Source organism: Callithrix jacchus, chromosome 18 (genome assembly GCF_049354715.1).
Source record: "Callithrix jacchus isolate 240 chromosome 18, calJac240_pri, whole genome shotgun sequence".
In the NCBI taxonomy this organism is placed as follows: domain Eukaryota; kingdom Metazoa; phylum Chordata; class Mammalia; order Primates; family Cebidae; genus Callithrix; species Callithrix jacchus.
Window position 1 is genome coordinate 39,088,155 of NC_133519.1, and position 111,864 is coordinate 39,200,018.

Consider the following 111,864-nt stretch of genomic DNA (forward strand, 5'->3'; position numbering starts at 1 on the left):
TTCTCAAATCCCACAAAGAACTACAGTCGGAAACTCTAGGGGGAGGGCCCAGCAGTTGGTAGCCTAACAGGCCCTCCCAGGTGATTCTGTTACATGCTGAAGGATGAGACTTACTAGGGTGTCCCTCCTACCAACACTTTCCTCTTGAATTTATCTTCCAGATCAGTCACCAACTTCCTAAAACAACGTGCCAATGCCACTCCCAGACAGACCAGTATATAAATAGCATCTCTCAGTTTTAGGAAATGTTGGCCAAGTCTCTTTAACCCATATTTGGTCTCAGTTCCCATTATAACTGAAAAAGGGAACACTAAACATGATATAAACTAAATGGTATCCCTCACCTTGATGCTTCATGATTTATGGCTGTTTTATTACTACTGCACCTATTATCTCATTTGGTCCTCACAACATAAAAATAAAACTATTATCAAAGCAAAATCACTGGATTAAAGATATCCAAGTTGATAAGACAGCCAAGATTAAAACACAAATTTCCTGAGTCTGAACTCTGGTTTTTTTCATTAGCCCAACCAGGCTGTTTCTACAATATCAAGAACACTTTTCCAAAATAAAAAAATCACATTTCAATATTGTCAATTTGATGCAAGATTTCAAAAAATGAAAAATCATATTCTTTAGAGATGGATGATTGAAGTTACATGGACATTTTTAATAGCAGTTTTGAGTTAGAATTAAATCACAAAATAAATATATTTATTTACCTGTTACCTGAGTATTTATACTAAGTACAGAAATAGTTGAAATTAAAAAGCAACTCCTTTACTTTTAAGCTTTTATTTTATCACTCTTATCAAACACACATCAGGAAGCATATCAACAGTGCATCTTACGGTGCGTCAGTTTACAACAAAACTGAACAAGGCAATTGTGTTTACAGAAAAAGTCTTCAGCAAAAGAGTATGCAATACAGTAAACTGAAATGCATTGTTCATACTTTTTAGGAATATAGGAAAGTGAAAAATAAAAGTCCTTTGCTATTCAGCATGAAAAAGAGTTTAGAAGACTTAAATGGAAATCAGAAATTTAGGGACTTGAGAAAATAACTTTTTGGTACTGACACACATTTACATAAATAATCCCACTTAGTTTGTTTTTTTTTTTTTTCAAAAAAAAAAAAAAACAACAACAACAACAAAACCAAACCTCACAATGAGACATCACAAAGAATACAGAACCATAGTGCCAAGAAATGCCAAGACCAGTATGCTACTGAAACAATTGGAAGAAATGTTACAGACAACTCTTCGCTATGTATTGTAATATTCTTGTAGTTCTGAGGTGAAGGTAAACCAACAGGAGAGATTACTCCTTGTAACTGGCTTTGGTTTAAGTGATCTTTCACATTTGTTTCTAACCATACCTTCTTATCAAAAATTACACGTTACTGAGGGAAAACAGTACCAGGTTTTAATATTCACAACCAACTACTCCAGCTGACACAGGATGCCACCAACTGTGAAAATTTATTGATCATAATAGATTTTCTAAGAGTGATCAACAGATAGCAAAGATGGAGCCCTTTCGAGGAAAAAAAAATCCCTTTTACCCCAGGTTTGACACCATTACGAGGTTGTAAAGGAATGTTCAATTATTTAAAATATTTCAAAAAGAAAATTAAGAATGGAAGAGTAAATTCTGCTGAAAAAGATATGACAGCTTTATACTCTGCAAGGTAAGTAATCTACAGAGATTCGGCTTAACTTTTTTATTATAATAAACATATTTACTTCTGTAAGGTGCTGAAACTTTGCAGCTAGTGCATACTAATGCCACCCACTGTACCCAATGTGCAAAGGAAATAATGGAGATAGCTAACCTCCACTTTTCTGATCCTTGATTTGCATAAGTGGTGATGTACACCAAATACACAAAAGCTGGAGTATAAATATTTATTTTTAAAACTTAGGCCAAACTGAATATAGATATTTAATCTGGTTCCACAAACCCTTAAAATAATTTTCTGAGGAAACAATGATGAGGAATGTATAGGAAAGGCAATATTTCTATGCTAGTGGTACCAAACCTGGAACTTAAATTATAAGTTCATTTTTAGCTCATTAACTATATGGGAGATTACTAAGACCAGTAAGGGAGCCATTTTCTTCACCTCCTCTATTTTATTACTTATCTTTCTCCTCTTTACTCTTAAAATTGGCAATTTTCTGACAACCCATGCTAATAATACAGCTACATATAATTCAAATAACTAAATAATGTTTTAGTCCAAATATGCAGGATTTTTGAATACCTCACTACATTTGCTCTTATACCCTCATTGTCCTGATGTCATAAATATTATTAAGGGAAGATAACTTAGAAGGGGAAAGCAATTCCAACCTGGGATACAAAAAGTGATTACAAATAATTATCTTGTTGATAGTAAGGGCTTATGGTAACAAGTAGCTCTGATTTTCCCATAAAGATTTCCCCCCAAAACAAAATATGAACAATTCCAGTTTTTTCCCCCAGAATGTGACTTATTTCCATTATACATAGCAGTATAACAAAATAAGCTCTCTTCTGCACAAAAAAAGATTAATGGTTATATAAGACAATTAAGACAGAATGCTTCTCTTTGCCTTTAAATTAAAATACTATGAACCTAGATAACAAAACATACATGGCCTTCTTCAAAAGAGCCGCCAGCTTTCTTCTGGTTATTGTGACAGCTACCCAAATGTAATGGGAAATAACACCAGAGCAGTCATTTGATAGGTTTCCCATGAATTCCAGGATTTACAGTGCCACAAACACAACTGCCATAATTATGACAACGCTGAAAAGCGCAAATAAAGCAAATTTAAAACATTAATCCACATAAGCAGTACAAGGCAGAACGAAAGTGCTGAGTGTAAGAAAATGAATAAAAATTTCCTATCAGGAGAATAAAGTTTGTGTAAATCTTATATCCTGCAGGTCACTTTAATGACCACCTATAAAATATAAAATTTCCTAAATACGCTCTGATTTATAGATATTTCTCTTAAGCCCATTTCTCCTATAAAATTACAGCAAAAATATTAAAACTATTTACCACCTTCTTAAATATCCATGGCACTTGTCAAGTACATGCCACTGTGAATCTTCTGGTCATTATATAATTTAAAAAAAAAGTGAAGAACACCTAAAGGAGGCAGCTACAATAGCAAACATGATATATCCTATAGTATCAGGCAGAGAAGCTATCCTAAAACAAAATGAAACAAAATCTTCAAAATTCTGGGTAATCCACAAACTAAAATATACATGTTCTTCTGTGATTGAGAATGGGACTTATCTAAATATACCACAAGAGGCTCAGCTCCATATGATGGAGACAACATTTTTATGTTCATTGAGAAAGCTAGTAAGTAATGCTAACTTGAAAAACTACCATCTCAAAATAAAAGTGATTTACTGAGCACCTTAAGAAATGGGAATTCTTTTGAGCAAACTGTGACCAACGACTTGTCTATATGTGACCATAATTGACAAGAAATACAATTATATCAGAGAGCTACAGTAATAGAATTTGATGAAGGAACTTGATATTAAAAATAGAACTAGGCTGGGCACGGTGGCTCACGCCTGTAATTCCAGCACTTTGGGAGGCCAAGGCGGGCAGATCATGAGGTTAGGAGTTCGAGACCAGCCTGGCCAACATAGTGAAACCCCATCTCTAATAAAAATACAAAAAAAAAAAAAAAATTAGCTGGGTGTGGTGGCACACACCTGTAATCCCAGCTACTCAGGAGGCAGAGGCAGGAGAATTGCTTGAACAGAGGAGGCGGAAGTTGCAATGATCTGAGATCACACTGCTGCACAGTCTAGCCCAGGCAACAGTGCGAGACTCTGTCTCAAAAAAAACAAAAAAGCAGAACTACAGATCCAAGGAAGAATTAAATTCTGCCAGCCAATTCTGGCTTTTCCATCATATGTAATATTGGAATAAAATCAAATATGAGTAGTTTTACACATATAAAAAAATAAGGTAAACCAAGGCTATTTTCAGGCAGATAGTGAAAAAATAATAATTATATATAGATAGATGTGAAAAATAAAACAAAAGGTAAACCAAGAAAATTTTGGACTTTTATATTATATTACTCAATCTAAAAGTTACTCCAGGAAAAAGGCAGAAGTGCTATTAATTATCATCATCTGGGAAGCTTTCACCCAAATGAGTTTTAGTATTTTCCAGGAAACACAAGGCACTTGCTTACATCTCTATCTACACATCCACCAGACTCAAAGTCATGATGTGATTCCATCTGTACCCCAATCTGAATAAAGCCACCTAGCATGTACCCTTGCATAAGCGTCTCGGTAAATAAATAGTTACTGAGTGTCTCCCCTACTCCTTCACCCAGTAACTATGTTGGTACAATTACTATCATTTACAATGGTGCTGATTTTCATTAAATTAATTGTAAAAAAGAAAAAGAGAAAGTCATACCGCCAAGGATAACTGATAGTAGTAATTATGTGTAAGATAGGCCTAATAGAAAACAAGACCTAAAAGAGAAAGATACCAAAATGTTAATTATCTGCATGGTGAATTAACTAAAGTAAGCCATGGAACAGCATTTGATAAGTGCTCCAACTCTGCCTTTTGTTCTAGAAAAGTAACTGATGCCCTTACCAGAGTGAAGGTCCAGTGTAATAAGACAGAAAAAAGCCTTCTGCTCATGGTTTCCCTTCAGCTTTCTCTATGTGGCAGCAAACCTTATAATAAATTTGCTCAATAGTTAAAAAATATAAGCAACACAAATCTAGAAGACAAGTTAAATAAGTATTCAGAGATTTTCTTTTAAAGAATAATTTAACATATCTCAGCACTCTTTAGCAGCTGGAGTACCAAAAAGAAGGCAATATTTCTCTCAATGAAAACAAAGAGAAGTTTGAGTAAAACTATACTTATGATTTTTGTTCTAAAAGCAGCCAGTTTGGCTCAAGGCATAGCAGAAAGGGAACCCCTCTAAAGAGAGCTGCTATATTGGTGGCCACAAAAAAGGAAGACATCTAGTGGTAATAAATGCCATCTCTTATTGCAAGAGGATAGTTTTAAAAATTCCTTTAAAAGGCAGTCAATACTTTTAGTTAATGCTGTCTCTTACTGAGATGTCCAACTTTACTTGTTTTTGTCCTGTAAATACAGCATTAGTTTTCACAGTGGCTAGCTAGCTACCCCCTCCAAATATATTTCAAAAGAATCAAGTATTTCCTACAGAATAATCACTGCATGTGCCTTTTCTGGGTGTAAAATGTGCCACAATAATACTCTGAAGAAGTAACTGGGAAGGCAAGAGGCAAGGAAGTACAGGTATTAATCTAGGGAATGAAAAACTACCTGAGATAAAATTAGACCCAAAGGGTAGGGGTTAAGAGACATGAACCCTCACCTCATTACCCTTCCTCTCAAAAAGAAAATTTCTTGTTTTTTCAGTAATTTCAAGAAATCAAAATCCCTATGTATGTATTTCATCCTAATCATGAAACTTGTATCTTTTGATAATATTTGGTTCAGGTTTAAGAAAGATATTAAACTTCTGATAATATTAGAAGAGGGAGGGGTTATCTGCTAATATCATCTTTGGTAGAATGGGCTAAGAGCTATAAAATAATTTAAATCACAGGAGGCATTTTTTTTTTTCAATTCTCTGGCTTTAATATAAAACATTTAATTAAACGCATGGTTAATTCGAGGCTGATCAATTCCCTCAGCTCCCTTAAAATCTAGTTAAAATCTTCTGTAATAAAATTCTACAGTGTCAAGCACTAAATATATGTATGAATGTATCAGCAATAAGATGACAATCAAAGAATGCTGTGAAGATCGGCATCAGGATGTTAGCAGCATGCTGCAGGACTAAGCTTAGAAGCCTACCTGCAGTTTATGTGTAAGGAATTTTCTTTTGGGGGAGGAGGGGAGAGAAAAGTACACGTGCTAATTCAGGATACTTGCCCTTAAGGAAGAGATGTTTCTAATCACCACAAAATCTGCTACCCATATGAACATTTAGAAAAGTTTAGGTCTTCACGATACTGGTTCTGCTCATTTGAATTCTGACTTGAAAACAAATCCATTTAATCAACCTCTGAAAGGGCCAAAACAAAAAATAACAGTTCTTCCTGCTAAGGGCACATATTGGGGAACATGCCGCAAGACCCTTTGGTAATTCACAAATCAGCCTCCTTATGCCAAATTTGGTTTCATAATAAACATTAAATGAGAGTCCTGAATTTGACAACTGTAAATAACTAAAATGTCCAACACTAATTGTTTGAATGGGGTAAAATATTTCATTCTCTAAAATGCAAATTCTAATTGGACTCTCAGCAACCTGCATGGCAAACAAGGAACTATGAGGAGGCTTCCAGCAGGGAAAGATATAAAAGACTTTTTTCCTTAGGAAAAAAATAAATAAATAAAAAAATTTGTCACCTGTATACAATTTGTCTTTTTTTTTTTTTTTTTGGTATAATCAGTGCTTCATAAAGGTGTCCTAATTTTTATATCTTTAAAGACAACCTACCAGGATGTAAGAGGAATCCATAATTATAATTCTAAAAGCCATGTCATCAACTTGTGTCCATGAACTCACACATACCAGCACTCTCTACTAAGGGACACATCAGGTTGCTACGAATCCTTTTAAGAATTCCTTAAGAAGTCTTTGGGTTTTTCTTCCTTTCTACTTCTATCTCATTATATCTACACCTTTCTTAACTTCCTTGCAGTCAAAAGCCAAACTATCTGGGATGCTGTTCCTCTATCTTCAGGTAAGGATAGAGGCAAAGAATGAGAGAAGGGGAGGAAAAAGGGAGCAGGGATAGGAGAAACAGAAAGGAAGAAAAAAGAATTCTTTATTTTCTATCCTCTCTTCACCCATGTTTTTCTTTTCCCTTTATTGTATATCTAATTCTTTTGACCCACTTCAATTTTCCATCATAGTAGGTAGAGCCACATCTTGAGAAATCTTAAAACTACAGATTTAGTACAAAAAAGATGAGCTAATACGGAATCTAAATTAGACTGAAAGGCGTTGATTTACATGTGGCAAAACTCAGTCTTTGTTCTAATCATTTTAGAAGTCTCAATGTAACTCCAGGCTAGACTCCAGTTTGTTCTGAGCCTCTCGGGAATTATCTGTTTTGTCATTTACATTGGATCAGACAGACCACCTCTCAAAAAATGCACGTCCTAAATCTTATCGATGTGAAACAGGTAGGGAAGAAATGAGTTTAGACTGTATTAGCTCACAGGATTCACACTATAAAGTACAGTGACTCAAATTTTCTCTAATCGTTCATACCTGCGCACTCACTCAAGCATACATACTAGACATAAAAATTGTGCAAGATCAAGCATCAGCTTTCTATTTGAAAAGCCTTAATTTAAAAAATCTTAGATAGGCTCACCGCAGTTCCTTTAAAGGAATATTCAGTACTACAGTACTCCTTTAAGAAAAAATTCACAACTCAGTGTTAAGAACACAGTAGGTAACTGCTGCTTGACAATTACTTAACATTACTGAGAGCATCCAGTGCCAGCTTATGGATATCAACAATAAGGAAGAACCACTGGACAACATAAAGATATAATCTGTAAATGATGTCACCAAACCTAACAAATTTGTTAGTATTTACCAAGACATGATAGTATGCATTCTTGCTTCATGATCACACAAAATAATTAATATGTTTTTAGGTTACAAACAGAAGAGCAGCACCTGCTCTCCTGCACAAGAATAGGTTGCCCACATGGATGCTCTAAAACCCCTCAATGTATAGCTGAGAGGTCTTGTCCTACTCAGTGCCAAATGTATGCAATGCAGTCACTGCTTGGGCAATGGCTGCACGTTAGTAGGATTAAATAAATGTACAGAGTACCTTCTTAAAATGGTAAGGGGGTGCTCTTGCATTCAGGTGTGGAATACAATAACCCAAGAAATGGAAGAGGAGAAAAAGGAAATAGTTCTTAGGTTACTGATTAAAGCAAGGTTTGATACAGATATCCCCTCTTGTAGGCACTCAGCGGGTAGAATGTAGCCACAACAAACTTCCCATCAAACATCCTTCCAGTTAGTAATTTCTGAGCAGCTTTGGAATCACCAGCATTTGCATACTCGACAAAGACCTGAAAGAAGACAGAGGAAAAAACATCATTTCATTTCCACCAAGATTGTTTTAGACCAAAACTTTATCACCTATAATGTACATACATCAATTGCAGATCTTATTAAAATGCAGATTTTGCTTCCTTAGGTCTAAGATGGTGTGAGTTTCTGTTCTAGACAAACTCCCAGTTGATGCCAATGCTGCTGATGCTGCTGGTCCATGACCTATACTTTAGAGCAGCACGGTTTAGAGTACCTCCTCACAACTCAGCTCAATTCCGAAGAATCTCTCAAAGACAAGTTGGGTGAATCATGTACAACCTTTTGCCAAGGTCATTACAGGAGTGATGAATAGCACTAGACATCTGCCACAGACATGGTTGAATAGCCCAGATAGCAACTGCATTTCCATGGTACCTGGAAGATAATCTGTACTTTTAGAACTGAAAAAGGAAAAAATGTTGGTCAAAAACTGCTAGAAATTGCACCTATTAAGAGGTATAATTTGTAGAAGCTATACATCATAACTATAGTAAAGGAAGAAATTTAATACTAGGTAATTTCCTTTTTCAGAGCATTTGAATTCCTACCTGAGATAGAAAGAGGATATCACATAATTTATAAGTGTTTTTTTTGACCTAAAGCAAAAGTTAGAGGAAGATGAAATGATTTAAAATAACTTGTCCTTAGTTACCCTGTAAACCAGTAAATGAAACAACTGCCTCTCCCTCCTCAGTTGTTTGCCTCATTCATTCTGTCAATAATAGTCTTTGAACTGGTATTCCAGCATCCTAAAACACTCAGAGTCTTCTGAAGAGATATGAGAATAGATCATTTAGAAGAAAATCAATTTCCAGGTTCTCAACTTTCACTTGTACCTTTCCCTAAAACTCATCAACCTACAAGTTCAGGAAGGTTATCCTTTCTTATTTCCCCTTTCAAAGGAGCCTTTCTCCCACTTGACAAAACAAAGCTATTTATAAAAACTTTCAGGACACAAAAAAAGGGCAATTCCTAATACAGGAGTCTGTTTTTTATGGAATCCTCCTTTGTGAATACACACAACCCCATGTCCTGCCCATGACCTGTCATTTACTATCCTATGCAAATATTTCTGTTAGGGGTGATATAAGACATGAGACCTAGGATATTTTGGGCCTGTGATGGGATTTTCAGCACTTTGGGAGGCCGAGGCGGGGTGGATCACGAGGTCAAGAGATCGAGACCATCCTGGTCAACATGGTGAAACCCCGTCTCTACTAAAAATACAAAAAATTAGCTGGGCATGGTGGCGCGTGCCTGTAATCCCAGCTACTCGGGAGACTAGGCAGGAGAATTGCCTGAACCCAGGAGGCAGAGGTTGCAGTGAGCCGAGATCGCACCATTGCACTCTGACCTGGGTCACGAGAGCGAAACTCCGCCTCAAAAAAAAAAAAGAAAGAAAAATGGAGAAGTGAGACTGGCTTCGCATCTTCTATCCCATGGCTATTTTAAGCTACACATTGCTCTTTAAGACAAAGTACAGATCATCTAATGCAAATATTGCCTTTTTTTTTCTTTTTACACATATAAAGGTAAATGGGTGCTTGCCAGCTATTATTAAAACACATCCCTAAAATGTGTCATTAACTGGAAATAAAAGCACTTTCAAACGGCCACAGCAGTATAAACAGAAAGGCTGTTTAGGTAAAATTGCATGGGGAAAATGCTGTTGATAAAATTTCATGTGATTTCTTTCCAAGTAGGTATAATTTATGTAATAATACCTGTATTATTGAACTATGTATCATGAAATACATAAACTAATTTGTTCTCATTTTATTTCATCTTAGAAATACTTAATATTTTACCTTTCTATAAAAATAAAAGTGTAAGTTGTCTGCAAGACCAGTTTTAGCAATATATACTTTTTCATTAAATGCAAAAGAAGTTAGAACATAATGCTTAATAAAAATAATGAATCTGGCTGGGGGTGGCAGTTCACGTCTGTAATTCTATAGCTTTGAGAGGTGAGGTGGGTAGACAGATTGAGTCCTAGAGTTCAAGACCAGCCTAGGCAACATGGCAAAATCCTATCTCTACAAAAAAATACAAAAATTTAGCTGGGTGTGGTGACAAACGCCTGTAATCCCAGCTACTTGGGAGGCAGAGTGGAGAGGATCACTTGAGCCCAGGAAGCTGAGGCTGCAATGAGGTGAGATCACGCCACTGTACTCCAGCATGGGTGACAGAGCAAGACCCTGTCTCCCCCCACTCCTCCACAAAAAAGAATAATGAATTTATTTCTCATTTTTTTTTACCTGATTCTTAATTATTCCCAAACCTATACACCAAAGTTCAATAAATGAGTAGGAATGCATTTATAGAAGGAATATTATGTTTTCCATCATACTTCTTTGTTCAGATAGATGATACTTTTTTTTTTTTTGAGACAGAGTCTCGCTCTGTTGCCAGGCTAGAGTGCAGTGGTGCGATCTCAGCTCACTGCAACCTCCGCCTTCCAGGTTCAGGCAATTCTCCTGCCTCAGCCTCCTGAGTAGCTGGGAATACAGGCACATTCCAGCACACCCAGATAATTTTTATATTTTTAATGGAGATGGGTTTCACCATGTTGATGGCCAGGATGGTCTCAATCTCCTGATCTCGTGATCCATCCTCCTCGGCCTCCCAAAGTGTTGGGATTTTAGGCATGAGCCACCACACCTGGCCTTAGACTATACTTTTTTATACTGCACCATCCCACACTAAGCATCATATCTTATTTTTATAATTCATTATGAAATCAAAGGGCTATATCACTCTAATCCTGATTACTTTTTATAACTGCATTATCAGAGGTATTCATTATTTTTCAGTGGTTTTTGTAATATTCCTTATAAAATCATGTTTACTTGAATTGAAAATTCAAATGAGGAATGGCTTTGTCAGCAGGTAATGAACATTTTCAAAAGCCTAAATAGATTAACTCTCTGATTTCAGGAGTTTATCAAAAGCTGCTTTCATTCTCCTTTAAATGTCAGTAAAAACTTCTCAAAATAGCAACTTTCCTTTCACTGATACTTTTTTCATATCATCTCAAACCTGGATACTTCCTTCTGGAAAAGATGTCTCCTGTCTCTCTATTCTGTATCTTCCACTTCATTTTGACCACTGGGGTTAAGGCAGATCCTGTTAGTTCTTCATTTAAAATCTTCCAATACCTCGCCCTAGTTCAGAGTAAAAGCCACTGTTATCTCAATGCTCTACCAGGCTCACTCTACTTAATATGCCCCCTACAGCTCCCTAATCTCCTCTCTGATTTAATCTCCTACTATTTTTCTTTCTCACTCTGCTACAGCCACATTGGCCTCAAATCTGCCAGGAATAGTCAGAGCCTTGGATCCTGCTGTTCCTTTTGCCTAAAATTTTCTTCCTCGCTTCTCTCTAATATAGACTCCTGTAACCTTCTTAGTATGCCCTTCCCTATCACCCATTTAAAAGTGCAACCCACTCTACCTACCCCAGCACTCCTTAAGCTTCTTCCTTAATCTATCTTTCTCCCTAGCACTTATCACCATTTGAAAAAATCTGATTTGACCACTTTTATGTCAGTTACCTAGAACATAATAAATGCTCAATAAGTATACGTTAAATGACCAAACAGCAAGGACACAATTATTATTAGTATTCAGTATGTGACACTAAATGACATAAAAACTATTATCATGGGCCAGGTGTGGTGGCTCACCCCTGTAATCCCAGCACTTTGGAAGGCTGAGGCAGGCAGATCATGAGGTCAAGAGTTTGACACCAGCTTGGCCAACATGGTGAAACCCCGTCTCTACTAAAAGACAAAAATTTAGCAGGGCATGGGGGCAGGCACCTATAATTCCAGCTACTCAGGAGACTGAGGTAGGAGAATCACTTGAACCCAGGAGGTGGAGGTGGCAGTGAGCCAAGACCATGCTATTGCATTCCAGCTTGGGTGACAGAGCGAGACTGTGTCTCAAAACAAAAACAAAACAAAACAACAGAATGAAAGTATTATCACATTAGTTTGGCAATAACTTTTCATTAGAACTAGAATAAAATTACATTCATATTTTTTCAGTTGCCAGGAATGTTCATGATACTAAGCTATTAAAATAAAATAATAACTGGGCACAGTGGCTCAATCCCAGCACTTTGGGAGGCTGAATAGGGTGGATCACTTGAATTCAGGTGTTCAAGACCAGCCTGGGCAACATGGTGGAATCTAGTCTCTACAGAAAATTAGCCAGGTGTGGTGGTGCATGTGCCTGTAGTTCCAACTACTCGGGAGGCTGAGGTGAAAGGATCACTTGAGCCTGGAAGGCAGAGGCTGCAGAGAGCTGAGCACGCCACTGCACTCCAGCCTGGGAAACAGTGAGACCCTGTCTCAAAAAAAAAAAAAAAAAAAAAAAAAAAAAAAAAAAAGAGAGAAAACAATCCACAACCAGAGATGACTTCACCCACTAGAGGGCAGACATATAGCAGTGTCTAGAGACATTTTTGTTGTTCAAAGTGGGGAGAAGTCCGGGATGCTGTTAAACGTTCTATAAGGTAGAGGACAGCTACTCTAACATATCAGCCTCAATGTCAAGAATGAGAAACCCTAAGATACAGCAAACCCAATATTCTATTCTCAGATATAAAAATACTATAAATATTTTCTTATATTCTTCATATAATTTAATTTGGAATTAAGAGTTTTTATAAAAATGTGGTGATAACACTTTTAGCCCACATATTTTACAGATGGAGAAACTGAGGATCATCATAAAGAGACCAGAACTCAGGTTCAAGAATTCTCAGTCCAACACACTTTCCTTCTTTAAACTATCACTGACAGTTGCTATTACAATTAGAACCTAACCTAATTGGTTTTCTAACTCTACCCAATTAGAACAAAATTAGACTAAAACATTTCTCTAGCCAAACCTGACATAAAGCATGATTCAGCAGTTGGTGTTACCGTTTTTTTTTTTTTTGAGATGGAGTCTCGCTCTGTCACCCAAGCTGGAGTGCAATGGAGCCATCTCAGCTCACTGCAGCCTCAGCCTCCCAGGTTCAGGCAAATCTGCTGCCTTAGCCCCGCAAGGAGCTGGGACTATAGGCGCTCGCCACCATGCTTGGCTAATTTTTGTATTTTTTGTAGAGACGGGGTTTCACCATGTTGGCCAGGCTGGTCTTGAACTCTGGACCTCGGGTGATCCACCCGCCTCGGCCTCTCAAAGTGCTGAGATTATAGGCATGAACCACCACCATACCTGGCCTGGTGTTACTGTTTACAGCGGCTCAAAAGTAGTCTTTTTTTTTTTTTTTTTGAGACGAAGTCTCACTCCTCCCAGCCCAGGCTGGAGTGCAATGGCAGGATCTTGGCTCACTGCAACCTCTGCCTCGTGGGTTCAAGTGATTCTCCTGCCTCAGCCTCCCAATTAGCTGGGATTACAGGCGTGTGCCACCATGACCAGCTAACTTTTGTATTTTCAGTAGAAATGAGGTTTTACCATGTCGGCCAGACTGGTCTTGAACTCCTGACCTCCAGTAATCTATCCACCTCAGCCTCCCAAAGTGCTAGGATTATAGGCGTGAGCCACCAGGCCCAGCCGATATTTTTTTAAAACAAATTTTAAGTGCTAAAAAAAATGCATATTATAGAACTTTCAGAAGAAGTAAAAAGTACAAGTTAGAATATAAAAATCATTTAAAATGCAAAACCATAATCCTTAGCAAAATTTTTTTGTACATCTTCCTACAGAACTAAAACATTAAACACAGAATTTTAATCGCATCTGGGTAATTCTGCAATTATAAAAATATTCACTTACTTGTCCTCTGCCAGGATTTTCCTTTGGAACAAGCAGAGATACCACTGGTCCATATTTTTGACACTCCTCTTTTACATCTTCTACAACATCTGATTATTAAAACATATGAGAGTAACTACTCTGATATAATTAACAAGTATTCAATATATGAAATTTTTCAGTCATCAAAGAATTCAGGAATACATAACTAGTAATGAGGGCATTTTATGTGTTGAATAGTTGACATATTCAAATGACTCCAAATTTTAAAAAACAGTCTTCCTCTCAGCTTCTACTCTCCTTGAAGGCAACAGATAACACCAGTTTCTTCTGTAGTCTGCCATAATTAGTATAAACTTAAACAAAGTTTATACTAATTATAAAACAAATTATAAAAGCAAATATCTTACTTTTTATATTAAACATGTCCTTTAAGATATTTCCAAATTATCACATAAAATTTTCTCCTTAATGTATTATCTAATATGTCCAGTATTGATAAATAATTTAAAAATTTCCAAATTTTTATCACTCAAAACAGTACCACAATAGACCCCCCCATGCATATCTCATTTCACTTGCGTATTTCTTTCTTTGTCTTTTTTGAGACAGAGCCTCGCTCTGTTGCCCAGGCTGGAGTGCAGTGGCATGATCTTGGCTCACTGCAACCGCCACCTCCCAGGTTCAAGCAATTCTCCTGCCTTAGCCTCCCAAGTAGCTGGGACTACAGGCATGTGCCACCACGCCCAGCTAATTTTTGCATTTTTAGTAGAGACAGGGTTTTACCATGAGAGTCAGGCTGGTCTCGAACCCCTAACCTCAGGTGATTTGCCCATCTCAACCTTCCAAAGTACTGGGATTACAGCTTGAGCCGCCACGCCTGACCTCACTTGTGTATTTCTAAGTTGACATTCCAGAAATGGAAATGGTAGGTCAAAATGGACATAAATTTGTAATTTTTCTGATTTGCTTTCTGTAACGGCTTACCAATGTAAACTTTCTCTAGCAATGTACAAGAATGTCTGCTTTCCTATGCCCTCACTCACAAGAGGATAATCCAATGTTCTATCATTGTCAATGTGGTTGATGGGTAACAAAGATAATGCGGTTTGGCTCCAATTAGCATTTCAACAAGAGGGAGGAAAAGCATTATGTGTAAAGCACTTGTCACTTCCTCTTCCATAAACTGTAATAAGAGCTATCAATATTTTTTCTTTAAACTATCATTTGTCTTTTAATCTTGCTTAGGGTCACAATTCTTAGGGTCATAAAACGAAGTAAAATAATTTTACTGCTTCTGAGTTTAATATTCCACATCAGGAATATTAAAAAACAAAATTCTACAATGACTTTTTATATTAAAAAGTTCTCCTTCCCACCTGCCCTACTTCCTTCCCTCACACTTTTCCCTCCTTCCCTATTTCATTCCCTTACTTGTTTTAGTATTTTAATGTTGACTTGATTTAAAATTTAATTTTGTCTGTAATGTAAGGTTTAATGTTCTTCCCTGCCTCTATCAAGATTACAAGACAGTTGTTCCAACACATACCATAATTTCTAGCTAAGCAATTTGTTATTTTGTGATGAACCTGTTCATCAAAAGTAACAAAGGTAATTAATGGTACTATATTGTCTGTTGCAGTTTAGTTCACTTCAGATTTGATAGCAACATTTAAACAAAATGTAAAGACTCAGTGTATTTAAAAGCAGAAAAAAGTCATAGCAAGATAGAAGAGTTGATATGGTAGTCTAAAGGTTTATTCAAAAAAAGCCCAAGCTTCAGTTGTACAGAGATAAAAATTATTTGGAGTAGACAGGATGAGGTGATGAAGACAGCAGGTTATCACAAAGATGAAGACTGAAAGGACTAAGTAGCATTTTGAACTGATCCCAAGAAATTCAGAGCCACTGGACCTTTGTGACCTGAAACAACGCTGAAGGCAAGACTTTCTTTCAGACACATATCCTGAAAACTCAAGACTCTTAAAATGGTCACAGACTCAAAGAAATTACAGTTCTCACTATACTGTAGGGACATAAAATGATTTACAAGAGGAATTGTCATATAATTAACCTTATCTGTAACATTTTAATTTTCTACAACAAGACTAAATATTACGCAATTAGTATTTTTAAATAGAAAAATAAAAGAGCTTTAGAGATATACACACCTAAATATCCGGCTTTTAAAATATTTACTAGCTTTGTGACTAAGCCTAAGTTTACTTCCATTATCTATAAACTGAAAAAGTAACTACCACCTCTTAAGTAATATATATAAAGTACTAGGCACAAAGTTAAGTGTTAAGATAAGCCAGAGAACAAGAAACAAAGTAAAATGAAAAGGGAACAGTACAAAATAAAGCTTTCTGTTTTAAATTTTTTCCATTTTAAATATTAAAAGGATACAAAACTGATATAATTTATGGGCAGAAGATACAGAAATTAAAAATAGGTCAAGAATCTAGAAGATATTTGAGCCTCATTTGTTAGCAAAATAATTAAAACCTGAAAGTAAATACAACGATAAATAGGAAGAAATCTAAAAGTTCAAAACTGAGTCCTAAAGGTCATCTACAGAAAATATCTGGTTACTATGCAGGAGCACACTGACTTCCTACCTACTTTCACTTCTGACTTCCACAACTTAGATACAGCCACAACAAAAATTCTTTCTCTTTCAACCTATTTCAGTGAGTACAGGAGGCATCCCTCTTCTTGTCCAAAATGAATCCCTAAGGTCTGCTTTTTCTCCTTTATTCCTTATCTCTTTAACTAGCACCACCACCTGTCAAGTGGTTCAATTCAGATGCCTCAAGAAAAACCCAAACCTGCCTCACTTCGTGCTCTCATATCCACTCAGTCACTACATTTAGATAGATTATATATAGCTCTTTGTGAATTATTTCTCCTTCCATCTTTCTTCCTGCAATAAATACCCGAGTGCCTACTGCGGGTCAGTGACATTAATATATAGCAATAAACAAAACAAACTGGCTTGCATAGTGCATATATTCTAGTGGGTAACGATAGGCAATATTTGTTGAGTGCTTACTGTTTGCCAGGCATTGTTCTAGGAAATGTTTATATATTATTTAACTTTCACAGCAACCCTACAAGATAGGTACTATTTATTATCTCCATTTCAGACACGAGGAAACTGTAGTTTCCTTCTTTTGCAGAAAACTGCAAGGAAACTAGTAAGTGATGGAGGCATAATGTAAACTCAGCCTACACTCTCCCCCGCCCCTGCCCCACCGAGATGGAGTCTCACTCTGTTGCCCAGGCTGGAGTGCAGTGATGCAATCTCAGCTCACTGTAATCTCTAACTTCTGGGTTCAAGCACTTCTCCCAGCTCAGCCTCCCGAGCAGCTGGGATTACAGGTGTGTGCCATCACATGCAGCTAATTTTTGTAAGTCCACACTCTTAACCACGACACAAGATTGTCTCTCTATTAGTAGTAACACTAGGTTGACGCAAATACTTCACAGTTGTTGTCCTTGGTCCAAGTTTGGCCCTGCTTTAGTCCATTCCCCCTCTGTTTCCAGAATGTCCCTACTAAAACACAAGTTTGACTCTATCATTCTCCCATTTAAATGTATTTAATAAACTCCTTACTGCATTCAACAAAGAACAGATATTTATTGAATACTTACCATAAACTAGATATTACTCTATACCTGATGCAAAGTTCTTCATGTATCTGTATTTTGGTGTTACTATCTCTGGGACAAAATCCAAATTCTTAAACATTGCAAACTTGTCTGTACTCTGGCTACCTTGTTAGCTTTAACTGATTGCTCCCCAGCAAATACCTTAAGATACAGTCATGCCAATTTGCTGTTTTCTGACACTTTCATCTCTATGTATTTGTGCTACTTACGCCCTAACCCCTCAACTTTCAGCCAAGCAACTCCAAATTACTGAGCTCAGATAAAACCTCTGTAGAGGAGCCCTTACCAATTATTCAGGCTGAGTTAAGTACTTGTCCTTTCTGCCCTTGTATAGTACACTATCTTCAGATTAACACAACTATAATTGTTTATGTATCTGTCTCCCCTACTACATTAAGATGTGAAGTAATCCCACAACGGCACATAGTAAATACTCAGTTAAAATGTCTTAAATGAATGAATGTTAAAAGCAAAAAAGAGAGCTAAAATGGAGAAATGCAAGCACAGGGAAAGGCTAGAAGAGACAGCAGAGAGATAGAAGGTGTTGGGAAAATTAATCTTCTTTGTTAATTGGGTAAAGATGAAATGTAACAGAGTCAAAAGGACATTATAAATAAAAAAGTGAGAGGGCTGGGCACGGTAGCTCACGCCTGTAATCCCAGGACTTTGAGAAGCTGAGGATGGTGGATCACCTGAGGTCAGGAGTTCGAGACAAGCCAACCAACATGGTAAAACCCCATTTCTACTAAATATACAAAATTAGCCAGGTCTGGTGGTGCATGCCTGTAATCTCAACTACTTGGAGGGCTGAGGCTTGAACCCTGGGGGCGGAGGTTGCAATGAGCTGAGATCACACCAATGCACTCCAGCCTGGGCAACAAGAGCGAAACTCTAGCTCAAAAAAAAGTGAGAGTGTTTTAGAGATCACACTGTTCAATATTCTCATCAGTTAAACCGGGGAAATATGAAAATGTTACGGTTATGTTTATTCCAGACTTATTTAAGAAAGATACATTAAAATATAATTTAGAAAATGCTAACCTTCATATTCCTCTTCATTCTCAAGATAATCATCATCCAGCACATTCAGCAATCTTAGCACTGGAGTGGGAAGCATGACCAGATCTTCAATATGAGGGGCTGTTAAAATTCATCATAATACAGTTAAATGTAAATCCCCCCAAATAAGTTGAACATTAGATAAAGGAACTTGGGAATATAAATTAGTGCTGATGTCCTTTATGACTGTCAAATGACCAAGAAAAAAAATAAAATAATATACAACTTACCAAAAGGAATGCTAAAGAATGGGCTACACAATGCCATTTCAGCAGGAATTCTTCTGCTCGGATCATCATGAAGCATGCTAAAATACAAAAATAGGTGGCTTATCATTTCTGCTGAATCTTTTGAAAATGCAACCATTAAAGAAAGAACGTCTAAATGTTTATCACAGCATTAATTATATTAGCATGATTTACCAAATCATTCACCTATAGAGAATACAAATGCTATTTATTAGTAAATGGTTCGGTAATTCATGATACATACCTATGACAGTATACTGTGATTTAAAATAACACTTTTGATTAATAAATGAAGCACTACAAAGTGATCCACACACTGTAACAGTGAATGAAGAAAAGCTACACACAAATTTAGGGTAACACACACAAAAAAAGACAGTAGTGGGATGATTGCTGAAGCTTATCCAATTTCTCTAATAATAAAACAACTAGGCCTGGCACAGTGGCTCAGGCCTGTAATCCCAGCACTTTGGGAGGCCGAGGAGGGCAGATCACCTGAGGTTAGGAGTTCGAGACCAGCCCAGCCAACATGATGAAACCCTGTCTCTACTAAAAATACAAAAATTAGCCAGCCCTAGTGGCAGGCACCTGTAATCTCAGCTACTTGGAAGGCTGAGGCAGGAGAATCACTTGATTCCGGGAGGTGGCGGTTGCAGTGAGCTAAGATCATGCCATTGCACTCCAGACTATCAGACAAGAGAGAGATTGAGTCTCAAAAAATAAATAAATAAACAACTAAAAATAAAAAACCCAACTAGATAGCAAAACCAAAAACCCATTGACAATATCTATACAAAAACTATAAGGACCCCCTAAATAGCCAAAGCAATCTTGAGAAATAAGATCAAAGCTGGAAACATCATACTACTTGAATTCAAAAAAATACTACAAAACTACAGTAACCAAAACAGCATGGTATTGATTTAAAAACAGACACACGCACACTGATGAAACAGAACAGAGACCCCAGAGAAAAAAACATTTACAATCAAGAATACATGGTGGGGAAAGGACAGTATTTTCAATAAATAGTGCTGGGAAAACTGGATATCAACACACTGAAGAATAAAATTAGACTCTTATCTCTTACCTATACAAAAAAATTAACTCAAAATGGATTAATAATTTAAATGTAAGATCCAAAACTTCAACAGCACAAGCAACAAAAGCAAAAACAGACAAATGGGATTATATCAAACTAAAAATCTTCTGCAAAGCCAAGGAAACAACTAACAAGGTAAAGAAACAACTTACAGAATGGGAGAAAATATTTACAAACTATACATCTGCTAGGGGAGTAATGTACAAAATATATAAAGAACCCAATTTGGCTGGGTGTGGTATTTCACATCTGTAATCCCAGAAATTTGGGAGGCAGAGGTGGGAGGACCCAGGGGTCCGAGACCAGCCTGAGCAACATGGCAAGATCCTCTCTTTACAAAAAAATTTAAAAATTAGCTGGTGTGGTGGCATGCACCTGGAGTTCCAGGATCGCTTGAGCCTATGAATTCAAGGCTGCAGTGAGCCATTTTATACCACTACACTCCAGCCTGTAGGACAGAACGAGACCTTCTCTCAAAAAAAAAAAAGTAAAAAAAAAAAAGAGCTCAAACAACTTAAGAGGAAGGAAACAAACAGCCCAATTAGAAAATGGGCAAAAAACCTGAACAAACATTTCTCAAAAGAACACATACAAATGGCCAATAGTATATGAGAAATGCTCAACATCACTAATCAGGAAAATGAAAAACCAAAACCACAATGAGGTATCACCTCATATGTGCTACAATAGCTATTATCAAACAGACACAGGATATAGAGAAAAGGGAATTCTCATACATTGTTGGTGGGAATATAAATTAGTAAAGCCATTATGGAAAGCAGTATGGAGGTTCCTCAAAAAGATTTAAGAAAAAGAACTACCAGCAATCCCACTACTGGGTATATATCCAAAGGAAATGAAACCAGTATGTTGAAGAGATACCTGTACACCCATATTTATTGTAGCACTATTCACAATAGCCAGGATATGGAATCAACCTGAGTATCTATTAACAGGTAAGTGTTCATTTCTTGGATGTTAGCTTAAAAAATAAATAAATAAATAAATAAAAAGATGAGTGCAAAAAAAAAAAGAAAAAAATGCATGAGTAAAAAAAGAAAATGTGATACATATTTATATATATGTATGCGTGTATATATATGTATTTATATATATAGACACACACACACACACGCACACACTCACACACACAATGGAATACTATTCAGCCATTGAAAAGAAGCGAATCCTGTTACTTTCAACATAGATGTACTTGTAGGGCATCATGATAAGTGAGATAAGCCAGGTAAAGAAAGAGAAATACAGCACGATCTCTCATACGTGAATTCTAAAAAGCTTTGATGTCACACAAGCAGAGAGTAGAATGGCAGTTACCAGAGGCTGGGTGGGGAAGTTACAGAAGAGGGGAACTTGGGGAGACATTGGCCAAAGCCAAAAGATGCCTAATTACAATCAGATAGAAGGAATAAGTTCAAGGGATCGACTGCAGGACATGGTGATTCTAGTTAATGATGATATACTGGATTCTTGAAAAACACAGAGAGTGAATGTTAAATATTCTCACCACAAAAAATAACTACATAAAGTAATGCATTTGTTCATTAATGAGATTTGATCATTCCATAATGTATCTATACTTCAAAACATGGTATACATGATAAATACATACAATTTTATGTCATTAAAAAAAAGACTAAGATGTTGTTAATTCTAATAAAATTTATGTATCTCTATAGAGCTACTGAAATGTTTGTGGCATAAAAAGACCTTTACTTCCTTATAGCAGGTAAGCATTTATCAAGTAAAAATAAGTCACTTAAAAAACAAAAACTAGGCCAGGTGTGGTAGCTCACACCTGGAATCCCAGGACTTTGGGAGATGGAGGTGGGTGGATCACTTGGGGTGAGGAGCTTGAGACCAGCCTGGAAAACATGGCGAAACCCCATCTCTACTGAAAAATACAAAAAATTAGCCAGGCATCGTGCCGTGCATCTGTGGTCCCAGCTCTTCGGGAGGCTGAGGCAGGAGAATCACTTGAACCTGGGAGGTGGAGGGTGCAATGAGCCGAGATTGTGCCACTGTACTCCATACTCGGCGACAGAGTGCGACTCTATCTCAAAAAAAAAACTATAGTGACAAACTATCAATAGTAGTAGGATTTGCACCATATTGGCATCTATGTGTGAGGAGGAAAAGGAAAGCTACAATTGATCTGATGAACCAGAGAAAAAAATAACCCCAAACGGCCAAAACGTACTGGAAGCACAGCAGGCTGCTGGAGAAAAGCAGCTGAAACTATAAGGGGTATATATTCTAATACTAAGTGAATACAAGCAATTCTTCGTAACATCCTAAGAGGCTGGAGTAATCTAGACACTAAGACCTCTCTTAAAGTGAACCAGGCAAAGCTTTCTTTCAGTGCAAAGGCCCACAGTGAGAAGAAAACTTAGGAACAGAATATAAATTGAACAGGATGAGGGAGAGAGAGAGGGGGGCACCAGAAAAAAGTAGAAGAGAAGAGCCAGAACATTTCTGAAAAAAAACAAAAAAAAACTACTTTTTGGGAATATTACACAAAACAACAGAAGAGGGAGCCTTGTATATCTAGAAAAGTTATCCCAAGTACATTTTCCCAAGTAAGTTTAGGAAAATAATTTACACATAAAAATAAGCAACATAAAAAGGATTATAACTGACTGGGCATGGTGGCTCATGCCTGTAATCTGGCACTTTAGAAGGCCAAGGTGGAAGGATTACTTGAGTCCAAGAGTTCGAGACCAGCCTGGGCAACATAGTGTGTCACTGTCTCTACAAAAAAATAAACCAGGCATGGTGGTACATGCCTATAGTCCCAGCTACTTGGGAGGTGGAGGTGGGAGGATCACTTGAGCCTTACGGGTTAAAGATGCAATGACCTGTGATCACACTATGGCACACTACCCTAGGTGACAGAGCAAGACCCTGCCTCAGAAAAAAAAAAAAAAAGAAAGAAAGAAGGAAAGAATGTATTGTACAAAAAGATAACTGCAAAATGAAACCTCTCAGATAATGAATGCATACCAGAAAGATATGACCATATAACAGATGAACATTATAGTCTACCATTTTTTTTTTTGAGACAGAGTCTCGCTCTGTCACCTGGGCTGGAGTGCAGTGGCACGATGTCAGCTCACTGCAACCTCTTCCTCAGCCTCCCGAGTAGCGGGATTATAGGCAGATGCCACCAGGCCCAGCTAATTTTTGTGTTTTTAGAAGAGACAGGGTTTCACCATGTTGGGCACACTGGTCTTGAACTCATGACCTCAGGTGATCTGCTAGCCTCCAACTCCTAAAGTGCTGGGATTATGGGCATGAGCCACCACGCTGGGCCATTTAGCTCATTTTGAAATGGAAGGTTATAATAGCTGGGCATGGTGGCTCACACCCATAATCCCAGCACTTTGGGAGATTGAGAAGAGCAGATCACTTGAGATCAGGAGTTTCAGACCAGCATGGTCAACATGGTGAAATCCCATCTCTACTAAAAACACAAACGTTAGTTGGGCCTGGTGGCGTCCACCTGTAATCCCAGCTACTCAGGAGGGTGAGGCAGGAGGAACACTTGAACCCGGGAGGCGGAGGTTGCAGTAAGCCAAGATCACGCCACTGCACTCCAGCCTAGGCAACAGAGTACGACTTTGTCTCCCCTGTCCCCCCTAAAAATTCAAATGAACTAAGGACATTTTAAAAAAATGATACAGGATGTGAAACAGCAACAGAAATCAAAATTTGAAAATCATAAAAATAAGGTAATAGAACTCAGGAAAGAATTAGAAACTTAAAAAAATCATTTCATAAAATAAAATTACACTACAAGAGATATAAAGATGAATAAACACAACATAACGTCGTAAAGAGAAAGGGCAGGCAAAAAGGTCATTTTTAAAAATAAAAAAGAAATAATGGATCGGGCAGGCATGGTGGCTTATGCCTGTAATCCCAGCATTTTGGGAAGCTGAGGCAGGAGGGTCACTTGAATTTACAACCAGCCTGGGCATATGGTAGGACCTCATGAAAAAAGATAGGAAAAAGAAATAATGAAAGAGATAATATGGATTCAAGAGAAAATGACAGCTGGGCTCAGTGGCTCACACTTGTAATCCCAACACTTTGGGAGGACAAGGCGGGAAGATCACTTGAGGTCAGGAGTTTGAGACCAGCCTGGCCAACATGGTGAAAGCCTGTCTCTACTAAAAATACAAAAACCAGCCAGGCGTGGTGGCAGGAGCCTGTAATCCCGGCTACTTGGTGAAACCCTGTCTCTACTAAAAATACAAAAACCAGCCAGGCGTGGTGGCAGGAGCCTGTAATCCCGGCTACTTGGAATGCTGAGGTGGGAGAATCAATTGAACCCAGTGGGCAGAGGTTGTAGCAAGCCAAGATCGTGTCACTGCACTCCAGCCTGGGAAATAGAGCAAAAAGTCTGTTCAAAGAAAGATGGAAGGGAAGGAAGGGAGGGGAGGGGAAGAGAAGGGTAGGGAGGGACAGGGAGGGGAGGGGGGAAGAAAGGAAAGAAAGGAAAAGAAAGAAAGAAAGAGAAGAGAGAGACAAAAATGGCAATATTGAATATAAGGCCAAGAAAATCAAACATATGTAGACTAGGAGGACATAAAAGTGAAAACCAAAAAGAACAGAAAAAAAAATACTAAAAAGTCTAATTTAAGAACACTTTTTTAAAACAAAAAAACAAAGATCTGAAACTACATAGTGAAAAGCATACCGTATTTCTGAGAATACTGACCCAGAACAATCAAAATCAAAATATATTTTGGTAAAATTACTACACATTAAAGAAAAAGATAAAATCCTCCGGGAATCTAGAAAAGAAGACCAAGTGCCTTTTTTTTCCCCCCTTTTTTTGATATGGAGTCTCGCTTTGTTGTCCAGGCTGGAGTGCAGTGGTACAATCTTGGCTCATTGTAACCTTCACCTCCTGGGTTCAAGCAATTCTCTGCCTCAGCCTCCCGAGTGGCTGGGATTACAGGCACACACTACCACGCCCAGCTAATTTTTTTGTATTTTTAGAAGAGACAGGGTTTCACCATCTTGGCCAGGCAGGAAGACCAAGTGACTTTTAATGAAAAGGCAATTACTGAGTCATCAAACTTTCAACAGGAACACATGGCAGTAACATATAAGACACTCAAGGAAAGAAAAATGCATGAGATTAGGATGAGACACATACAGGACTTCCAGGGTAGCTGCAAAGTTTTATTTCTTGATGTACGTGGTAGTTACGAGGTGGGTACAATGCTCCTACAGATTCATTAAGCTATACCTTTGTTTAATTAGTGTTTTCAGTATCTGTGCTTTATTCAACAACAAAAAAGGTTGAAGCGACTTGCATGCATGCATATATAACACAATATGCAGAAAAACAGTGGAAGGAAATATACCAAAGTGCTAACACTAGAACATAGGTTAATAATTTTTATTTTCCTCATCACTTCTTTCTATAGTTTCTAAATTTAATAATCCATGTAAAATGGATGGGGGGACTATTATTTAAAGAATAAAAAACAAATAATAAAGTTAATACTAGTAGAACTTAGATGATTTAACTTCCAGGCTACAATCCATTTTATAATTTTTCACTGCCATCTCTTCAATGTAAAATGCAATATATAATATCTCCTATCAATCAGATACTAACGGCTATTTAAAACTAACATGAAAAACACACATACAAATAAGCCATGCATAAAATTAGTGAAATCAGAATAAATCCTGTGGATTATACCTGTTTCAATTTACTGGTTTTGATACTGTACATACTACAATTATGTAAGACGTTACCACTGGGGGAAACTGGGTAAATGGTAGGGACCTCTCTAACATTTTTGCAAAGTCCTGTGAGTCTATAACTATTTCAAAGTAAAACGTTAATAAAACTAATTTGAAGGTTTATAGGTCCAATATTCAAAGGAAACTATAACACGCTGACTCAAACAAGGGATCCATACTTTTCTAGCGTACTCTTTTTTTCACTTCTGATCCATGGTCTAGAAACCCGAAAAGCCTACTATTTAATAATACAGTCATGCACTGCATAATGACATTTTGGTCAACAATGGGCCATATATACAATGGTGATCTCATAAAATTATACTGGGCTGAAAAATTCTTATCACTTAGTGACATCGTAGTTATAATGTCCTATCGTAACACATCACTCACATGCTTGTGGTAATGCAGGTGAGTAACGTGTTTGTTGTAATAGGACACAGATGTAATAAAACTACTGTATTTGATAATGACAATAAATAGTTGTGTTACTGGCTTATGTATTTTTAACTATATATTTTTTATTGCTATTTTAGAGTGCGCCCCCCAAAAAAAGTTAACTGTAAAATAGTCTCAGGCAGGTCCTTTGTAGGTATTCCAGAAGGCAACAGGAGACTTGGCAGCTCTATGCGTGTTATTGCCCCTGTAGACATTCCAGTAGGATAATGTGTGGAAGTGGAAGACAATGATATTGATGATCTTGATCCTGTGTAGGTCTAGGCTAAGTTGTGCTTGTGTCTCAGTTTTCAACAAAAAAATTTAAAAAGTAAATAAGATAAAGAAAAATTAAAGTTTATAAAGTAAAAATGTTATAGTTAAGTTAAGGTTAATTTATTATAGGAGAAAAAAAATCATGGCCAGACCCGGTGGCTCACACCTGCAATCCCAGCACTTTGGGAGGCCAAGGCGGGTGGATCACTTGAGTTCAGGAGTTCATGACCAACCTAGTCAACAAGGTAAAATCCTGTCTCTTACTAAAAATACAAAAATTAGCTGGGCATGGCGGCGTGCACCTGTAATTCCAGCTATTTGGGAGGCTCGGGCATGAGAATCACTTGAACCTGGGAGGCAGATGTTGCAGTGAGCCAAGATTGTGCCACTGCACTCCAGCTTGGGTGATAGAGTGGAAAAAAGAAGAAAACAAAAATTTTAAAATGAATTTAGTGAAGGCTAAGTAGACAGTGTTTACCCTTAGTCATTAGTAATGTCCTAGGCCTTCATATTCACTCACCACTCACTCACTGAATCACCCAGAACAACTCCAGTCCTGCAATCTCCATTCATGGTTAAGTGCCCTATACAGGTATGACATTTTAAATCTTTTATACTATAATTTTACTGTACCTTTTCTATGTTTAGACAAATCATACTTACCATTGTAACAGTTGCCTATAGTATTTGGTACAGTAACATGCTATATAGATTGTAGCCTAAGAGCAACAGACGCTACCAGACAGCCTAGGTGTGGGCAGAAGTCTGTGTCATTTACATTTATGTAAGTACTCTATGATGTTAGCATGACAAAATCACCTAATGACGTATTTCTCACAGCAGTCCCCTATTGTTAAATGACATGATTGTACAATTTGTATTTTCAAAATATCTATTGTATTTGGATCTATTCAGGTATCAGAAACACTGTATCTGTCCTCAGACCATTGTCAAAGGTAATTATTTAAAATGGTTTTTGGGTCTTTTTTGGGGGAGGAGGGGAGTAATGCAAAAGCAAACTCAATCTTGAGTTAATGAAGACTTCTTTAAAAAATCAGCTTTCCATCGAGTATACCGAACTACCAGGGCTACGAGAGGCCAAAGGTACAGTGGCTCAGGATCTATCTTCCAGTGAAAAGGCAGCTGCCAGGAAAAGTGGAACATCTGATACTGTGAGCAAAAGAACATTCATTTGGAAATAAATTTGGTAAAACTATTTGATTACTTATGTTCCTTATAGGAAGCTAGCCTGCATAGACTTATTTCTAGGACAACAAAACACCCACATGGATCAAGCAAACTAGAAATAATAATATAAATCTGTTCAGAAAAAAAAAAGACATACCACTTCACATAGTACATGTATGCAAAGCAAGCTTACAGGGCCGGTAACATACCTTTTGATAAGGTCTCTTAGGTGATAGGCTGGAATTGCGGCATTCACCACTGCTTTACTGGCAAATATGTGATCAATAATAGCAGAACTGTTTGCCTTAAGAAAGGGAGAAAAGTCCTCCTTTGGTTATTCAGTCTGTTTTTATTGATTAATAGGCACACAGCACTATTTGAATGAGTAAAATGCAACAGAAAACACTATCTTGTGAGAGCCTACATCGCTTTTTTTTTTTTGAGACAGGGTCTTGCTCTGCCACCCAAGTGGTAATGCAGTGGCACAATCTCAGCTCACTGCAATCTCTGTCTCCCAGTCAAAAGTGATCCTCCTGCTTAGCTGGAAATACATGTGTGTGCCATCACACCCAGCTAATTTTTCGTAGATACGGGGTTTCATCATGTTGCCCAGGCTGCTCTCAAACTCTTGGGCTCAAGTGAAAAAGTGCCCACCTTTGCCTCCCAAAGTGCTGGGATTATAAGCGTGAGCCATCATGCCCAGCAAGAGCATACAATATTAACAGAAGAAATAATATACATAATTATACACTTCTAGAGAAGAAAGTTTTTTTCTCCATTTTCAGCACCTAGCACTCTATGAACATCTACTAGATGAAAGAATAAAAAATAAATACCAAAGTAACCATATAAGAATGTAGTTTAATGCAAAAATGAATGTATAATAGGTGACTCAGGGTATCTCTGTGATGAGTCTTGAACTGGCTTTCAGACAGAAATAAGAGAATACGAGGCAGTATTAAAACATCTTATCTGTCATATTACTCATTCTCTAAATCTTTAAGAATATATTTTCTCCTTGAATATTATGCTAACTCAAAATTTAGAACTGTGTACGTGAGTTAAAAGAACTGATACTATCATTATCAGTTAAATATATTAAATACTTACCATGAGCTGCTTGCTAAAAGTATCATTTATTAATCTCAATAGTCTTATGAGATAGATGCCATTATTATCCTCATACTAAAGAAAGCAACCATGGCTTAGCGATGAACCTAAATAAATAACTTGGTAAGATCTTTGTGGTGGCAAAATACAAACCCTAGTAGTTTGACTTTAGGGCCTATGCTCATAATCAGTTGGCAATTTTGCCCCCACAGAAAGTGATAAAACAGAAAAATAATGCTTTATCTAGAGGAATATATTGGAGATCCTATTACTACATATCGTCCCTATGAATTTCACACAAATTTGAATGTGATCTAGTTCTGATGAGCTCTAGGCCAAACAGATCTAGTTCAAAAGACTCAAAGATACTCAAAGCTCATTCGAATCACTGATCTATGTTTGGATTAGCACTAAGAAAGAATACTTAGACTCTTGATTGTCTGGGGTACCAATAATAAAGAATGATACTGATTTTACTCCCAAGAAAGCAATTTTTACCCATACAAGCATCAGGTACATACACTGAGCTATTAAAGTATCCCTTCCAGGAAATGCTACAACAGAAATCAGTAACGAGGTGTTTAAAAGAAAGAAAACTGTATGCTATAATAGCTATACCGTATGTATTAGACGCTCAAAAAAATGCTTGCTGCTTACTATCAAAAACCTCTAATATTTGAATGAACTTTTTGTGGGTTTATAAATGAGGAATTAACTACAGTATGTTTTCAAAGGTATTGTGGGGCTTTAATGTTGTGATAATAGCAGTATCCTTCAGGCTACTGTTTAAGTGATCCTCCTGCCTCAGCCTCCTGAGTAGTTGGGACTACAGGTGTGTGCCATCACACCTGGATACTTTTTTGAGGTTTAATAAATACAATGCTTTGGAATGATTATTGGTTTTGATATTAAACAAGTATTAAAATACCTTTTATAATTTTATTTTTACTAGAGACTGGGGTCTCACTACATTGCCTAGGTTGGTCTCAAATTCCTGGTCTCAAGTGAGCCTCCCAGCTCAGCCTCTAAAAGTGCTGGGATTACAGGTGTAAGCCACCATGCCCAGTAAAAATAATTTTTTTAAACTGTAAAGCAGTTAAGATAACCTATAAAAATTATCATTTAACTCATAAGCTATGGTTGTATTAGTTAACACTTTAGAACTCAATATAACGGTTACTAAGCAAAAGAAACCACTTTTGCGTCTTTAGGAAAATGCATTCATTCAGACATTTTTATCAAGCACTTACTATATGCCAAGCCTAGGCGCAGGCCAGGAACAATAAGAATGCAATACTCACTAGCACATTTAAGTATCATAAATAGAAAAAGATGAGCATGGACAACAGAAAGCAATCAAGAATTCTGGACAAGAATCATCATAAATTGGCCTGGCACAGTGGCTCACAACTGTAATCACACCACTTTGGCCTCGTGATTTGGCAGATCACAAGGTCAGGAGTTCTGAGACCAGCCTGGCCAACATGGTGAAACGCTGTCTCTACTAAAAATACAAAAATTAGCCAGGAGTGGTGACGAGCACCTGTAATCCCAGCTATTCAGGAGGCTGAGGCAGAGAATCACTTGAGACCATAAGGGGGAGATTGCAGTGAGCTGAGATCGTGCCACTGCACTCCAGCCTGAGCAAAAGGGTGAAACATGTCTCAAATTAAAAAAAAAAAAAAAAAAAAAATATATATGAATCATCATAAATTGAACACTCTTACATTGCAAGTAAGAACCCCAAAGCAAAGCACTGGTGAAGTTTACCTTCCATTCCTGAGATCTGACTGTATGTTTCAGTTTCATTCCTGAGAACATTTCCAGTAAAATGATTCCTAGGCTCCACAGATCAACAGCTGAGGTACATTCTGTATCGCTCTGCAGGCCAGCCTGGGCCAAGCAATTTTGTAGTTCTGCTTCTGGAGCCCGATACCCGTCTGTCTGAATATACTTCACATCCTAAAGAAGATAAATAAATATTACAACCAGCAAAAAAGCTGCTCCCTTTCTATCCATCTCTACAGTGTGTTTATTTCTCTAAGAGTACAGTAAATCTACTGCCAAACTAAATGCTAAAAATTTTTAGTCCTTGGTTATCGTATTCTCTGGTTCATTAACTGGGGGCAGTTCTCAGAGGCAAGCTGTACATTTCCATACGGTGCTCACAAAGAAGTCTTCTTTGGATTGTCTCTTACCTATTAGACACTGCTGAAAATAAGGACATTCTGCAAAGAAACAATAAACCATGGAGAATGGAGGATTTGCTGGAACTATCATATGCATTCTGCCATAAGATACAGCCCCAATACTGAAGAGATCAGGAACTCAGCGACTAGCCAAACGTTCATAAAATTTAAAATAGCATTCTATGTAGGTTAAGTACTTTTAATAATGCCAGAGCTCTCGTTCTTCACTGGCTCCTCCTACCTGACCCAAACATTATGTCCTTTTTTTAAACGGTGGCACTGAAATTCTTTTAGTTTGCTGCATCCCCTGGCATTTCAGTATTCTAGATAAAAATGACGTGTAAGTCCCTACTAAACTATCTTGTCAATTGAAAACACTTGGCTTCGACTACAACTGCGAGAGTAAAGAAAAGGTTATTTCTTATTTCCTACCTGATTGCCTTCTTTGAAGCTAAGTCCAAAGTCAATGAGTTTAAAACATTCATTCTCTGCACTCCACAATATGTTGCGTGGTTTGAGGTCCGCATGGACATAGCCCTCATGATGAAGAAAAGCAAGGGCCTCCAAAACATCTCGGGCACAGTGCTGTATCACCCACAGGGAGCAACCCTGGTGACTGGAATGTAAGAGCAATTCCGAAACACTGACATCCAGGAGTTCAAGCAACAGACAGCGTGACGGCACATTTGGAGAAAAGTGGATTGTAAACACTCCATACAAAGTCACTAGAAAAAGAAATTATAATACTTTAAGAATCAGACTTAGAGTAAGTCACCATTAAAGTAGGTAACTGCAATACAAATTTGAGAGAGTCTAGATAAGAATAATTTCCATAAGCAAGCTTCCACTGTAATTTATTTTTCCCATGGATAAGATCTTTGCGCAATTGGGTTATTTTAATAAAAATAAGATGAGACAGCCTACAACAGCTGATTACCATTCACAGATACTAAACATGGTACAATTATTCGTGTTTCACCAAGTACTCAGTGGTGGGTGAACATGAACTTGGAGTGCCAAGTGAAAATGATTAAAAGTAAAAATCCAAAATATAAATAAATAATATTGTTGCATCATGAGGTCCTTTTTTTAAAAAAAAGGAAATTTTAAAAAGAATCCAAATATAAAGTAACTCTTTTAAAAGAAATGTCACAATGTGCAGAAACCAAACTAAAGATTGCTTCTTGATCCAAACAAAATAGCACTACAGGCCTGTCATGGTGGCTCATGCCCATGATCCCAGAATTCTGGGAGACCGAGGCAGGACTGCTTGAGTCCAGAAGTTCGGAGGCCAGCCTGGGTAACAAAGGGGGACCTCCTCTCTACAAAAAATTAGCCAGGCATGGTGCCAGATGCCTGTAGTCTCAGCTACCTGGGAGGCTAAGGCAGGAGGATGGCTTTAGCCCAGAAATTGGAGGCTGCAGTGAACTGTGATCTCACCATTGTACTACAACCTAGATGACAAAATGAGAATTTGTCTCAAAAAAAAAAAAAAAGGAACAGAAAAATAAACAGCTCTCTATAATCTAAATACTAACGAAGAGATTGAGACTTTCCAGACGAAATTTTAACTAATCTTGCAGAGATTCAGCAAGTCCTTAGGCTTACAAAAATTTTTCCTTTTCAATACCAAGGTTATAGTGATGGACTAGTAAACTAAAAAAATGTAGCATCAGTGTTAAGTAATTCTTCTCCAAAATAGGATTATAAAAAAACTCACTCTTCAAATTAAACATGCTACATACTTGCTAGGAAATAAGACTTCTTTAATAACCAAAGTTATAACTAATGATAAGCTCTCTGTCCTGTAATGAAAATGAAGACTTTTCAAAGATCAATCATCAGCGATCATTACATATCTCACATTCTGAATATCTGAGTTATAAAACAGTCTCACGGGAGCAAAGGTACAGCGTTCCTAAATTTCACACTTCTATAAGGGCTCCCATGGAACAGTGAATCATTTCCTCCAAATCTGTACTAAATATATACCAGGTGAGCTGTATGAGTTACTAGCACTAATGTCACAAGCCCTAGACAAGGTTCCCATTTTCTACTGGTATGCAAAGATTCAAAAATTTCCACACAAGACACGACAATCTAGCAAAGATGTGCCTCCTCTCACTAGAAAAGATAGTTCTGATGCTAATAAATGCGGCATTCTCCGATGAGACTCGAAGCAAGATAGAATTTACTGAGCATCTGTGTGACACTGAGCAAAGCAGACCACCAACTCCACTACACTGCAGACAGTAATAAGGTGAAAGGGGAAAGGGGCCTGGATCGGGTGATAGAGGGCTAGACCCGCCTCTCCTGCAGAAGCGGGGGAAGACAGAACGCCAGACAGCGAGAGGAAGAGTGTGCTGGGACTGTGACCTGGGCAAGAAGAGAAAGGAGACAGCGGCAATTACCGATGTTCCTGTGACCCTGCAACTGCTCCAACGCCGCCCTCTCTTTGCGGAAACCATACTCTGCGGCCGAGGCCGCAGCCCCGGTGGTTCCTGGCGGCAGGAACTGCTTGAGGGCGCCTGGGGGCGAGCCAGGGTTGCCGCAGCAGCGCACCCGATACACCGAAGCGGAGGAGCCGCTACCCAGACGGCTCTGTACCTGCCACAGCCGCCCAAAGGCTTCCAGAAAACGCGGCGGCTCCGCGCCCCAGGCACAGCCGGATCCCGCCATCGGTGTGGGCTGAGGGCACGGACACGGGAGCTGACGCGACGCCTGAGGCAGGCCGGCAGATCCCGCGGTCACATCCCCGCTAGCCGGACCAGCGGCTCCGCAGGGAGGGACCTGCAGCCGCCTCACCGACTCCCGGGACTTTAAGCCGCCATGACGCCGGAAGCCGTAGTGCCCTCGAGTCCGAGAAGCCGGAAACGGAGGAAGAGCCTATCACACAGGCCGAAGGAGGGGAGCTCAGAAGGGGCGGGGCCTAGAAGTGATTAGACGAATTAGGTTTGGAGAAAAGGACCCAGAGTAAGAAGTAACCTATTAATTACGGAGTATCTACCATTTAGATAGGCCCACTGTTAACTGCTTTCAAGGTTAGGATAGGATACCTGAAGCCAGAACTGGTCCTTTTCCTTTTGAGGCACCTCACCTGACCACTAGGAACCCAGAAAAATAAAACCTCGCCTACATTTCTCATAGAAAGGATCCCAAGGAAAACACCCTAAGTACAAAAGGTTTACCATCACCTCGAGGTCCATGGTCACCAAAAACCATGATTCTGGATCCCTAGACCTTTGTGCTTCTGTTTGTGATAAACCAAAAATAAAATTCTGAGGCTCCCAACCATCAGAATGGACTTTCTCCTCCTCCAGAGCACTCTAAAACTCTGAAAGACTGGTTTAGGCCATGACTGGAAGTAGGGGTCGGACTCATCTAATTATACTTCTCGGGTTAATACCAACGAAACATTTACAATCTAATTTCCCAGAAGCCTGCTACCTGGAGGGTTCATCTGCATGAATAAAACGTTGGTCTCCACAAGCTCTTATGACAACCCAGACATTCCTTTATTTTGATAACTCTTTCAACCAGTTGCTAATTAGAAAAATTTCAAATCTACCTATAACCTGGAAGGACACATTTTTCCCTCCCCCAACCCCCACTTCGAGTTGTCCCACCTTTCTGGGCCAAATCAATGTATTTCTTAAATGCATTTGATTGGAGTCTAATGTCTCCCCAAAATGTATAAAACCAAGCCGCACCCCAGCCGTCTTGGGCACATGTTCTCAGAATATCCTGAGGGTTGTGTCACAGGCCATGGCCACTCATATTTGGCTCAGAATAAATCTCTTAAAATATTTTACAGAGTTTAACTCTTTTTGGTTTTTTTTTTTTTTAGACTGAGTCTCGCCCTGTTGCTCAGGCTGGATTGCAATGGTGCCATCTCCTCTGCCTCCCGGGTTGGATGTATTATCCTCCTCAGCCTCCGGAGTAGCTGGGGTTATAGGCACACACCACCACACCCAGCTAATTTTTTTTTTTTTTTTTTTTTTTTGGTATCTTTAGTAGCAAACTGCTGGGATTACAGGTGTGAGCTACCACGCCTGGTGAGTTTATCTCTTTTTATTATCGTCCACCTTGCCTATGGCTCCCTCATCGAAAACATTCACCCTGGGCAAACATGGATCTGTTTCAAATTTTTAATTTTCATTTATTTGTTCAATTATTTTATTCATTCAGCAAACCCGTTTATTGAATAACAAATAGACATCTTAATTCACAAACTAGGGTGTGTAATAAATGTAGCCTTTTTTACTTTTCAATCATTCCACTTTTTCTATTTGAACCTCTATTCTGATTATGTGGCAATAACTTATTTTCCTCAGTTTTTGTGTAAGTTCCCAACCAGATGAGATGGCTTATGTAGTGCTAAGTGGAGGGTTTGAGGAGAAGTTGAGGACTAAACTCTAACCTGTCTTCTTTCTTGCTCAAATTCTTTTTTTTTTTCTTTCTTTTTCTTTTGAGATGGAGTTTTGCTCTTGTTGCCCAACGCAATGGTGTGATTTTTGGCTCAGTGCAACCTCTGGGGTTCAAGTGATTCTCCTGCTTCAGCATCCCCAGTAGCTGGGATTACATGCTCCTGCCACCATGCCTAGCTTTTTTTTTTTTTCTATTTTCATTTTATTTATTTATTTACAAGATGGAGTCTGCTCTATCCCAGGATGGCGTGCAGTGGCAGGATCTTGGCTCACTGCAACATCTGCCTCCTGGGTTCAAGCGATTCTCCTGCCTCAGCCTCTGAAGTAGCTGGGACTACAGGCGTGCACCACCATGCCAGGCTAATTTTTTGTATTTTTAGTAGAAACGGGGTTTCACCACATTAGCCAGGCTGGTCTTGAACTTCTGACCTCAGGTGATCTGCCTGCCCCTGCCTCCCAAAGTGCTGGGATTACAGAAATAAGCCACCGCACCAGGCCCCAAATTCTTACCTAAGGGCTATTAAGAGTTAGAGCCTACAAGTCATAAGGTCTCATCAGACTGTCAGAGGTATTCAAACCAGAGCAACTCTATCTTGAATAGGAGCTGGGTAAAATAAGGCTGAGATCTACTTGGCTGCATTCCCAGGAGGTTAGGCATTCTAAGTCACAAGATGAATTAGGAGGTCAGCATAAGATACAAGTCACAAAGACCTTGCTGATAAAACATGTTTCAGTAAAGAAGCCGGCCAAAACCCACCAAAACCAAGACGGTGGTGAAAGTGACCTCTGGTCATCCTTTCTACTCATTAGATGCTAATTATAATGCATTAGTATACTAAAGGAAACTCCCATCAGCACCATGACAGTTTAAAACGCCATGGCCATGGTGGCAGGCGACTGTAATCCCAGCTACTTGGGAGGCTGAGGCAGAAGAATCGCTTGAACCTAGGAGGCGGAGGTTGCAATGGGCCGAGATTGCGCCATTGCACTCCAGCCGGGGCAACAGAGTGAGACTCTGTCTCAAAAGAAAAAAAAAGAAAAGAAAAGAAATTTTAATGGTCTGGGAGCTGCTGATGACTTAAGAAAGCTGGGAGGACTTCAGAGTTTAGCACATTGGTTCCTTTCCTTGTTACTCAGGAGACATCAGAGTCCCTAAGGGCCTAGTGCCAATTTTCAAATTCCTGCAGAAATATCCCCCCAAATTCAAAGTTAAAGAGGGATAGGGAGTCTTTTTTTTCCCCCCAGGGGTGGTTAAGATGGACAATTGACTTTCCTGTTGGGTCTGATGCTGAGTCTGATCCCAGGAATCTTTCTCTTTGGCCAAATGTCACAAGAGAACTAGGCAGGTCACCTGAAGTAGGAACTATAGTATCAGCTTGAGGAGGGATAGAGTGACTTGGGGAGAAAAAGACTAATATATGATCAAAAAGGAGACATTGTTTTGTGAAAATGAGGAAACTAAATTTATAGTGCATTTATTGTGAGCTGTTACATTGTAAGGGCCCTTCAATAAACAATAACTATAGAAACTGTACAGAATGATTGTTCCCTATCTACAACTCCATATAACCCTTTGCAATTAATGTCCCAAAAAAAGCACAGCAAAATGTAATAGAGAAGTCTTTTTCTTCAAACTACACTGAGATCAAAAGCCCAAAAGAATAAATTGAAGGGATAGAAAATAAAAGCAATTTAGATATAACTGTGGTTAGCTGTGCATTTAGAACTCTTATTTCTGACAGGATACAACAAGGTAATATGTGTGAAAAGAGTTTCAAAAATATAAACGTGGTATTATTGTTTTCCTGTAGAGACAAAGGCAGTGGAAGTAGAGAAGTCATAAACAAAAGACCTTATCTCCAGCTAGCTCTTACCTGGAAAGTAGGTGCTTAATGATACAGGTAGGTCTAAATAGTAAAAAGATGTATTCCATAAGCCACTAACTAAAATCAGTCTGGCCTTGATCTGTTTAGCCCAGATAGATTGGTGATTCTAGGGAGGGGATCGAGGGGCCCCAAATCCAGAAAACTGGAAAAGATCAGCAGCTTAAAACCATTTGTTCATTTATTTATTATTTGCTTATTTATTATTTCACTATATTTTTATAAAGAACTACTAGAATTTCCTGGGCAAGGAACTCATAGTCTAGTAGGAGAGACAGACAAGATTAAGGAAAAAACAACACAAGTTAAGACTTTTCTTAGAGCAAAAGAGAAAGCTCATCATTTGAGATTGGAGAGAGTCCTGAGAGGATGATGTGGGCATGTGTGATCTGATGAACTGAAAAATGCTGGATGACTTCAAACTTTCTCATTCAGGTGGCATCATAGCATCATTGGAAGAGGAGAGGGAGAGCATATGGGGGTTGAAGGAGGGAATAACTCCAGTGGGAAATGTGTTGGAGAGGAGAGTTTAAATTGAACAGCATGTATCTACATGGAAGCTTGATTTGAAGTTGGCTCTTACTCAATGTTAAGCAAGCAGTTCTGTACTTGATACACTATTGGGGAAGAGGCTTCAGGGAGGGGGGAATGTCTCGATGTTAACTCTTGTCAGCTGCCTACAGGAACTGTTTGTCCTGTAATTTTGAGTGGGAAATGTCAAATTAGCATTTTATCAGTATATCAAACTTGGTATATATATATATATATATATATATATATATATATATATATATATATATATATATAACTGTACTCCTGATCTTCCTCCCCAAATTTCTTCCTCCACATTTCTTCCCCAGATCAGTTCACAGAAACTGTGTTGTTCCAGATGCTCAAGGCAAAAACTCTGAGGTCATTCTTTTATTTTTATTTTTTTTGACATAGTCTCACACTGTCGCCCAGGCTGGAGTGCAGGGGCAGAATCTCAGCTCACTGCAACCTCCACCTCCAGGGTTAAAGCCGTTCTCCTGTCTCAGCCTCCCAAGTAGCAGGGACTATAGGTGCTCACCAGCACACCCAGCTAATTTTTCTATTCTTAATAGAGACAGGGTTTCACCATATTGGTCAGGCTGTTCTCAAAATTCTGACCTCAGGTGATCCACCCACCTCTGCTGCCCAAAATGCTGGGATTACAGGCATGAGCCACCATGCCCAGCCCCTGGAGTCATTCTTGATTCTTCTCTTTCCTCCATTTTCAACATATACTCAGTCTCCAACACCTTTTTTTTGACCACCTTCCCAGCTGCTAGTCTGTTCTAAGCCTCCATCACCTCCTGCCTCAATGATTGAAATAACCTCCTAGCCAGTCTCCTTACTTCCGCTCCTGCTCACCTGCAGTCTATTCTCAACACAGTAGCCATAGTGATCCAATGAGAGCAGAAATCAGGGTAAGTCATGGCTTTGCTCCAAACCCATCATCTCACCCAGAGTTAAACTCAAAATCCATAAAGTGGATGATAAAGCTGTCCATGATTTAGATCCCTCGACCACTCCAACCTCATGTCCTCCCATGATCCCCCTATCCACTCTGGTCCCGACACAGCAGCTGTTCTTCTGACATATCAGGTAGATACCCTCCTCAAAAGGAAACTTGCTGTTTCCTCTGCCTGGCATAGTCAGTCTTTCCTCAGATAGCTACATGACTCACTTTTCATTTCTTTTTTTTTTCTTTTTTATTGAGACAGAGTCTGGCTCTGTCGCCCAGGCTGGAGTGCAATAATGTGATCTTGGTTCACTGCAACCTCCGCCTCCCAGGTTAAAGCCTCAGCCTCCCTAGTAGCTGGGATTACAGGTACCCTCCAACATGCTGAGCTAATTTTTGTATTTTTTGTAGAGATGGGGTTTTACCATGTTGGCCAGGCTGTTCTTGAACTCCTGACCTCAGGTGATCTGCCCACCTTGGCCTCCCAAAGTGCTGAGATTATAGGCGTGAGCCACAGTACCCAGCCAACTTTTCATTTCTTTCAAGTGTCTTCCTAAATGTCGTTAATTACTGAAGCTCTTCTTGATCACATTTATATAAATTAGCCATTCCCTAAGTCCCTGGTATCGCTTGTACCCCTTACTTTGCTTTCATTTTTCTCTGTATAGCCTTGGACGTCATATATATTTCATTTCGAAAATTGGATTCCCCTGTCTAAAATAAGGACAAGTTTGATTTTGATTTTTTTTACCACTGTATTTCCAGTGCCTGGAATAGTTTCTGGAACATATTAAGCTTTTAACAAGTGTTTGTAAATGGTCATCTGTTTTTCAGGCAGCAACAGGAGGCTAGTGGATGGAGAGGGGATGGCAACCAAGAGGGGAAAATGGAAAAACCAGAAGATTGACTTTAATGGCATTATGTCTTTTTTTTTTTTTTTTTTTTTTGAGACAGAGTCTTGCTCTGTTGCCCAGGCTGGAGTGCAGCAATCCCAACTCACTGCCACCTCCGCCTCCCAGGTTCAAGAGAGTCTCCTGCTCTAGCCTCCTAAGTAGCTGCCACCAGGCCCAGCTAATGTTTTGTATTTTTAGTAGAGACAGGGTTTCACCCTGTTAGCCAGGATGGATCTCCTGACCTTGTGATCCGCTCGTCTCAGTCTCCCCAAGTGCTGGGATTACAGGCATGAGCCACCACGCCTGGCCTGGGCATAACATCTTAAGGAGGAAAGACAGTAGAAATAGAACTGAGGAAGGTAGAGAACAGAGAAACAGATGTGAGCAAAACACACCTACCTTACAAGATTGACGGTGTTTGGCCCATTGCTGAGGCCTCATGAGAACAAATTAAGATCCCCAAGAAAGGCTCAGTCTGTTTATGAGTCAGGGTCAAGATTCGGGGCTTTATTTATTTCATCTCCTCCCACCACCCTCTGACTGAGATGAGAGTTTCCTACACAAGTGAGACATATGTGACAGATAACGTAGCTGGAGGGTTGGGTGCAGTGATTGGCAGTCTCCGCCTAGAGTCTCGGCTCCAAGATAAGCCCGAAGCTTCTCTCTGGATCACTAGCCAGTACTTTTCTAAATGTAAAGGAAGTCTCAGGTGTAGAACTGTTGCTGCAGTCTGGAGTCTTCACTGGTACAGCAGGATGATGGACTGTTTTTCAATACTCAATACTTGTTTTCTCCTGTGTAATGACTCTTTTTTTCTTTGTAGCTCCACATTCTTGGTTTGCTGCATTTGCTCTTCCCAAGGCCAAGCAGAAGCATCTGTAACATCTGAAGAAAGAACCCAGGCCCACAGCTCACCCACTGCAGAACCCTGGGACCTTTTCCTTCTTCTAGGTAGGGAAGTCTTCAGCTGTTTTTTTCTAATTCTCAATCCTGGACCAAGATTGTTTCGGGTAGAATTGAAGGGCCCTAAAGGATGAAAGATGGGAAGGATGAAGGAGAGGCAAAGGTGGTGGGGGAAGAAGAGGCAAAAGAAAAGGGGACTAGGCAGAGCAGGGCATTTATTTCAACATATTCCGTTCCTCCGTTTCTCTCCCAGCACCAAGTAATGCTAAGAAAAGCCACCCTCACAGATGGTGACGTTTGAGTCTCGTGGATGTCACAAACTCTTTGCTTTGTTCTCCACCTTCTGGTGAGAGTTGTAATAAACAGTGAAAAGATGGTTAGCAAAACCAAGGAAAATTTAAGGACCTTGGTAATCCAGAAACTGCATGATTTTAGATAATTGAGAATTGTCTCTAGATTCAAAAATATCATTTTTACTCCATATCCTGAAACAATGGAAATTACAAACAAGATATTTAAAATCGGATTGTTTTTAAACCATCACTTGTCACTGTTTTATGTGGCGTCACGAACCAACTGTATTTGTTATTAATTCTCATTAAGAGCTGCATTATTCTTTCAAATGCCAACAGCTTTACCGCTGAACATTTCCTTTTCTGCTTATGAATGATCGTTCTTGTTCTTACAATCTGGGCAGGTTTCCATGAAATCCTCTTGGTTTCATGGGCTCATGTGTGATGTAATACTAAATTACTATGTTCTATTATAATATTATATTGTATATTTATATTTGTATGTTTATTGTATTTTATAATGTATATTTATTGTAAATGTTGTTTACCTTTTAATGGATTTTTATATTGTATTTATTCTTTTGGAGAGGGATAGACAGAAAGAGATGTATTGTTTTATTTTTTTCGTTGTGCTGGAGCTGTGTTGTATAATATAGAGAGTATTGGCAGGATTTTGGCAAAAAAAAAAAAATAGGTGTGCCATGGAAAAGGAGAGATTAGTATTCTACCTATCCCACATCCCAATCCTCATGAGGAATAGCAACAAACATTTTTTAAAATCCTTTAATGTTATAAGGCTAAGCAAAGGGCAAGGAAAACCTCTTCTTTCCCCTCCCCCCAAAATCTTGTTCTTCTCTTACTAAAGCTTTCAGCCATCTCTCCAGGTGGTGGCAGGGCAATTCCAAAGCCTGGACTTCAGTTCTTAGCAGAGGATGTTAGCAGACCTACCCTCAGTTTCCTGGCCCGCTCCAGCAAAATTTCTGGTGCCTAACAGGCGGGGCTGCAGCCACACTCTAACAAGGTCTGAATCTTGGCCTTATGGGATGTGTATCCTCTTCCAATTTTTTTTTTTTTTTTTTTTTTTTGAGACTGAATCTTACTCTGTTGCCAGGCACCAGGCTGGAGTGCAGTGGTGCAATCTCGGCTCACTGCACTCCACCTCCTGGGTTCAAGCAATTCTCCTGCCTCAGCTTCCTGAGTAGCTGGGACTACAGGCACGCACCACCACACCCAGCTAATTTTTGTATTTTTGGTAGAGATGGGGTTTCACCATGTTGGCCAGGATGGTCTCGATCTCTTGACCTTGTGATCCAATCACCTCAGCCTCCCAAAGTGCTGGGATTATACGAGTGAGCCACTGCTCCCAGCCTTCTCTTCCAATTCTTAGTTTCCTCCTTAGATATTTTCTCCCTTAACCCTATGGATGGTAGCTGTTTCCTGTATTTGCCATTCCTGTATTTCGCAGAATCCTCTTTTATATCTTTTAGTTAACCATCTTTTATTACTTAATAATAACATATATGGACTTTTTCTTGTTCCAATTACTGTTGTGGTTTTTGTGTTAGGGAAAGTCTGCTCATAATTAGACTCTCCCTAACATTTCTCAATCTCATTACCCCGGAGGAATGCTTCAAATAATTTTAAAGTCTCAAGGAAGCCCTACATTAAAATTATTAAATCAATGGCTTACATTATCAGTAAATTGCAGATGATGGTCAATGTTGTTTAGTAGAGAATGCTAGTTTTCTATAGAGCTGCTCATTTTGGCTGACTTATTAGTGTACTTTTTGTGTGGTTCTCCCTCCTAAAAAGTATAACAGTAATGTAAGTCATCAGTGTAAATAGAGAAAAGTTCAGTCTTTCCTTTGTTTAAATGTGCTTGATTTTTTTACCTTATCCAAGTGGGCCTTAAAGTCTTATAATAAATTTCTACTATGTAAGATGTTAATAAGGTATATTATAACATATTTGATGGGCAAGAGTAGTTCTTCACCCTATTTAAAACTAATAATTACTTTATAGCCAAATTTTTTTGGAAAATTTTGGTAGTTAAGCTTAACTTACCTTTTTAAAAATTAATCTCTTTCTTTTCATAAATTTTTAAAATTTATAAGGCAGGCCAGGCACGGTGGCTCACACTTGTAATCCCAGCACTTTGGAAGGCCAAGGAGAGTGGATAACCTGAGGTCAGGAGTTCAAGACCAGCCAAACCAACATGGTGAAACCCCATCTCTACACAAAATACAAAAATTAGCAGGGCACAGTGGTGGGCACCTGTAATCCCAGCTACTTAGGACGCTGAGACAGGAGACTTCCTTGAACCTCGGAGGCAGAGGCTGCAGTGAGCCAAGATCATGCCACTGAACTCCAGCCTGGGTGACAGGGCAAGACTCTGTCTCAAATAAATAAATAAATAAAATAAAATTTAGAAGGCAGACGATAAATCTCTCTTAAATAACTGGCAAGTCAAAATGGGATTTTTTATTTAAGGGTAGGCTTGGTTGATTTAACTTAAATGAAGACTGCACATTTATTTTAATTAATTTTATTCACAACAAAAAATTTTATTAACATTTATTGAATAGATAAGCTATGAAAACCATACGAAACACCAATATTTTTGTTTCTTTTTTGAGACAAGTTCTCACTCTGTCACCCAGGCTGAAGTGCAGTGGCACCATCACAGCTCACTGCAGCCTTGACTTCCTGGGCTTAATTGAGCCTATCAAGTAGCTGGCACAAGTACCACCATACCCAACTAATTTTTGTATTTTTTATAGAGCCAAGGTTTCGCCATGTTGTCCAGGCTGGTCTCGAACTATTAGGCTCAAGTGATCCACCTGCCTCAGCCTCCCAAAGTGCTGGGATTGCAGGTGTGAGCCACTCTACCCAGAATATTATTTAACTTCAATATTACAGGTAGCCCAACTTCACCAGCTAGTAAGAAAGTACTAAAGTACTTCGTCTTGCTTTCTACCTACAGATCTCTTTACAATAAACTTTTAAAAATTTGTTAATATGGACTATATTGACTTAATGTTTCTTTTCTATTTTTTTTTTTTTTTTTTGACATGGAATCTCACTCTGTCACCCAGGCTGGAGTGCAGTGGCACAATATCAGTTCACTGTAACCTCCAGCTCCCAGTTTCAAGCGATTCTTGTGCCTCAGCCTCCCAAGTAGCTGGGATCGCAGGTGTGTACCACCATGCCCAGCTAATTTTTGTATTTTTAGTAGAGACAGGGTTTCACCATGTTGGCCAAACTGGTCTCAAACTCCCAACCTCAGATGATCCGCCTGCCTCGACCTCCCAAAGTGCTGGGATTACAGGAGTGAGCTGCCACACCTGGCCTTCACTTGATATTTATGTTGAAAATTTAATTTGATGAATTTCCTAATGCTAGGATTGGATTCACAGATTCTGAGTTTTTTTGCATCTATTGGGGCTACTTACTGCCTTTTCAAAGCAGTTGAGTGCTATTTTATGAAATAGTGTCAACTATCTATGTCTAATAAATATTGAACAGATTTGTATTGTTTCTTAAGATATTTTAAATTTTTATTTAAGTTGAAATATATTATTAACCTATAGTGACCATATTGTACAGTAGATTGTTTGAGCTTCTTCTTAATTGAAATTGTGTATCCTTTGACCAACATGTCCCCACCATCCTACCCAACTACCTCACCCCTGCTAACCACCATTCTATTCTCTACTTCTACGAGTTCAACTCTTTCAGGTTCCACATATGAGTGAGATTATGTGGTATTTATCTTTCTGTGCCTGGCTTATTTCACTTGATGTAATGTTTTCCAGGTCCACCTATGTTATTGCAAATGACAGATTTTCTTCTTTTTAATAGCTGGCCAGGTGCAGTGGCTCATGGCAGTAATCCCAGCACTTTGGGAGGCTGAGGCAGGCAAATCACTTGAGGTCAGGAGTTCAAGACCAGATTGACCAACACGGCGAAACTCCAACTCTACTAAAAATACAAAAATTAGCCAGGCATGGTGGTGTGTACCTGTGATCCCAGCTACTTGGGAGGCTGAGGCAGGAGAATCGCTTGAACCCAGGAGGTGGAGGTTGCAGTGAGCAGAGATCACATCACTGCACTCCAGTCTGGGCAACAGAGTGAGACTCTGTCTCAAAAAAAAAAGTAAGTAAATAAAAGCTGAATAGTATTCCATTGTGTATATATACCACATTTTCTATAACCATTCATCCACTGATGGACACTTAGGTTGTTTTGTATCTTGGCTATTGTGAATAATACTGCAATGAACATAGGAGTGCAGATATCTCTTCGACATGTAATTTTCTTTGGATATATCCTCAGTAGTAGGATTGCAGGATCAAATGGTAGTTTTATTTTTAATTCTTTTAGGAACCTTCATACTGTTTTTCCATAATAGTGTACTAATTTACATTCCTATCAACAGAAGACAACACTGAATTTTTAAAAGCAGATCATTTTAATAATGATATTTCAGGAGAAAAACACCCTATTCCTTTTAGCTGTATACATTTATATTATGACGATTTCAGAAACCTTAAATTGTGGAGAAAAATATGCTTAGAATAGGGAGCCTATGGCATTCATATTTTATCTCTTCTTGACCAAACTTTTTCTTTCTTTAAAAAAATGAGCATGTACATGGGCACAGACATGACAAAATAAAAAATTTTTATCCCAATGGCCTTTGACAATCCATAGTACTTCACCTTGAAAAGAGTACAGGTCAATAAATGAAATTTATTTTAGCCACAGAAAAGTAATGGCTTCAGCTGGGCACAGCCTGGCTCTCTTGGGGTACTGGTGGCCTCTTATCACCCTGAGTTAGGCCCCAGGCGTTTGCTGAGCACCTGTGTCTGGATATGCCAAGTTCCTAGGACCCCAAGGAACACAAGGAGAAGAAGCCCCTTCCCCAGGAAAATCCAATTCACTGAGTAATAGGTGCCTTCAGCTGCCTTGGAACCTGAAAGAGAGAAAGTAGAATGAGAGAGGACAGAGCACATGTGTGCAAGTGGAATGGGGTTGTTGGCAGGTGACAAGGGCTGCCAGGCCCTTGCCTCAAAACATTTCCTAGGGGTGCTAGAGAGACCAGAAGGGGCCTGTTACCTGTACAAAGCTGCGCAGCACGGATAGGAGTGCAGTTGCTGTTGCAACAGGATTCAGAGCTGTGCAAGTGTAGCTCCAATCCAGATCATTAAGGCTCCAGGAGACATTGAGGATGGACCTCACATGGGGCACAGCAGCCCCTGGTCCCACTGATGTCCACTCATACGTGATGGTCTCTCCTCCGTCCTCCACAGAACACCTGAAGATGACATTACAGATCCCATTCTCAGAGATGATAGACTCCACTCTAACATGAGGCCTTGGCAACTGCTCTGCTTGAAACAATAGTTTTAAATGATACAAATAGCAATTAAGGACCTTTCTAGGTCACCCTAGGAGGAGAAGATTCAGGTTATCAAGGAGTAAGAACCCAGCAAGAAATCTAGACCCCTTCAGTGGAAAGATCTCTGACTCTTTCATTTCCAACTCCTGAGCATGAAGAAGGGGCAAGTTGTATGTTTTTCAATCAGCCACAACCACAGCCCGGGGCTGCCAGACTGAAGAAGGACAAAAAAGAATAAGGAGAGAAAAGAAAAAAGAATCTAAAAACATTCCTTTAGGAAATTTTTGGATAGGAAAGGTTCTGGACTGACAAAAAGAGTGAAACTGGGAGACAACCTTTACCAAGGGTCATACAGCCCACCAGGCTTAGTGGGTGGCCCACTCACCCTTACCAGTAGGGACCTGGTCCTCTACACCCTTACTCACTGAATATCCTCAGAGTGTAACTGAACACATTTGCAGAGGTCTCTGAGGACATCTGGGCACTGTAAGAACCTGTGTCTTCCATCTCCAGGTTGCTGAGTTGTAGGGAGTAGGACTGGGTGAAGTTCAGTCGCTTTCCCCATTTCGGATTAGTCACGTGGATTTGTGGACTTTTGGCTTCAGAGGGTGCTATGAAGGCAACTTACGCTCCATTGTAATGCCAAGTAATGGACTTGATCTTCTCTCCTGCAGGAAACTCCAGGGGAAGAGTTACTGACCCCCAGAACCCCATTCACCATCAACGGGGTTGAGCTGGTTTGTGAAACTAGATTCCCTGTAAACACAGAAGGAAAAGGCTACAGAATGTCCCTGACAATTGTCCCTCCCCGCAAGTCTCCCAGTCAGTCATAGCTCCCCTATGTTACGGCTCACAAGAACATTGGACGTAAACAGGTACGAGCAGTGGTGCTGTGGCTGGAGCGCTAAGTGGGCAATGCTCAAGGTCTCCTTCCTGCTGGGATCTCCAGAAATCACTCCAGGGATCCTTTCAGCTAGGATCACTCATCCCTGTCCCTCGGATTATGCTCCCCTGAGAGCTATTGGGCCTGGAAGACCAGAATAGAGACCACTGAGGAAGTCAGAGGCCAGCCCTGCCCTGCCTGGTTCCTCCTTTTTCAACTTGAGATTTCAATTCTCACAACTTCCTATTTTCTGAAATGTTTCTGCATCACAGAACTGGAATTTCATGTCACTGCAGTTCTGGTGTCTCAATGGTATGAGATCTAAAGATCTCAGATGACAGATGGGACACCTGCTTTTAGTCCTGATCCTGCCTCTATTGAGATGTGCAGCTTTGGGGAAGCCTGTTGATTCCTCCAGTCCTTTTCTCTTTCTTTTTAAAACAAGGGAGATAAAATGCAGAGCTTTTCAGATTCCTTCCAACTCTGATATTCACAATGTGATTATTCTATGTACCTTAGATTTTTCTCTTTACGTCCTCCTCCTTGCCCTCATTCACTCCCTAGTCAGTCTTTCCCATGTCCGAGAGCCTCTCAATGTCTTCTGTCTGCTTGTCCCCCAATCTTGCTAACATGAGGTCCTCAGTTCTGGAAAGGCCTGACTGGGCTGTGCCCATGTAGACTTCTTACACCCTGGTAGGTCAAGCTACAGGAGAGGAACCCCTGACTCACTTACCTTCCTGGAACTGGAGGAGAAAGAAGAGAAGCTGAGCAAGAGGTTTCATGGTGGCAGGACTGACCTGGCTTGCCTTGAAGATCACAAGGAGTTAATAGGAAGGCAAAAGAGAGCAGCGAGTCCTGTTCTGCAGCGTCAACAGATGAAACTCTCTTAGTTCCGCATGTTGATCACATGATCACATTTGCTAACCACTTCCTTTGTTCATTTTCTCTCTTTCTTTCCTTTCCTTCCTTTCTCTCTCTCTTTCTTTTCTTTCTCTCTCTTTCTTTTCTTTTCTTTTCTTTCTTTCTTTCTTCCTTTCTTTCTTTCTTCCTTTCTCTTTCTTTCCCTCCCTCCCTCCCTCCCTCCCTCCCTCCCTCCCTCCCTTCCTTCCTTCCTTCCTTCCTTCCTTCCTTCCTTCCCTCCTTCCTGTCTTTCTGTATTAGTTCATTCTCACATGATTATAAAGAACTTCCCAAGACTGTGTAATTTATAAAGAAAAAAATTTAATTGACTCAGTTCCACATGGCTGGGGAGGCCTCAGGAAACTTAAAATCATGGTGGAAGGCAAACCGGAAGCAAGGACCTTCTTCACATGAAGTGCCAGCAGGGGAAATGCCAGATGCTTATAAACCATCAGGTCTCATGAGAACTCACTCACTTTCACAACAACAGCGTGGAATAACCACCCCCAAGACCCAGTCACCTCCCACCAGGTCTCTCCTTCAACCTGTGGGGACTGCAATTCAAGATGAGATAGATGAGATTTGGGTAGGGCACAAAGCCTAACCATATCTCTTTCTCTCATTCTTTCTTGCTTGGTTCCCTGCTTTTTTTCTTTTATTCTTTCTTTCTTTTTGTGTGTGTGTAGGGCAGAGAGTATATGGGAAATCTCTGTTTCTTTCACTCAATTTTCTTAAATGGACACAATATTTGTTCATATTTATGGGGTACAGTGTGACATTTTGAAACATATATACAATGCATTATTTTCCCTTAAATGGACACAATATTTGTTCATATTTATGGGGGACAGTGTGACATTTTGAAACATATATACAATGCATTATTTTCCCTTAAATGGACACAATATTTGTTCATATTTATGGGGTACAGTGTGACATTTTGATACATATATACAAAGCATTATTTTCCCTTAAATGGAAACAATATTTTTTCATATTTATGGGGTACAGTGTGACATTTTGAAACATATATACAATGCATTATTTTCCCTTAAATGGACACAATATTTGTTCATATTTATGGGGTACAGTGTGACATTTTGATACATATATACAATGCATTATTTTCCCTTAAATGGCCTGGACACTTGCCTCAGCTTCCGTCCTTAGAGTCCTCATTTGTTCTGAAATATTGAGACCACTATAGAAGAACCTAATACACTTATGAAATGAGTCTGATATAATTGGCTAGTTTTGGTTGGCCATGGTGGCTCACACCTGTAACCCCAGCACTTTGGGAGGCTTTGGGGAGTGGATCACTTGAGGTCATGAGTTCGAGACCAGCCTGGCTAACATGGTAAAACCCCATCTCTACTAAAAATACAAAAATCAGCCAGGTGTGGTGGCCCGTGCCTGTAATCCCTACTTGGGAGGCTGAGGCAGGAGAATCACTTGAACCTGGGAGGCGGAGGTTGCAGTAAGCTGAGACTGCGCCACTGCATTCTAGCCTGGGCAACAAAGCAAGACTCTCTCTCAGTAATAATAATAATAGGCTAGTTTTCTCTATTTAAATCCCTGTCTTACCTTTAATTATGAAATACACCATGAATGGTTTACAAAGTTAAATGAAAAGAATAAAACCACCATGTGCTGCTACCTCCAAATAAGTAATAGGAATTAAGTGGAAGGTGCTACATAATCTGTCCCAACAATGCACTTTTAAAGAAAATAGGTGTGGCTGGGCATGGTGGTTTATGCCTGTAATCCCAGCACTTTGGGAGACTGAGGCAGGTGGATTACCTGAGGTTGGGAATTTGAGACCAGCCTGACCAATATGGAGGAAACCCCTGCTCCCCGTCTCTACTAAAAATACAAAATTAGGCTGGGCACAGTGGCTCACGCCTGTAATCCCAGCACTTTGGGAGGCCAAGACTGGTGGATCACCTGAGTTCAAGACCAGCGTGGCCAACATGGTAAAACACTGTCTCTACTAAAAATACAAAAATTAGCCAGGCATGGTGGCAGGCACCTGTAACCCCAGCTACTCAGGAGGATGAGGCAGGAGAATCACTTGAACCTGGGAGGTGAAGGTTGTAGTGAGCCAAGATTGTGCCACTGCACTCCAGTCTGGGTGACAGAGTGAGACTCCGTCTCAAAAAAAAGAAAATTTTTTAAAGCTAGCCTTACTTTTAAATTTGATCTATGTTTAACAATTTACAATGTTAGCACTTGAATAATTTAAAGCTCATATTGTTTAAGACTTATTTCCTTACAAATAAAAGTCATGTAGAAAGCATAGATGTACAATTCTTGTAGTATGTCTTTGCTTTAAGGTTGCTTTTTCTCTTATCATCTCTAGCATTTTGTAGAGTTCTTTCTTCTAAATTAACAGTGTGTTTTATCCTGTTCATTGACCATTTTAATAGTACTTTATTTCTATTAGCCCATAGTGACTAATTTTTTAGGAGCACTTTACTTGAGCACAAATTATCGGACAAAGATCAAATTGTTCTAATGTGTTAAAATATTTATAACTATAAATAATAAATGTTAAAGTAAAATCACAAGAATAAAAATGTATCATAAAGGATGCTTTCATATTAAGAAACAATCTGCATAACTGTGACTTAAGCGAGAAATACGTTTAATTATCTTCTAAGTATTTTTTAAAGGTGACTGCTGACATTGATTCAGTTACTAAACTGATAACATCAAGATCCTAAGCTCTTTCCATTGGGCATTTTCGTCTTTTAGCTTGTTATTTCATGGTTGTAAAATGGTTGCCAGACATGTCTTTCCATGAGAACATTAGAAAGCAGGCAGCAAGGATGTTACCATTGATGGTCAGAACTACCCTCTCGAAACCCTTTCTTCTTCTTCCTTTATTTTATTTTATTTTTTGACAAAGTCTTCCTCTGTCTCAAGGCTAGAGTACAGTGGCGCGATCTCAGCTCACTGCAACCTCCGCCTCCCGGGTTCAGGTGATTCTCCTGCCTCAGCTTCCCGAGTAGCTGGGACTATAGGCACATGCCACCATGCACAGCTAATTTTTGTATTTTTAGTAGAGATGGGGTTTTACCTTTGTTAGGAAAAGCAGCAAAGGAGAAAGGACTTGCAGATGCCTACATAAATTGGTTATGAGTAACATATAAACAAGGAACAACCAACTGCATAGGGTCACAGGAGGCCTCTGAGGAGGAAGGCCTCTCCATGCCTCATGTTCCGGTGCAGGGTGACCTCGGCTCTGTTACTATAAACATTGTGCTCAAGGATGCGAAACCTTTTTGTAGCATTATGACGTAGCCAGACTTGTAGCCTCCTTGTAAGGCCCAAGTTCCATCAGCTGCACACAGATAATAAGCTAAAGATGACCACATGTTCTTGTTTTGTGAAACTCCCAAACCACCGCTATTATCAATCCTTAGGATGACACAACAGTCCCGGCTTACTGATTCACTCCACCATCACTCCTATCCTATAGATCAACGTGGTCATAATCAATAAATAGTGTGGATGATCAGAGCTCGGGGCCTTCACTGCCTCCAATAATAAATAAAGTAATGGCCCACTGGTCCCAATGTCTCTCTTAATCTGTCTTTTTCTCATACCTTTGTCACCACTGAACTCGAGGTACCCACAGGTGATATAGAGCTGGTTCCTTACACAAGTTGTTGGCCAGGATGGTCTCGATCTCTTGACCTCGTGATCCACCCACCTCAGCCTCCCAAAGTGCTGGGATTACAGGCATGAGCCACTGTGCCCAGCCAAAACTCTTTCTTCTTTTATGAGGGAATTAAATATTTCTACATATTTTGCCAAAACTGGATTAAATACCAATCCCTATAGCCATCACTGGTAAAAAGCAGCAAAGGGGCCTGATCATTAGAAGGAAAAATAACAAACAGAAAAGAATAATATCAACATCAACAAAAAGGGCATACACTCAGAGAGCCCCTCTGACAGTCACTGACTTCAAAGACCAAAAGTAGATAAATCCACAAAGATGGGGAGAAATCAATGCAAAAAGGTTGAAAATTCCAAAAACCAGAATGCCTCTTCTCCTTCAAAGGATTACAACTCTTCACCAGCAAGGGAACAAAACTGGACAGAGAATGAGTTTGATAAATGACAGAAGTAGGCTTCAGAAGGTGGGTAATAACAAACTCCTCTGACCTAAGGGGAGAATGTGCTAACCCAATCCCAGGAAGCTAAAACCTTGAAAAAAGGTTAGAAAAATGGCTAACTAGAATAACCAGTTTAGAGAAGAACATAAATGACCTGATGGAGCTGAAAAACACAGCACGAGAACTTTGTGAAGCATACACATGTATCAATAGCTGAATCGATCAAGCAAAATAAAGGATATGAGAGATTGAAGATTAACTCAATGAAATAAAGCAAGAAGACAAGATTAGAGAAAAAAGAGTGAAAAGAAACAAAGCCTTTAAGAAATATGTGACTATGTGAAAAGACCAAACCTACATTCAATTGGTGTACCTGAAAGTGACATGGGGAATGGAATCAAGTTGGAAAACACTCTTCAGGATATTATGAAGGAGAACTTCCCCAACCTAGCAAGACAGGCCAACATTCAAATTCAGGAAATGCAGAGAACACCACAAAGATACTCCTCGAGAAGAGCAACCTCAAGACGCAATCATCAGATTCACCAAGGTTGAAATGAAGGAAAACATGTTAAGGGCAGCCAGAGAGAAAGGTCAGGTTACCCACAAAGGGAAGCCCATCAGACTAAGAGCAGATCTCTTGGCAGAAACCCTACAAGTCAGAAGAGTGGGGGCCAATATTCAACGTTCTGAAAAAAAGAATTTTGAACCTAGAATTTCATATCCAGCCAAACTAAGCTTCATAAGTGAAGGAGAAATAAAACCCTTTACAGACAAGCAAATGCTGAGAGATTTTGTCACCACCAGGCCTGCCTTATAAGAGCTCCTGAAGGAAGCACTAAACATGGAAAGGAAAAACCAGTACCAGTCACTGCAAAAACATACCAAATTTTAAAGACCATTGTTGCTATGAAGCAACTCCATCAACTAATGGGCAAAATAACCAGCTAGCATCATAATGACAGGATCAAACACACACATAACAATATTAACCTTAAATGTAAATGGGCTAAATGCTCCAATTAAAAGACACAGACTGGCAAATTGGATAGAGTCAAGACCCATGAATGTACTATATTCAGGAGACCCATCTCATGTGCAAAGACACACATAGGATCAAAACAAAGGGATCAAGGAATATTTACCAAGCACTCTTTTATCAGAGACTAGGATTGCAAGCAGGAGTTGCAATCCTAGTCTCTGATAAAACAGACTTTAAACCAACAAAGATCAAAAGAGACAAAGAAGGACATTACATAATGGTAAAGGGATTAATACAAGAAGAGCTAACTATCCTAAATATAAATGCACCCAGTACAGACAAGAGCACCCAGATTCATAAAACAAGTTCCTAGAGACCTACAAAGAGACTTAGATTCCCACACAATAAGAGTGGAAGACTTTAAAACTCCACTGTCAATATTCGACAGATCAACAAGACAGAAAATTAACAAGGATATCCAGGACTTGAGCTCAGCTCTGGACCAAGCGGACCAAATAGACATCTACAGAACTCTCCACCCCAAATCAACAGAATATATGTTCTTCTTAGCACCACGTTGCACTTATTCTAAAATTGATCACATAATTGGAAGTAAACCACTCCTCAGCAAATGCAAAAGAACAGAAATTATAACAAATGGTCTCTCAAACTACAGTGCAATCAAATTAGAACTCAGGAATAAGAAACTCATTTAAAACTGCACAACTACATGGAAACCGAACAACCTGCTCCTGAATGACTACTGGGTAAACAACGAAATTAAGGCAGAAATAAAGATGTTCTTTGGAACCAATGAGAACAAAGGCACAATGTACCAGAATGTGGTGGGGGGGGGGGGCAGGGGACAGATAGTATTAGGTGAAATACCTAATGTAGATGACAGGTTGATGGGTGCAGCAAACCACCATGGCATATGTATACCTATGTCACAAACCTTCATGTTCTGCACATGTACCTCAGAACTTAAAGTATAATAATAAAATAAAATAAGAAAATAGACAAATTCGGCCGGGCGAGGTGACTCACGCCTGTAATTCCAGTACTTCGTGAGGCCAAGGTGGGTGGATCACAAGGTCAAGAGATTGAGACCATCTGGCCAACATGGTAAAACCCCGTCTCTACTAAAAAATAAAAAAACGTGGGTAAAGGTCAGTCAGACTTTCAGTTTCATTTGCCCTGATGCTTTCTGGCTTTCCTTCTTTTGGTATTATGAGGGCAAGAGATACAAAATCAAGAAACTAGGTAATGATATTAATCTGCTTTCTTCCAAGAGCCTTCAGGGAGAGAGCCAACAACTCCTCCAGACAACTATTCATGATAAGGGGATAAAAGAGGTTTAGTGTGTGAAATTATGTTTCCTGTAAGCCCGGAAGGAAAACATCTGCCAAAGCACCTCTTGTGGACACCCCTGCCCACTCTGGCAGTAGACCAGAGAACCCCAATGCTGCTGTTACCAGATATGTTGGGCATAAACAATGACCACAGTCATACTGTGGTTGGAACTAGAAGTGATCAATTGATTACAATCTCCTTCCTCTCGAGATTTCTCAGGAGCTGGGCTCCCACCACAAGCCCAGAAAACAGAGTTTAGAAGGTGGCAGAGAAGACAAGACTCTGCCACAGAGCCTTGGCAGTGCAGCAGACGTGTGATTTCCTGGGGCTGACCACGAACTACCTTTTCGTTTTCTCTTCTGATTGTCACTGACATTTGTTTCAGCATTTTGTTTTAATTTTATTAACATTTCTTCCTTTGTGTCCCTAATTTGGTGGTCTGAATAATGGCCCGGTATGCCCTGGATTTTGTGAATATGTTAAGTTTCTGGACAACAGGAACATGACAGATGGAATTAAGGTTACTAATCAGCTGACTTTAAAATAAGGAGATTATTCTGGACTGTCTCGGGTAGGCTCAATGCAGAATCATGATATTTCTCTCTCTCTCTCTCTCTCTCTCTCTCTCTCTCTCTCTCTCTCTCTCTTCCTTTCCTTCTTTCTTGACATGGTTTTACACTGTCACCCAGACTGGAGTGTAGTGGCATGAGCATGGCTCACTGCGGCCTTGACACTCCTGGGCTCAAGCAATCCTCCCATCTCAGCCAAGTACCTGGGACTACAGGCATGCATCACCATGTCTAACAAATTTTTTTATTTTTTTTGTAGAGATGGGGGTCTCACATTGTTGCCCAGGCTGGTCTCAAACTCCTGGGCTCAAGTGATCCTTCCACTTCAGCTTCTCAAAGAGCTGGGATTACAGATGTGAGCCACCATGCCCAGCCTCCATGGGGTTTCTTAAAGCAGCGTAAAAAGGGAGAATAGTGGTTGGAGATACGCAATGGAATCAAGAGACAGAGGAGAGACTGGAAGCCCATAAGAGATGTCACTGACCATTGTTGGTTCTGAAGATGGAGGATGAAGGCCGCGCACCAAGGCACGTGAAAAGCCTCTAAAAACTGGTAATGCCTCTCAACTGACAGACAAGACACAATTGAGTCATTAGCACTTCAATGACCTTAAAAGAAATTCCACCAATAACCTGAATGAAAGATATGGATTGTCTCCTAGGACCTCTAAAGAAAACACAGGCCTGCTAACATCTCGATTTTGGCCTTGTGTGATTCTAAGCAGAAACCCAGCCGAGCTTGCCAGACTCTCTAACCTAAGGGTAATGTGAGATAATGAATTTGTGTTGTTTTAAGCTGCTAAGTTTGTGGTAACTTGTTACTACAGCAATAGGAACTAATACACCTGACAAATCAGGTTCCCTTAAGAAGTAAACCCAGGTTCCTCCTGTGGAGAATGAGGTAGATTTCATTAATTTTCTTCTTCCCCCTCACCTGTGTCTGTACATTGACTAGTGTGATCCACTTCACTATGAAACAGCCCAGCAACCAAGCCTTATAGGTCAAGCATTCAGGGTTAAATTCAGTTTCTTCTTCCAAGAACACTTATCTTGTTCACCTAAACTAAATTTCATGGGAAGAAGGGTACAAAATGTATATATTCCTAATGAACAAACTTCCTAATCACATCTTCTAAAATTCACACAGTACTCGCCAAGTTGACTTCTTATATTTGATTGGAGTATCTCAGCTCCTTTTGAGATTTTTATTTTGTACTCTTCGGGGATTTGAAAATTATTATTACTTTGTTTACTTCTGAGTATTTTATTTTTAAAATACAATGATGCATGTAAAACCTTTTTTTCTAGTATATTAAGTAGTTCAAGCTGTTAGATAGATATCCACCTCTGTATTCATCTTTTAAATAGCTCAGTTCACCTGCATGTCACAAGTATGCTCTTATTAATTTAACACAAAGCTATTATTTTGTTTAATGAATCCAGTTTTAGCGTGGGGTTTAAAATCGTATTTGAGAAATGATGAGGGGAAAAATGAGAGATAATACATCTGTGGTAGAGTGACTTTCAGAAAGCTGCTAGTCCAAGGCTGGGCGCAGTGACTCATGCCTGTAATCCCAGCACTTTGGGAGGTCGAGACGGGCAGATCACTTGAGGTCAGGAGTTTAAGACTATCCTGGCCAGAATGGTGAAACCTCATCTGTACTAAAAATACAAAAATTAGCCAGGTGAGATGGTGCACATCTATAATCCCAGCTACTTGGGAGGCTGAGGCAGGAGAATTGCTTGAGCCCAGGAGGTGGGGGTTGCAATGAGCCAAGTTGGTGCCACTGTACTCTAGCCTGGGTGACACAGCAAGACCCTGTCTCAAAAAAAGAAGGCTACTAGTTCAATGAAAGAGGAAATCAACAAGTAGTACAAGTTCAACATTATTGTGGAGACCTTCAGTGGTTTCCAATATAAACTGGGCAGTGTGGGTGTCAACATCCACACTGGAAACATCCAATGTTATTATTGGAGATTATTTTCAATAACTGTATTAGTTATTGAAAATAATAGCTTGTACCTTTGTCAAAAAAATAGCTTGGTGTTAAATAAATAAGAGCATACTTGTGACATGCAGGTAAACTGAGCTATTTAAGAGGTGAATATGATAGTAGATATTGAATCTTTGATGTTATAAAACTCATTGTATACTTATCTACACAATGTTTGGTGTTATACACACAATGTTAGTAGTGTTTATATTCAAAATATCAGTGAAGATAACCATTTGAACTAATAAAAAATTCAATGGTATATGCCAGTGTACTCAGAATCTTTTCACTGAAAAAAAAAAAAAAAAGGAGCCTCAATTCAAATAGTTTGAACTGTGAGGAAATTTATTCTTCCATCCAACTGGAAATCAAGAAGAGGAATGGTCTTCTAGGTTAGTTGCTGAAGCCGCCCAGTGCCATTATCAAGGATCTAGATTCTTTCTCTCTACCTTTCCCTTCTCAGCAGACAGGCTGGCCCTTGGGGTGACACTCTCGTGGCCCCAGAATGATTGCCAAAGTTCCAAGCCTCCCATGCAGACATATCACCATCCAGACAAAAGAGGGGCCATCTTGTGTGGAACCTCTCATATATGAACAGGAACAGAAAACCAAGCACTAACCAAGTGCCAGCTACATTATGTCTATATTCTCACACAATCCTCTCTACAACCCTATGTGGTCATTGTCATTATCATCTCCATTTTCTGGAAAGCAAAGTCACAAAAAGCAAGGCGATTTGCACTCATTACTGAGTGGTGAAATAGGAATTCAAATCCAGGCCATCTGGTGGTGATTTCGTCTGGATCTGTGTCCCCACCACTGTGTCCCCACCAAATCTTGGATTGAATTGTTGGAGGCGGGGCCTGGTGGGGAGGTGACTGGATCATGAGGGCAGAGTTCTCATGAATGGGTTAGCACCATCCCCTCCGTGCTGTTCTCATGATAGTGAGTTATTGTGAAATCTGGCTGTTTACAAGTGTGTGGCACCTTGCCCAGAATCTCAGTCCTGCTCCCTCTTTGCCTTTCACCAGGAATAAACCTTCTGAGGCCTCCCTAAAAGCAGATGCTTCCATAATTTCGGCATAGCCTGTGGACTATGAGCCAACTAAACCTCTTTTCTTTATAAATTACCCAGTCTCAGGTGTTTCTTTGTAGCAGTGCAGGAGCAGACTAATATAAGTGGCAAAGCTTCATGCTGAACCCCCACACCACACTCTCTCACATAGGCAGTTCTGCCCTTAGAGTCATGGAGAGTCCAAGAATATTGGGATCCCACCTTAAAGTTGTTCAATGAATGATGCTGGTGCGATGAGTCAGCTCTTTAAGGAGATAGACAAAGTGCTGTCTCCTAAGATAAAACAGTAGGAATGAAGTGGGAGGTCCTACACTATCTCCCCCCCATCAAGTATTTTTTAACAAGCACAACACAAGCATTTGCCATGCTGCTGCGGTCAGTGATGATCTTGGGCTTTCTGGTGTTCACACCACAGCGTTCAGTTTCTATGTAACTTTTCACTCCTAGAACACTGTGATTCCTATTTGGCCTCATGCTTCCGTGGTCTTGAGAACAGAATTTTAGCTGTAAGGGTGGATACTTGACGTCTTTAGTAGAAAATAACAAAAACAAATGCCAACAAATGACAAAAGGGAAATGCATTAAAATGACAAAAAAAAACCTCAAGGGCAAGCTTGTAGTCAGACCTCAGAAATCACTGAATCCTGGAATGAAAACCCATGGGAAATCCAAGTGGGACTGCCTTTTGACTCTGCTTTTTTTCATGTATCCACTTTTGCAGACCAGTTCTCTTCTCCTGACAGGTTGCTGGGATATGGCTACCAGTATGCAGTGTAAATATGTACCTGTTACATAGCCGTTCCTAGAGAATTAATTTCCACTCCCATTCCCTACTACCCACCCCCCTTCCTTTCTTCCTTCCTTCCTTCCATTCATCCTTCCTTCCTTCCTTTCTTCCATCCATCTTTCCTTTCTTCCTCCCTCCCTCCCCTCCTTCCTTCCATCCATCCTTCCTTCCTTCCATCCATTCTTCCTTCCTTCCTTTTCTTCCTTTCTCTCTCTTTTTATCTGTCTCTCTCTTTCTCTCCCGTTTCATTCATTTCCCCATTTTCTCTAAATTCCTGGGTAAGGGTCTCTGATTAACCCATCTTGGTTCAGAGGCCCACCTTTGAGCCAATCAACCATGGCCAGAAAAACAGGGTCATGTTCTACAAACATGGTGCTAGATTATTGTTTCCATGGATAAGAGAAGGGGACCGATGCAAGAAATTGAAGATATTCCTGTGCACTGGGCAGCTATTCTCAAAGGTGACATGGGATCAGAATAATATGGGAATGGAAAGATATTTTTACTATTAAAACTTTGCAACACATGCAAAAAGAGGCATTAATATAGTGAACCACACACACAATCACCCAGTATCAGACATAGCACTTCGGTATGTATCTCTAAAAGTTATGGATACTCATTCAATAAGCATAATGCCATTGCTACACTTTTTAAAAAGTCAACAATAATTGTTTGGCACTATCTAATATCGAATCAATACTTAAATTTCCCCACTGGGACTGAATTTTTTATATTTGGTTTTTTCAAGCCAAGAGCCAAACAAGAACCTAATCTTGCACTGGTTTCATGCTGCATAAAAATCTTCTCACCTAGAGCAGTTCTCACCCCATTGACTGACTCAATTTTTAGGACTTAGGAAGAAACCAGACTATTTGTTCCACTGAATGTCACACACACTGGATTTGTTTGTCTGCCCCCTCATGATGTCTTCTAACTTTTTGCTCTGTTCCCATAAACTAGATATTAGTTAAGGGCTTGATTCATTTCAGCTCAACTTTTTCAGAACTTTTCCTTCATAGTGGTGCAGTATGTTTCCTGTTGCATCAAATTAGTCGGAGTTCAATGTCTGGTTGTCACACTCTTAGAGATGCTAAGTCTAATTAGTGGGTTCTGGTGGTGACAGCTTGGTCCCTCCCTGTCTTCTAGGTGTCTTTTTTTCTTTTATTTCTTTGTTTTTTATTTATCTTTTAATTTTCTCTTTATTTTCTAGGTGTCATTATCAAATGCTTGCCTATCGTTTGCACTGACTGTTTTTCCCTGTCATTTATTTCATTACACACTACAAATGGTGATTTTATATTATATAATCATTTTAAATTTATTTTCTGGAATTCCTCTGCAGAAAAAAACCTCATTTAATTAACTAATGTTGCATGATGACCACAAAGTACAGTTCACAGGGGTGATGTTGAATACATTCTTCATTATTTTTAATTGCCTATTTTCAGATGAAGGTTTAGTGTGTTCATTATCTACTATGGTGACACATGGGTTGTTTTCACCTGGGTAGAGGACTTTGTCTTTTTGAGTATAACAGTACAGTGAGAAATGTTTAGATTTTGTACATGTAGTCTGGCATCTCCAAGACTGCTCTTTGATTCAATTAATTAGCTAGAAGAACCCACACTTAGCAAAGCTGTCATACTCATGGTTATGATTTATTACAACAGAAAGATAAAAATTAAAAGCAATGGTAAAAGACATTAGGGCAGAGTCTGTTCTCTTCTCCCAGTAGAGTCAATCAGACAAAGCTTATTTCTCCCAGCAGCAATGTGTGACAACATGCCTGGAGTATTGCCAACCAGGGAAGATCACCTGTGCCTTGGTATGCAGCAATTTTACTGGGGAATCATCACAGAGATATAGCTGACTACTCACTTGGCTCCAGAGATAGAGCTGATATCACATAGCCCAAACCTCCTATCACACTGTTAGCATACACTATCAGGCATGCTGCAAGGCTCCCAGGTAAACAAAGACACTCTCATTAGGCAGAACATTCCAAGAGCTTAAAGGTTAGCTCCAAGGAGCTAGGACAAAGTGCTAAATCTATATTTGGGCAAGGTTAATCCTTTACAGGATAATATATATTCAATGTATTTTGATCAACCACAATCATTATTCCTTTGATACTGAAATTTTTCCATATTAGCTCTTGCGACCTTTGACATGGCTCAGTCTTCACTGACACACTTATATGTCCCTGGTATGAATTTGACCGTTTCTCTAAAAAGGTCTTGTTTTTATTTTTTTTAAATAGGAGAAATGGCATTTAGAGACTATAGCCTTATGCTTCGGTGTGCTCATTGCTACCAAGTTTTCATTGTTTTAGCTACAGCCCATAGAGCTGCTTTGACACTACAATATCAGAGTTGAGTGGTTGCAACAGAGATTGCTGCCTGCAAGGCTTAAGAAAAATTTGCTGACCCCTGTTTTAGGCCTTTTGTTGAAAAGTGAGTTGTAAGTCCATGCTGATATTTTCAATTCAAATTTAACATCAAATAATTTAATTCAACTTCTTTGCTTTTATATGTGTATCTCTTCTCTTATAATGGAAAAAAATCTTGATTCTGTAATTTTCCCAGGACTCTTCTGTTTTAACACTGAAAGTCCTACATACTGGGAAACTCCTCAGGCATAAGCAAATTGGAACAGTTGTTCACCTTGGTTCTTAAAATGTTAATATCGGTATGAATTTTATTTATCTTACAATATATTTAAATTACACCAAATTATTACTAAATGTATTTACTAGTCTATTTAATGTACAAGATATTTAATTAAAACTGTTCACTCAAAGTCTATATTCTAAAGTCAGTTGAAATCATTTTCTGTATGATTATGTCACAAAGGTAACGTTCAGTTAGATATAGAGTTTTTTCCCCCTTTTAGGAGTACCCTTTTACTTACCTATTTTCAATATGTAAAGCAATTACATGATTCTACATTCAAACTGTACAGCAGGCTGGGTGTGTTGGCTCAGATCTGTAATTCCAGCATTTTCTGAGGCTGAGGCAGGAGGATCACTTGAGGTCAGGAGTTTGAGACCAACCTTGGCCACATGGTGAAACCCCATCTCTACTAAAAACATAAAAATTAGTTGGGCATTGTGGCACATGCCTGTCGTCCCAGCTACCTGGGAGGCTGAGGTGGGAGAATCGCTTGAACTGAGGAGGCTGAGGTTGCAGTGAGCTGAGATCACACCACTGCACTCCAGACTGAGTAACAGAGCGAGACTTTGTCTCAACAAACAAAAAAACAAAAACCTATAGAGCAAGTTTTACTTAGAGAAGTCTCACCTCTATATATGGTTTCTCCATTTGCTTAGAGGCAGAAGTTTTTTGTTTTTTTTAATCAGTTTCAGTTTTGTTCTTCCAGTGGGTTTTGTTTTTCGTTTGTTTTCTATATATGAACAATATATAAATGTATATATTTACTTATATCCCTCATACTCTATATACTACTGTGCACCTTGCTGCTTTCACCTAAAAATACATCATGAAGATTATTACATATCAGCATATAGAGATCTTCCTCATCTCATCATTCTATAGTGATATTCCATTATTTACATGAATCCCAGCTTATTCACTTATCCCTCTACTCACAAGTCTTTCAGTTGTTTGTCATCTTTTTCGATTAAAAATACTACCTTATTCACAAGTTATTTTCTAATCCTGCCTGTAGTTTTGTGATAGATTTCTAGACTGAGATTGTTCTATTAGATCGTGAAGGCATACACAAATGTGCAAGGCATTGTCAAACTCTCTTTTACTATAGTTGTAACTATTTTGTATCCTAACCAAGATACAAGATGTTCTATTTTCTTTCACCATCACCAATCCAGTAAGTTTTCACATTTTTGATTTTTTTCACCAATATGATAGGTGAGAGATGTTCTCTCAGCATGGATTTAATTTATATTTCTTTTACTCTGAGGATTGAATTTTGAAACAGGAAAAAGGTCCAGCAAGCCCCTGTGATAACCAAGAGCCTGAGCATACTTTCAGTTATTTTCTCTTTTATGTCAAAAACATCTTCACACGATGATTGTGAATGTATTCCCAATAATTACCGAATTTCTTCTTTCATCATTAATAACTCTGTCTTCAACTGCCATAGTTCCCAGGGAAATATAATAATGAATTGTCCAAAACCACAGAAGAAAAGTTGGTATTTGAGAGCAGCTCTCTCTGATAACAAGTTCCTTGATCCGTGAAACTACGCTATGCCAAACAGCAAAGAGTGGGAATTCCAAGGAAGAACAAAGACCGTTACAAGGAAGTTTCCTGAAAGATACACCCCAAGTGTGAGTAAACAGCTGGTAAGCAAAGTAGCAATGTGAAATACACATCTGGGTTAAGAAGAAGTTAAGATTCCAGGTATCTACAGAGATGAAGAAAAAGAAAAAGAAGAAGTGAAATAAAGATACGTCACGAACTCATCTTTTCTATTTTAGTTTCATTTTCATGGATTCATTTTTGAGATATATAGTGATTTCCTGTGGATATTTGAGTATACCAGTTAACCCTCCCACCTGCACCAGCCCTTTCTCCAAAAGGTACAATGCTTGAGGGTGTTAAAAATGGCGCTTTTTTTTGCCAGTTGCTAGGAGCCTTAGTCATGGAATGGGCTGTCCTCATCCACAGTGTCCCACTGTTTTCTATTCCCATTAATATCTTCCATTTTTGGTGTCATTTGATCCATGGAAATGCCACCGTTTCAATTTTCCCACTGTATCTGAGCATATCAATTCTCTCAGCATCCCAATGCTTTTTGAGCACCCAGTCTACGCTAAGCATAGCCCAATCCTATGCAACTTCAGCAGAGAATGGGTACCATTACTGCAAAAGCGATGCTGTGCTTCCTGCACAGGATGCCAGTAGCCAGAGAAGGTGATGATAGTACATGGTAATATACAGGCTGCAACGCAGTTCCAGAGAGCTTGACTTCAGCGTTGTCTCCCTAGCGATGAGCTTCACTGATTCCACTGTGTATTTAAATGTGCTTTACCCCTTTCTGTGAGTCACATGTGGGCCACATAGAGGATAAAATGTGTTGGTCATTTTATCACCCCGCCCTTCTCATTTCCTGAATCTCATGAAGCTGGTTGAGTCTCACAGATCACTAGAGACAGAGCTATTTCCACAGGAGGCACAACTGCTTCCACATCCCTCCTCAGAGCTGTCCCTTGGCTTGGGGGTGAATTTCAGGCCAACAGGGCTGCCTGGGATACAAGAGCGTTCTCCATGGATCTTCCTTACTACCACGGCCCTCTGACCAAGCGAGACTGTGAAACCTTGCTGCTCAAGGAAGGGGTGGATGGCAACTTTCTGTTAAGAGACAGCGAGTCGATACCAGGAGTCCTGTGCCTCTGTGTCTCGTGAGTAGCCTCATCTTGCACACATGTGACATCGTACATTGAATGCGGCAAAGGCACAGTAAAGGAATACATATCCCTCAGTGTTTCACTCTGATGTTGCAGTCAAAATGCATAAAGTGAGAAATAATGAGCAGTGCCAGGAGAGGCATGTGTCTGTCCGTGCTCCCCCATCTGCCTTGCTCTCCCTGGTGTAAAGGCCTGCAAGCAGACTCTGCAGCAGCAGGAGGGATATGGTGGTGGTGAAGGGAAGGGCTGAAGAAGAGGGGTACGGGGGGATGGAGAGAAGGTACTGTTCTCCAGAGATCTGTTTATTTGGTATGGAAAAGGCTAGGGGTTTTAAAAGAAATTTCAATCTGAAAGACTACTTATTCTGCAGTATCCACTTGCAATACTTAAACTATAAATCCTAATAATATTTCACATTTTGTTAGATTTGTAAAGGACTTCAATATTCGTCATTTTCTTTCATTCTTGTAGTCTATCAAGGTAAGCATAAGCAGTCACCATTTCATAGGTAAAGAAACAGAGACCTTGGTTTCTCAAATAATTTGTGTTAAAACTAATTTGGAATTTCCAGAGTCTAAGTTAAATATGAAATTCCAGGCTGGGTGTCATGGCTCATGCCTGTAGTCCCTGCACTTTGGGAGGCTGAGGCAGGGGGATCACTTGAGGTCAGGAGTTCGAGACTAGCCTGGCCAACACGGTGAAACCCCATCTCTACCAAAAATACAAAAATTAACTTGGTGTGGTGGCGTGTGCCTGTAATACTGGCTACTTGAGAGGCCAAGGCAGGAGAATCTCTTGAACCCAGGAGACAGAGGCTGCAGTGAGCCAAGATTGCACCACTGCACTCTGGCCTGGGCAACAGAGTAAGACCCTGCCTCAAAAAAAGAAAAAAGAAATTCCAGGCTACAATATCAAAGAGACCCAGTGGAAGGAACTTGCTTATGCCCAGTTTAGAAAGCAATCCTAAACAGAAATCTGAACAGATATCACTAGAAACCTCCTATCTTGATGTATTTTCCTCTTTGTAAAGTAGGGGCCACTGAACCTGTTATTATACCTGTAACAGAAAGTGAAACCCCGGTGTCTCTTGTTAAAGAAAAAAATTACTCTATGTCATTTGTTAAATCATGGTTGGGAAGACTTTACTCAGGATCATCACAATAGGTATAGGGACCACTGCAAGGAGCTCTTAGTGCAGAGGAAAGATTGGACTCAACTCTGAGTACAGCACGGACAAGTGGGAATTTATGGCCAAGGAGTAGTGTGGGATCAGTGGCTAGAAAATTACTCAGAGGAAACATCAGGGGTAAAGGGGATTCTGGCTAAGCCAGCCTAACAGAATTGTAGCTGAAGACAGACCAGGGTGATCAGTTGTTGCCTGGGGGATGGTGGAGGAGGAGGAATCTCATCAGAACCTGACAGTGATCAGATAGCTAGGGCGAGGTGTCCTTGCCAAACTGACTTAGTAGGGTTCTTTGCTAAAACTGGATTTTACAAGGAAGTACACAAATGGGCCATGGAGTAGGCTCAGAAGTCTGATTACAGACAAAAGTGATTGTCCTTACTAATAGAATACATTGGGACACACTTCTTTCTGTAAATGATACTGGAGAGACAGGCTATCTCTCTTATACCTACATCCACAGTACCATTTAAAGAAAAATATATGTTGGCTAGGAGCGGTGGCTAACGCCTATAATCCTAGCACTTTGGGAGGCTGAGGTGGGCAGATCACTGAGGTCAGGAGCTCAAGACCAGCCTGGCCAACATAATAAAACCTTCATCTCTACTAAAAATACAAAGATTAGCTGGGCATGGTGGGGGTATCTGTATCACAGCTACTCAGGAGGCTGAGGCACGAGAATCGCTTGAACCTGGGAGGCAGAGGATGCAGTGAGCTGAGATGGCACCACTGCTATCCAGCCTGGGAGACAGAGAGACTTTCCGTCTCAAAATAAAATAAATAAGCAAATAAATAAAGAGTGGGTAAGATCTGGTTACATAGAAATGGGATGGAAGGTGCTTTAGGAAGGGGAGGAGGTAGGAACAGTGGTCTAGAAGTTGGATACTTTAAAGTATGTACATACAGGGTTCCTAAAATGTCATTTGGAAACCAGCTTTTGGAGAAGGAGGATGGGATAAGATCAGGTAGTTTTAAAAGAGTGGTTCTAAAGCTAATGGGGAAACATGGATGGTTTTTGAGCGGAGAAGTGACAAGACTAGTGAATTTAGAAACTTAAATCTGACATGAAGAACACAGTGAAGCTGGAAAATGATGGCAATAGAAACTGTTGTGCCTCTGGATGGGAGATGGTGAAGAGCTAGCTGTGATGGTGCAAGCAGCGAAAAGGGAAAAAAGAAGGTGCAAGGACAGACTGGCCAGGATCTCAGGGTATACGGTCAATATTGGGATTCTCCCTCCTTCCCTCCCTCCCTCCCTCCCTCCCTCCCTCCCTCCCTCCCTCCCTCCCTCCCTCCCTTCCTTCCTTCCTTCCTTTTTTTTTCTTTCTTTTGTTCTTTCTTTCTTTCTTTCATTCTTTCTTTCTTTCTCTCTTTTCTTTAGACAGGGTCTCACCCCAACTCCCAGGCTGGAGTGCATAATCATGGCTCACTGTAACCTTGACCTTCTGGGTTCAAGAGATTATCCTGTCTCAGCCCTTCTGAGTATCTGGGACTCCTGGTGCACACTACCGTGCCTGGCTAATTTTTAAATTTTTTGTAGACATGGGATCTTGCTATGTTGCCCAGGCTGATTTCAAGCTCCTGGGCCCAAGTGATCGCCCACCTCAGCCTCCCAAAGTGCTGGGGTTACAGGTATGAGCCACTGCACCCAGCCTATTGGGATTCTCTTTGAAAATTTATATTTATTCTCAACTGTTCTGTGGTGCATCAACCCAGCTTGCATATTCATCCAAAGCAAAGATCACTGAGAAATGCTAAGAAAAAATAATAAATCAAGTGGAAAGGCAAAAATAAATATTTGTTAAGCCCCTGCACATGATCAGGTCTCACCTGCATCCCTAGGCATGTCACGGAAAGGCAAGCAAAATTTCATTCACCCTCAGGCTTAAGGTTCAGGTCAAGTGACCCCTGTAGCTACCTCCTTCTAGAGCCCCGTTAAAAACTTATTATCATATAGATAAGTGTGCACTGTTAAATTCTAGTTGTTCAATAAGTATTTGAAATCTCTCTTATGTCAGACAGTGTGCTGGACACTCAGTTGATGGCTTTAACTCAGCTCAGAGCCTAGTGGGGAAAATAAAAAAGTAAGAGGACAGTGTGACGCATGTGATAATTATGATGACTGGACTATCATGAGCGCACTGCAGAGCTGAGAGCAAAACGTGGAGAAATGGATATTGGAGCTGAGACTTCAGGAGAATAAGTGGAACCTTCATTCATTCAACAAGCATAGATTGAGCACTTACTGTGTTCCATGTGTGGTCCTAAGCATTGGTAATACAGTGATAAATACTACTGGCTATGCTTCTACCCTCATGAAGTTACATTCCAGTAAAAGGAGAAAACATGATGAAAATCCAACAGTCAGATGACAGAGAGAGACAGAGGGGCTGCTTTCCACTGGGTACAGGAAAGGTTTCTCTGGAGAGGTCACATCAACCAATTCATGCGTCAGGATACAACCCTTTGCAAGCAAAGCCAGAATTACTATTATGACACAAGTGTTAGCCTGCTTGTCTTCACTGACACAGAAAAAGTTACCACGTAGGTGTTTTCTGAGAAGCAAACATTTCGCTAAGCATGGACATGCATTATCTTATTTGTCCTTTGCAAAGCCCTTTGCAGTTGGTGACATGATCACTATTTTGTGAGAAAATAAACGGTAGCCTCTTATTTAATAACTTGCCTAGGGCCAAACTGCTAATATGTTATTACGTTCCCTCTCTTACCTATGTCCCCAGATTCACTGAAATATGTTTCAGGTAGTCACCTTGGACGTGTGTTATAAAATGCCCAAGCAGGGGATCTGAGGGCCTGGATATGCAGTGTCCCCTTCTTCTCTGCTGCATTAAAAGGGCAGTATACTAACCTCAGCGCTTTCACCAAGCTAAATATCTAGTAATGAAGATACTATGAGGAAAGTTCGAAACAGAGAAAGTCACAGAGCGAGTCGACCTAGCAGCATATGGTACTCATCAGAAAGCTATGTGGTAACTGCGGACAGGAAATGTTTTCTGATCATACACCATGATAGAGCTCCTAGACAACGCCAATGCATAAAATGCTGTCTGTGTAGCGTGACTTTATGAGTGTCAGGAACTCTAAACTAAGTCTGCCTTTATCATCTGTCGAATTAAATGGAGTAGCTATTAGCAGGTACTAAGGGTTCGTCTGCAAGTGTGAAGGAAAGGAGGACGTTGCAAAGCCATAGGAAGGCTGCAGGTGAGAAAGACCTGAGCCCTAACCTACTGCATGCTCTCATTAAGAAGAATAATGGCAACGTCTTTCTATTGCCTTGAGAGTCATTGATGAATCTCAGATTCTGAGACTTTTGGAAGGATTGCAGAGTACAGAAAGAAAAGAAATGATCCACTTCGTTGTTGTTGTTAAGCTAATGAAAGTTCATTTTAGAAGAACCAAACGTAGAGAAAGGGACAAAAAACAAAGCAGAAGTCGTATCAGTCTCACCACTCTGAAATCACCATTTAAAAAAATTTTTTTTTAATTTCAGCATACATCTCTCCAGACCTTTCTCTATGCTTCTATAAGCCATACTTAATGGTTTATTACGTATGATCGTTTGCGACCTGTTTTTTCCATAATTGTAGGTATCTTTTCTCATCCCTTTATGACTGCTTAGTAGTTTATTGATTTGCTATATTATAATGTATATATATATATAGCATACATTTAGGTTATTATTATTACTATTTTTTGAGACGGAGTTTCGCTCTTGTTACCCAGGCTGGAGTGCAATGGCGCGTTCTCGGATCAACGCAACCTCCGCCTCCTGGGTTCAGGCAGTTCTCCTGCCTCAGCCTCCTGAGTAGCTGGGATTACAGGCACGTGCCACCATGCCCAGCTAATTTTTGTATTTTTAGTAGAGACGGGGTTTCACCATGTTGACCAGGATGGTCTCCATCTCTTGACCTCGTGATCCAACCGCCTCGGTCTCCCAAAGTGCTGGGATTACAGGTGTGAGCCACCGCGCCTGGCCACATTTAGGTTATTTTCAATTTTCATTTCCAGTTTAGTCCAGTGGGCCCAGTGTAATTTGGGATGATTTGTACTTACATCTGTGAAAGTTGGCCCAACTCTCTAGTTAGGATAAAATCCTAGATGTTTAAAAATCTTCACGCACACTGACAAATTAGTACCACAAAAGGTTGCACCAAGGTACACTGAGATCAGGAACAGTGATAAGGCCAGAGGCCAAAAGTCTTAAAATATTTCTTTATTGACTTGGGTTCCCCACTTGCATCATGGAATAGAAAAATGCCGAACACACTGTTGACATTACAGGGCACAGGCGATTGCATTTCCTTCCACTGACCTTTTGAAGATTAGGTAAAATAAAAACTCAAATACGAACAAGTTTCCCCACAATGGCGGCCACACGAAACTATGCTAATCTGTGGACTGTTCATGCATTGAGCAGGGATTCAGAGATGGGCACAGCACTTCATGGAATGATAACTTTGAAAGCTAAACCAGATTAGAAAGAGTAAAACAATTCAAAGATATGCGAAAACTTAGAGGCCCTGTATTCCAGCCTTTTTGAACCTCAACTGAGAAATTGATGCCAAAGATTTTTAAATGATTTTTACATGTATTTATTATGTATTTCTCATAAATGATGACAATTATTTCCATGGAATAAACAAACATGGAGGATCTACTGTGTATCACTCCCACACTGAGGGTCAAGCCATTATGTATTTATTGAGAACACAATGGCACAAATAGGAAACACTTTTTCTGTCTGATGCCAAAAACCAATCATGAAAACAGCAAAATCATATATAGGTATATATGGAATTAAAATTTAGTTTATATATTATAAAAATAAATTGTATTCATCTACCTTTTAATGCCATGAATGTGTCTTACAGCTTTATGGAGGTATCGCTGACATAAAAAGTGTACAATTTGATGGATTTTGATATATGCATATACACCTATGAAACTAACACAACCAAGATAATGAACATATTCATCACCTCCAAAACTTTTCATGCACCCCTCTGTAATCTCTCATTACCACACCTCCCACCTAGGCTCAGACTCCAGGCCATCATGATCTGTTTTTCGGCACTATAGATTAATATGTATTTTCCAGAATTTAATATAAATCCAATCATAGAGTATGTCGTCTTTTTTGTCTGACTTCTTTTATTCAGAATAATTATTCTGAGATCCATCTATGTTGTTGCATGCCTCAATAGTTCATTCTTTTGCATTGCTGAATAGCGTTCCACTGTAGGGATGTATCCCAATTTGTTTGCTCATTTATAGCTATTACAACTAAAGTTGTTATGAATATTTGTGACTAAGTCTTTGTATGGGCATATGCTTTCATTTCTCCTGGGTAAGTAATCTGGACTGGGACGGCTAAGTTGTGTGTTCCATGGAGGCTTATTTTTTTAAGAAATGGCCAAACTATTTTCCAAAGCGATTGTACTGTCTCACCATTCCCATGGGCATTACATGAGTTCTGATTGCTCCACGGCCTTACTGACATGTGGAATGGTCAGTCTTTTACCTTTTACCCATATTAGTAAGTGTAGTGGTATCTCATTGCGAGGTGAACTTGCATTTCACTAATGACTAATGATACTGAGTATCCTTTCACATGCTTATTTGCCATCCATGTATTGTCTTTTCTTGTTTTTTTGAGGTTCGACAGCAGATTTTACTTTTTATTTTTAAAAACTTAAAGTCTAACTCAAGTAAAATAAGCTGTACATATTTAAAGTATACAATCTAATTTATTTTGATAGATAAAATTGTATGTATTGTATATAATGTGATGTTTAAAATATATATATATGGTGAGAAAGGACTAAATCTAGCTAATTAACATATGCATTACCTCATCAAGTTATTTTTGTAGTGAGAAAACTTAAAATTGCCTCTCGGCATTTTTCAATAATATATGGTTTTTATTTTATTTTATTTTATTTATTTTTTTGAGACAGAGTCTCACTCTGTCGCAAGCTGGAGTGCAGTGGCACCATTTCAGCTCTTTGCAACCTCCATCCTGCGTTCAAGTGATTCTCCTGCCTCAGCCTCCTGAGTAGCTGGGATTACAGGTGCCCGCCACCATGCCCAGCTAATTTTTGTATTTTGTGATTTTTATATTTGTAGAGACAGAGTTTCACCATCTTGGCCAGGCTGGTCTTCAATTCCAGACTTCAGGAGATCTGCCCACTTTGGCCTCCCAAAGTGCTGGGATTGCAGGCCTGAGCCACTGGGCCCCATCTAAGCATATAATATGTGGTTATTAACTATAGTCACCGTATTGTACAATAGATCTCTTGTCTAGCCGAAATTTTGTATCCTTTGACCAATATTTCCCCAGTCCTCCCTCTCCCATGGCCAGTGCCTGAGAACTACCATTCTACTCTTTAGTTTAATGAGATCAACTCTTTTTAGGTGCCACATATGAGTGAGACCATGTGGTAATTTTTCTTTCTGTGCCTGGCTTATTTCACTTTGGATGTTGTCCTCCAGATTCATCCATGTTGTTGCAGTCACAGGATTTTATTTTTCTGTGGCTGAATAATATTCCATTGTGTGTGTGTGCGCGTATGTGTATGCGTAACTTTCTTCATTCATCTGTTAATCAACTTAGGTTGATTCCACGTCTTTGCCATTGTGACTAATGTGGCAATAAAAGCAGGAGTGCAGCTATTTCTTCAACATATTGGATTCATTTCCATTGAATATATATGCAGTAGTGGGGTTATATAATAATTCTATTTTTAATTTTTTGAGGAACCTCCATACTGTTTTCCAAATGGCTATACTAATTTCCATTCCCATCAGCATTGTACAAGGGTTCCCCTTTCTCCATATCCTTTGTCTTTTTGCTAATAGCCATTCTAACGGATCTGTAATGACAGCTCATTATGGTGCTGATTTGCATTTCTCTGACGATTAGTGATGGTAAGCATTTTTTCAGGTACCTGTTGGCCATTTGTATCTCTTCTTTGGAAAAATGTCTATTCAAATTCTTTGTTAATTTTTAAATACAGATATTTGTGTTCTTGCTATTGAGTTGTATGAGTAGCTTATATATTTTGGATATTAGCCCCTTATCAGACGTATGTTGTGCAAATATTTTCTCCTACTATGCGGGTTGTCTCTCTTTCTCTTTTTTTTTTTTTTTCGAGATGGAGCCTTGCTCTGTTTCCCAGGCTGCAGTGCAGTGGCACAAGCTTGGCTCACTGCAACCTCTGCCTCCCAGGTTCAAACAATTCTGCTGCCTCAGCCTCCCAAAGTGCTGGGATTACAGGCCTGGGCCCTCATGCCCCACACTGTGGGTTGTCTCTTTGCTTTGTTGTTTTCTTTGCTGTGCAGAAGCTTTTAAGGTTGATACAATCCTATTTGTCTATTATTCTCCTTTGTTGTCCATGCTTTAGGCATGATATCCAAAAATCACAGGTCAGACTAATGTTGTGGAGCTATTCTCCCGTGGTTTCTTCCAGTCGTTTCACAGCTCCAGGTCTTACATTCAAGTCTTAATGCATTTTCAGTTAATTTCCACATATGGTATGAAATAAGGATCCAATTTTATTTTTCTGCCTGTGGAGATCCAGTTTTTCCTGAACAGTTTATTGAAGAGGCTGTTCTTGTCCCCTTGCGTGTTCTTGATCCCTTTGTCAAAAATCAACTGACAGTAAATGCATGGGTATTTTCTTTGATGAGGTGTCTGTTCAAATATTTTGTACATTTTAAAATTAGATTATTTTATTATTATGAGTTGTGCTAATTCTTTACATATTTTGGATGTGAGTCCCTTATGAGATAGCTGATTTGCAGTATCTTTTTCCAGTTTGTATTTTCCTTCTTTTAATGGTATATTTTGACTTGTATTTTCCTTCTTTTAATGGTATATTTCAAAGGCCAGAGATTCTCAATTTTAATGAAGCCCATTTTATCAATTTTGCCTCCTGTGGATCATTGTTTTGGAGTTGCATCTAATAAGTAATCTGCCTACTTCGGGGTTGATTGACTATTTTTATGTTTCCAAATTATCTCTTGTGAGGACTTGCTAGCTATAACTCCTTGAGTTTTAGTAGTTTACTTAGTATTTATACTATACATGGTTAACTTATAGTCTATATTTGAGAAACGTTATGCCACTTCACCTGTAGTATCAGAACCTTAGAATAATATCTTTTCATTTCTCTCACACTTCACCTAAGCCTTTGTGCTATTATTGTCATGCATTTTTCTTTCTTTGTATTTTAAAACTAAGAGAAAATATTAGTGGCCGGCTGCGGCGGCTCACACCTGTAATCCCAACACTTTGAGAGGACAAGGCAGGCAGATGGCTTGAGTTCAGGAGTTTGAGACCAACCTAGGCAATGTGGCAAAACCCCATCTCTACAAAAAATACAAAAAACTAGCTGAGTGTGGTGTTGTGCTCTGTAGTTCCAGCTACTCATGAGGCCGAGGTGGGAGAATCAGTTGAGCCCAGGAAGGTCAAGGCTGCAGTGAGCCATGATCATGCCACTGTACTCCCCACTTGGGTGACAGAGTGAGACCCTGTTTCACACACTAAATAAATTAATTTAATTTAATAACTAAAACTAGAGAGAAGTATCAAGACTATGGAAGTTGTAGACAGACCTTCTTTCCTTATTCTCTTTCCTAGAGCCAAGACTTTCAACATCAGAATAAGAGTCCCCATTTCAAAACCCTGTTTTTGTTTTTGTTTTCAAATTCACAAATGAAGGGGCCTGAAAATGATTAGCGCTATGGTTTGAATGACTCCTTTGAACCTCACGTTGGAATTTAATTGCTGTTGTAATAGTATTAAGAGGTGGGACATTTAAGAGGTGATTAATCTGTATCTCTCATGAGTGAGTTAGTTATTGAGAAAGTGGGCTCCTGATAAAAAGGTAAGTTTGGTCTGCATCCTGTCTCTTTGTGTCTCACCCATGCAATGCCCCTGCACCATATTACAACACAGCAAGAACACCCTCACCGGATGCAGCTCTTCCATCTTGAATTTTCCAGCCTCCAGAACTGTGAGCCAAATAAACTTCTATTATTTATAATTTGCCCAGTCTGTGGTACCCTATTATAGTGGCAAAAAGTGAATTAAGACAGTTTCTTTTGGCCAGATGCAGTGGCTCATGCCTGTAATCCAAGCAATTTGGAGACTGAGGCGGGTGGATCAGTTGAGGTCAGAAGTTCAAGGTCAGCCCGGTAAATATGGTGAAACCCTGTCTCTACTAAAAATACAGAGATTAGCTGAGCATGGTGGTGCATGCCTGTAGTCTCAGCTACTCAGGTGGCTAAGGCAGGAGAGCCGCTTGGACCCAGTAGGCAGAGGCTGAGGTGAGCCAACACTGTGCCACTGTACTCCAGCCTGGGTGACAGAGTGAGATGCTGCCTCAAAAAAAAAAGTTTCTTTTTAGGATTGAAGATGAACAAAGGTATCACATAGGAAATATAATGATAGATGTTACTTGGATTTGCATAGAACGTTATGATTCACATAGTCATTTTTCCACAGGTTCAAAAACACTGTCTACACATACCGAATCTTCAGAGAGAGACATGGGTATTACAAGATACAGGTAAGAACAAAAAAGGACTGCAACAACAGCAAAAATGCTGAGGAAGAAGAACCTGGGAACGTGTCTTCTACCCGAGCCATGACTATGTGAAAGCATTCTAAAACAGAAAGCACAATGCAGAGATGAGAGTCAGATCAAGAGTTAACCTGGTTTTCCCCTAAGAGAAATAAAAAGATTCTAGGCTTGGGTTCTACTTTTGAATAGCCCCCACTGTTACTCCACTGTGGCTCCTCCAGCAGTCAGATACACAAACCTGGACTCCAACCAAAACCTCTGTTGAATTAGAAGACTCAACAGTGATGCAGGATGGAACCAGAAAGAGACGGAGTCTCACTCTGTCACCCAGGCTGGAGTGCAGTGGCACCATCTCAGCTCTCTGCAACCTCCATCCTTGTTCGAGTGATTCTCCTGCCTCAGCCTCCTGAGTAGCTGGGATTACAGGTGCCTGCCATCATACCCAGCTAATTTTTTGTATTTTTAGTAGACACAGGGTTTTTCCACGTTGGTCAGGCTGGTATCAATCTCCTGACCTCAAGTGATCCATGCACCTCAGCCTCCCAAAGTACTAGGATTACAGGTGTGAGCCACTGTGCCCAGCCAGAAAATTCTTTTTATTTTAAAATTATTTTTAAGAGGTTATATTAGAAAACAGTACTTGGTGTATGGCTAGCAAACAGAAAACAACTATTTACAACTTAACGGAGTTGTGTTGCCATTCCTACTTTCTATTTACATTAGGACTTTTTTGGTCTCATTTTCCTCACTTGGGGTTTCTGAATTCATCCAGTATACAAATTGCATATTTTAAAGACATGCAATCAACCTAAATGCCCATCAATGATAGACTGGATAAAGAAAATGTGGTACATATACACCATGGAATACCAAGCAGCCATAAGAAAGAATGACATCATGTCCTTTGCAGGGACATGGATGGAGCTGGAGGCTGCTATCTTTAGCTAACACAGGAAGAGAAAACCAAATACTGCATGTTCTCACTTATAAGTGGGAGCTGAGTGATAAGAACACACGGACACACAGATACCTACACACACTGGGGCCTATCGGAGGGTGGAGGGTGGAGGGTGGGCAGAGAGAGAGAATCAGGAAGAATAGCCAATAAATGCTGGGCTTAATATCTGGGTGATGGGATGATCTATGAGGCAAACCATCATGGCACATGTTTACCTATTGTTTACCTGTATAACAAACCTGCACATCCTGCACATGTACCCCTGAACTTAAAATAACAGTTGGAAAATCTTTTTAAAATGTCATTTTTGTATTTCCATCAGAAGTCCACTTCTGATCATCCTCTAAGATAGCAAAGCCTCCCAGTAGGGTACAGACATAAGCTCTTAGAGGGGTACCCTTCACAGTGTATCTGCAAGAACTGTCCCAGATAAACTTGCCAAGGATGGGGTTCACTCAATACTATGGACTGCATTGAGATCCCTTGAATGCAAATCCTCTACTCAGAGTGGCTCGAGGCAGAGGTTGATCTTAGAAATGAGAGTTTCTCCTTACAAGAGCTCCTGAAAGAAGCACTAAACACAGAAAGGAACAACCAGTACCAGCCACTCCAAAAATGTACTAAATGGTAAAGAGCATTGACACAATGAAGAAACTGCATCAACTAATGGGCAAAACAACCAGCTAGCATCAAAATGGCAGGATCAAATTCACAGATAACAATATTCACCTTAAGTTTAAATGGGCTAAATGCTCCAATCAAAAGACACAGACTGGCAAATTGGAAAGAAAGTCAAAACCCATTGGTGTACTGTATCCAAGAAAACCATCTCACATGCAAGGATACACATAGGCTCAAAATAAAGGGATGGAGGAAGATTTACCAAGTAAATGGAGAGAAAAAAAAAAAAAAAGCAGGAGTTGCAATCCTAGTCTCTGATAAAATAGACGTTAAATGAACAAAGATCAAAAGAGACAAAGAAGGGTATTACACAATGGTAAAAGGATCAATGCAACAAGAAAAGCTAATGATCCCAAATATATACACACCCAATACAGGAGCACCCAGATACATAAGGCAAGTTCTTAAAGACCTATAAAGAGACTTAGACGTCCACACAATAATGGTGGGAGACTTTAACACTCCACTGTCATTATTTAGACAGATCAACAAGACAGAAAATTTACAAGGATATCCAGGACTTGAACTCAGATCTGGACCAAGCAAACCTAATAGACATTTACAGAACTCTCCACCCCAAATCCACAGAATATACATTCTTCTCAGCACTGCATCACACCTACTCTAAAATTGACCACATAATTGGAAGTAAATCACTCCTCAGCAAATGCAAAAGAATGGAAATCATAACAGTCTCTCAGACCACAGTGCAATCAAATTAGATCTCAGAATTAAGAAACTAACTCAGAATTGCACAACTTCATGGAAACTGAACAACTGGCTCTTGAATGTTGACTGGATAAACAATAAAATGAAGGCAGAAATAAAGATGTTCTTCGAAACCAATAAGAATGAAGACGCAACATACCAGAATCTCTGGGACACATTTAAAGCAGTGTCTAGAGGGAAATTTACAGCAATAAATGCCCACATAAGAAGCAAGGAAAGATCTAAAATCGACACCCTATCATCCAAATTGAAACAGCTAGAGGAGCAAGATCAAAAGAACTCAAAAGCTAGCAGAAGACGAGAAATAACTAAGATCAGAGCAGAAATGAAGGAGATAGAGACACGAAAAACCCTTCAAAAAATCAATAAATCCAGGAGCTGGTTTTTTGAAAAGATCAACAAAACAGGCCACCAGCCAGATTAATAAAAAAGAAAAGAGAGAAAAATCCAAATAGATACAATAAAAAATGACAAAGGGGATATCACCACAGATTCCACAGAAATACAAACTACCATCAGAGATTACTACAAACAACTCTATGCACATAAACCAGTAAACCTGGAAGAAATGGATAAATTCCTGGACACTTACACCCTCCCAAGCCTAAACCAGGAAGAAGTCAAAACCCTGAATAGACCAATAACAAAGGCTAAAGTTGAGGCAGCAATTAATAGCCTACCAACCAAAAAAAAGCCCAGGTCCAGATGGGTTCACAGCTGAATTCTACCAGACATACAAAGAGGAGCTGGTACCATTCCTTCTGAATCTATTCCAAACAATCCAAAAAAAGGGAAGGCTTTCCAAATCATTTTATGAGACCAACATCATCCTGATGCCAAAACCCAGCAGAAACTCAACAAAAATAGGAAAACTTCAAGCCAATATCCATGATGAACACAGATGCAAAAATCTTCAATAAAATACTGGCAAACTGATTGCAACAGCACATCAAAATCTTATCCATCATGATCAAGTAGGCTTCATCCCAGGGATGCAAGGCTGGTTCAACATATGCAAGTCTATAAATATAATCCACCTCATAAACAGAACCAAAGACAAAAGCCACATGATTATCTCAATAGATGCAGAGCTGGACTACAACAAAATTCAACAGCCTTTATGCTAAAAACTCTCAATAAACTAGGTATCAATGGAACATATCTCAAAATAGTAAAACGTATTTATGACAAACCCACAGCCAGTATCATACTGAATGGGCAAAAACTGGAAGCATTCCCTTTGAAATCTGGCACTAGACAAGTATGCCCTGTTTCACCACTCCTATTCAATACAGTATTGGAAGTTCTAGCCAGGGCAATCAGACAAGAAAAAGAAATAAAGCGTATTCAATTATGAAAGGAGGAAGTCAAACTGTCTCTATTTGCAGACAACATGATTGTATCTTTAGAAGACCCCATCATTTCAGCCCAAAATCTCCTTAAACTGATAAGCAACTTCAGCAATCTCAGGATACAAAATCAATGTGCAGAAATCACAAGCATTCCTATACACCAATGACAGACTTAAAGAGAGCCAAATCTAGAATGAACTGCCATTCACAATTGCTACAAAGAGAATAAAATACCTAGAAATACAACTAACAAAGGATGTAAAGGACCTCTTCAAGGAGAACTATAAACCACTGCTCAAGGAAATAAGAGAGGACACAAACAGATGGAAAAACGTTTCATGCTCATGGTTAGGAAGAATCAGTATTGTGAAAATGGCATACTGCCCAAAGTAATTTATAGATTCAATGCTATCCTCATCAAGCTACCTATGACCCTCTTCACACAACTGAAAAAAACCACCTTAAACTTCATATGGAAACAAGAGAGCCCCCATAGCCAAGTCAATTCTAAGCAAAAGGAACAAAGCTGGAGGCATCACACTACCTGACTTCAAACAATACTACAAGCCTACAGTAATCAAAACAACATGGTACTGTTACCAAAACAGAAATATAGACCAATGGAACAGAACAGAGGCCTCAGAGACAATGCCACACATCTACAACCACCTGATATTTGACAAACCTGACAAAAACAAGCAATGGAAAAATGATTCCCTGCTTAATAAATATTGTCGGGAAAACTTACTAGCCATGTGCAGAAAGCAGAAACTGGACCCCTTCCTGACCTTACACTAAAATTAACTACAGATGGATTAAAGACTTAAACATAAGACCTAACACCATAAAAACCCTAGAAGAAAACCTAGGCAAAACCATTCAGGACATAGGCATAGGCAAGGACTTCATGACTAAAACACCAAAAGCATTGGCAACAGAAGCCAAAATAGACAAATGGGATCTAATTAAACTCCAGAGCTTCTGTAGAACAAAAGAAACAATCATTAGAGTGAACCGGCAATCAACAGAATGGTAAAAAATTTTTGCAATCTACCCATCTGCAAAGGGCTAATATCCAGAATCTACAAAGAACTAATACAGATTTAAAAGAAAAAAACAAACAAACCCATTCAAAAGTGGGTGAAGGATATGAACAGACAGTTTTCAAAAGAAGACATACATGAGGACAACAAACATATGAAAAAATGCTCATCATCACTGGTCATTAGAGAAATGCAAATCAAAACCACTTTGAGATACCATCTCATGCCAGTTAGAATGGAGATTATTACAAAATCTGGAGAAAACAGATGCTGGAGAGGATGTGGAGAAATAGGAACACTTTTACACTGTTGGTGGGAGTGTAAATTAGTTCAAGCATTGTGGAAGACAGTGTGGCAATTCCTCAAGGACCTAGAAATAGAAATTCCATCTGACCCAGCAATCCCATTACTGGGTATATATCCAAAGGATTATAAACCGTTCTATTATAAAGACACATGCACACGTATGTTCATTGCAACGCTGTTTACGATAGCAAAGACCTGGAACCAACCCAAATGCCCATCATGATAGACTGGACAGGGAAAATGTGGCACATATACACCATGGAATACTATGTAGCCATAAGAAACGATGAGTTTGTGTCCTTTGTAGGGACATGGATGAATCTGGAAACCATAATTCTCAGCAAACTGACACAAGAACAGAAAATCAAACACTGCATGTTCTCACTGATAGGTGGGTGTTGAACAATGAGAACACATGGACACAAGGAAGGGAGCATCACATACTGGGTTCTATTGGGGGGGACTAGGGGAGAGACAGTGGTGGGTAGGGAGTTGGGGAGGGATGATATAGGGAGAAATGCCAGATGTGGGTGATTGGGATGGAGGCAGCAAACCACGTTGCCATGTATGTACCTATGCAACAATCCTGCATGTTCTGCACATGTACCCCAGAACCTAAAGTGCAATAATATAATTATATATATATATATGTATATATATATATACATATATATATATATACATGTATATATATATATACGTATATATATATACATATATATATATATACGTATATATATATATGTATAAAGAAATCTTTAAAAACAAAACAGAAATGAGAGTTTCTGTGAACTGGAAGTGGTGTGAGCTCTGGCCACTCACTTTCAGTTCATCAGCTCATAGAGGCAGCCTTGAAAAACAACTGTTTTGAGAAGTGTCACATTTTACACACAATTACATGATAATGCCTAATTTTCTTTCTTGTATTTTTGCAGGCTGCGGAAGGTGTTCCAAAACAGGTCTTTTCAAACCTAAAGGAACTGATCTCCAAATATGAAAAACCAAACCAGGGGCTGGTGGTTGGCCTTTTAAAGCCAGTAAAGAGAACCAGCCCCAGCTTGAGATGGAGAGAAACAAAATCGGAGTTGGAAACATTTATGGTAAAATCTGTCACATAGGGGCCAGAAAGGATTCTTAATTTTATTTCCACCAATGCCTTCCTTTGTAAAACTCAATACAGATAAATGTTTTCTATGACATTCTCTAAAAAGCTTCATCCTACTAAGAGCAATTTCCATTTTGTTGAGAAGTGGTGTCTTCTAGTCCCCGAAGGCCAACACCTAGAGCTTGCTGCATTTGCAGCCAGATTAGCAAGAGTGGTTCCTGGGCAGACAGCTGACTTCAAATTCATTCTGTGAACTTGTGCAGGCCATTCAAGTTTGAGAATAAATGGGCAAATAGGCAGGTTTTCAAATGAGAAAATCACTTTAGCCCTTCATTTCCTCCCCAATGCTCATAGTGTTACATTTTGCTCAGTATTTGCTAAGCATTCATTTATAAAGTGCCAGGTGTCAAATTATGTCAGATACATTTTTAAAGGTATGAAGCCATGGTGGAAAAAGAGATGATCAGTAAATATGAGCACAGAGAATCCCTGCCGAGGCCTCTCAAATTACATAATGAGCAGTCATTCTTGCTTACCCACACCCTTGAAATCTGCTCTCAGGAAAGAATTTATTATCTATCATTCGCAATGTTGTTTGAATTTAACTCAGACTTCCAGAAACACTTAGGGCTTAATCCTGTTTTCCCATGTTGGAATGTGTGGTTATATTCTCAGTGAAAGGGACTGCAGTTATCAATGGCAGGTGATGGGATGAGATCAGATGTCCTCCCTAGGCAGAGGAACAGAGGACAGAGAGTTCTCGGGGAGCCTGCAATCACTCCATGCCTTTCTACACTGTCTGCAGTGAAGTCACCCTTTAGGCTGCCATAGCAGGCTTCTCATCTCCCCAGCAAGGCTAAGCATATTGTTTTAATGATTAAAATACAATCTCCTCCCGTACCATTATTTCTCTGTCCCCCACCCCATCCCTATGAAGGGCAGTGTGTACTCATGGATACACAAAAATCACTTTCTATAGGTCCAGCTCTAGAAATATAGTCCCACAGATACTTTCCCCTAAAATGTATAGAATAAAAAGTGTAAAATGTGGCAGAGCTGGAAACCCAGAAATGTGTCTGTGCTGCAGCCCTTAGGCAAACCCAGATGAGTTGCTGGGACCAGTTGGGGTGGTGGTAGTATTTGTCTTGACAGTGAGAAAAGAATCACAAATCCCAAAAGAAGAACCCTCAGAAATCTTCCCCAAGAACTGGGCATGAATCCCACTCACTTACCAACTTTCCATGCCAGGTCAGTGCTGACACAGCGAGCTCCAAAATTCTCGGCTACCGAAGAAGAAATCTTCCCCGTCACCCTCCTCCTCTTCCTCCCTTTGCTTCCTTAGAACAAGCTTCAGATGTTCTTACTTCAAGGGAGGCACAGGTTTCTCACTGGTGAATGGAGACACCTGTGCTAGAGGCGCTGAGGCTTGACTTATAAAGGGATCCCCTATTTTGTTAGGAGAGCTCCCTGTGGTACCCCAGCCTTTGAAGATATAACCTTGAGGTGGCATCAAGTGGGCTCTGTGCCTGGGGAGAGGTCTTCTTTCTTTTGAGTGGGGTTGTTTGATATGACTTCTGGATGTGGTCTTATGACTGGTCTGCTTTTTTTCTCTCCAAAGAACAGTAACAGCGATTATGTGGATGTCTTGCCTTGAAGATAAGGCTGCTGGACAAAGCAAGTTGAAGAGATGGGTGACAGTTCTCACTGGTGACCCACTTCTGCAGGCATAGGTCCAAAGCACCAAACTCTAGTGGACAATTCCAACTCTCCTGGCTGTGTAACTGAAGATGTTCTGCTCACCAGCATCAGAGAGCACTCTCCCTATCCCTGCCTCTCAGACATACACCAGAGCAATTTCAAAGCCCTCTCCATTTTCACTCTTCTTCCTTGGAATGGGACAGCCTGACCCTCTTCCCGATGACTTGTTAAAAGTACCAGCCTACATCATGGCTGATGCCCTCCTTCAGACCATGCAGTCAGAGGGACAGCTTCATACAGAGGAGGGCACACTTGTCTGTGAGTTTGAAGCCCTGAACTCCAGTCCTGTGGCCGTGTGACTTTGAACAGGTTTCTTCCCATCTCTAGGTCTTAGTTTATTTGTCTATGTGGTTGGGTGGGATGATAGACACTGTCTCTCTGTTGAGGCTGCTTGTGTCAGGTGAAGGTGAGGGACTGGGAGTGATGGAGATGCATACAGTCAGCACATTCTCTGTACCTGTTGCACCCAAATGTGCACCCTTCTTCCTCCAGCCTGGGCTACTCCCCTCCTGATTCTTCTTTCTAATCTTAAACTAGCTGGTGAGCATTGCCCTGGCCACACTTTCTCCCTGATGTTGCTCAGTTCTACTTATGCATCAACCATTTCCACAGCATGAATATGGTTCTGTACAGTGATATATATGGAGATTTCTAAGATATTCTATGTGTGATTTCTGTTCCCCACTAGGTTCTAAGTCCCATGAAAGCGTGGTTGGGTCTCCCTTGTATCCTCTACAGTGTGTAGAAATTTGTGCTGCTCAGAGCTGTGCCCGGTCTAGAGAAATTGACTGGAAGCACATTGCTGAGGGGGGTTTGTTGAATTAGTTTCTAAGGTTTATTGAAATTGATTTGCTGAATTTTTCTGCTTGTTCAAAATGTGAATTGGGACCTGGTTAGTTTGAAATGTACCAAATTCTATGCCCTTTCTCTTGCCTAGCATCAAATTGTAGTAATTCATTTCACCCCACTGGACTTAGCGTCAGAGTTTTTAAAGAGAGGAGCTCTAGACTTATAGGTAACATGAACAGACATTGTGTCTGGAGCCCCAGAGTATGGACCATTGTGAGCTTTAGGGTCACAGCAAGTCACGGCTCCTACTCCTACTCACATGTAGGCTCCTACTCCTCCATGTGTCTGGTAGGCAGGACAAATGTCCTCTTTTACTTTTCAAAATCGACTTAGGTATTCATGGACGTCGATTCCTCCATATACTTTTTATAATAAATGCATGAAATTGCTCAAAACCTCATTTTGGAATTTTGAATGAACTTGCAACAAATTTATAGATAGGAGAGGACTGGAGTTCCTGTGGTTGTTCCCGTGCGTGAACATGCCACACCCATCTTCTTGGGTCATCTTTTTTCCCTTTCATGGAGTCGTAGATTTTCACAACTGAAGCCTTGTATATTCTGTTAGATCAATTCCTAATTATTTTTAGTTGCTGTAAATGCTGTCTTATGTTTTATTACTTTTCTAACAGGCTAGGGTGGTAATGAAATGTTGACCCTCTCATTAGATCTACTAGTTTCCCTGTTGATTCTATTGTGCTTTCTGTGTAAATGATTTTTGCCAGCTGTAAATAATATTGTATTCTCTTTCCTTTTAATATCTATGCTCACTTACTTTTTGTGTTTACCCATTGGTTAGGCCCCCTGTATGTATTAAACAGTCCATAGTCATGATAGTGAGTATTCTCATGCTGTTTCCAGTATTACAGAGAATGCTTAGACATTTTCTCTATTGGATGGTGTTTCTTGTAACCTTATTAAAGGCTATTTTATAATTTTTACTAGAAATGTTTTGACATCTATTGTGATTTTTTTCTACGTCTATTGAGAGTCACATTCCTGTTGTCTTCACTCCATTATAAAGGTGAGTTACAAAGTTAATAAAATTGTTGATATCATATCATCCTTGCCTTGTTTAACTTGATCATATTATATTATTTTTCATAAACCGTGGGATTTGGTAAGTTGTTATTTCATTTAAGATTTTTGCATTAAAACCCATAAACCAAATAGGACTGTAATATGCTGAATCATGGTTATACTGTTCGTGTAAAGTGAAGAAAAGTCATTCTCTTTTTAATATTTTCTACAACAACTTTTTAAAATAAAGGTTATTTGTTTCAGGCTGGGTGCGGCGGTTTATGCCTGTAATCCAAGCACTTTAGGAGGCCAAGGTGGGGGGATCGCTTGAGGTCAGGAGTTTGAGATCAGCCTGGCCAACATGGTGAAACTCCTACATGTCTCTACAAAAATACAAAAACATAGCCAGGTGCGGTGGCACACACCTGTAATCCCAGCTACTCAGGAGGCAGAGGCAGGAGAATCGCTTGAGCAGAGGAGGTGGAGGTTGCATGACCTGAGATCATGCCAGGGCCCTTCAGCCTGGGTGACAGAGTGAGACCCCATCTCAAAAAAAGAAACAAAAATAAAAATAAACTCATCTGTTCCTTGACATTTTTTAGTACAATACTTTCTTATAAAACTGAGTTTGAGGCTCTAGTGGAGTGGAGTGGGGGGCATTCTTTATTAATACTTATTGATTTGTTAAAATATTTTGACATTTTTTGTTTTTCCAGAAATGTATTGATTTTGTCTGTTTTCACAATTACTGGCAGATGGTTCATCATATTCTCCTATTACTTTAATGGTTTCCTGTGACTGTAGCCACAGCTCCTTCCTCACTCTGTGTCCTGTTTGGATCTTACTCTTTTATATTTATGGATTTTATCTGTCTTGTTAGTCTTTTCAAAGCCAGCTTTTGGTTTTGTTAATCTTTTTTAAAATTGTTATTCCCTATTTGATTTCCAACTTCATTTTAGGGGGGCTTATCTGACTTGTTTTCAATACTTATTATTATTATTTTATTTACTTACCAACAGGATGCGCCCAATGTCAATGCTCATTATTTTCTAATAAATAAAGTTATGAATTTAACTCAAAGTACTATTTTAGCTGTATCCCACAAATTTGAACAGAAATAGTGTTTATTGCTGTTCAGGTCAAAATACTTTTAATTCTTGTAAAAGTATCTTCTTCAATCCAAAAACTGTTTGGAAGTTTGTAACTGTTTTCAAACATACATTTTTAGTTATTTTAGTACAGGTTTCAGACTATACGTTAAGATTAAATAACAGCTTGACTTCCATTTCTGAGGTTTCCTTGCTGACCCAGTATATGTGAACATTCTGTGAATATTTCATCTGTTTGAATTGCTCTTTCTATTCATTTTAAAGCTCATTCTCTTCACCTCTTCCCCAGATGTATTCAAGATTATAGATTATATAAAACAAATATTTTTATAAATTGGTATATTTCTATCTATTTGGTCTATCAGCATCAGAGAAAGAGAAATCTTTCATTTTAATTCTATGTATATAATGTTTAGCTTTCTGATTATCATAGTATATTAACTTATTTTTGTAATTTTACCATTCTTATTTTAGCTGTTTTAAGTTCATATTTTTATGTGTATATATTTTTATTTTATCATATTCATTTTTCTTTTATTTTATAAAGTATTTCTCCTAGTCTCTTATAAGTTTTGCCTTTATTTATATTTTACATCATATTAAAATTGCTATCCCAACTTTTATTCATACTTTCCCAGTACATAATTTTCAGCCCTTTCATTTCCAAGTGTTTTGCACCTTCTGTCTTTGTCTTCTGTGGACACAATATTGCTGGATATTTTTCTCCAATTTAAGATTCTCTCTTTTAGTTGGTGAGTTCAATACACATGTTTATTATAATTTGTTCTATTGGAATTAGTCTCTGCTATCATATACCATTCTTTCCATTTACTATATGTTTTTTCCTTTTTTTTTCTCCTTTTCTGCTTTCCATTGAATAGATCAAATTTACCTCTGTTAACCTGAAAGCTCTATCTCAAAAAAGACAAGATTAGTGGTTACCCATAACATACTAGGCCCTGTATTTTTATTTTGCTCTGTGATGTTATAAATGTATCAGTAGTTATAATACACAGTCTTCATTGATTCTCTGAAGGGAAGTTCCAACAGATTCTCCGGGGCTCTCTCTGCATCCTGAGAGGCAGTGCGGCTCTGCCCTTCACCTTTCTGCAGTTTGTCTCCTCTTCCCTATGATCTCAGAGGAACTTTGTCTCAGGCCAACTGTTTGTTCCTTGGGCTCTTTCATTCCCACTAAAAATCACTTACTGCCCCTCTAAGTTGCCTCCATCTCCATCTATCCCCCTCTCTCCTGAAAAGACAGCATTCTTTAATCATCAACCATCTGACCCTTCTTGCAGTCTCATTTTTCAGCTGGCTCCCATGTTTATGCCTGTTCTATGTTTTTCTTCTCCTGTTAAGCTGTCTGTTGTTAGTTCATTTCCGCAGTGAACCTTTACAGAGGAAAGTAAAAGCTTTCCTTCCAGCCATACAATAGAGTTATAAAGCAGAAAAGTTTAGACAGAATTTCCTATTTAAGTGCCAAAACTTCACATAGGTTAAAAAAACAACAACAACTTATTTTTGACCTACAGCTCTGTTGACATTCTATTAAACAAACATCAACCTATTTAATTTTCATAATGTAAATGGCAGATATTTTTATAATTCTTATGCTAATAAATCATTTCCCTGATGTTTTTGGTAAAACCCGATATTCATAATAAAGTCCAGAACCATGGATTGTTTGAAATAATGTCTTCTTATGTGTGATTACAAGTTAACCTCTACAGGAAGTTAGTGTACTCTCACACAAGCTCATTTTTCGGAGGGAAAGGCCAACTGTAGAAACTCCCAGAAACACAATAGTGATAAGCATCCATAGAACACCAAGAAAGTCATGCCCAGGCTACAAATAATCAGGTGGAAAACTGATCACCTGGAATAATAATGGAAAGGTCAGTGACATTCGCAATATTTCAGTAAAAAATGATAATCTCTGGACACCATCAACCTCCTCCAAGAGGTAACCACACCCCTCAGATATCACCAGGGGATTCCACTGCTTCAAAAAATATTGGAAGTTACCAGTCTCATGTTTTTTGCATGGCTGGTAGTGTTTTTAGGCATTTCAAATGTAGAGTGTCTTTTTTTTTTTTTTATGTAAAGCAGGCATATCCAATTTTTTGGCTTCCCTGGGCAATATTAAAAGAAGGGAACTTGTCTTAGGCCACACATAAAATACATTAACACTAACAATAGCTGATGATCTAAAAAAAATCACAAAAAGGCCAGGCGTGGTGGCTCATGCCTGCAATCCCAGCACTTTGGGAGGCTGAGGCTAGTGGATCACCTGAGCTCAGGGGTTCCAGACCAGCCTGGCTAACATGTTGAAGCCTCATGTCTACCAAAAATACAAAAATTAGTCAGATGTGGTGGCAGGCACCTGGAATCCCAGCTACTCAGGAGGCTGAGGCAAAAGAATCGCTTGAATGAGGGAGGCAGAGGTTGCAGTGAGCCAAGATCATGTCATTGCCCTCCAGCCTGGGAGACAAAAAGGAGACTTTGTCTCAAAAAAAAAAAAAAAAAAAAAAATCACACACACACACAAAAATTGTTTTTTGAGAGTGTCCTGCTCAGTTGCCCAGGCTACAGTGCAGTGGTGCCATCTTGGCTCACTGCAACCTCTGACACCTGAGTTCAAGCCATTCTCTTGCCTCAGCCTCCTGAGTAGCTGGTATTACAGGCGCCTGCTACCATGCCTGGCTATTTTGTATATTTTTAGTAGAGATAGGGTTTCACCATGTTGGTCAGGCTGGTCTGGAACTTCTAACCTCAACTGATCCGCCGGCCTCAGCCTTCCAATCACAGGCATTAGCCACCACACCTGGCCTGTCATTTCTTTATATTTGGATATCATAAGGACTTTAAGACCCTTTCTCCTTTGGGTCAATCAATGATCTGCACCATATACATTTTACAAAACAAAGGACAATACAGTCCTCATTCATATCCTGGTCATGTCACTCCTGGTGACTCCCACATTGCAAACCTCCCAGCAGGTGCAGCCCTTTCCTTTCCATCTGATGGGCTTCTCAGCTTCCATCACGCTGACTGGACACAGACTCCCTAGAGGCAGCCCCCAAAAGCAGAAGACACGGATAACTCAGAAGTTCCTAAAAAGTCATCAAACCAGATGTAATTTCACTTTGTTTTGGTTTATTCTGTTTGAGACAAGAATGCAGTGGGCATCCAACTAATCATCTTTGGAGTCTTTTGTAGAGATGGGGTTTGTCTCTGATGTCCAGGCTAGTCTTAAACTCCCGGACTCAGGAGATCTGCCCACCTTAAACCCCAAAGCACTGAAATTACAGGCCTGCACTGTGTAATTTGCCACATGACACAGCCCAATAAAAAAAAGAAACCCCATGGGTCCAGCGTCTACTCATATGGGTGGACTGATGGACACAGGAGGGGCCAAAAGAGCAGCCACGGCACCCGAATGTCCTGGTCCTCTCAGGGCACCCTGAGGTAGCCAGGACAGAGGTGGGGTGGCTTAGGGCTGGGGGAGGGAAGGGGATGGGGATGGGGTGGGATCTGAGTTGGGGAAGGGGACGGGAGGGAAGGAGAGGGAGGGTAAAGGAGGATGTTGGGCACCTGGAGGAGCAGGTCTGGGAAAGGATCTGGTTCAAACTAAGTCTTCAAGGGCCAGTGGAAGGTTCAGCTACAAGTCAGGGAGAAAGTCTATCAGGAAGAAACAGGACACGTGGGGCAAGAAAGCAGGAGGCCCACACCTTCTCCTGTCTGGGCACTGCCTAAGCAACCCTGGGGCTTTATACTAACTCTCCACTAATCCCTGGCCCCAGAACGTGGTACGTCACAGTGAACATTCCACGGAGCACACGCGTCCTCCAACGCCCCTCCCCCATCTCATCCCCCCCATGTCACTCCCAAGGACAAGTCCTCTCTGGAACCTTCACAGACCTGATTTCTGGCCTTCCCCACCAGCTCCCTGTCCCTGCTTCTGGGGTTCCGTCCTTCCTGAGCTCCCAGGGTTTCTCATGGTCAGTCTTGGAAGCAAAACATAAGAAACAAATGATGGCAGGAAGAACCTCACACACGAGCAGAGTGGGAGGCTCCACAGCCCCCTCTCAGCCATTCATATTCTAAGCAACAAAACATCAGAAGGATGCGGAAAGTCCCAATAGTAAACCATCTCCACCACATCCATGGAGCCATCGTCCATCGTCCTGCATCTCGGGAACAAATGTTGGAGCTACACTGGTTTTAAGTATGCATGGTACATTTACAAAAATTAACCCAACTTATTTTGTTCATCAAGCAAACCTCAATATATTTCAGACAAATCCAATCACACAGCAGATTTCTGGTCACAGAATTGTGCTAGAAGTCAATGATTAAAAGCTAACCAAAAATTATTATATGCTTGGAAATTCAAAGTGCTGTTATAAGATATCAACAGAAGAAAGAATCCAAAGTGAAACAAGACTGCTTTACACTCAGTGAGAAGATCATAATGTGGCAATCAAATGTCTCCCTCTGGCTGGGGAATTCCACTGTGTGGCACAAGGTTATGTGGTCTCAAATCACACCTAGACATGTTAACATCTGAAACAGGGTGATGGTGTCACTTATCTGTATTATCTTACTGCCTGTGAAGGTGGACTTTTAATTCTGAACCCTAATGAGGGGGAGAAAACCAAGTTGACTCTCATGGTTGAGCTCTCAGGAATGTCCAAGGCATCTGTGAATTTCAAGAGACAAATTTCATCAGCCTCTCTCCTGGGCGATTTGGCCACAATACCCAGAGGGTTTGGCAGCATCATGAGTAATGGCTAGGGAGTGCCAAGCTGGTGGGCAGGACCCAGGGGTCTGGTGACCAGGTCAGACCCCCCACTGTCCATTATCTTTCCTGGCCCCATCCTCAGCTAAATTTCCCAAAGGCCTGCCTCTGCCTGATCACACAGTGTGCGCAAACTCACTCAGGCCTCTCGCAGCTGAAAACCACTGCTTTCAGTGTTTTTACCATTTACTATGATGTAAAGTTATTGGAAACTGCAAATATTCCATTCATGCTGCAAATGGAAAGCAACGCCTTTACCATAAATAGAAAAACAACCCTGAGACACAAGGAAAACAAAACAAAACAGGGATGACACAACTATGGCATTCAATTCTATTCGTATGCTGTCAGCTGCGTAAAGAGCCCCAGATTTGGGTTGTCTTGTTTGTAAAAGGAGAGACTAAGTAAGTGGGTGTTGAAGTCAGATTAGCCCAAAAGTGAATGGCAGAGAGTACCATGATGTCCATGAAGGGTTGCTGGGGTCACCTTGATTATAGCCCAAGCAGAGACAGGGCAAGGATGGAGATGCGAGCAGAGTTTGGGGCCTCAAACAGGGGAGGTGATTCATGCAGCTCAGGAAAGGCTCCCCAAAGCCAGGGTCAACCTTCCTTGCAGGCAGGTCCCTCATGGAGGCAGAGCCAGGCACCTTAGATTTGAGGCCAGCTGTGTGACCCTGGGCTGGTTTCCTTCCACACGATGTCAGTGCCAATGGCTGTGTCAAAGACTGTCTGAGGATAGGAGGAAGCAACCTGCTGAGCACCTGTGTACTGAGTGTCATCACACCCCAAGGTCATCTTTCCTTCCAGAGCTGGCACCTTGGAAGGTCCCTGGCCACTAAAGGCAGTGATGATAACAGCAGCAAATCATCATTTATGGCTGATGACGGAGGGCCAGGGGGTAGGGCTCCTAGGTCCTTGATAAAAATGAGGGCCTGGGGACTCCTGGGGACAGCTGAGTGAGTCCTATAGGTCTCCTGGGTCCCCAGGTCTGTCTTCAGTGGCATTGGGTCTAGGCTGGGATGCAGGGGCAGCCACTGGAGCATCAGCAGGACAAACAGGCACAGAGGCCGTGAGTCCATCGGAGGTGGCAGGTGTCAGATCATCTGTCCACCACGTAGAGTCACCAAGCCTGGCTGACCACTACCCCCATAGCTGATGCCCTGTCTCTTGCCTCACACTTTGGCAGGGCAGTGGCTGGCACCTGGGGCCTCGTGGAGCATTACTCTAAGACCTCTGTGTCCTGGTCATTGAATGGGCACTTGAATCACACAGGGCCACTGGAACAAGGAGGAAGAATCAGGCCCCACGCTGTTTTGGGACAGTGCTTAGCACAGGAAAGTGCACAGAATGCATGCATGACACAGGGGAACTGTTGGTGTGGGAGCCAATATTTCATGACCTCCAGCCCTAATCTGAGCACTGTCACCTGTGCAACCTGAAAGGAACAGGAGACTTGCAGGAAAGATAGCGCCTGGATTTAACTTAAAGGAACTAAAATGCTGAACGTTCACACTCCTGATATCCTTCCAAATCAACCCTCCCAACGCTCCCATCTTCACCACTACCATATGGGGTAACTGAGGCAGTCAGAGATTTACTTACTCAGTGTCACTCAGCTGATTCTGAGTTCACTGCTGATCACATCTGAACAAACTGCTTTTTCTGAAGTTTACCCTGTTTGATCACGCTGCTGCTGATTTTGTGCAGCGCCGGGACAAACTCCACCTGGTTGAGGATAAAGCAAATGCGCAGTGACTCAGTCCTGCTGTCATTTCCCATCAATTCCCCACTCTCCTCTGCCCTCCACAGTCCCCCGCACAGGCTGACACCATATGGTGGCCCTAACGGAGTCCACCCAGTACTTCAGCTGGACTCTATTGGGTCCTCCGGGCCCCTTGAAGGTGGAGGTAGTTATGGGATTTGCTTTGACTCAGGAGATGTGAGTGGAAGTGAAGTGTGTCACCTCGAGGCAGAAGAGTTGGAAGTCATTGAGACTGGCCACCCTTTCCTTCATCTCTTAGAGCCGTTGATAGGTGCCATATAGAGGCTGCTCCTTTATTTTGGTGGCAGGTGAGGGGATGTGGAGCACAGGGCCCAGGAGAGCCACAGAGGACATGCAGCATGAGCAGACAAAGAGCCTTCAGTGTTGTAAATTTCCATTTTTGGGGGCTGTTTATTACCTACAGTGATACCTGGTCCATCCTGACAGGCACACACCATCTATTCCATGCTCTGTGAAGTAGACTAGCCTACTGTCAGAACATCCACTGGTTGTAAGACACACAAGGTTTCAGTTCCAGCTCTGCCTCTTATTAACTGCAACCTCAGGCATGTAACTTTCAGTATCTGAGCCTCAGTTTCAAGTCTGTAAAATGGGTTGTTTATACTACTTCTGTTGGGGAGAGAATGAAATGAAATAAAAATGCATGTAGAGCATTGAACCCAGGGCCTGGCACATACAGTGAGTACTTTCAATCTTTATGTTTAAACAGATAGGATAAAACTATGAATGTTCTTTCATATCCAGTGTTTTTCTCTTAATAGTATATTGTTAAAAATTTTTTATCTTGGGCCCATCATGATGGCTCACGCCTGTATTCCCAGAACTTTGGGAGTCCAAGGCGGGTGGACCATGAAATCAGGAGTTCGTGACCAGCCTGGCCAATATGGTGAAACCCTCCTCTCTACTAAAAATACAAAAATTATATCCAGGTATGGTGGCATGCACCTGTGTCCCAGCTACGTAGGAGGCTGAGGCAGATGAATTGCTTGAACCTGGGAGGTGGGGGCTGCAGTGAGCCAAGATTGTGCCACTGCACTCCAGCCTGGGAAACAGAGCGAGACACTCTCTCAAAAAGAAAAAAAAAAAATACATACATATATATATACATACATATACACACACACAATCTCAAAAACAAAAGATCATTTATGAAATCATTTTAAATGACAAGATAATGTTTAATTTAATGAATAATTATTACTATTGGACTTTTTGTAGATTGCACAGAACATTCAAAACAAATGAAGGAGAATAAAAAAAGTATTACATGTAAAATAAATGTGATTTTATTATTTTATTAAAAAATATAGAACTATATATGTAATATAAAATGTATTTCTAATTATGAATCATGTTAAAGATAGTTTAGAAGCTGCTGATTTTGATTTCTGTTTCAAATTTTGCAAAATAATTTTTTTTTTTTTTAAGACAGAGTCTCCCTCTGTCACCCAGGCTGGAGTGCTATGACCCAATCTCGGCTCACTTCAACCTCTGACTCCCAGGTCCAAGCGATTCTCCTGCCTCAGCCTCCCAAGTAGCTGAGACTACAGCCATGTGCCACTTGCCTGGCTAATTTTGTATTGTTAGTAGAGATGAGGTTTCTCCATGTTAGTCAGGCTGGTCTTGAACTCCTGACCTCAGGTGATCCACTCAACTCAGCCCCCAAAGTGCTGGGATTACAGACATGAGCCACAACTCCCTGCCTAAATTTTGCAGATAATAAATAGCCTTTTGAAGTACCGCTGGGCACTTGTCGGGTTGTTTTTCTTTAGGTTAGCATGCCAGCGATGATTCTGTCTGACTTTCTGACCAAGATAACGGTTTTTATCCAAATCAGTCAACTACTCTACTCCATCCCTAAGCCACTTGCATGGAAGCAAAAAGGAGGAAAAAGCCAGTACTGTGACTGCCTACGCTTCCCCCAGCAGGGCTCCCTGTGAGACGTGGGCCAGCTGAGACCTGGGAACTGTTCAAGGTCGCCAGGCCCCGTCTGTCTGCGCTCACTCACCTTCGTCAGGTACTCGCATGGGGGATGGCACTGACTTTACGTGCTGCTGCAGCTCCTTGGTGAGCTGGCCCTGGTCATGGGATAGGAACTGTGGGGTAAGGACAATAGAGGGCTTTGCCACCTGCAGAATGGGAACAGCAGCTCATGATGAGTGCTAACCTATTAGATAATTAAATTTAAAAAACAATTTGTTGAATGAGTAGACAAACAAGGTGATGCTTGAGTCTATAGTGGTCAAGAGCATGGGGGTCTCAGAAAAGGTCAGAGCCAAGTTCATATTCCTGTACTTTGAATTTCTACTTCCTGCCATGCAAAATTGCTTTACCCCTCTTCACCTGTTTCCTTCTGTGTGAAATGGAAGCAATTTCATTCCTCATTCAGTTTCTGTCAAGGATTCTAAAACAGCCAACTCATTTAAATGTATCATCATTTCTGTCGTAACTTGCGGGATCAACTTCACTATTATTGAATATGCAGTTCTGTGCCTGAAACCTACAAAAAAGAAAATCTTACATTTAAAAAGCGTCAGTGATTTGTCACTATGTTATTACTCATAACCATATTTAATAACACAAGGCCTTGCACATGGCAGGTGCTCAAAAAACACTTGTTCAATCAATGCATATGGGCTCTGCAGCCACGGTGTTTAGGTCCTATTTGGCCTCCACCACTTATTAGCTGAGTGATGTGGACGAGATAATTCATGTCTTTATGTCTCCGTGTCCTTCTCTATAAAAGATATATAATAAGAATCCCTAGCTCCTTAGGTTGTTGCCAGGGGTGAGTGATTTGGCACATAGTAGGGGCTTGTTAAAACATTAGCTGTGAACTCCTTCCAAAAGTTGAGGCACTATGACCTCATCTTTTCAGAGCCACAGATGAGGTCATAGTGCCACCTGGTGGCCGTAGAGTGTAAGTACAAATGATCGCCAATATGCTCTCCAACACAGGTCCCAGACTGGGTAGTTACCCTAGGGAGGTTTTGCTGCATCTGCCTTCTCAGTGCTCATGTAAAGACTTTTGTATTTTCCTACTCACATTCCCACAGATGGGGTTCAGGTTGCCCAACACAGCTAGGTGATCCACACAGGGCAGTGACCGCCTGTGCCAGCCCTGTGATGTCGCTGCAGGACCATTGTTCCTTCCTTCTTATGTTCTGGGGCATATGCTAGGGCTGGAGTGACCCATGTCCTCAAGTTTCTTGCTTTGGAGGGTCACATTTTCTTTTGACAAGGAAGGCAAAGGTCACAGGAAGCCAGAGAACCGTGACCTCTCTGTGCCGTGGATTCAAACTATAAAGACCTGAACACTATGCTAAAAGCCCAAGGCTCTGGTGCTCCCCAGGACTTCTCGCCTCAGGGCCTCTGCTGAGGGAGGATGAATACTATGTCCTTCCAGAGCTTTGGGAGCTTGTAGCAAGCAGCCTCCCCAGCACAAAATCTTTTGGAAACCTCGAACTGTGTCTAAAACATTCCTGCACATTTTGCATCCTATTTCCCATATGTCAGAATGTTGTAGGGAATAAAACCTCAATTTTCTAAATATGCAAGAAAAATGGATATTGTAGGACAATGTGACTTTTAAAAACATGTCATTTAGGCTGGGAATGGTGGCTCATGCCTGTAATCTCAGCACTTTGGGAGGCTGAGGTGGGCAGATCACCTGAGGTCAGGAGTTAAAGACCAGCCTGACCAACAAGGAGAAACCCCATCTCTACTAAAAATACAAAATTGGCTGAGTGTGGTAGTGTATCCCTGTCATTCCAGCTACTCAAGAGGCTGAGGCAGGAGAATCACTTAAACCTGAAAGGCAGAGGTTGCAGTGAGCCGAAATCACGCCATGGCACTCCAGCCTGGGAAACAAGAGCAAAACTCCATTTCAAAAAACAAACAAAAAAGCAGAGTCTCAGAATGATGAAGCACTTTGTCCAATGTGGCTCGGTAAGTGTTGAGACCTTGCAGCCAATCAGAGCCCATCTCATTCTAAAGGCCATGCTGTGTGTTCTCTGGCCCATGGAGAATAATTTTAACACAATCAATGACATTTCTACACAACAATGTTCTTGTCTTAAGTCCAAGAGTGTCTCCTATACCTTCTATAACACTGGCGTTCTGGTCACTAAAGATGCCAGTCTAATGTATAATCCTGTGGTCAATGGAGATATGACCAATGCCATCATGTGTGTACACCCATAACCTTTGTCTGATGAAATTCAAGTACCCTTTTTGATTACTTGGTAAAACTGAGCTTTGAAGGGGTTAAGTTTTCACCAAGTGCAGTGGCTCACATCTGTAATCCCAGCACTTTGGGAGGCTGAGGTGGGTGGATCACGAGGTCAAAAGATCGAGAGCATCCTGGCCAACATGGTGAAACCCCATCTCCTCTAGAAATACAAAAATTAGCTGGGCATGATGGCGCATGCCTGTTGTCCTAACTACTCTGGAGGCTGAAGAAGGAGAATTGCTTGAACCAGGGATGCAGAGGTTGCAGGGAGCTGAGGTCATGCCACTGCACTCCAGCCTGGTGACAGAGCTAGACTCTGTACTTATATATATAGGGTGAAGTTTTTTATATCCATGGAACATTCTGTATTGCTCTTGAAGTCTCTGGTTAAATAAATATTATTCTAATAGTGACCTGTGATTTTGTTTTGATCAAATGTTTTCAAACTTGACATCTTTTTTTTTTTTTTTTCTTTTAGACGGAGTTCTGCTCGTTACCCAGGCTGGAGTGCAATGGCGCAATCTCGGCTCACCGCAACCTCCACTTCCTGGGTTCAGGCAATTCTCCTGCCTCAGCCTCCTGAGTAGCTGGGATTACAGGCACGAGCCACTGTGCCCAGCTAATTTTTTGTATTTTTGGTAGAGACGGGGTTTCACCATGTTGACCAGGATGGTCTCGATCTCTTGACCTTGTGATCCACCCGCCTCGGACTCCCAAAGTGCTGGGATTACAGGCGTGAGCCACCCCACCCGGCCCCAAACTTGACATCTTTGATGGGTTTCTGCAGCATCAAAATCCTAAATCAAGTCTTTTTGCCTTAAAATTAACTTTGGGATTTTTCAGCTGGGTCCCTCAGGGAGTCTAAAGAATGTGTCTCTCATCTTGTAAAGATATTAAATGATTCAATTTAGTTGGTAGCTTGTATGCGTGGGCGTTGTCAAACGTGGTGATGCTGTGTGGGAGGGCACTGTCAAGTGAGGTGACATTAGATCTCATCTCAGTCATATTTATGGGTATGTTGTTGATGTACATGTTCCAAAAATTATATACATTTATGCAAATTGAATCTGTTATGATTTGTACTTTTGATTGTTATGCTAAATATCTGCTAAAGTTATATTTGTATAAACATGTTTTTGATGTCTGGGCATGGTCACTCACGACTGTAATCCCAGTATGTTGGGACATGGAGACAGGTGGATAACCTGAGGTCAGGAGTCCAAGACCAGCCTGACCAATATGGTGAAATGCCATCTCTACTAACAATACAAAAATTAGCCAGGCATGGTGGCATGCACCTGTAATCCCAGCTACTAGGGAGGCTTAGGCAGGAGAATTGCTTGAACCTGAGAGGCAGAGGTTGTGGTGAGCTGAGATCATGCCACTGCACTCCAGCCTGGATGACAGAGTGGGACTTTCTCTCAAAAAAAAAAAAAAACGTGACACAGATTCCTCCTAGCCACATGTCACTGATCTAAGCAAGACACCAGCAAACATTGTAAACGCCAGTACAAGTCAGACAGCTAAAAGATTTTGTTTCCTTTTGCTTTTTTTCTTTTTCCTACCAAGATTCACTCTCCACCTTTCTTCTCTCTTTCAATAACCAGTCCATGATTTCACTTTCTTTACTATAAGAAAATGCTGGCCTGGTGCAGTGACTCATGCCTATAATCCCAGCACTTTGGGAAGCCGAGGCAGGTGGATCACTTCAGGACAGGAGTTCAATACCAGCCTGACCAACATGGTGAAACCTGTGTCTAGTAAAAAAAAAAAAAAAAAAAATACAAAATTAGCTGGGCGAGGTGGTGCACACCTGTAATTCCAGCTATTTGGGAGGCTAAGGCAGGAACATTGCTTGAATCCGGGAGGCGGAGGTTTCGGTGAGCTATCTCACCCTTGCACTTCAGACAGGGTGACAGGGTGACAGGAACAAAACTCGGTCTCAAAAAAAAAAAAAAAAAAAAGGAAAAGAAGAATATGCTTTCTTCCATCTGGTACAAGCCAGAAGAAAATGTCTACTTTCCTGGTAGGAGATTCATGCCCAGATTGTCCACCAGGTGGAGTCCTGCACCAGCTCTCTCTGACATCTAGTGTTCAGGAATTTCCTCTTGCACACTTGTTCTTTCATGTCTTTTGGACTTTGCCTATAGAGGTCTCTCTGCCTAAGACACCTTCCCTCCACGTATCACTATTATCCTCCTGCTTTATTTATTTATTTGTTTCATTGTTTGAGAAAGTGTCTGACTTTGTCACCCAGGCTGGAATGCAGTGGTGTCTACAATTTGAGGGAGTCTCAAATTCCTGGGCTCAAGCAATCCTCCCGTCTCAGCCTCCCAAGCAGGTAGGCATCACCACACCTGGCTATGTTTTTAGTGTGTGTGTGTGTGTGTGTGTGTGTGTGTGTGTATGGTAGAGACAGGGTGTCCCAATGTTGCCCAGGCTGGTCTCAAACTCCTGGGCTACAGCAATCCTCCCACCTAAGCCTCCCAAAGTGCTGGATTATAGGTGTGAGCCACCTCGCCACCTGCCATAAATCTTTATGGAACATGTAGGGACTGATGGTTTTTCTTCCGTATTTGCTTCATGCTACCTATCAGGGATCATGGAACTCTCACCCTGCTCTGTCTAGTGGAGGCGGGTGGCTGCTTGATCTTGATGGCCAGGGGTGATGTCTTCACCTGGAACTGGCTGGATTTCTTGTCACATGATCATCTGAAGCTTGATACTCTCTAGGTGAGAGGAAATGAATTTGATTAAAATATTTAATGGCAACTTCAAGGGGTGGATACTTCTGCTGTCAGGTTTTTTTTTTTAATTGAGACGGAGTTTCACTCTTGTTGCCCAAGCTGAAGTGCAATGGGGCGATCTCGCCTTCCAGGTTCAAACGATTCTCCTGCCTCAGACTCCTGAGTAGCTGAGACTAGAGTTGTGCACCACGACACCTGGCTAATTTTGTTTTGTTTTGTTTTGTTTTTTGAGACAGAGTCTTTCTCCGTCACCCAGGCTGGAGTGCTGTGGCATGATCTCAGGTCACTGCAACTTCCACCTCAGAGGTTCAAGCTATTCTCCTGCCTCAGCCTCCACACCTGGCTAATTTTCTGTTTTTTTGTTTGTTTGTTTGTTTTGAGATGCAGTTTCACTCTTGTTGCCCAGGCTGGAGTGCAATGTCACAATCTCGGCTCACTGCAACTCTGCCTCCTTGGTTCAAGCGATTCTCCTTCCTCAGCTTCCCAAATAGCTGGGATTACAGGTGTATGCCACCATGCTTGGCTAATTTTTTGTATTTAGTAGAGACAGGGTTTCACCATATTGGTCAGGCTAGTTTGGAACTCCTGACCTCAGGTGAGCCACCTGCCTCAGCCTGCCAAAGAATCTTATTCTGTCACCCAGGCTGGAGTGCAGTGGTACAATCTCCAGTGCAGGGGTGCTGTATGCTTCAGTGAACCTCAAATGGGGGTCAGGCCCCCTAGAAAACCTCATCCCAGGACAGTTGGGAAACTCCCCAACACTGGAGGTCAGGGCATTCTGGGTTGGAGAAACTGCTTTGGGGCTTTGGCAGGTGTTTATTTTGTCCATCCCCTGCCTCCTCACATAACCCCGTCCCAAAGTCACTCAGAAAAGTGCCCCTGCTGCCCTGGGAGGGGTGCATTTCAACGTCTCATGTCCCGCTTTTCCTTCCTTCCCTGTGAAATCAGGCGTTTGGATTCAGTGCAATTCTCAGAAGGTTTGTTTCTTTCTGTGCAAACACATGGAGTGATGTGCGGTCTCGATTTTCTACAACAGTCCTGCTTTCACAGAATTGCCATTATTTTGAGAAAAAGGGCACAATACTGGCCTGAGTTTCTTGTTTATGTCCCTGGAAGAGTTTTTGTGTAAATGAATTCACACTCCTCAGTGGGAAAGAAATCTCTAAGGAATTTCCTGGAGAGAAAGGGATGGGTGATATTTAACCCATTTTCTCCCCTGTCTCCAGTAGAAAGAACTGGAGTTTTGGAGGTAGGTTGATTTCAGGGTCAACCACATCCTGGCTGTGTGGCCTTGGGTAAGTTATTTAACCTCTCTACTGCCTGAATTTCTTGGGGGTAGATTTAGGGCACAGTTATCCCTGGATACTTTTTTGTGGCGGGGTTCAAACCTTTTTTATTTACTTATTTTTTTAGAGACAGGGTCTTGTTTTGTCATCCAAGCTGCAGCGCAATGGCTCGATCACGGCTCACTGCAGCCTCAACTTCCCAGGCTCCAGTGCTCCACCTCAGCCTCCCGAGTAGCTGGGACTACAGGCATACACCACCATGCCTGGCTAATTTTTTAATTTTTTGTAGAGACAGGGGTCTCCCTATGTTACCCAGGAGTTCACTCCTGGACTCAAGCAATCCTCCTGCCTTGGCATCCCAAAATGTTGGGATTATAGGCATGAGCCACTGTGCTGGACCTGGAACTATTTTTAATAAATGGAAGTGAAATTCACATAACATAAAATTAACTAATTTGAAATGAACAATTCAGTGATGCTTAGTAAATTTATAGTGTTGTGCAAATGCCGCCTCTCTTTAGTTGCAAAATATTTTCATCATCCCCCAAGGAAAGGAAACGCTGTATCCATTAAGTAGTCACTCTCCACTCCCGCTTCTCCATGGTAGCTAACTTAGGTACCACTGGGCTTTCTTGGCTGAAGTCCCTGAAGAGGAAACAAGTGTTTTCCAGCTAGGCCATCACCTGTGACAAGTTGTCATTTATGTGGAGCTGGGATTCTCTTCTGGGTATACATGTGCCATTCTACAACTCTTTTTTGTTTTCTGAGACAGAGCCTTGCTCTGTTGAACAAGCTGGCGTGCAGTGGCACTTTCTCAGCTCATTGCAACCTCCATCTCCTGGGTTCAAGCAATTATCCCGCCTTAGCCTCCCAGCTGGGACTATGTATGCCCACCACCACACCTGGCTAATTTTTGTATTTTTTGGTAGAGACAGGGTTTTGCCATGTTGGTGAGGCTGATCCGAACTCCTGACCTCAGTGATCCACCCACCTCAGCCTCCCAAAGTGCTGGGTTTACAGGCGTGAGCCACCGTGCCTGGCCCCATTCTATACGTTTTAGCACAGCTGAGAGTCATCTAACCACCACCACAACCAGTACACAAACTAATTTCATCCCTCAAAAAATTTCCTCTTGCTACCCTTTGGTGGTCGTCCCCTTCCCTGCTCCCGGCCTCTGGCAACCACTGGTCTGTTTTCTGTCCCTAGAGTTTCAGCTATGCCCAAGTGTCAGATGAATGGATTCCTATAGATGTGAACTTTTGGGTCTGGCTTTTTTTGCCCAACACAAAGTATTTGAGATTCATCCAAGTTGCTGGTTGTATCAGTAGTCCACGCCTTTTCATTGCTGAGTCATAGTTTGTGGTATGGATGTACCATAGCTTATTAAATTCTTCTGTTAAATTGGGTTGTCTCCAATTTGGGGTGATGATGAATAGACCGCTCTAAACATCTATGCATAGGTTTTTGTATGAACGTAAGCCTTCTTTTCTTTTTGACATGGGGGCTTGCTATGTTGCCCAGGCTGGAGCACAGTATGTGAGCATAGCTCACTGCAGCCTTGATCTCGGGGGTTAAGTGATCCTCCCACCTAGACTCCCAGAGTATTAGGACTACAGATATAAGATGCCATACTCAACCTTGAATCTAAGATTTTTATTTCCCTAGGTTAGACACCCAAGCCTCCCAAAGTGCTGGGATTACAGGCGTGAGCTACTGTGCTCAGCCCAAAACTTTCTTCTTTTTCTTATAGTTCTGGCATTATTTATTAAATGATTCCTTTCCCATGGAATGATCTTGGCCCTTGTTGAAAAGCCATTGGGGGCCAGGCGCAGTGGCTCATGCCTGTAATCCCACACTTCAGGAGGCCAAGGTAGGCAGATCACCTGGGGTCAGGTGTTCGAGACCAGCCTGGCCAACATGGTGAAACCCTGTCTCTACTAAAAATACAAAAATTTGTTGGGTGTGGTGGTGTGCACCTGTAGTCCCAGCTACTCAGGAGGCTGAACCTGGGAGACAGAGGTTGCAGTGAGCCGAGATCATACCACTGTGCTCCAACCTAGGTGACAGAGCAAGACTCCATCTCAAAAAAAAAAAAAAAAAAAAGGAGGAAGGAAGGAAGGAGGGAGGGAGGGAAGGAAGGGAAGGAGGGGAACAGAGAGAAGAAGGAGGCAGGGAAAGAAATGAAAAGGAATAGTCTAGCTACCTTTTTGGTGGTTTGTAAGGATCTAGCCGCTATAATCACCGCCGCTCTCCTAGAAGACAGACAAGTCTCCTGGCCCCTGCTCCCACGGCTGCTGCCACAATGGAGGGGGTGGGGTGCTGGTTGAGAGGTCTAAGGGACAGAAAGAGGGACTGGAGAGGTGATTCTGTGTGAACAGCATATCAGAGAGAAAAGTGAACACCCATGAACCTTTCAGATGTGGCTGCTAAATGAGGGTTGTGGGCCAATATAGAACCAGAGCTCTGAAGAGCTTGAAAAACCCTCAGTGTGTGTCACTTGGGAAGGCTTCTAAGCAATCTGTGGAAGCCACTTTGGGGATCCTGAGCCCAGTGGCCCCCAGGGCTCTGCTCTGCTCAGCACAGTAAAGGTGGCACCCGGCACCCTATCTCAGCCCGCGGACACCCTTCCCTAATATGCTCTGACAAGGACCACTATGTTGCAGCCACTTCACGAATTAAACACCTGCTCTACACACAACCCCACATGTCCCCAGGGGCTCCTTGGGAGAGCAGCTCCCTCAGCAGACCCTAACCTCCCTCCAGCCCCTTCACCCCCACCATGCCACTTTTATACTGGTTTTGCACCTGACTTCCTGAGTCAATAGCTCCTTACCATTTCATTACCAACTGACCTTTTTATTACTTCCTTGAACCTTGTTTTTAAAGATTTTGTCCAATTAGCCAGACATATTTATTGCATAATAATTCTTGTCCCCATGACAACCAATGTTATCATACTGAGTTGATACAATGACAGCCAGAAGCAAAGACATTTTTCATGGCTAACATAATTTCCATTAGACTTCTTTAAATATTGGAAATTGCTTGTGCCCTTCTTTCCATTAGGTATCCAGGGACCTCAGGGAGGGATTTCTTTCTGAGGGTTACCTTTGAGTGCCCACCAAATCTCCCTGGTTCTCGCTTTTCACAGATGGGCAAACCAAGCTGTTTTGACATGAGTTGGCTTAAATTGACAAAGAATCAGATTAGAAACAGATTTTAAAAGTCTCCCCTTTTTTGGTCCCTAACTCCTCATAGCACTATTATTTCTGAAAAATAAAAATAAGAAAGCTGCAATCAGCCGCTACCAGCCCCTGAGGGAGCCTTCTCTGCCGCAGCCTGGCCTTCCCTGCAGGATCTTGGGATTCGCTGGCCAGCAGCTGCCTCAGCATCCCACAGCCAGAGCCTGGAGTAATGTGGTGGACAGAGCCTGAGAGGTGATCTGGTCTAGGCTGTCCCCAAGTGTGTTTCCTGGGATGCTAATTGCTATTTTGAGGGAAAAGGCTTCTGTGGTCATTTACTTATGAGAAAGACAGGGTTCAACAAAGGGAAACTGGTTGAGTTGAGGTTTTGTTTTGTTTTTACTGCAGGCCTTCCCAGAGCCTTTAAAATGCCTGTGGTCCCACGTCTCTGACAGGAGGGTGAGGTGGCATACATTACCTCCACACTTATTGGACCTGAATGCTCTTTTTCATAGGAAAGCTATGAACAAGAGGAACTTGGTTTGGAAATGTTAGTTTCAGCCACCATGTCCAGATGAGGATACAGAATTCCATGGAGGTAGAATGACCAGCACTTGGACCCACAGCTGGATGTGGCCCTGCCAGGGCTGAAGCCAGACGACGGAGTCTAAGCCTGAACTGTTCAGACTTGGGTGTTTCCTTCCATCCCTCGCTCACCACACACCTTGATTTAACCCAGGAAAAAACTTTCCAGTGGGCCACGGAAATGGAACGAATTCTGCCCGAGTGAGGCTGCATTTGAGATTCATTTGTGTCTTCAGCAGAATCCCCCAGGCTGGTGGAGGCAGGAGGGAGTGAAGAGGAAGGGGTCCCCACAGACACGGATGCACAGCCTGGGGCCACACGGCTTCCATGAGGGAGCCAGTCTGCAGCAGAAAAGCCCAGAAGGCAGCTCCCACACAGGCACAAGCACAGCCCCGCAGCGCCAACACCACAGACAGGGCCTCCTCTGGGAGGAGGAGGCACGCTCCTGTACCACGGCCTGAGCCAGCTGGAGGCCATCTGGCCTGCAGATGCTGGTGAGGCTCCATCGCGTCTGCCCCCAACTGCAGCGGGGACAATGTCCCCAAGAGGAAGAAAAGAACTGACTACTCTTCAGAGCTTGACACATAGCACCCCCAGCCAGAATCGAGGGGTGGGCAGGGCCCCATGCTGACCTCCCACCTGTTTGAGGCAGTGTTCAAGGTGCTGTCCACAGCAAGAGAGATGGGACTGGGATCCATCTCCAGAGAGGCCTCCCAAGCTAGCCCACAGGAAGGACGAAGAAAAGATTGAAAAAAGCAGAGTTGGGGCTCTCTGGTGCCTTTGTGCGGCCTCCCTTCAGTTGGGGTGCACTGCCTCTTCCCTCGCCCAAAGCAGCTCCTGCCACTTGGGAGACCCCCTTACCCTCAACACTGAGCAGCACGGGTTGGCCAGCTTAAGAACTCTGTTGAGGAAGCCAGACTTCTCTCCTTCCCACCTGCCCCTAGAGTGTGGGAGGTCGCAGCAAGCAGCTGTCCTCCCTGCTGGCGGTCACCACCTCCAGCACTGGCTCTGTTCCCTTTGAACATTAATTAGCAGGTGGGCTCTGATTTGAGAGGAAAGCATTCTTTGGGGGTACCCAGCTGAGAGCAGTGGTCTGGTGGAGCAATGTGAGAGACTCTCTCTGGAAGGCTCTTGCTAATTATAGCAGAACTGGAAATTTGATTTCCAGGCCTGAGTAGGGGATGGTGGATGAGTGGCTCTCCAGTCTGGTAACTGGAGGTGAATTCCTGGACCTCCTCGGGTCTTGGCTCTTCCTCTGTGAACTCCAACTTGGGGGCTGTTGGGAGGCGATTTAGTGCTGTTCTAACACACATCCTGGTATCTCCCTTCATACCATAAGGACAGAGGTGGATGGCAGTGTTTTAACTCCTGTCCCCGTGGACGTGGAGGGCGCTGTGTGGGGAGGAGTGCCATAACCCAAGACCCCAGCAGCACATTTGTCCTGAGTGGAAACCTCCTCTGAGAGTTTCTTCAGCAAGCAAAATGCATGTCTACTATGCTAATCACCCTCACCCCACTTGATCATGTTCATACCCAAACCTGAGCTACACCCGCAACCAAATCAGTCCCCCGCCAGTGTGGGACCTCTTGGAGACTGTAGGGTAAGGAAAAGGGGTGAGGGACACAGCTTACATGAGCTTAAGATTCCTTTGGTTCCTGAAGGTAAGGAGGGAAACATGGGTTGATTTTCAGGTCTCACCAACAAAGAAGGGAGAGGTGAAATAAGAATACATGGGGCCAGGTGCGGTGGCTCTCGCCTGTAATCCCAGAATTTTGGGAGGCCAAGGTGGGTGGATCATTTGAGGTCACGAGATTGAGACCATCCTGGCCAACATGGCGAAACCCCTTCTCTACTAAAAATACAAAAATTAGCCAGGCAGTAGTTGTGTGCACCTGCAATCCCAGCTACTTGGGAGGCTGAGGCAGAAGAATCGCTTGAACCCAGGAGGCAGAGGTTGCAGTGAGCTGAGATCATGCCACTGCACTTTTGAGACAGAGCAAAACCCTGTCTCAGAAAAAAAAAAAGAATACATGGATACATGGGCCACATGAACAAAACAGGCTCTCTTCAAATAGAAGCTGGTTGGTCACATCACCCCACTGACAAGATCCCTGTATAGCTACAGCCAGCCTTCTGAGACACGTGACCAGCCTTTAAAGCCTGGGACCACCACTTACAACTGGGGGACCTTGGGCAAAATAGTTGGCCTCTCTAAGCCTCAGTTTACCCATCTATATAATAGGGATGATAAAATCGACTCTTATGATTGCCTTGTGAATCAGGCTAAGTGGTGTGTGTAGGCAGTGTTGGCCTGATTCCAAAAGCTCAAAGCTGTAACCAATGAAAAGAGCTTACAGAATCATGGAAGAGACAAAGAAACCCACCCGGCAGGAGCGGCAGACAGTGAGCGCTGTTTGAACACTGGAAATAGAAACTTCACTCTGGCTGGGGGGTGATCTGAAGGGCCCCCCAGGTGGGGAAGGAGGGAATCATCCACGTATGGACTGCACATGTGTTCATGGAACTGCAAGCAGGGTGGGGGAGGGAAAGGAAGTGTGAGGTGTATACAGAACGTGGGAGAAGGTGGATTGAGAAGCTCTCAGTGCCCTAAGCCAAAGCTGTAAACCACATTTCAGTGGTCACAAGGGTTACAAGCTAGGAAGGCACGATAACCTTTGGGTTTTGGAAAGGTTATTTGGCCAGCTGTAAGAGAAGAGGGCAGGGCATCCTGAAGGCACGGGGGCTGAGTAAAAAGTGGTGCTGTTCTATGGTGGAGGATCCTGGGCTCAGAACTGAGGTAGAAGCAGTAAAGAGAGGAGACAAGGTGGCTCCAAGAGCTGGGACTTGGGCAGTGTCACTGTGGAGGCTGAGGGAGAGGGAATCACTCAAGTTGCTGGTGTGGGTGGTTGATGGTACCAGTCACTGGGAAAGGGTTCACAGAAGGGAAAGGTGACCCATTCCATTCGTAACGTCAAAATTAGAGTGCCCAAACAAGTAGAGATACTCAGCTACATAGCATATAGCAGAAGCTTTACAAATACCTATTGAATGAGTATGGTTGGAGTCCAGGCTGGAGCTCAGCAGGGATGGCACCTCAAGGTGGCAGAGTACCAGTCTTCAGCACACAAGGATAGATGGTGTGGAGGTCTCTGGTTCAGAAGACACCCCCTGGCCAGATGCAGTGGCTCATACCTGTAATCTCAACACTTAGGAGACTGAGGTGGGAGGAGTGCTTGAGCCCAGGAGTTTGAGACCAGCCTTGGGCAACATGGCATAAGCCCTATGTCTACAAAAAATACAAAATAGAAGTGAGCCATGATTGCACCAGTCCACTCCAGCATGGGTGACAAAGTGACATCCTGTCTCAAAATAAAAACAAAAATAACTATTATAATTTTTGACTGGAATGTATTTAATCCTGTTATGGGTTGAATTGTGTCCCTTCAAAATTCATGTTGAAGTCCTCAGTGTCTCAAAATGACATTAATTGGAAATAGGCTCATTATAGATGCAATCAGCTAAGATGAATAGAGCAGGGCAGGTCCCTAGTCTAATACAACTGATGTCCTTATAAAATGAGGGCAATTGGACAGAGACACTACAGTGAGAATGCCATGTGAAGGCTGGACTCACACTTCCACAAACCAAGCAAAGCCAGCTAAGATAGAGCCCTGGAAGAGACCCTTCTCTAGTGCCTTCAGAGGAAACATGGCCCTGACAGCATCTTCATTTTGGACTTATTTCTCTTACTTCTTTATATTGCCTTTGTATCCAGATCCCTGCTCAATTTATTTCTTAATTTTGAGAGTGTAGAGATTATTTTGTATTTTCCTGCATCCAAAATCATGCAGTCTGCTAATGATAACACTTCTATTTCTTCCTTTTTTTATACTTTTCCCCACTTTTTCTAGCTTTATTGCACTGGTTAGGACTTTTGTGACAACCCTGAGTAGAAGTGGCACATTGAACATCCTTTGCCTGTTGCTGAACTTAGGGGAAGTGACTGTATTAGTCCATTTTCATACTGTTGATAAAGACATACCTGAGACTGTGTAATTTATAAAGAAAAAGAAATTTAATAAACTCACAGTTCCAAGTGACTAGGGAAGCTTCACAATCATGGTGGAAGGTGAAAGGTACGTCTTACATGGTGGCAGACAAGAGAGAACATGTACAGGGGAACTCCTCTTTATAAAATCATTAGATCTCATGAGACATTCACTATCATGAGAATAGTATGGGAAAAACCCACCCCAATGATTCAATTACCTCCCACCAGCTCCCTCCCACGACATGTGGGAATGAGGAGAGCTACAATTCAAGATGAGATTTGGGTGAAGACACAGACAGACTATATCAGTGTCCAGTATTTCACCACTGAATATCATGTTAGCTATAGGCTTTTTAATAGCTACCCTTTATCAGATGAAGAAAAGTTAGGGTCTGCTTTTATACTTTCTGTTATGTGACATTACTCTGGTTGTTTATTTTTACATTAGTTCCTATTTTAATTACTATGACCTTATGATACAATTTTTTATTTTATAGAAGAAGCCCCCTTCCACATTTCTTCTTTTGCAAAACTGTTTTGAAATATTTTTGCCTATTTATGGGATTTTCTTTTTTTGTCTTTGAGATGGAGTCTTACTCTGTCACCGAGGCATGCAGTGGCATGATCCTGGCTCACTGCAACCTCTGCCCCACTGGGTTTAAGCAATTCTCCTGCCTCCGACTTCCAAGTAGCTGGGATTACAGGTGCGCACCAGCACACCAGGCTAATTTTTGTATTTTTGGTAGAGATGGAGTATTACCATGTTGGCCAGGCTAGTCTCAAATTCCTGACCTCAGGTGATCTGCCCGCCTCTGCCTCCTAAAGTGCTGGGATTACATGCATGAGCCACCACACCTGGCCTATTTATGGGATCTTGACTGAAATTACATTAAATTTTTTAATTAATGCGGGGGAAATTTTCACCTTTATAATATCTAATAAGTATCCAGAAGCACTGAATAAATATTTCTCCATTTACCCAGATTTTCTTTCATATACATGGTAATATGGTTTGGCTGTATCCCCACCCAAATCTCACCCTGAATTGTAATAATCCCCATGTGTAAAATGTGGGACCAGACAGAGATAATTGAATCATGGGGGTGGTTTCCCCCATGCTGTTCTCATGCTAGTGTGCAAGTTCTCACAAGATCTAATGGTTTTATAAGGGGCATACACCATCATTGAGCTCTCATTCTCTCTCCTGCTGCCATGTGAAGAAGGAGGTGTTTGCTGCCCCTTCTGCCATGATTGTAAGTTTCCTGAGGCCTCCTCAGCCATGTGAAACTGTGAGTCAATTTAACCTCTTTTCTTTATAAATGACCCAGTCTCAGGTATGTCTTTATTAACAGTGGGAAAATGGACTAATACATATGGTAAAGATTTTTCATATGATTTCCACATTCTAAAACATTATGTTATATATACAAACAAAATATTTATCTTCTACACATATTTATCAATATATATCTTCCACAATGTTAAAAAGAAGAATAACATGAACACCCACACAGTCATCACCATCACAGTCATAGGAAGGCATTGCCTTTGCCTTTGGACCCTTCCATGTCCTTCTCCCCAATTTCTATCTCCTTTTCTCTTCCCACCCTGAGTAGGGTACTACCCTGAGTCTGTGTTAATAAATCTCTTGCTTTTTATTACAGTTTCACTCCAAATGTATGTGTCCCAAAATAATGCATCTTTTAGACTTGTTTTGCTTGTTCAACATGTTAGTGACAATCAGTGATATTTTCCCTGTAGCTATATTTTCCTTCCTTCCTTCTTCTCTCCCTCCCTCCCTCCTTCCTTCCTTCCTTCCTTCCCTCCTTCCTTCCTTCCTTCCATCCTTTTTCTTTTGATACAGAGTTAAACTCCTTTACCCAGGCTGCTGGAGTGCAGTGGCACAATCTCGGCTCATTGCCACCTCTGCCTTCTGGTTTCAAGTGATTCTCCTGCCTCAGCCTCCCGAGTAGCTGGGATTACAGGCGCCCACCATCCTGCCTAGCTAATTTTTGTATTTTTAGTAGAGATGGGTTTTCACCATGTTGGTCAGACTGGTTTCAAACTCCTGACCTTGTGATCTGCCCACCTCGGCCTCCTAAAGTGCTGGGATTACAGGCCTGAGCCACCACGACTGGTTTGTAGCTATATTTTCATTGCTATGTAATATTCCATTTTACAAATATACCACAATTATCCTTCCTACCATCACTGGCTATTTGAATTGTTTTCAGTTATTTTGTATTATGAACAATGATGCTATTAACATGCTTGTAAATGTCTTTAGTGTAAAAGTTTTTTTCTAAATGGGCTATTATTTTTCAGCTGAGATTTTTGTTCTTTCAGTTCTGTCTTCAATTAATGCTGGTATTTAGAAAAATTAGATTTTTAAAAAAATTTTTGTAGAGACAGGGTCTCACTATGTTGACCAGACTGGTCTTAAATTACTGGCCTCAAGTGATCCTCCCTCCTCGACCTTCCAAAGTGCCAGGATTACGATATGAGCCACGACACCCGGCCTGGGAAACTAGATTTGAACATTTATCTTGTGTCCAATTTGAGTACAATTTACTTGGGTTTTTCATCATAAACAATAATATCATCTATAAGGTATAATAATTTGGGTTACTCCCTTTTAATAATTATGCATTTCAGAATCATAGACCGTTGTTAAATTAATATGGTGCTGCAAAGCATTCCAGTTTCATTCCTAAATTTGGTGGGACTATGCTGGAGTTTCACTATGCTGTACATTGGCTGTTAAATGTTGGCTTTGAGAAATAATATTTTTATTATATTAAGGAAAGCTTCTACTTCCAGGTAGAGTGCTGAGTTTTGTCAAATACTTCTTTTAGCTTCCATTGAAATGATCATAATTTTTTATTGAACTATTGAGGTGAGAATCATGCTAATAAATGTTTTCATAGTCTCTCATATGAATTCAGCCAATCATTAATATAGTATGGACACTTTCTGGTTATTCTCAAGACCAAAAATGGTCACAAATACGACTTCAGGTCTCAGTCATCCTCTAAGATCTTTCTCATTGAGACTCTTTTCGTTTGTAGCTGAGAAAATTGATTTGGCCAAGCTGACAGGGACTGCTGACAGACAGGTTAAAGCTGATGTCCTCCCTCATACTGATGACGGCTCCTACAGAGC

General features: G+C 40.8%; 2 protein-coding genes, 1 long non-coding RNA gene and 1 pseudogene across 5 annotated transcripts; 2 read left to right on the forward strand and 2 right to left on the reverse strand.

Annotated features, from left to right (window-relative positions):
- Positions 1-782: 782 nt before the first annotated feature.
- UHMK1 (U2AF homology motif kinase 1) lies at positions 783-33,857 on the reverse strand. Of its 2 annotated transcripts, none has more exons than XM_002760301.6 (8): positions 33,408-33,857; positions 31,429-31,721; positions 30,578-30,769; positions 27,907-28,001; positions 18,895-18,971; positions 18,647-18,745; positions 13,952-14,040; positions 783-8,143 (listed from the first exon to the last, which is right to left on the reverse strand). In XM_002760301.6, exons 1-8 carry the CDS (start codon positions 33,673-33,675, stop codon positions 7,997-7,999), a joined length of 1,260 nt encoding a protein of 419 aa, XP_002760347.1. In that variant the 5' UTR covers positions 33,676-33,857; the 3' UTR covers positions 783-7,996. The 2 variants fall into 2 exon arrangements, with proteins under 2 accessions (XP_002760347.1, XP_017821642.1); XM_017966153.4 differs by lacking the exon at positions 783-8,143 and adding an exon at positions 9,671-11,329.
- A 6,439-nt stretch (positions 33,858-40,296) lies between these two features.
- Positions 40,297-45,055, forward strand: LOC144580087 (uncharacterized). The gene is made up of 3 exons (XR_013528966.1): positions 40,297-40,427; positions 40,506-40,633; positions 44,740-45,055. It is a non-coding gene; the product is annotated as an uncharacterized LOC144580087 (long non-coding RNA).
- Positions 45,056-45,336: 281 nt separating this feature from the next.
- LOC144580085 (SLAM family member 9-like) lies at positions 45,337-46,916 on the reverse strand (annotated as a pseudogene). The gene is made up of 3 exons (XR_013528964.1): positions 46,705-46,916; positions 45,997-46,268; positions 45,337-45,853 (listed from the first exon to the last, which is right to left on the reverse strand). The product of XR_013528964.1 is annotated as an SLAM family member 9-like (transcript).
- A 17,161-nt stretch (positions 46,917-64,077) lies between these two features.
- Positions 64,078-84,855, forward strand: SH2D1B (SH2 domain containing 1B). The gene is made up of 4 exons (XM_002760300.6): positions 64,078-64,331; positions 75,049-75,112; positions 81,132-81,296; positions 82,920-84,855. The coding sequence occupies exons 1-4, from the start codon at positions 64,198-64,200 to the stop codon at positions 82,953-82,955; spliced, it is 399 nt and encodes a 132-aa protein (XP_002760346.3). The 5' UTR covers positions 64,078-64,197; the 3' UTR covers positions 82,956-84,855.
- The last annotated feature ends 27,009 nt before the right edge of the window (positions 84,856-111,864 follow it).

Bases quoted from the DNA above. Each gene is read 5' to 3' on its own strand.
- SH2D1B (XM_002760300.6), top strand. From the start codon at position 64,198: ATGGATCTTCCTTACTACCACGGCCCTCTGACCAAGCGAGACTGTGAA. The intron at 64,332-75,048 runs GTGAGTAGCCTC...ATTTTTCCACAG, and splicing joins GTCCTGTGCCTCTGTGTCTC to GTTCAAAAACACTGTCTACA. The intron at 81,297-82,919 runs GTAAAATCTGTC...TTCTCTCCAAAG, and splicing joins CGGAGTTGGAAACATTTATG to AACAGTAACAGCGATTATGT.
- UHMK1 (XM_002760301.6), bottom strand. From the start codon at position 33,675: ATGGCGGGATCCGGCTGTGCCTGGGGCGCGGAGCCGCCGCGTTTTCTG. The intron at 28,002-30,577 runs GTAAACTTCACC...CCCTTTCTTAAG, and splicing joins TCAGATCTCAGGAATGGAAG to GCAAACAGTTCTGCTATTAT. The intron at 8,144-13,951 runs GTAAGTGAATAT...GTCTTCTTTCAG, and splicing joins AAAATCCTGGCAGAGGACAA to GTCTTTGTCGAGTATGCAAA.